Source organism: Oncorhynchus nerka, unplaced genomic scaffold (assembly GCF_034236695.1).
Source record: "Oncorhynchus nerka isolate Pitt River unplaced genomic scaffold, Oner_Uvic_2.0 unplaced_scaffold_874, whole genome shotgun sequence".
Classification (NCBI taxonomy): domain Eukaryota; kingdom Metazoa; phylum Chordata; class Actinopteri; order Salmoniformes; family Salmonidae; genus Oncorhynchus; species Oncorhynchus nerka.
The window spans coordinates 1-125,135 of NW_027040412.1; the positions used below are offsets into that span (position 1 = coordinate 1).

Genomic DNA, 125,135 nt, shown 5'->3' on the forward strand with positions numbered 1-125,135 from the left:
ACCCAGTAGAGGTCCTATAGGCTGTCATATTGTTTAAAACATCTATTTTCACATTCTGGTCTACTGTACCTGAACAGGTCTGACTTTCCCTTGTATTCGTCATTCATTCTGCTCATTCATGGTCTACAGTTGTTTTAGCATTTTTAGTTACATTGAAGATGACAAATGTTGAAGCTGACAGTAACATTTTTAATGAAGAAACAAGCAGTATTGGAGAAAGGTTTCCTAACGGTTTCCCAGTGCGAACTCCTCCTCCTGTCCCGGGCTGCTTCCTATGTTCTCTGTGTGTTTTGAATGGCCGCGTTCGGGACAGTTACATATGAAACTGGGTCACAGGTGGGGGCGTTGCCACTTCAATTATTAAAATGAGGTCTCTCTCTCCGCCAATGGCATAATGTCTGCAGTTGGGACAGGAGCTGCAGATTCCCAGCTTAGCAGAGCTAGTCAGTCTCACTGTGCTCATTCTTTGTTCCGCGTCGGTACATGAGCAGGGCTGCCCCGGTTGCCACCTTGTATTGCCCAGAGAACAGAATTTCTGCCAATTCTGTTTGTATATTTTTTACTTTTATTAATTATACTGGACATTTTCTACATTTTGAAGTATTACCTTTTGGTGTTAATGGACAAAATAATAATGAATTCCCAGTTTTATACAGTGGAGATGGACGTTGGTGTTTTTCCACTGAGGAATTTATCCATCTCTTTTCTGTCATCTGTGCTTGCAAAAGAGACAACTCCAGTCAGGCTTGACAATAGGTAAAATGTTTTCCTAGCTTTATTTATCAAACTTTTCATTAATTCATTCATTTTCAAAGACAATAGAATATGGCTATGCATTGAATGAATGGGACCGTGGCGGTTTGAATTGGATTTGAATGTACGGGGATGATGAGGATGTTTGTATGCTTTTATGTGGTGTGGTCTTGAGGCTCTGCCCTGCAGTATTGAGGGGTTCATAACGTGATGAGCTCTGCAGTGTTGAACTGTTCCGCATCGTGTTGACTATAAATCATTTAGAACCATAACATTATATAAACCTTGTAGCTAAAGCCCCACAACAATAACCTGATAGTTAAACCCCAACCTTGTAGCTAAAGCCCCACAACAATAACCTGATAGTTAAACCCCAACCTTGTAGCTAAAGCCCCACAACAATAACCTGATAGTTAAACCCCAACCTTGTAGCTAAAGCCCCACAACAATAACCTGATAGTTAAACCCCAACCTTGTAGCTAAAGCCCCACAACAATAACCTGATAGTTAAACCCCAACCTTGTAGCTAAAGCCCCACAACAATAACCTGATAGTTAAACCCCAACCTTGTAGCTAAAGCCCCACAACAATAACCTGATAGTTAAACCCCAACCTTGTAGCTAAAGCCCCACAACAATAACCTGATAGTTAAACCCCAACCTTGTAGCTAAAGCCCCACAACAATAACCTGATAGTTAAACCCCAACCTTGTAGCTAAAGCCCCACAACAATAACCTGATAGTTAAACCCCAACCTTGTAGCTAAAGCCCCACAACAATAACCTGATAGTTAAACCCCAACCTTGTAGCTAAAGCCCCACAACAATAACCTGATAGTTAAACCCCAACCTTGTAGCTAAAGCCCCACAACAATAACCTGATAGTTAAACCCCAACCTTGTAGCTAAAGCCTCACAACAATAACCTGATAGTTAAACCCCAACCTTGTAGCTAAAGCCCCACAACAATAACCTGATAGTTAAACCCCAACCTTGTAGCTAAAGCCCCACAACAATAACCTGATAGTTAAACCCCAACCTTGTAGCTAAAGCCCCACAACAATAACCTGATAGTTAAACCCCAACCTTGTAGCTAAAGCCCCACAACAATAACCTGATAGTTAAACCCCAACCTTGTAGCTAAAGCCCACAACAATAACCTGATAGTTAAACCCCAACCTTGTAGCTAAAGCCCCACAACAATAACCTGATAGTTAAACCCCAACCTTTAGCTAAAGCCCCACAACAATAACCTGATAGTTAAACCCCAACCTTGTAGCTAAAGCCTCACAACAATAACCTGATAGTTAAACCCCAACTTGTCAAATCTTCAGCAATAAAGTGATAGTTAATTCCTTCCGGTCCGTTTTAATGTCAGAACCCCAGTTGATATTAAACCCACCGGGTCAACATGTCCCCTTGATAGCTAATACCCACCGGGTCAACATCTGTCAGAACCCCAGTGATATCTAATACCCACCGGGTCAACATCTGTCAGAACCCCAGTGATATCTAATACCCACCGGGTCAACATCTGTCCCCAGTGATATCTAATACCCACCGGGTCAACATCTGTCCCCAGTGATATCTACTACCCACCGGGTCAACATCTGTCAGAACCCCAGTGATATCTAATACCCACCGGGTCAACATCTGTCAGAACCCCAGTGATATCTAATACCCACCGGGTCAACATCTGTCCCCAGTGATATCTAATACCCACCGGGTCAACATCTGCAAACCCCAGTGATATCTAATACCCACCGGGTCAACATCTGTCAAACCCCAGTGATATCTAATACCCACCGGGTCAACATCTGTCAGAACCCCAGTGATATCTAATATCCACCGGGTCACACATCTTCATTCAGTCCAGTGATTTAATACCCATGGTCAACATCTGTCAGAACCCCAGTGATATCTAATACCCACCGGGTCAACATCTGTCCCCAGTGATATCTAATACCCACCGGGTCAACATCTGTCAGAACCCCAGTGATATCTAATACCCACCGGGTCAACATCTGTCAGAACCCCAGTGATATCTAATACCCACCGGGTCAACATCTGTCAGAACCCCAGTGATATCTAATACCCACCGGGTCAACATCTGTCTCAACCCCAGTGATATCTAATACCCACCGGGTCAACATCTGTCAGAACCCCAGTGATATCTAATACCCACCGGGTCAACATCTGTCAGAACCCCAGTGATATCTACTACCCACCGGGTCAACATCTGTCAGAACCCCAGTGATATCTAATACCCACCGGGTCAACATCTGTCCCCAGTGATATCTACTACCCACCGGGTCAACATCTGTCAGAACCCCAGTGATATCTAATACCTACCGGGTCAACATCTGTCAGAACCCCAGTGATATCTAATACCTACCGGGTCAACATCTGTCAGAACCCCAGTGATATCTAATATCCACCGGGTCAACATCTGTCCGAACCCCAGTGATATCTACTACCCACCGGGTCAACATCTGTCAGAACCCCAGTGATATCTAATACCCACCGGGTCAACATCTGTCTCAACCCCAGTGATATCTAATATCCACCGGGTCAACATCTGTCTCAACCCCAGTGATATCTAATACCCACCGGGTCAACATCTGTCAGAACCCCAGTGATATCTAATACCCACCGGGTCAACATCTGTCAGAACCCCAGTGATATCTAATACCCACCGGGTCAACATCTGTCAGAACCCCAGTGATATCTACTACCCACCGGGTCAACATCTGTCAGAACCCCAGTGATATCTAATACCCACCGGGTCAACATCTGTCAGAACCCCAGTGATATCTAATACCCACCGGGTCAACATCTGTCAGAACCCCAGTGATATCTAATACCCACCGGGTCAACATCTGTCAGAACCCCAGTGATATCTACTACCCACCGGGTCAACATCTGTCAGAACCCCAGTGATATCTAATACCCACCGGGTCAACATCTGTCAGAACCCCAGTGATATCTAATACCCACCGGGTCAACATCTGTCAGAACCCCAGTGATATCTAATACCCACCGGGTCAACATCTGTCAGAACCCCAGTGATATCTACTACCCACCGGGTCAACATCTGTCAGAACCCCAGTGATATCTAATACCCACCGGGTCAACATCTGTCAGAACCCCAGTGATATCTAATACCCACCGGGTCAACATCTGTCAGAACCCCAGTGATATCTAATACCCACCGGGTCAACATCTGTCTCAACCCCAGTGATATCTAATACCCACCGGGTCAACATCTGTCAGAACCCCAGTGATATCTAATACCCACCGGGTCAACATCTGTCCCCAGTGATATCTAATACCCACCGGGTCAACATCTGTCAGAACCCCAGTGATATCTAATACCCACCGGGTCAACATCTGTCAGAACCCCAGTGATATCTAATACCCACCGGGTCAACATCTGTCTCAACCCCAGTGATATCTAATACCCACCGGGTCAACATCTGTCAGAACCCCAGTGATATCTAATACCCACCGGGTCAACATCTGTCCCCAGTGATATCTAATATCCACCGGGTCAACATCTGTCAGAACCCCAGTGATATCTAATACGCACCGGGTCAACATCTGTCCCCAGTGATATCTACTACCCACCGGGTCAACATCTGTCAGAACCCCAGTGATATCTAACACCTACCGGGTCAACATCTGTCAGAACCCCAGTGATATCTAATACCCACCGGGTCAACATCTGTCAGAACCCCAGTGATATCTAATACCCACCGGGTCAACATCTGTCCCCAGTGATATCTACTACCCACCGGGTCAACATCTGTCAGAACCCCAGTGATATCTAATACCCACCGGGTCAACATCTGTCCCCAGTGATATCTAATACCCACCGGGTCAACATCTGTCAGAACCCCAGTGATATCTAATACCCTCCGGGTCAACATCTGTCTCAACCCCAGTGATATCTAATATCCACCGGGTCAACATCTGTCAGAACCCCAGTGATATCTAACCCACCGGGTCCACCGGGTCAACATCTGTCAGAACCCCAGTGATATCTAATACCCACCGGGTCAACATCTGTCAGAACCCCAGTGATATCTAATACCCACCGGGTCAACATCTGTCAGAACCCCAGTGATATCTAATACCTACCGGGTCAACATCTGTCAGAACCCCAGTGATATCTAATACCCACCGGGTCAACATCTGTCAGAACCCCAGTGATATCTAATATCCACCGGGTCAACATCTGTCAGAACCCCAGTGATATCTAATACCCACCGGGTCAACATCTGTCCCCAGTGATATCTAATACCCACCGGGTCAACATCTGTCAGAACCCCAGTGATATCTAATACCCCAGTGATATCCCACCGGGTCAACATCTGTCAGAACCCCAGTGATATCTAATACCCACCGGGTCAACATCTGTCAGAACCCCAGTGATATCTAATACCCACCGGGTCAACATCTGTCCCCAGTGTATCCACCGGGTCAACATCTGTCAGAACCCCAGTGATATCTAATACCCACCGGGTCAACATCTGTCAGAACCCCAGTGATATCTAATACCCACCGGGTCAACATCTGTCAGAACCCCAGTGATATCTACTACCCACCGGGTCAACATCTGTCAGAACCCCAGTGATATCTAATACCCACCGGGTCAACATCTGTCAGAACCCCAGTGATATCTAATACCCACCGGGTCAACATCTGTCCCCAGTGATATCTACTACCCACCGGGTCAACATCTGTCAGAACCCCAGTGATATCTAATACCCACAGGTCAATCGTCAACATCTGTCAGAACCCCAGTGATATCTCTACCCACCGGGTCAACATCTGTCAGAACCCCAGTGATATCTAACCGGGTCAACATCTGTCCACACCGGGTCAACATCTGTCCCCAGGTCAACATCTGACAGAACCCCAGTGATATCTAATACCCACCGGGTCAACATCTGTCAGAACCCCAGTGATATCTAACACCCACCGGGTCAACATCTGTCAGAACCCCAGTGATATCTAATACCCACCGGGTCAACATCTGTCTCAACCCCAGTGATATCTAATACCCACCGGGTCAACATCTGTCCCCAGTGATATCTAATACCCACCGGGTCAACATCTGTCAGAACCCCAGTGATATCTAACACCCACCGGGTCAACATCTGTCAGAACCCCAGTGATATCCTTACAGGCGATGCATCATAATGTTTGAATTAATCTGTTTGTGTTTCAGCTCTTCTGGTGCCAGCTTGGTGGCCATCGACAATAAAATCGAACAAGCAATGGTAAGTTCATATCCTCATTGTTAATATGTATATAATCAAATCGACATGACTCAAAGGTGAAATGTAAAAGTCAACTTCATTTAAACGGCGTAGGACCGGTGTTCAGAGTACTGGGCTCTAATTAAAGGAACATCTGACTGTTCTGGGAGACGTAGGACCGGTGTTCAGAGTACTGGGCTCTAATTAAAGGAACATCTGACTGTTCTGGGAGACGTAGGACCGGCGTTCAGAGTACTGGGCTCTAATTAAAGGAACATCTGACTGTTCTGGGAGACGTAGGACCGGCGTTCAGAGTACTGGGCTCTAATTAAAGGAACATCTGACTGTTCTGGGAGACATAAGGACCTGTTTGTGTTCAGAGTACTGGGCTCTAATTAAAGGAACATCTGACTGTTCTGGGAGACGTAGGACCGGTGTTCAGAGTACTGGGCTCTAATTAAAGGAACATCTGACTGTTCTGGGAGACGTAGGACCGGCGTTCAGAGTACTGGGCTCTAATTAAAGGAACATCTCACTGTTCTGGGAGACGTAGGACCGGCGTTCAGAGTACTGGGCTCTAATTAAAGGAACATCTGACTGTTCTGGGAGACGTAGGACCGGCGTTCAGAGTACTGGGCTCTAATTAAAGGAACATCTGACTGTTCTGGGAGACGTAGGACCGGTGTTCAGAGTACTGGGCTCTAATTAAAGGAACATCTCACTGTTCTGGGAGACGTAGGACCGACGTTCAGAGTACTGGGCTCTAATTAAAGGAACATCTGACTGTTCTGGGAGACGTAGGACCGGTGTTCAGAGTACTGGGCTCTAATTAAAGGAACATCTGACTGTTCTGGGAGACGTAGGACCGGTGTTCAGAGTACTGGGCTCTAATTAAAGGAACATCTGACTGTTCTGGGAGAAGGACCGGTGTTCAGAGTACTGGGCTCTAATTAAAGGAACATCTGACTGTTCTGGGAGACGAGGACCGGTGTTCAGAGTACTGGGCTCTAATTAAAGGAACATCTGACTGTTCTGGGAGACGTAGGACCGGTGTTCAGAGTACTGGGCTCTAATTAAAGGAACATCTGACTGTTCTGGGAGACGTAGGACCGGTGTTCAGAGTACTGGGCTCTAATTAAAGGAACATCTGACTGTTCTGGGAGACGTAGGACCGGCGTTCAGAGTACTGGGCTCTAATTAAAGGAACATCTGACTGTTCTGGGAGACGTAGGACCGGCGTTCAGAGTACTGGGCTCTAATTAAAGGAACATCTGACTGTTCTGGGAGACGTAGGACCGGCGTTCAGAGTACTGGGCTCTAATTAAAGGAACATCTGACTGTTCTGGGAGACGTAGGACCGGCGTTCAGAGTACTGGGCTCTAATTAAAGGAACATCTGACTGTTCTGGGAGACGTAGGACCGGCGTTCAGAGTACTGGGCTCTAATTAAAGGAACATCTGACTGTTCTGGGAGACGTAGGACCGGTGTTCAGAGTACTGGGCTCTAATTAAAGGAACATCTGACTGTTCTGGGAGACGTAGGACCGGTGTTCAGAGTACTGGGCTCTAATTAAAGGAACATCTGACTGTTCTGGGAGACGTAAAGGACCGGTGTTCAGAGTACTGGGCTCTAATTAAAGGAACATCTGACTGTTCTGGGAGACGTAGGACCGGCGTTCAGAGTACTGGGCTCTAATTAAAGGAACATCTGACTGTTCTGGGAGACGTAGGACCGGCGTTCAGAGTACTGGGCTCTAATTAAAGGAACATCTGACTGTTCTGGGAGACGTAGGACCGGCGTTCAGAGTACTGGGCTCTAATTAAAGGAACATCTCACTGTTCTGGGAGACGAGGACCGGCGTTCAGAGTACTGGGCTCTAATTAAAGGAACATCTGACTGTTCTGGGAGACGTAGGACCGGTGTTCAGAGTACTGGGCTCTAATTAAAGGAACATCTGACTGTTCTGGGAGAAGGACCGGTGTTCAGAGTACTGGGCTCTAATTAAAGGAACATCTGACTGTTCTGGGAGACGTAGGACCGGTGTTCAGAGTACTGGGCTCTAATTAAAGGAACATCTGACTGTTCTGGGAGTAGGACCGGCGTTCAGAGTACTGGGCTCTAATTAAAGGAACATCTGACTGTTCTGGGAGACGTAGGACCGGCGTTCAGAGTACTGGGCTCTAATTAAAGGAACATCTGACTGTTCTGGGAGACGTAGGACCGGCGTTCAGAGTACTGGGCTCTAATTAAAGGAACATCTGACTGTTCTGGGAGACGTAGGACCGGTGTTCAGAGTACTGGGCTCTAATTAAAGGAACATCTGACTGTTCTGGGAGACGTAGGACCGGTGTTCAGAGTACTGGGCTCTAATTAAAGGAACATCTGACTGTTCTGGGAGACGTAGGACCGGCGTTCAGAGTACTGGGCTCTAATTCCATGCTAGGTAAAGCTCCGCCTTATCTCAGTTCACTGGTCACGATGGCAACACCCATCCGTAGCACACGCTCCAGCAGGTGTATCTCACTGATCATCCCTAAAGCCAACACCTCATTTGGCCGCCTTTCGTTCCAGTACTCTGCTGCCTGTGACTGGAATGAACTGCAAAAATCGCTGAAGTTGGAGACTTTTATCTCCCTCACCAACTTCAAACATCAGCTATCCGAGCAGCTAACCGATCGCTGCAGCTGTACATAGTCTATTGGTAAATAGCCCACCCATTTTCACCTACCTCATCCCCATACTGTTTTTATACTGTTTTTTTTATTTTATTTATTTACTTTTCTGCTCTTTTGCATACCAATATCTCTACCTGTACATGACCATCTGATCATTTATCACTCCAGTGTTAATCTGCAAAATTGTAATTATTCGCCTACCTCCTCATGCCTTTTGCACACATTGTATATAGACTGCCCATTTTTTTTCTACTGTGTTATTGACTTGTTAATTGTTTACTCCATGTGTAACTCTGTGTTGTCTGTTCACATTGCTATGCTTTATCTTGGCCAGGTCGCAGTTGCAAATGAGAACTTGTTCTCAACTAGCCTACCTGGTTAAATAAAGGTGAAATAAAAAAATAAAAAATAAAAATAATTAAAGGAACATCTGACTGTTCTGGGAGAGAGAGAACCGTTGGATACTTTGGTACAGTAAAAACACTTGGATTGAATGACTGCAACCGTCTGTATGTTCTGTGATCCGGTGGCTTTTCGGTTCTGTCTGTTCCGTCAGGTGTTGCTAGGCAAGCCGGGGGTCTGCTCTCAGATGCCCCGGTATAAATAACTGGTCTGTTAGCTCCTCCCTCCCAATGCAGAACATTTTGTTCTCTGGCTTGTCAGTTAGAAGGCGGGAACTGAATGTACCACTAATTAACTGCTATGGGACAGCTAACACAAACACAGTGAGTTCCTAAAGGACAGCTAACACAATACACACACAGTGAGCTCCTAAAGGACAGCTAACACACAGTGAGCTCCTAAAGGACAGCTAACACACAGTGAGCTCCTAAAGGACAGCTAACACACAGTGAGCTCCTAAAGGACAGGTAACACAACACACAGTGAGCTCCTAAAGGACAGCTAACACAATATACACAGTGAGCTCCTAAAGGACAGGTAACACAACACACAGTGAGCTCCTAAAGGACAGCTAACACAGCACACAGTGAGCTCCTAAAGGACAGCTAACACAACACACAGTGAGCTCCTAAAGGACAGATAACACAACACACAGTGAGCTCCTAAAGGACAGCTAACACAACACACAGTGAGCTCCTAAAGGACAGCTAACACAACACACAGTGAGCTCCTAAAGGACAGCTAACACAACACACAGTGAGCTCCTAAAGGACAGCTAACACAACACACAGTGAGCTCCTAAAGGACAGCTAACACAACACACAGTGAGCTCCTAAAGGACAGCTAACACAACACACAGTGAGCTCCTAAAGGACAGCTAACACAACACACAGTGAGCTCCTAAAGGACAGCTAACACAACACACAGTGAGCTCTAAAGGACAGCTAACACAACACACAGTGAGCTCCTAAAGGACAGCTAACACAACACACAGTGAGCTCCTAAAGGACAGCTAACACAACACACAGTGAGCTCCTAAAGGACAGCTAACACAACACACAGTGAGCTCCTAAAGGACAGCTAACACAACACACAGTGAGCTCCTAAAGGACAGCTAACACAACACACAGTGAGCTCCTAAAGGACAGCTAACACAACACACAGTGAGCTCCTAAAGGACAGCTAACACAACACACAGTGAGCTCCTAAAGGACAGCTAACACAACACACAGTGAGCTCCTAAAGGACAGCTAACACAACACACAGTGAGCTCCTAAAGGACAGCTAACACACAGTGAGCTCCTAAAGGACAGCTAACACACACAGTGAGCTCCTAAAGGACAGCTAACACACACAGTGAGCTCCTAAAGGACAGCTAACACAACACACAGTGAGCTCCTAAAGGACAGCTAACACAACACACAGTGAGCTCCTAAAGGACAGCTAACACACAGTGAGCTCCTAAAGGACAGCTAACACACAGTGAGCTCCTAAAGGACAGCTAACACAACACACAGTGAGCTCCTAAAGGACAGCTAACACACACAGTGAGCTCCTAAAGGACAGCTAACACAACACACAGTGAGCTCCTAAAGGACAGCACAGTGACTAAAGGACAACACACAGTGAGCTCCTAAAGGACAGCTAACACAACACACAGTGAGCTCCTAAAGGACAGCTAACACAACACACAGTGAGCTCCTAAAGGACAGCTAACACAACACACAGTGAGCTCCTAAAGGACAGCTAACACAACACACAGTGAGCTCCTAAAGGACAGCTAACACAACACACAGTGAGCTCCTAAAGGACAGCTAACTCATACAGTTAGAACTTCAGACTTCAATGCTACCAAATACTAATTGAGTGTATGTAAATGTCTGCCCCACTGGGAATGTGATGAAAGAAATAAAAGCTGAAATAAATCATTCTCTCTACTATTATTCTGACATTTAACATTCTTAAAATAAAGTGGTGATCCTAACTGACCTAAAACAGGGAATTTTTACTGGGATTAAATGTCAGGAATTGTGAAAAATGGAGTTTAAATGTATTTGGCTAAGGTGTATGTAACCTTCCAACATCAACTGTACATTTCTCTCCCTTTATCTCTCTCTCCTTCCCTCCGTCCCTTCCTCCCTCTCTCTCTCTCCTTCCCTTCCTCCCTTTCTCTCTCCTTCCCTCTGTCCCTTCCTCCCTTTCTCTCTCCTTCCCTCTGTCCCTTCCTCCCTTTCTCTCTCCTTCCCTCTGTCCCTTCCTCCCTTTCTCTCTCCTTCCCTCTGTCCCTTCCTCCCTTTCTCTCTCCTTCCCTCTGTCCCTTCCTCCCTTTCTCTCTCCTTCCCTCCGTCCCTTCCTCCCTTTCTCTCTCCTTCCCTCCGTCCCTTCCTCCCTCTCCTCCGTCCCTTCCTCCTTTCTCTCTCTCTCCCTCCTCCCCTTCTCCTTCCTCCCTTCCTCCCTTTCTCCTTCCCTTCCCTTCCTCCCTTTCTCTCTCCTTCCCTCCGTCCCTTCCTCCCTTTCTCTCTCCTTCCCTTCCCTTCCCCTTTCTCTCTCCTTCCCTCTGTCCCTTCCTCCCTTTCTCTCTCCTTCCCTCCGTCCCTTCCTCCCTTTCTCTCTCCTTCCCTCCGTCCCTTCCTCCCTTTTCTCTCCTTCCCTCCTTCCCTTCCTCCCCCTTCCCTCCGTCCCTTCCTCCCTTCTCTCCTTCCCTTCCTCCCTCTCTCTCTCCCCTTCCCTTCCCCCTTCCTCTCTCTCTCTCCTTCCCTTCCTCCCTTTCTCTCTCCTTCCCTCTGTCCCTTCCTCCCTTTCTCTCCTTCCCTCCTCCCCTCTGTCCTTCCTCCCTTTCTCTCTCCTTCCCTCCGTCCCTTCCTCCCTTTCTCTCTCCTTCCCTCCGTCCCTTCCTCCCTTTCTCTCTCCTTCCCTCCGTCCCTTCCTCCCTTTCTCTCTCCTTCCCTCCGTCCCTTCCTCCCTTTCTCTCTCCTTCCCTCCGTCCCTTCCTCCTTTCTCTCTCCTTCCCTCCGTCCCTTCCTCCCTTTCTCTCTCCTTCCCTCCTTCCCTTCCTCCCTTTCTCTCTCCTTCCCTTCCCTTCCTCCTTTTCTCTCTCCTTCCTCCCCCTCCGTCCCTTCCTCCCTTTCTCTCTCCTTCCCTTCCTCCCTTTCTCTCTCCTTCCCTTCCTCCCTTTCTCTCTCCTTCCCTTCCTCCCTTTCTCTCTCCTTCCCTTCCCTCCTCCCCCTCCCTTTCTCTCTCCTTCCCTCCGTCCCTTCCTCCCTTTCTCTCTCCTTCCCTCCGTCCCTTTCTCTCTCCTTCCCTTCCTCCTTCCTCCCTTTCTCTCTCCTTCCCTCCGTTCCTTTCTCTCTCCTTCCCTTCCTCCCTTTCTCTCTCCTTCCCTCCGTCCCTTCCTCCCTTTCTCTCTCCTTCCCTTCCTCCCTTTCTCTCTCTCTCCCTCCATCCCTTCCTCCCTTCCTCTCTCCTTCCCTCCGTCCCTTCCTCTCTCCTTCCCTTCCTCCCTTTCTCTCTCCTTCCCTCCGTCCCTTCCTCCCTTTCTCTCTCCTTCCCTTCCTCCCTTTCTCTCTCCGTCCCTTCCTCTCTCTCCATCTTCCCCCTTCCATCTCTCTCTCAGGACCTGGTAAAGAGCCACCTGATGTATGCTGTGAGAGAAGAGGTAGATGTGTTGAAGGAACAGATTAAGGAGCTGGTAGAGAGGAACTCCCAGTTGGAGCAGGAGAACAGCCTCCTGAAAACCCTGGCCAGCCCAGAGCAGATGGCTCAGTTCCAGGCTCAGGTCCAGCCCAGCTCTGGCTCCCCGACAGCGACAGGCTCCTCTAACCCCCAGCCTCAGCCCCTGCCGTCCTCACAGAGCTCTGGGACCTCTACATAGCCCCCTTCCTCGGAGAGACGTACGCAGGAGGGAGGAGAACCTTTACTCTACTGCGAACTGACCTCATGCAAAGAGAAGAACCACTATGGCTCAATCAAGGAGAGACTGCTACAAAAATAAAAACCATGTTTTGCACATTTATTTAACTGACCAAAGACAATGATGGACACTTGTGTGTCAGGTGTTCTCTTCGCTTGGAATGCTTCAGACGATCGCCATGGAGACCAGGGAGGTGAATGGAACAGATGGACAGTTGTCATGGAGATGAAACAGACAACAACCCACAACTGGTACACTGTCTTCAGATCTCTACAGTGACTGTTGAATTGTGTGCCGTTGCTGCCATTTCTTTACATTTTCATTTTGTTGGATTATTACCTAGCTGTGAATTGAATCAAAGAACAAGAAATGATGTGCATTATCTGTAGGGGCCATTAAAGAAAGAGAAAACAAGACCCCATCTGGTAGGGTGGAACATACAGTGCATTATCTGTAGGGGCCATTAAAGAAAGAGAAAACAAGACCCCATCTGGTAGGGTGGAACATACAGTGCATTTGGAAATAAATTCAGACCACTTTAGTTTTTCCAAATTTTGTTGCATTTACAGTCCATTCTAAAAATTGATGAAATTGTTTTTTTCCCACATCAATCACCTCAATCTACCCCGTAATGACTAAACAAAAACAGTTTTTTTTGTCATTTTAGGAAATGTATTAAATATAAAAAACGGAAATATCACATTTACATAAGTATTCAGACCCTTTACTCAGTACTTTGTTGAAGCACCTCTGCCAGCGATTACATCCTCGAGTCTTCTTGGGTATGATGCTACAAGCTTGGTACACCTGTATTTGGGGAGTTTCTCCCATTCTTCTCTGTAGATCCTCTCAAGCTCTGTCAGGTTGGATGGGGAGAGTTGCTGCACAGCTATTTTCAGGTCTCTACAGAGATGTTAGATCGGGTTCAAGTCCGGGCTCTGGCTGGACCACTCAAGGACATTCAGAGACTTCCTGAAGCCACTCCTGCATTGTCTTGGCTGTGTGCTTAGGTTGTTGTCCTGTTGAAAGGTGAACCTTCACCCCAGTCTGAGGTCCTGAGCGCTCTGGAGCAGGTTTTCATCAAGGATCTCATTGTACGTTGCTCCGTTCATCTTTTCCTCGATCCTGACTAGTCTCCCAGTCCCTGCTGCTGAAAAACATCCCCACATCATGATGCTGCCACCACCATGCTTCACCGTAGGGATGGTGCCAGGTTTCCTCCAGACATGATGGTTGGCATTCAGACCAAAGAGTTCAATCTTGGTTTCCTCAGACCATAGAATCTTGCTCCTCATGTTCTGAGAGTCTTTAGGTGCCTTTTGGCAAACTCCAAGTGGGCTGTGCCTTTTACTGAGGAGTGGCTTCCATCTGGCCACTCTACCAGAAAGGCCTGATTGGTGGAGGGCTGCAAAGATGGTTGTCCTTCTGGAAGGTTCTCCCATCTCCACAGAGGAGCTCTGTCAGAGTGACCATCGGGTTCTTGGTCACCTCCCTGACCAAGGCACTTCTCCCCCGACTGCTCAGTTTGGCCGGGCGGCCAGCTCTAGGAAGACTGTTGGTGGTTCCAAACTTCTTCCATTTAAGAATGATGGAGGCCTCTGTGTTCTTGGGGACCTTCAATGCTGCAGAATGATGGAGGCCTCTGTGTTCTTGGGGACCTTCAATGCTGCAGAATGATGGAGGCCACTGTGTTCTTGGGGACCTTCAATGCTGCAGAATGATGGAGGCCACTGTGTTCTTGGGGACCTTCAATGCTGCAGAATGATGGAGGCCACTGTGTTCTTGGGGACCTTCAATGCTGCAGAATGATGGAGGCCTCTGTGTTCTTGGGGACCTTCAATGCTGCAGAATGATGGAGGCCTCTGTTCTTGGGGACCTTCAATGCTGCAGAATGATGGAGGCCTCTGTGTTCTTGGGGACCTTCAATGCTGCAGAATGATGGAGGCCTCTGTGTTCTTGGGGACCTTCAATGCTGCAGAAATGTTTTGGTACTCTTCCTCAGATCTGTGCCTCAACACGATCCTATCTCGGAGCTCTATGGACAATTCCTTCGACCTCATGGCTTGGTTTTTGCTCTGACATACACTGTCAACTGTGGGCTGTTATATAGACAGGTGTGTGCCTTTCCAAATCATGTCCAATCAATTGAATTTACCACAGATGGACTCCAATCAAGTTGTGTAAACTTCTCAAGGATGATCAATGGAAACAGGATGCACCAGAGCTCAATTTCGTGTCTCATAGCAAATGGGTCTGAATACTTATGTAAATAAGGTATTTCTGTTTTTGTTTTATAAATTTGCTAAAATTTCAAAAACCTGTTTTCGCATTGTCATTATGGGGTATTGTGTGTAGCTTGAGGATTTTAAAATTCTATTTAATCCATTTTAGGATAAGGCTGTAACAACAAAATGTGAAAAAATTTGAGGGGTCTGAATACTTTCAGAATGCACTGCAATAGAAGAAACACTATTCTCACAGCGGTCTATTCCATATGAGGGGTGATGTGGTGTAACAGAACTTTAGAAGAAGCAGTGATCGCCTCAATGTCACCCTCTCTCCTCCTCTCTCGTCTCTTCTCCTCCTCTCCTCTCCCCTCTCTCCTCTCCTCCTCTCTTCTCCTCCCTCAGACGTAATGATGGAGATGTTGCCCCTCCTCTCTCCCTCTCTCTCCTCTCCACTCCTCCTCTCTCCTCTCTTCTCCTCCCTCAGACGTAATGATGGAGATGTTGCCTCTCGTCTCTTCTCCTCCTCTCTCCTCTCCCCTCTTCCTCTCTCCTCCTCCTCTCTTCCTCTCTCCTCTCTTCTCCTCCCTCAGACGTGAGGAAATGGAAATGTTTTGGGAAAGGGGGCTGATGAGAGTTTCAGTGTTTTTGGGATAGGGCTGTTTCTAGGTTTGTTCCAGATACCAATTCAACCTATGTTCAGCAAACAGCCTGTTTTCCTCAGGCTGGACTGTGATGTTACTGCTCAGAGCGGGAAGAGAATAGCCACTCCAGACTCTATACAGACTGTGTCTAACCCTCACACTGACAGCCCCTTGTACTGCACTGTATATGATTGACCTGTGCAGAAGATGTTCACTTGCTCAAATCATTTAAACTATTGGACAATTTGAATAAATAAATAAATATATATTATAAGGAAATAAAAGCTAGTTTAATAAAGAAGTGCTCTGTACATTGACCCGGGATATAAGGAAATAAAAGCTAGTTTTTTAAGGGTAATGTGTAGAAGTACCAGTCAAGTTTGGACTCACCTACTCAGTCCAGGGTTTTTATTTGTACTATTTGTCACAACACAACTGATTGGCTAAAATGCATTAAGAAGGAAAGAAATATCACAAAAGTGCTCAGCATATGTGGGAACTCCTTCAAGACTGGTGGGAAAGCATTCCAGGTGAAGCCGGGTTGAGAGAATGCCAAGAGTGTGCAAAGCTGTCATCAAGGCAAAGGGGTAGAAAATAGTAAAAATAAAGAAAAATCCTTGAATGAGTAGGTGTGTTCACACTTTAGACTGGTACTGTATGTCAGAAAGGCCTGATTGGTGGAGTGCTGCAGAGATGGTAGTCTCTGTTTTACTCTACTCCTCTCATCCTTGAATGAGTAGGTGTGTTCACACTGTAGACTGGTACTGTATGTCAGGACAATGTTTCTCATCCCACAACAAATGTGACGTTACAATTGCACTTGGACTTAAATAAAATGGAAAAACTCAATTGAAATGTTAGTCGCGTGTGATTTTAGTGAAGTGTTAGGTGGTAGAGTGGAGCAGCATTAACCCTATCTCAGGTTAATGGCATACAGATTTCTAACCCAGAGAGCTCTTTGACAACATACAGGGGGAATGGCTGAGACGACAGAATGACATATTACATTATTATATGTTAGTTCGGTGGTGAGAAACGTGTAAATATTGTGGTCTCTGGTTGGTCATACCTGGCGCTTTGTCTTGTTTCATGCCTGTTGTCATAACCCCATAGACCATAAAGTTCCTGAAAGTGAAAAGTGTTCCATCCTACAAGACAACACACGCTCATAGAACCAGACGGTGAAAGACCAGGTTCCATCCTATAAGACAACACACTCTCACAGAACCAGACGGTGAAAGACCAGGTTCCATCCTATAAGACAACACACTCTCACAGAACCAGACGGTGAAAGACCAGGTTCCATCCTATAAGACAACACACTCTCACAGAACCAGACGGTGAAAGACCAGGTTCCATCCTATAAGACAACACACTCTCACAGAACCAGACGGTGAAAGACCAGGTTCCATCCTATAAGACAACACACTCTCCCAGAACCAGACGGTGAAAGACAAGGTTCCATCTTACAAGACAACACGCTCACAGAACCAGACGGTGAAAGACCAGGTTCCATCCTATAAGACAACACGCTCACAGAACCAGACGGTGAAAGACCAGGTTCCATCCTATAAGACAACACACTCTCACAGAACCAGACGGTGAAAGACGAGGTTCCATCCTATAAGACATTACATTACATTTACATTTAAGTCATTTAGCAGACGCTCTTATCCAGAGCGACTTACAAATTGGTGCGTTCACCTTAAGACATCCAGTGGAACAGCCACTTTACAATAGTGCATCTAAATATTTTAAGGGGGGTGAGAAGGATTACTTTATCCTATCCTAGGTATTCCTGAAAGAGGTGGGGTTTCAGGTGTCTCCGGAAGGTGGTGATTGACTCCGCTGTCCTGGCGTCGTGAGGGAGTTTGTTCCACCATTGGGGGGCCAGAGCAGCGAACAGTTTTGACTGGGCTGCGCGGGAACTGTACTTCCTCAGTGGTAGGGAGGCGAGCAGGCCAGAGGTGGATAACGCAGTGCCCTTGTTTGGGTGTAGGGCCTGATCAGAGCCTGGAGGTACTGAGGTGCCGTTCCCCTCACAGCTCCGTAGGCAAGCACCATGGTCTTGTAGCGGATGCGAGCTTCAACTGGAAGCCAGTGGAGAGAGCGGAGGAGCGGGGTGACGTGAGAGAACTTGGGAAGGCTGCGGCGTTCTGGATGAGTTGTAGGGGTTTAATGGCACAGGCAGGGAGCCCAGCCAACAGCGAGTTGCAGTAATCCAGACGGGAGATGACAAGTGCCTGGATTAGGACCTGCGCTGCTTCCTGTGTGAGGCAGGGTCGTACTCTGCGGATGTTGTAGAGCATGAACCTACAAGAACGGGCCACCGCCTTGATGTTAGTTGAGAACGACAGGGTGTTGTCCAGGATCACGCCAAGGTTATTAGCGCTCTGGGAGGAGGACACAATGGAGTTGTCAACCGTGATGGCGAGATCATGGAATGGGCAGTCCTTCCCCGGGAGGAAGAGCAGCTCCGTCTTGCCGAGGTTCAGCTTGAGGTGGTGATCCGTCATCCACACTGATATGTCTGCCAGACATGCAGAGATGCGATTCGCCACCTGGTCATCAGAAGGGGGAAAGGAGAAGATTAATTGTGTGTCGTCTGCATAGCAATGATAGGAGAGACCATGTGAGGTTATGACAGAGCCAAGTGACTTGGTGTATAGCGAGAATAGGAGAGGGCCTAGAACAGAGCCCTGGGGGACGCCAGTGGTGAGAGCGCGTGGTGAGGAGACAGATTCTCGCCACGCCACCTGGTAGGAGCGACCTGTCAGGTAGGACGCAATCCAAGCGTGGGCCGCGCCGGAGATGCCCAACTCGGAGAGGGTGGAGAGGAGGATCTGATGGTTCACAGTATCGAAGGCAGCCGATAGGTCTAGAAGGATGAGAGCAGAGGAGAGAGATAAGACAACACACTCTCACAGAACCAGACGGTGAAAGACCAGGTTCCATCCTATAAGACAACACACTCTCACAGAACCAGACGGTGAAAGACCAGGTTCCATCCTATAAGACAACACACTCTCACAGAACCAGACGGTGAAAGACCAGGTTCCATCCTATAAGACAACACACTCTCACAGAACCAGACGGTGAAAGACCAGGTTCCATCCTATAAGACAACACACTCTCCCAGAACCAGACGGTGAAAGACAAGGTTCCATCTTACAAGACAACACGCTCACAGAACCAGACGGTGAAAGACCAGGTTCCATCCTATAAGACAACACGCTCACAGAACCAGACGGTGAAAGACCAGGTTCCATCCTATAAGACAACACACTCTCACAGAACCAGACGGTGAAAGACGAGGTTCCATCCTATAAGACATTACATTACATTTACATTTAAGTCATTTAGCAGACGCTCTTATCCAGAGCGACTTACAAATTGGTGCGTTCACCTTAAGACATCCAGTGGAACAGCCACTTTACAATAGTGCATCTAAATATTTTAAGGGGGGTGAGAAGGATTACTTTATCCTATCCTAGGTATTCCTGAAAGAGGTGGGGTTTCAGGTGTCTCCGGAAGGTGGTGATTGACTCCGCTGTCCTGGCGTCGTGAGGGAGTTTGTTCCACCATTGGGGGGCCAGAGCAGCGAACAGTTTTGACTGGGCTGCGCAGGAACTGTACTTCCTCAGTGGTAGGGAGGCGAGCAGGCCAGAGGTGGATGAACGCAGTGCCCTTGTTTGGGTGTAGGGCCTGATCAGAGCCTGGAGGTACTGAGGTGCCGTTCCCCTCACAGCTCCGTGAAAGGCAAGCACCATGGTCTTGTAGCGGATGCGTTCCATCCTATAAGACAACTGGAAGCCAGTGGAGAGAGCGGAGGAGCGGGGTGACGTGAGAGAACTTGGGAAGGTTGAACACCAGACGGGCTGCGGCGTTCTGGATGAGTTGTAGGGGTTTAATGGCACAGGCAGGGAGCCCAGCCAACAGCGAGTTGCAGTAATCCAGACGGGAGATGACAAGTGCCTGGATTAGGACCTGCGCTGCTTCCTGTGTGAGGCAGGGTCGTACTCTGCGGATGTTGTAGAGCATGAACCTACAAGAACGGGCCACCGCCTTGATGTTAGTTGAGAACGACAGGGTGTTGTCCAGGATCACGCCAAGGTTCTTAGCGCTCTGGGAGGAGGACACAATGGAGTTGTCAACCGTGATGGCGAGATCATGGAATGGGCAGTCCTTCCCGGGAGGAAGAGCAGCTCCGTCTTGCCGAGGTTCAGCTTGAGGTGGTGATCCGTCATCCACACTGATATGTCTGCCAGACATGCAGAGATGCGATTCAGGCCACCTGGTCATCAGAAGGGGGAAAGGAGAAGATTAATTGTGTGTCGTCTGCATAGCAATGATAGGAGAGACCATGTGAGGTTATGACAGAGCCAAGTGACTTGGTGTATAGCGAGAATAGGAGAGGGCCTAGAACAGAGCCCGGGGGACGCCAGTGGTGAGAGCGCGTGGTGAGGAGACAGATTCTCGCCACGCCACCTGGTAGGAGCGACCTGTCAGGTAGGACGTTCAATCCTATAAGCGTGGGCCAGCGCCGGAGATGCCCAACTCGGAGAGGGTGGAGAGGAGGATCTGATGGTTCACAGTATCGAAGGCAGCCGATAGGTCTAGAAGGATGAGAGCAGAGGAGAGAGATAAGACAACACACTCTCACAGAACCAGACGGTGAAAGACCAGGTTCCATCCTATAAGACAACACACTCTCAGAACCAGAGAAAGACCAGGTTCCATCCTATAAGACAGACTCACAGAACCAGACGGTGAAAGACCAGGTTCCATCCTATAAGACAACACACTCTCACAGAACCAGACGGTGAAAGACCAGGTTCCATCCTATAAGACAACACACTCTCCCAGAACCAGACGGTGAAAGACAAGGTTCCATCTTACAAGACAACACGCTCACAGAACCAGACGGTGAAAGACCAGGTTCCATCCTATAAGACAACACGCTCACAGAACCAGACGGTGAAAGACCAGGTTCCATCCTATAAGACAACACACTCTCACAGAACCAGACGGTGAAAGACGAGGTTCCATCCTATAAGACATTACATTACATTTACATTTAAGTCATTTAGCAGACGCTCTTATCCAGAGCGACTTACAAATTGGTGCGTTCACCTTAAGACATCCAGTGGAACAGCCACTTTACAATAGTGCATCTAAATATTTTAAGGGGGGGGTGAGAAGGATTACTTTATCCTATCCTAGGTATTCCTGAAAGAGGTGGGGTTTCAGGTGTCTCCGGAAGGTGGTGATTGACTCCGCTGTCCTGGCGTCGTGAGGGAGTTTGTTCCACCATTGGGGGGCCAGAGCAGCGAACAGTTTTGACTGGGCTGCGCAGGAACTGTACTTCCTCAGTGGTAGGGAGGCGAGCAGGCCAGAGGTGGATGAACGCAGTGCCCTTGTTTGGGTGTAGGGCCTGATCAGAGCCTGGAGGTACTGAGGTGCCGTTCCCCTCACAGCTCCGTAGGCAAGCACCATGGTCTTGTAGCGGATGCGAGCTTCAACTGGAAGCCAGTGGAGAGAGCGGAGGAGCGGGGTGACGTGAGAGAACTTGGGAAGGTTGAACACCAGACGGGCTGCGGCGTTCTGGATGAGTTGTAGGGTTTAATGGCACAGGCAGGGAGCCCAGCCAACAGCGAGTTGCAGTAATCCAGACGGGAGATGACAAGTGCCTGGATTAGGACCTGCGCTGCTTCCTGTGTGAGGCAGGGTCGTACTCTGCGGATGTTGTAGAGCATGAACCTACAAGAACGGGCCACCGCCTTGATGTTAGTTGAGAACGACAGGGTGTTGTCCAGGATCACGCCAAGGTTCTTAGCGCTCTGGGAGGAGGACACAATGGAGTTGTCAACCGTGATGGCGAGATCATGGAATGGGCAGTCCTTCCCGGGAGGAAGAGCAGCTCCGTCTTGACAACGAGGTTCAGCTTGAGGTGGTGATCCGTCATCCACACTGATATGTCTGCCAGACATGCAGAGATGCGATTCGCCACCTGGTCATCAGAACCAGGGGAAAGGAGAAGATTAATTGTGTGTCGTCTGCATAGCAATGATAGGAGAGACCATGTGAGGTTATGACAGAGCCAAGTGACTTGGTGTATAGCGAGAATAGGAGAGGGCCTAGAACAGAGCCCTGGGGGACGCCAGTGGTGAGAGCGCGTGGTGAGGAGACAGATTCTCGCCACGCCACCTGGTAGGAGCGACCTGTCAGGTAGGACGCAATCAAGCGTATAAGCCGGAGATGCCCAACTCGGAGAGGGTGGAGAGGAGGATCTGATGGTTCACAGTATCGAAGGCAGCCGATAGGTCTAGAAGGATGAGAGCAGAGGAGAGAGATAAGACAACACACTCTCACAGAACCAGACGGTGAAAGACCAGGTTCCATCCTATAAGACAACACACTCTCACAGAACCAGACGGTGAAAGACCAGGTTCCATCCTATAAGACAACACACTCTCACAGAACCAGACGGTGAAAGACCAGGTTCCATCCTATAAGACAACACACTCTCACAGAACCAGACGGTGAAAGACCAGGTTCCATCCTATAAGACAACACGCTCACAGAACCAGACGGTGAAAGACCAGGTTCCATCCTATAAGACAACACGCTCACAGAACCAGACGGTGAAAGACCAGGTTCCATCCTATAAGACAACACACTCTCACAGAACCAGACGGTGAAAGACCAGGTTCCATCCTATAAGACAACACGCTCACAGAACCAGACGGTGAAAGACCAGGTTCCATCCTATAAGACAACACACACATTCTCACAGAACCAGACGGTGAAAGACCAGGTTCCATCCTATAAGACAACACGCTCACAGAACCAGACGGTGAAAGACCAGGTTCCATCCTATAAGACAACACGCTCACAGAACCAGACGGTGAAAGACCAGGTTCCATCCTATAAGACAACACGCTCCCAGAACCAGACGGTGAAAGACCAGTTCCATCCTATAAGACAACACGCTCTCACAGAACCAGACGGTGAAAGACCAGGTTCCATCCTATAAGACAACACGCTCACAGAACCAGACGGTGAAAGACCAGGTTCCATCCTATAAGACAACACGCTCACAGAACCAGACGGTGAAAGACCAGGTTCCATCCTATAAGACAACACGCTCACAGAACCAGACGGTGAAAGACCAGGTTCCATCCTATAAGACAACACGCTCACAGAACCAGACGGTGAAAGACCAGGTTCCATCCTATAAGACAACAGAACCAGACGGTGAAAGACCAGGTTCCATCCTATAAGACAACACGCTCACAGAACCAGACGGTGAAAGACCAGGTTCCATCCTATAAGACAACACACTCTCACAGAACCAGACGGTGAAAGACCAGGTTCCATCCTATAAGACAACACACTCTCACAGAACCAGACGGTGAAAGACCAGGTTCCATCCTATAAGACAACACGCTCCACAGAACCACGCTCACAGAACCAGACGGTGAAAGACCAGGTTCCATCCTATAAGACAACACGCTCCACAGAACCAGACGGTGAAAGACCAGGTTCCATCCTATAAGACAACACGCTCACAGAACCAGACGGTGAAAGACCAGGTTCCATCCTATAAGACAACACGCTCACAGAACCAGACGGTGAAAGACCAGGTTCCATCCTATAAGACAACACGCTCACAGAACCAGACGGTGAAAGACCAGGTTCCATCCTATAAGACAACACGCTCCCAGAACCAGACGGTGAAAGACCAGGTTCCATCCTATAAGACAACACGCTCACAGAACCAGACGGTGAAAGACCAGGTTCCATCCTATAAGACAACACGCTCACAGAACCAGACGGTGAAAGACCAGGTTCCATCCTATAAGACAACACGCTCACAGAACCAGACGGTGAAAGACCAGGTTCCATCCTATAAGACAACACGCTCACAGAACCAGACGGTGAAAGACCAGGTTCCATCCTATAAGACAACACGCTCCCAGAACCAGACGGTGAAAGACCAGGTTCCATCCTATAAGACAACACGCTCTCACAGAACCAGACGGTGAAAGACCAGGTTCCATCCTATAAGACAACACGCTCCCAGAACCAGACGGTGAAAGACCAGGTTCCATCCTATAAGACAACACGCTCACAGAACCAGACGGTGAAAGACCAGGTTCCATCCTATAAGACAACACGCTCCACAGAACCAGACGGTGAAAGACCAGGTTCCATCCTATAAGACAACACGCTCCCAGAACCAGACGGTGAAAGACCAGGTTCCATCCTATAAGACAACACGCTCCCAGAACCAGACGGTGAAAGACCAGGTTCCATCCTATAAGACAACACGCTCGGTGAAAGACCAGAACCAGACGGTGAAAGACCAGGTTCCATCCTATAAGACAACACGCTCACAGAACCAGACGGTGAAAGACCAGGTTCCATCCTATAAGACAACACGCTCCCAGAACCAGACGGTGAAAGACCAGGTTCCATCCTATAAGACAACACGCTCACAGAACCAGACGGTGAAAGACCAGGTTCCATCCTATAAGACAACACGCTCCCAGAACCAGACGGTGAAAGACCAGGTTCCATCCTATAAGACAACACGCTCACAGAACCAGACGGTGAAAGACCAGGTTCCATCCTATAAGACAACACGCTCACAGAACCAGACGGTGAAAGACCAGGTTCCATCCTATAAGACAACACGCTCCCAGAACCAGACGGTGAAAGACCAGGTTCCATCCTATAAGACAACACGCTCACAGAACCAGACGGTGAAAGACCAGATGCAGTGGTCAAGCTGTAAGTCTGGATGAACTGTTGAATGCAGAGGAGGCAATTATTCGCTTCATCCCCAAAGACAAAGATTTCCAGAGGAGATCTTGACTTTGACAATGACGCCATCTACAGTCAGGAAAGGTAGCAGCACTTTTAAGTTGGATCCAGTGCGGGTGGATGGAGTTCTCAGAGTGGGAGGACGGCTGTGTAAGGCAAGCTATGCCTGAAGAAGTCAAGCACCCTGTCATTCTCTCCAAAGACCTTCACATATCTACACTCATCCTCCACCACATACATCAACAAACAGGACATGGTGGAAGGAATCACATGCTCTCACTTCTCCGTCAAAAGTATTGGATCATCAATGTAAACTCTGCAGCAAGAAACATCCTCTCAGAGTGTTGTGAGCAGAAGGCAAAGAGGCCAGATTGGTGAGCAGAAGGCAAAGAGGCCAGATTGGTGAGCAGAAGGCAAAGAGGCCAGATTGGTGAGCAGAAGGCAAAGAGGCCAGATTGGTGAGCAGAAGGCAAAGAGGCCAGATTGGTGAGCAGAAGGCAGAGGCCAGATTGGTGAGCAGAAGGCAAAGAGGCCAGATTGGTGAGCAGAAGGCAAAGAGGCCAGATTGGTGAGCAGAAGGCAGAGGCCAGATTGGTGAGCAGAAGGCAGAGGCCAGATTGGTGAGCAGAAGGCAAAGAGGCCAGATTGGTGAGCAGAAGGCAAAGAGGCCAGATTGGTGAGCAGAAGGCAAAGAGGCCAGATTGGTGAGCAGAAGGCAAAGAGGCCAGATTGGTGAGCAGAAGGCAAAGAGGCCAGATTGGTGAGCAGAAGGCAGAGGCCAGATTGGTGAGCAGAAGGCAAAGAGGCCAGATTGGTGAGCAGAAGGCAAAGAGGCCAGATTGGTGTGCAGAAGGCAAAGAGGCCAGATTGGTGAGCAGAAGGCAAAGATGCCAGATTGGTGAGCAGAAGGCAAAGAGGCCAGATTGGTGAGCAGAAGGAAAAGAGGCCAGATTGGTGAGCAGAAGATGGCAGATATGCTACTTGAAAGGATCTTTGCTGACATCCCACCACTTATCAATGTAGGTGTGGATTACTTTGGTCCTACAGATATCAGAAAAGGATGAGAAAATGTTAAAAGATATGGAGTGATATTTACTGTCCAGTAGAGCAACACACATAGAAATTGCTTACTCTCTTAACACAGACTCGTGTATCAACGCCATAAGAAAATGTATGTGCAGAAGAGGACAAGTACAACATGTAAGAACTGATCGTGGGGCCTAACTTCGTTGGTTCTGAGAGAGAACTCAGAGAAGCTCTATTTGCTTTGATGGAGCCATTTTGGCCCATTTATGTGTTGTCTGTCAAGGGTTATTTTGACTTGTTTTGTACACTAAAGGCACTATATGTTGGGTTCATGGGTCACTAGTAACGTGTGTGTATATAGGTAGTACAGGTGACCAGGAAGGGTTAGTACAGGAGACCAGGAAGGGTTAGTACAGGTGTGAGGAAGGGTTAGTACAGGTGAGAGGAAGGGTTAGTACAGGTGAGAGGAAGGGTTAGTACAGGAGACCAGGAAGGGTTTGTACAGGTGACCAGGAAGGGTTAGTACAGGAGACCAGGAAGGGTTAGTACAGGTGTGAGGAAGGGTTAGTACAGGTGACCAGGAAGGGTTAGTACAGAAGACCAGGAAGGGTTAGTACAGGTGACCAGGAAGGGTTAGTACAGGTGACCAGGAAGGGGTAGTACAGGTGACCAGGAAGGGTTAGTACAGGTGACCAGGAAGGGTTAGTACAGGTGACCAGGAAGGGTTAGTACAGGTGACCAGGAAGGGTTAGTACAGGTGACCAGGAAGGGTTAGTACAGGTGAGAGGAAGGGTTAGTACAGGTGAGAGGAAGGGTTAGTACAGGTGAGAGGAAGGGTTAGTACAGGTGAGAGGAAGGGTTAGTACAGGAGACCAGGAAGGGTTAGTACAGGTGACCAGGAAGGGTTAGTACAGGAGACCAGGAAGGGTTAGTACAGGTGAGAGGAAGGGTTAGTACAGGTGACCAGGAAGGGTTAGTACAGGTGAGAGGAAGGGTTAGTACAGGTGACCAGGAAGGGTTAGTACAGGTGTGAGGAAGGGTTAGTACAGGTGACCAGGAAGGGTTCGTACAGGTGACCAGGAAGGGTTAGTACAGGTGTGAGGAAGGGTTAGTACAGGTGACCAGGAAGGGTTAGTACAGGTGTGAGGAAGGGTTAGTACAGGCGAGAGGAAGGGTTAGTACAGGTGACCAGGAAGGGTTAGTACAGGTGACCAGGAAGGGTTAGTACAGGTGACCAGGAAGGGTTAGTACAGGTGACCAGGAAGGGTTAGTACAGGTGAGAGGAAGGGTTAGTACAGGTGACCAGGAAGGGTTAGTACAGGTGTGAGGAAGGGTTAGTACAGGTGACCAGGAAGGGTTCGTACAGGTGACCAGGAAGGGTTAGTACAGGTGTGAGGAAGGGTTAGTACAGGTGACCAGGAAGGGTTAGTACAGGTGTGAGGAAGGGTTAGTACAGGCGAGAGGAAGGGTTAGTACAGGTGACCAGGAAGGGTTAGTACAGGTGAGAGGAAGGGTTAGTACAGGAGACCAGGAAGGGTTAGTACAGGTGAGAGGAAGGGTTAGTACAGGAGACCAGGAAGGGTTAGTACAGGTGTGAGGAAGGGTTAGTACAGGTGACCAGGAAGGGTTAGTACAGGAGACCAGGAAGGGTTAGTACAGGTGAGAGGAAGGGTTAGTACAGGTGAGAGGAAGGGTTAGTACAGGAGACCAGGAAGGGTTAGTACAGGAGACCAGGAAGGGTTAGTACAGGTGAGAGGAAGGGTTAGTACAGGTGAGAGGAAGGGTTAGTACAGGTGTGAGGAAGGGTTAGTACAGGAGACCAGGAAGGGTTAGTACAGGTGTGAGGAAGGGTTAGTACAGGTGACCAGGAAGGGTTCGTACAGGTGACCAGGAAGGGTTAGTACAGGTGTGAGGAAGGGTTAGTACAGGTGACCAGGAAGGGTTAGTACAGGTGAGAGGAAGGGTTAGTACAGGCGAGAGGAAGGGTTAGTACAGGTGACCAGGAAGGGTTAGTACAGGTGACCAGGAAGGGTTAGTACAGGTGACCAGGAAGGGTTAGTACAGGTGACCAGGAAGGGTTAGTACAGGTGAGAGGAAGGGTTAGTACAGGTGACCAGGAAGGGTTAGTACAGGTGAGAGGAAGGGTTAGTACAGGTGACCAGGAAGGGTTAGTACAGGTGACCAGGAAGGGTTAGTACAGGTGAGAGGAAGGGTTAGTACAGGTGACCAGGAAGGGTTAGTACAGGTGACCAGGAAGGGTTAGTACAGGTGAGAGGAAGGGTTAGTACAGGTGACCAGGAAGGGTTAGTACAGGTGACAGGAGGAAGGGTTAGTACAGGTGTGAGGAAGGGTTAGTACAGGTGACCAGGAAGGGTTAGTACAGGTGAGAGGAAGGGTTAGTACAGGAGACCAGGAAGGGTTAGTACAGGTGACCAGGAAGGGTTAGTACAGGTGTGAGGAAGGGTTAGTACAGGTGAGAGGAAGGGTTAGTACAGGTGAGAGGAAGGGTTAGTACACGTGAGAGGAAGGGTTAGTACAGGAGACCAGGAAGGGTTAGTACAGGAGACCAGGAAGGGTTAGTACAGGAGACCAGGAAGGGTTAGTACAGGTGAGAGGAAGGGTTAGTACAGGTGAGAGGAAGGGTTAGTACAGGTGTGAGGAAGGGTTAGTACAGGAGACCAGGAAGGGTTAGTACAGGTGTGAGGAAGGGTTAGTACAGGAGACCAGGAAGGGTTAGTACAGGTGAGAGGAAGGGTTAGTACAGGAGACCAGGAAGGGTTAGTACAGGTGAGAGGAAGGGTTAGTACAGGTGACCAGGAAGGGTTAGTACAGGTGAGAGGAAGGGTTAGTACAGGTGACCAGGAAGGGTTAGTACAGGTGTGAGGAAGGGTTAGTACAGGTGACCAGGAAGGGTTAGTACAGGTGACCAGGAAGGGTTAGTACAGGTGTGAGGAAGGGTTAGTACAGGTGACCAGGAAGGGTTAGTACAGGTGTGAGGAAGGGTTAGTACAGGTGAGAGGAAGGGTTAGTACAGGTGACCAGGAAGGGTTAGTACAGGTGACCAGGAAGGGTTAGTACAGGTGACCAGGAAGGGTTAGTACAGGTGAGAGGAAGGGTTAGTACAGGTGACCAGGAAGGGTTAGTACAGGTGACCAGGAAGGGTTAGTACAGGTGAGAGGAAGGGTTAGTACAGGTGACCAGGAAGGGTTAGTACAGGTGACCAGGAAGGGTTAGTACAGGTGAGAGGAAGGGTTAGTACAGGTGACCAGGAAGGGTTAGTACAGGTGACCAGGAAGGGTTAGTACAGGTGAGAGGAAGGGTTAGTACAGGTGACCAGGAAGGGTTAGTACAGGTGAGAGGAAGGGTTAGTACAGGTGTGAGGAAGGGTTAGTACAGGTGACCAGGAAGGGTTAGTACAGGTGAGAGGAAGGGTTAGTACAGGAGACCAGGAAGGGTTAGTACAGGTGAGAGGAAGGGTTAGTACAGGAGACCAGGAAGGGTTAGTACAGGTGTGAGGAAGGGTTAGTACAGGTGACCAGGAAGGGTTAGTACAGGTGAGAGGAAGGGTTAGTACAGGTGAGAGGAAGGGTTAGTACAGGTGAGAGGAAGGGTTAGTACAGGAGACCAGGAAGGGTTAGTACAGGAGACCAGGAAGGGTTAGTACAGGTGAGAGGAAGGGTTAGTACAGGTGAGAGGAAGGGTTAGTACAGGTGTGAGGAAGGGTTAGTACAGGAGACCAGGAAGGGTTAGTACAGGTGTGAGGAAGGGTTAGTACAGGTGACCAGGAAGGGTTGACCAGGTACAGGTGACCAGGAAGGGTTAGTACAGGTGTGAGGAAGGGTTAGTACAGGTGACCAGGAAGGGTTAGTACAGGTGAGAGGAAGGGTTAGTACAGGCGAGAGGAAGGGTTAGTACAGGTGACCAGGAAGGGTTAGTACAGGTGACCAGGAAGGGTTAGTACAGGTGACCAGGAAGGGTTAGTACAGGTGACCAGGAAGGGTTAGTACAGGTGAGAGGAAGGGTTAGTACAGGTGACCAGGAAGGGTTAGTACAGGTGTGAGGAAGGGTTAGTACAGGTGACCAGGAAGGGTTCGTACAGGTGACCAGGAAGGGTTAGTACAGGTGTGAGGAAGGGTTAGTACAGGTGACCAGGAAGGGTTAGTACAGGTGTGAGGAAGGGTTAGTACAGGTGAGAGGAAGGGTTAGTACAGGTGACCAGGAAGGGTTAGTACAGGTGAGAGGAAGGGTTAGTACAGGAGACCAGGAAGGGTTAGTACAGGTGAGAGGAAGGGTTAGTACAGGAGACCAGGAAGGGTTAGTACAGGTGTGAGGAAGGGTTAGTACAGGTGACCAGGAAGGGTTAGTACAGGTGACCAGGAAGGGTTAGTACAGGTGAGAGGAAGGGTTAGTACAGGTGAGAGGAAGGGTTAGTACAGGTGACCAGGAAGGGTTAGTACAGGAGACCAGGAAGGGTTAGTACAGGTGAGAGGAAGGGTTAGTACAGGTGAGAGGAAGGGTTAGTACAGGTGTGAGGAAGGGTTAGTACAGGAGACCAGGAAGGGTTAGTACAGGTGTGAGGAAGGGTTAGTACAGGTGACCAGGAAGGGTTCGTACAGGTGACCAGGAAGGGTTAGTACAGGTGTGAGGAAGGGTTAGTACAGGTGACCAGGAAGGGTTAGTACAGGTGAGAGGAAGGGTTAGTACAGGCGAGAGGAAGGGTTAGTACAGGTGACCAGGAAGGGTTAGTACAGGTGACCAGGAAGGGTTAGTACAGGTGACCAGGAAGGGAGTACAGGTGAAGGAAGGGTTAGTACAGGTGAGAGGAAGGGTTAGTACAGGTGACCAGGAAGGGTTAGTACAGGTGAGAGGAAGGGTTAGTACAGGTGACCAGGAAGGGTTAGTACAGGTGACCAGGAAGGGTTAGTACAGGTGACCAGGAAGGGTTAGTACAGGTGACCAGGAAGGGTTAGTACAGGTGACCAGGAAGGGTTAGTACAGGTGAGAGGAAGGGTTAGTACAGGTGACCAGGAAGGGTTAGTACAGGTGAGAGGAAGGGTTAGTACAGGTGTGAGGAAGGGTTAGTACAGGTGACCAGGAAGGGTTAGTACAGGTGAGAGGAAGGGTTAGTACAGGAGACCAGGAAGGGTTAGTACAGGTGACCAGGAAGGGTTAGTACAGGTGTGAGGAAGGGTTAGTACAGGTGACCAGGAAGGGTTAGTACAGGTGAGAGGAAGGGTTAGTACAGGTGAGAGGAAGGGTTAGTACAGGTGAGAGGAAGGGTTAGTACAGGAGACCAGGAAGGGTTAGTACAGGAGACCAGGAAGGGTTAGTACAGGTGAGAGGAAGGGTTAGTACAGGTGAGAGGAAGGGTTAGTACAGGTGAGAGGAAGGGTTAGTACAGGAGACCAGGAAGGGTTAGTACAGGTGTGAGGAAGGGTTAGTACAGGAGACCAGGAAGGGTTAGTACAGGTGAGAGGAAGGGTTAGTACAGGTGACCAGGAAGGGTTAGTACAGGTGAGAGGAAGGGTTAGTACAGGTGACCAGGAAGGGTTAGTACAGGTGAGAGGAAGGGTTAGTACAGGTGACCAGGAAGGGTTAGTACAGGTGTGAGGAAGGGTTAGTACAGGTGACCAGGAAGGGTTAGTACAGGTGACCAGGAAGGGTTAGTACAGGTGAGAGGAAGGGTTAGTACAGGTGACCAGGAAGGGTTAGTACAGGTGTGAGGAAGGGTTAGTACAGGTGAGAGGAAGGGTTAGTACAGGTGACCAGGAAGGGTTAGTACAGGTGACCAGGAAGGGTTAGTACAGGTGACCAGGAAGGGTTCGTACAGGTGACCAGGAAGGGTTAGTACAGGTGAGAGGAAGGTTGTACAGGTGACCAGGAAGGGTTAGTACAGGTGACCAGGAAGGGTTAGTACAGGTGAGAGGAAGGGTTTACAGGTGACCAGGGTTAGAGGTGACCAGGAAGGGTTAGTACAGGTGAGAGGAAGGGTTAGTACAGGTGACCAGGAAGGGTTAGTACAGGTGACCAGGAAGGGTTAGTACAGGTGACCAGGAAGGGTTAGTACAGGTGACCAGGAAGGGTTAGTACAGGTGAGAGGAAGGGTTAGTACAGGTGTGAGGAAGGGTTAGTACAGGACAGGTGACCAGGAAGGGTTAGTACAGGTGAGAGGAAGGGTTAGTACAGGAGACCAGGAAGGGTTAGTACAGGTGAGAGGAAGGGTTAGTACAGGAGACCAGGAAGGGTTAGTACAGGTGTGAGGAAGGCTTAGTACAGGTGACCAGGAAGGGTTAGTACAGGTGAGAGGAAGGGTTAGTACAGGTGAGAGGAAGGGTTAGTACAGGTGAGAGGAAGGGTTAGTACAGGAGACCAGGAAGGGTTAGTACAGGAGACCAGGAAGGGTTAGTACAGGTGAGAGGAAGGGTTAGTACAGGTGAGAGGAAGGGTTAGTACAGGTGTGAGGAAGGGTTAGTACAGGTGACCAGGAAGGGTTAGTACAGGTGTGAGGAAGGGTTAGTACAGGTGACCAGGAAGGGTTAGTACAGGTGACCAGGAAGGGTTAGTACAGGTGTGAGGAAGGGTTAGTACAGGTGACCAGGAAGGGTTAGTACAGGTGAGAGGAAGGGTTAGTACAGGTGAGAGGAAGGGTTAGTACAGGTGACCAGGAAGGGTTAGTACAGGTGACCAGGAAGGGTTAGTACAGGTGACCAGGAAGGGTTAGTACAGGTGACCAGGAAGGGTTAGTACAGGTGAGAGGAAGGGTTAGTACAGGTGACCAGGAAGGGTTAGTACAGGTGACCAGGAAGGGTTAGTACAGGTGACCAGGAAGGGTTAGTACAGGTGACCAGGAAGGGTTAGTACAGGTGACCAGGAAGGGTTAGTACAGGTGACCAGGAAGGGTTAGTACAGGTGACCAGGAAGGGTTAGTACAGGTGACCAGGAAGGGTTAGTACAGGTGACCAGGAAGGGTTAGTACAGGTGAGAGGAAGGGTTAGTACAGGTGACCAGGAAGGGTTAGTACAGGTGACCAGGAAGGGTTAGTACAGGTGAGAGGAAGGGTTAGTACAGGTGAGAGGAAGGGTTAGTACAGGTGAGAGGAAGGGTTAGTACAGGGAGACCAGGAAGGGTTAGTACAGGAGACCAGGAAGGGTTAGTACAGGTGAGAGGAAGGGTTAGTACAGGTGAGAGGAAGGGTTAGTACAGGTGTGAGGAAGGGTTAGTACAGGAGACCAGGAAGGGTTAGTACAGGTGTGAGGAAGGGTTAGTACAGGTGACCAGGAAGGGTTCGTACAGGTGACCAGGAAGGGTTAGTACAGGTGTGAGGAAGGGTTAGTACAGGTGACCAGGAAGGGTTCGTACAGGTGACCAGGAAGGGTTAGTACAGGTGTGAGGAAGGGTTAGTACAGGTGACCAGGAAGGGTTAGTACAGGTGACCAGGAAGGGTTAGTACAGGTGACCAGGAAGGGTTAGTACAGGTGACCAGGAAGGGTTAGTACAGGTGAGAGGAAGGGTTAGTACAGGTGACCAGGAAGGGTTAGTACAGGTGAGAGGAAGGGTTAGTACAGGTGACCAGGAAGGGTTAGTACAGGTGACCAGGAAGGGTTAGTACAGGTGAGAGGAAGGGTTAGTACAGGTGACCAGGAAGGGTTAGTACAGGTGACCAGGAAGGGTTAGTACAGGTGAGAGGAAGGGTTAGTACAGTGGTGACCAGGAAGGGTTAGTACAGGTGAGAGGAAGGGTTAGTACAGGTGTGAGGAAGGGTTAGTACAGGTGACCAGGAAGGGTTAGTACAGGTGAGAGGAAGGGTTAGTACAGGAGACCAGGAAGGGTTAGTACAGGTGAGAGGAAGGGTTAGTACAGGAGACCAGGAAGGGTTAGTACAGGTGTGAGGAAGGGTTAGTACAGGTGACCAGGAAGGGTTAGTACAGGTGAGAGGAAGGGTTAGTACAGGTGAGAGGAAGGGTTAGTACAGGTGAGAGGAAGGGTTAGTACAGGAGACCAGGAAGGGTTAGTACAGGAGACCAGGAAGGGTTAGTACAGGTGAGAGGAAGGGTTAGTACAGGTGAGAGGAAGGGTTAGTACAGGTGTGAGGAAGGGTTAGTACAGGAGACCAGGAAGGGTTAGTACAGGTGTGAGGAAGGGTTAGTACAGGAGACCAGGAAGGGTTAGTACAGGTGAGAGGAAGGGTTAGTACAGGAGACCAGGAAGGGTTAGTACAGGTGTACAGGAGAGAGGAAGGGTTAGTACAGGTGACCAGGAAGGGTTAGTACAGGTGAGAGGAAGGGTTAGTACAGGTGACCAGGAAGGGTTAGTACAGGTGTGAGGAAGGGTTAGTACAGGTGACCAGGAAGGGTTCGTACAGGTGACCAGGAAGGGTTAGTACAGGTGTGAGGAAGGGTTAGTACAGGTGACCAGGAAGGGTTAGTACAGGTGTGAGGAAGGGTTAGTACAGGCGAGAGGAAGGGTTAGTACAGGTGACCAGGAAGGGTTAGTACAGGTGACCAGGAAGGGTTAGTACAGGTGACCAGGAAGGGTTAGTACAGGTGACCAGGAAGGGTTAGTACAGGTGAGAGGAAGGGTTAGTACAGGTGACCAGGAAGGGTTACAGGTGACCAGGAAGGGTTAGTACAGGTGAGAGGAAGGGTTAGTACAGGTGACCAGGAAGGGTTAGTACAGGTGACCAGGAAGGGTTAGTACAGGTGAGAGGAAGGGTTAGTACAGGTGACCAGGAAGGGTTAGTACAGGTGACCAGGAAGGGTTAGTACAGGTGAGAGGAAGGGTTAGTACAGGTGACCAGGAAGGGTTAGTACAGGTGAGAGGAAGGGTTAGTACAGGTGTGAGGAAGGGTTAGTACAGGTGACCAGGAAGGGTTAGTACAGGTGAGAGGAAGGGTTAGTACAGGAGACCAGGAAGGGTTAGTACAGGTGAGAGGAAGGGTTAGTACAGGAGACCAGGAAGGGTTAGTACAGGTGTGAGGAAGGGTTAGTACAGGTGACCAGGAAGGGTTAGTACAGGTGAGAGAAAGGGTTAGTACAGGTGAGAGGAAGGGTTAGTACAGGTGAGAGGAAGGGTTAGTACAGGAGACCAGGAAGGGTTAGTACAGGAGACCAGGAAGGGTTAGTACAGGTGAGAGGAAGGGTTAGTACAGGTGAGAGGAAGGGTTAGTACAGGTGTGAGGAAGGGTTAGTACAGGAGACCAGGAAGGGTTAGTACAGGTGTGAGGAAGGGTTAGTACAGGTGACCAGGAAGGGTTCGTACAGGTGACCAGGAAGGGTTAGTACAGGTGTGAGGAAGGGTTAGTACAGGTGACCAGGAAGGGTTAGTACAGGTGAGAGGAAGGGTTAGTACAGGCGAGAGGAAGGGTTAGTACAGGTGACCAGGAAGGGTTAGTACAGGTGACCAGGAAGGGTTAGTACAGGTGACCAGGAAGGGTTAGTACAGGTGACCAGGAAGGGTTAGTACAGGTGAGAGGAAGGGTTAGTACAGGTGACCAGGAAGGGTTAGTACAGGTGAGAGGAAGGGTTAGTACAGGTGACCAGGAAGGGTTAGTACAGGTGACCAGGAAGGGTTAGTACAGGTGAGAGGAAGGGTTAGTACAGGTGACCAGGAAGGGTTAGTACAGGTGACCAGGAAGGGTTAGTACAGGTGAGAGGAAGGGTTAGTACAGGTGACCAGGAAGGGTTAGTACAGGTGAGAGGAAGGGTTAGTACAGGTGTGAGGAAGGGTTAGTACAGGTGACCAGGAAGGGTTAGTACAGGTGAGAGGAAGGGTTAGTACAGGAGACCAGGAAGGGTTAGTACAGGTGAGAGGAAGGGTTAGTACAGGAGACCAGGAAGGGTTAGTACAGGTGTGAGGAAGGGTTAGTACAGGTGACCAGGAAGGGTTAGTACAGGTGAGAGGAAGGGTTAGTACAGGTGAGAGGAAGGGTTAGTACAGGTGAGAGGAAGGGTTAGTACAGGAGACCAGGAAGGGTTAGTACAGGAGACCAGGAAGGGTTAGTACAGGTGAGAGGAAGGGTTAGTACAGGTGAGAGGAAGGGTTAGTACAGGTGTGAGGAAGGGTTAGTACAGGAGACCAGGAAGGGTTAGTACAGGTGTGATGAAGGGTTAGTACAGGAGACCAGGAAGGGTTAGTACAGGTGAGAGGAAGGGTTAGTACAGGTGACCAGGAAGGGTTAGTACAGGTGTGAGGAAGGGTTAGTACAGGAGACCAGGAAGGGTTAGTACAGGTGACCAGGAAGGGTTAGTACAGGTGAGAGGAAGGGTTAGTACAGGTGACCAGGAAGGGTTAGTACAGGTGACCAGGAAGGGTTAGTACAGGTGACCAGGAAGGGTTAGTACAGGTGAGAGGAAGGGTTAGTACCGGTGATCAGGAAGGGTTAGTACAGGTGATCAGGAAGGGTTAGTACAGGTGACCAGGAAGGGTTAGTACAGGTGAGAGGAAGGGTTCGTACAGGTGACCAGGAAGGGTTAGTACAGGTGATAAGGAAGGGTTAGTACAGGTGATCAGGAAGGGTTAGTACAGGTGATCAGGAAGGGTTAGTACAGGTGACCAGGAAGGGTCAGTACAGGTGATCAGGAAGGGTTAGTACAGGTGATCAGGAAGGGTTAGTACAGGTGAGCAGGAAGGGTTAGTACAGGTGACCAGGAAGGGTTAGTACAGGTGATCAGGAAGGGTTAGTACAGGTGACCAGGAAGGGTCAGTACAGGTGATCAGGAAGGGTTAGTACAGGTGATCAGGAAGGGTTAGTACAGGTGAGAGGAAGGGTTCGTACAGGTGACCAGGAAGGGTTAGTACAGGTGATCAGGAAGGGTTAGTACAGGTGATCAGGAAGGGTTAGTACAGGTGACCAGGAAGGGTTAGTACAGGTGACCAGGAAGGGTTAGTACAGGTGACCAGGAAGGGTTCGTACACTTTAGGCAATGAGCTCCCCCTTACCCCTCCACCTTAGGCAATGAGCTCCCCCTTACCCCTCCACCTTAGGCAATGAGCTCCCCCTTACCCCTCCACCTTAGGCAATGAGCTCCCCCTTACCCCTCCACCTTAGACAATGAGCTCCCCCTTATCCCTCCACCTTAGGCAATGAGCTCCCCCTTACCCCTCCACCTTAGACAATGAGCTCCCCTTACCCCTCCACCTTAGACAATGAGCTCCCCCTTACCCCTCCACCTTAGGCAATGAGCTCCCCTTACCCCTCCACTTTAGGCAATGAGCTCCCCTTACCCCTCCACCTTAGGCAATGAGCTCCCCTTACCCCTCCACCTTAGGCAATGAGCTGGTTACCCCTCCACTTTAGGCAATGAGCTCCCTCTTACCCCTCCACCTTAGACAATGAGCTCCCCTTACCCCTCCACCTTAGGCAATGAGCCCTCCCTTACCCCTCCACCTTAGGCAATGAGCTCCCCTTACCCCTCCACCTTAGGCAATGAGCTCTGGTGGTACCCCTCCACCTTAGGCAATGAGCTCCCCTTACCCCTCCACTTTAGGCAATGAGCTCCCCTTACCCCTCCACCTTAGACAATGAGCTCCCCCTTACCCCTCCACCTTAGGCAATGAGCTCCCCCTTACCCCTCCACTTTAGACATGATACCCCTCCCCTTACCCCTCCACTTTAGACAATGAGCTCCCCCTTACCCCTCCACCTTAGACAATGAGCTCCCCCTTACCCCTCCACTTTAGACAATGAGCTCCCCCTTACCCCTCCACCTTAGACAATGAGCTCCCCCTTACCCCTTTCCCCTTACTGGTGGTGGACTACTTTAGGTGATCTGCCCTCCACCTTAGGTGCTCCCCCTTCCCTCCTTTGGTAAGATCACGTGTAGTGCCCTTGACAGTGTAGTAGTGCTGCACCTGATCAGAGAAGCGATCGCAGGCCGGAGGGCGCCGGGAGGATCTGCCACCTAGTGGTGGACTACTGTCTACTGTCACATGGAACAACAGGCGCCGGGACTTTGTGCTATTTATTTCATTATTAAAGTCATTATTGTTGTATTCTTTCACTATTGTTTTTGTCCTGGGTTAGGTGGTGGTTCTGGTGGTGGACTACAGGTGTCCTGGGTTAGGTGGTGGTTCTGGTGGTGGACTACAGGTGTCCTGGGTTAGGTGGTGGTTCTGGTGGTGGTCTACAGGTGTCCTGGGTTAGGTGGTGGTTCTGGTGGTGGTCTACAGGTGTCCTGGGTTAGGTGGTGGTTCTGGTGGTGGACTACAGGTGTCCTGGGTTAGGTGGTGGTTCTGGTGGTGGTCTACAGGTGTCCTGGGTTAGGTGGTGGTTCTGGTGGTGGTCTACAGGTGTCCTGGGTTAGGTGGTGGTTCTGGTGGTGGTCTACAGGTGTCCTGGGTTAGGTGGTGGTTCTGGTGGTGGACTACAGGTGTCCTGGGTTAGGTGGTGGTTCTGGTGGTGGTCTACAGGTGTCCTGGGTTAGGTGGTGGTTCTGGTGGTGGTCTACAGGTGTCCTGGGTTAGGTGGTGGTTCTGGTGGTGGTCTACAGGTGTCCTGGGTTAGGTGGTGGTTCTGGTGGTGGTCTACAGGTGTCCTGGGTTAGGTGGTGGTTCTGGTGGTGGACTACAGGTGTCCTGGGTTAGGTGGTGGTTCTGGTGGTGGACTACAGGTGTCCTGGGTTAGGTGGTGGTTCTGGTGGTGGACTACAGGTGTCCTGGGTTAGGTGGTGGTTCTGGTGGTGGACTACAGGTGTCCTGGGTTAGGTGGTGGTTCTGGTGGTGGTCTACAGGTGTCCTGGGTTAGGTGGTGGTTCTGGTGGTGGTCTACAGGTGTCCTGGGTTAGGTGGTGGTTCTGGTGGTGGTCTACAGGTGTCCTGGGTTAGGTGGTGGTTCTGGTGGTGGTCTACAGGTGTCCTGGGTTAGGTGGTGGTTCTGGTGGTGGACTACAGGTGTCCTGGGTTAGGTGGTGGTTCTGGTGGTGGTCTACAGGTGTCCTGGGTTAGGTGGTGGTTCTGGTGGTGGACTACAGGTGTCCTGGGTTAGGTGGTGGTTCTGGTGGTGGAATACAGGTGTCCTGGGTTAGGTGGTGGTTCTGGTGGTGGTCTACAGGTGTCCTGGGTTAGGTGGTGGTTCTGGTGGTGGTCTACAGGTGTCCTGGGTTAGGTGGTGGTTCTGGTGGTGGACTACAGGTGTCCTGGGTTAGGTGGTGGTTCTGGTGGTGGACTACAGGTGTCCTGGGTTAGGTGGTGGTTCTGGTGGTGGACTACAGGTGTCCTGGGTTAGGTGGTGGTTCTGGTGGTGGACTACAGGTGTCCTGGGTTAGGTGGTGGTTCTGGTGGTGGTCTACAGGTGCACCAGCACCTGTAGGGTGAGTTTAAAGGCCATCTGGTCCTTTTTCTTTCTTAATTAATTTAAATTTCAGTTTTCCCCTTGTTTGTCCCGTTTTGTACCTCTTCTCCCCCTTGTATCCTACCCTCCCCCCTTCAATTATCCCTACTGTTTGAGTTTTGTGTTGCCTGCTGGCCGGAGGGGCTTTCTGACTTGTTGGAACGCTAGCCTCCTGGCCCTTTAGGCGTGGCAGGCATTGCATTGTTGCGTGTTTGTCTGACTGTATTTTCCTTGTTCCCATCCACCTTGTACTTGTTAGTTCACCCCCTAAAATTGCCTTTTGTCTCTGTTTCTTGTTTTGTGTTGTCAACTGGGGGACCTTTGCTGGCCGGCTTGCTAGCTGGTTAGCTCGGCCTAGTCTGCTGGCGAGCTGGGCTCGGCCTGGTCTCCTGGTGAGGCTCGCTAGCTGGTTAGCTCGGCCTGGTCTGCTGGCCGGCTTGCTAGCTGGTTAGCTCGGCCTGGTCTGCTGGCGAGGCTCGCTAGCTGGTTAGCTCGGCCTGGTCTGCTGGCCGGCTTGCTAGCTGGTTAGCTCGGCCTGGTCTGCTGGTGAGGCTCGCTAGCTGGTTAGCTCGGCCTGGTCTGCTGGTGAGGCTTGCCAGCTCTCGGCCCCCAAGTTTGGCAGGTGTGTTGGTCAGTGTTCCTTTTTGTTTTCCCCTTAATTCCACCTAAATTTGTTTGTTAGTTTGCCCCCCCGTTTTTGTTTGGTTTGTGTTTTGTTTATTTTTGTGTCTTTCCCCCTCGGGGAAAAATGTATTTAAAAAAATTACACCAAAAAAAAAAATCCCTCCTTGTGTCCCTTCCCATTGTCGATAAGATTAGTTTGGTGCTGTGCTAGATAGTTTGTTGTGAGTTCCGTGGTTCAGCACAGCCTGGCTGAGCCTGCCAGTTCCACTTATCTCCCTCACTAGCTTTAAGCACCAACTGTCAGAGCATCTTACAGATTACTGCACCTGTACATAGCCCACCTATAATTTAGCCCAAACAACTACCTCTTTCTCAACTGTATTTAATTAATTAATTAATTTTGCTCCTTTGCACCCCATTATTTTTATTTCTACTTTGCACATTCTTCCATTGCAAAACTACCATTCCAGTGTTTTACTTGCTATATTGTATTTACTTTGCCACCATGGCCTTTTTTGCCTTTACCTCCCTTCTCACCGAATTTGCTCACATTGTATATAGACTTGTTTATACTGTATTATTGACTGTATGTTTGTTTTACTCCATGTGTAACTCTGTGTCGTTGTATCTGTCGAACTGCTTTGCTTTATCTTGGCCAGGTCGCAATTGTAAATGAGAACTTGTTCTCAGCTAGCCTACCTGGTGAAATAAATAAATAAATAAAAAGGATATCCTGCATCGGCTCTGCGCAATGTGTCTCCCGTGTGTCTGCACCGGGGTTGTGCAGGCCCTTAGTTCGAGACCTCCAGTGCGCCTCCACGCCCGGTCTATCCTGTGCCTCCTCCAAGGACCAGGCTGTCTCTCCGTCTCCTCCCTCCAGGGTTAGGGTTAGGGTTAGTCTCTTTTGAAAATCCCAGTAGATCCATAAATGTTCTTTGCAGTCACTAAATCATGATGATCAACTACCGAAAGGTGCAGAATTATGGGCAATTACTCTCCTTTTATGCATATTGCACCAAAATATTTCATACTGCACAGAGTCTATCGGTAAATAGCCCACCCATTTTCACCTACCTCATCCCCATACTGTTTTTATTTATTTACTTTTCTGCTCTTTTGCATACCAATATCTCTACCTGTACATGACCATCTGATCATTTATCACTCCAGTGTTAATCTGCAAAATTGTATTATTCGCCTACCTCCTCATGCCTTTTGCACACAATGTATATAGACTCCCCCTTTTTTGGTACTGTGTTATTGACTTGTTAATTGTTTACTCCATGTGTAACTCTGTGTTGTCTGTTCACACTGCTTTGCTTTATCTTGGCCAGGTCGCAGTTGCAAATGAGAACCTGTTCTCAACTAGCCTACCTGGTTAAGTAAAGGTGAAATAAAAAAATAAAATAAAAAAATACACATCAGATTTGATTCCTGATAACAGATTAAATACAATTTGATTTAAAGCTTTTTAAAAATGTTATAAACTAGCCCAGAGCCATTCTTAGATAGCCTGTGGTTAAGAATAATGCAGTGTGAAAAGGCCTTTTAACATGCATTGCTGACTATCGTAGCATCTATAATATTCTGTCTATAGCCAGAACATTTTCCTAAATAAGGTAATGTGGTGCTCGGTGGCTGCTTTCAGGACAACAACAAAAACTATTTTATGTAAAAGCCTATTTTTGTATGTTGTTGTTGTTGTTGTTGGCTCCAGACAATACTAGAGGAGTAGGGAAAAGTGATCGACTTTTGCCTTTTCCGTGATCCACTAACATGTCTTCCACATCTCACGCAGGCGCGCTGATTCTGACCCACGTGGCATGACGTCCTGCTTGATGTGTTCATCAGCGAATAACAGTCTGTGAAGCCGTTTAATAGAGTTACTATTCAACAACAGAAGAGATATGTCTCAGTTACAAACCAGGTTCTTCACGGATAACAAAAAGTAAGTATTTATTGTTGAATTGTAAGGATAGCCACTAGCTAGTTAGCTCGTTTGGCCAGTAAGCTAACTAGTTAGCTCATTTGCTAGCATGAAGCATGAAGGAGATCTCGAGTTGAAGAGGATGGGAGTGTTAGCCATGCTGTTGGTAACAGTAATCATATCGTGTCCTTAGCAGACGAGTTGAAGAGGAGATCTCTATGGGAGTGTTAGCCATGCTGTTGGTAACAGTAATCATATCGTGTCCATAGCAGACGAGTTGAACAGGAGATCTCTATGGGAGTGTTAGCCATGCTGTTGGTAACAGTAATCATATCGTGTCCTTAGCAGACGAGTTGAACAGGAGATCTCTATGGGAGTGTTAGCCATGCTGTTGGTAACAGTAATCATATCGTGTCCTTAGCAGACGAGTTGAAGAGGAGATCTCTATGGGAGTGTTAGCCATGCTGTTGGTAACAGTAATCATATCGTGTCCTTAGCAGACGAGTTGAAGAGGAGATCTCTATGGGAGTGTTAGCCATGCTGTTGGTAACAGTAATCATATCGTGTCCATAGCAGACGAGTTGAACAGGAGATCTCTATGGGAGTGTTAGCCATGCTGTTGGTAACAGTAATCATATCGTGTCCTTAGCAGACGAGTTGAACAGGAGATCTCTATGGGAGTGTTAGCCATGCTGTTGGTAACAGTAATCATATCGTGTCCTTAGCAGACGAGTTGAAGAGGAGAACTCAATGGGAGTGTTAGCCATGCTGTTGGTAACAGTAATCATATCGTGTCCTTAGCAGACGCGTTGCTTTGATAATGTTGATTTATTGAAGTTAGTGTGAGTTAGCCTGACCAGGGAAGATTGTAAATAGAAATCCTATGGGTTGCTATGTTTGCTAGCCTAGCTGAATACTGCAAGTTTGAAGTTAGTTAGCCAACTATCTATTTGCTGCATCCTTATGTAATACATGTATCACTAGCCACTTTAACTATGCCACTTTGTTTACATACTCATCTCATATGTATATACTGTACTCGATACCATCTACTGTATCTTGCCTATGCTGCTCTGTACCATCACTCATTCATATATCCTTATGTACATATTCTTTATCCCCTTAAACTGTGTATAAGACAGTAGTTTTGGAATTGTTAGTTAGATTACTTGTTGGTTATTACTGCATTGTCGGAACTAGAAGCACAAACATTTCGCTACACTCGCATTAACATCTGCTAACCATGTGTATGTTACCATTAACATCTGCTAACCATGTGTATGTGACAAATACAATTTGATTTGATTTGTCTGTAAGCAGTGACTTAGTCATGTTAAATTATTGCTGTAGCATAACCTATCGACGTTGTCCCTCAGATATTCAGTCGATGACGTCCCATTCTCCATCCCTGCTGCCTCAGAGGTACAGGAACTCAGCAACGTCATCAACAAGCTGCTCGAAGCAAAGAATGGTGAGAATAGATTGTAGAATGGTGCTTTTCCATTCGTTGGGGTTTAATGGCGGTTGGCATCCGATATAATGTTGCATTACAGCCACCAACTGTAGCTACCTGTGTCTGTTTCAACCGGGCATTCTGAAGACCTCGATGACTACCTCCACAGTCACTACAAACGTCTGGCGCTAACCGGATAACTGTCCTAACAACACCCTATCAGGGAGAACCTCATGGCACAGCATCAGGGCCAGACTCTATTCCCTCCAGCCACTATATAGCACAGCATCAGGGCCAGACTCTATTCCCTCCAGCCACTATATAGCACAGCATCAGGACCAGACTCTATTCCCTCCAGCCACTATATAGCACAGCATCAGGGCCAGACTCTATTCCCTTCAGCCACTATATAGCACAGCATCAGGGCCAGACTCTATTCCCTCCAGCCACTATATAGCACAGCATCAGGGCCAGACTCTATTCCCTTCAGCCACTATATAGCACAGCATCAGGGCCAGACTCTATTCCCTTCAGCCACTATATAGCACAGCATCAGGGCCAGACTCTATTCCCTTCAGCCACTATATAGCACAGCATCAGGGCCAGACTCTATTCCCTCCAGCCACTATATAGCACAGCATCAGGGCCAGACTCTATTCCCTCCAGCCACTATAATGCACAGCATCAGGACCAGACTCTATTCCCTTCAGCCACTATATAGCACAGCATCAGGGCCAGACTCTATTCCCTCCAGCCACTATATAGCACAGCATCAGGACCAGACTCTATTCCCTCCAGCCACTATATAGCACAGCATCAGGACCAGACTCTATTCCCTCCAGCCACTATATAGCACAGCATCAGGACCAGACTCTATTCCCTCCAGATACTATATAGCACAGCATCAGGGCCAGACTCTCCTCCCTCCAGCCACTATATAGCACAGCATCAGGGCCAGACTCTATTCCCTCCAGATACTATATAGCACAGCATCAGGGCCAGACTCTATTCCCTCCAGATACTATATAGCACAGCATCAGGGCCAGACTCTATTCCCCCAGACTATATAGCACAGCATCAGGGCCAGACTCTATTCCCTCCAGCCACTATATAGCACAGCATCAGGGCCAGACTCTATTCCCTTCAGCCACTATATAGCACAGCATCCGGGCCAGACTCTATTCCCTCCAGCCACTATATAGCACAGCATCAGGACCAGTCTCTATTCCCTTCAGCCACTATATAGCACAGCATCAGGGCCAGACTCTATTCCCTCCAGCCACTATATAGCACAGCATCAGGACCAGACTCTATTCCCTCCAGCCACTATATAGCACAGCATCAGGACCAGACTCTATTCCCTCCAGATACTATATAGCACAGCATCAGGACCAGACTCTCCTCCCTCCAGCCACTATATAGCACAGCATCAGGGCCAGACTCTATTCCCTCCAGCCACTATATAGCACAGCATCAGGACCAGACTCTATTCCCTCCAGCCACTATATAGCACAGCATCAGGACCAGACTCTATTCCCTCCAGCCACTATATAGCACAGCATCAGGACCAGACTCTATTCCCTCCAGATACTATATAGCACAGCATCAGGGCCAGACTCTCCTCCCTCCAGCCACTATATAGCACAGCATCAGGGCCAGACTCTATTCCCTCCAGATACTATATAGCACAGCATCAGGGCCAGACTCTATTCCCTCCAGATACTATATAGCACAGCATCAGGGCCAGACTCTATTCCCCCCAGCCACTATATAGCACAGCATCAGGGCCAGACTCTATTCCCTTCAGCCACTATATAGCACAGCATCAGGGCCAGACTCTATTCCCTTCAGCCACTATATAGCACAGCATCAGGGCCAGACTCTATTCCCTCCAGCCACTATATAGCACAGCATCAGGGCCAGACTCTATTCCCTTCAGCCACTATATAGCACAGCATCAGGGCCAGACTCTATTCCCTCCAGCCACTATATAGCACAGCATCAGGACCAGACTCTATTCCCTCCAGCCACTATATAGCACAGCATCAGGACCAGACTCTATTCCCTCCAGCCACTATATAGCACAGCATCAGGACCAGACTCTATTCCCTCCAGATACTATATAGCACAGCATCAGGGCCAGACTCTCCTCCCTCCAGCCACTATATAGCACAGCATCAGGGCCAGACTCTATTCCCTCCAGATACTAGCACAGCATCAGCCAGACTCTATTCCCTCCAGATACTATATAGCACAGCATCAGGGCCAGACTCTATTCCCCCCAGCCACTATATAGCACAGCATCAGGGCCAGACTCTATTCCCTCCAGCCACTATATAGCACAGCATCAGGGCCAGACTCTATTCCCTTCAGCCACTATATAGCACAGCATCCGGGCCAGACTCTATTCCCTCCAGCCACTATATAGCACAGCATCAGGACCAGTCTCTATTCCCTTCAGCCACTATATAGCACAGCATCAGGGCCAGACTCTATTCCCTCCAGCCACTATATAGCACAGCATCAGGACCAGACTCTATTCCTCCAGCCACTATATAGCACAGCATCAGGACCAGACTCTATTCCCTCCAGATACTATATAGCACAGCATCAGGACCAGACTCTATTCCTCCAGCCACTATATAGCACAGCATCAGGGCCAGACTCTATTCCCTCCAGCCACTATATAGCACAGCATCAGGACCAGACTCTATTCCCTCCAGCCACTATATAGCACAGCATCAGGACCAGACTCTATTCCTCCAGCCACTATATAGCACAGCATCAGGACCAGACTCTATTCCCTCCATAGCACAGCATCAGGGCCAGACTCTCCTCCTTCCAGCCACTATATAGCACAGCATCAGGGCCAGACTCTATTCCCTCCAGATACTATATAGCACAGCATCAGGGCCAGACTCTATTCCCTCCAGATACTATATAGCACAGCATCAGGGCCAGACTCTATTCCCCCAGCCACTATATAGCACAGCATCAGGGCCAGCATCAGCCACAGCACAGCATCAGGGCCAGACTCTATTCCCTTCAGCCACTATATAGCACAGCATCAGGGCCAGACTCTATTCCCTCCAGCCACTATATAGCACAGCATCAGACTCTATTCCCTTCAGCCAGACATCAGGGCCAGACTCTATTCCTCCAGCCACTATATAGCACAGCATCAGGACCAGACTCTATTCCCTTCAGCCACATCAGGGCCAGACTCTATTCCCTCCAGCCACTATATAGCACAGCATCAGGGCCAGACTCTATTCCCTCCAGCCACTATATAGCACAGCATCAGGGCCAGACTCTATTCCCTCCAGCCACTATATAGCACAGCATCAGGCCAGACTCTATTCCCTCCAGTACTATATAGCACAGCATCAGCATCAGGGCATCAGACTCTATTCCCTCCAGCCACTATATAGCACAGCATCAGGGCCAGACTCTATTCCCTCCAGCCACTATATAGCACAGCATCAGGGCCAGACTCTATTCCCTCCAGCCACTATATAGCACAGCATCAGGGCCAGACTCTATTCCCTCCAGCCACTATATAGCACAGCATCAGGGCCAGACTCTATTCCCTCCAGCCACTATAGCACAGCATCTCTATTCCCTCCAGCCACTATATAGCACAGCATCAGGACCAGACTCTATTCCCTTCCAGCCACTATAGCACAGCATCCTCCAGACTCTACTCCATATAGCACAGCATCAGGACCAGACTCTATTCCCTCCAGCCACTATATAGCACAGCATCAGGACCAGACTCTATTCCCTCCAGATACTATATAGCACAGCATCAGGGCCAGACTCTCCTCCCTCCAGCCACTATATAGCACAGCATCAGGGCCAGACTCTATTCCCTCCAGCCACTATATAGCACAGCATCAGGGCCAGACTCTATTCCCTCCAGCCACTATATAGCACAGCATCAGGGCCAGACTCTAGTCCCTCCAGCCACTATATAGCACAGCATCAGGGCCAGACTCACCTCCCTCCAGCCACTATATAGCACAGCATCAGGGCCAGACTCTAGTCCCTCCAGCCACTATATAGCACAGCATCAGGGCCAGACTCTCCTCCCTCCAGCCACTATATAGCACAGCATCAGGGCCAATCTCTATTCCCTCCAGCCACTATATAGCACAGCATCAGGGCCAGACTCTCCTCCCTCCAGCCACTATATAGCACAGCATCAGGGCCAGACTCTATTCCCTCCAGCCACTATATAGCACAGCATCAGGGCCAGACTCTCCTCCCTCCAGCCACTATATAGCACAGCATCAGGGCCAGACTCTCCTCCCTCCAGCCACTATATAGCACAGCATCAGGACCAGACTCTATTCCCTCCAGATACTATATAGCACAGCATCAGGACCAGACTCTATTCCCTCCAGCCACTATATAGCACAGCATCAGGACCAGACTCTATTCCCTCCAGATACTATATAGCACAGCATCAGGGCCAGACTCTCCTCCCTCCAGCCACTATATAGCACAGCATCAGGGCCAGACTCTATTCCCTCCAGCCACTATATAGCACAGCATCAGGGCCAGACTCTATTCCCTCCAGCCACTATATAGCACAGCATCAGGGCCAGACTCTAGTCCCTCCAGCCACTATATAGCACAGCATCAGGGCCAGACTCACCTCCCTCCAGCCACTATATAGCACAGCATCAGGGCCAGACTCTATTCCCTCCAGCCACTATATAGCACAGCATCAGGGCCAGACTCTCCTCCCTCCAGCCACTATATAGCACAGCATCAGGGCCAGACTCTATTCCCTCCAGCCACTATATAGCACAGCATCAGGGCCAGACTCTCCTCCCTCCAGCCACTATATAGCACAGCATCAGGGCCAGACTCTATTCCTCCAGCCACTATATAGCACAGCATCAGGGCCAGACTCTCCTCCTCCAGCCACTATAGCACAGCATCAGCAGACTCTCCTCCCTCAGGGCCAGATACTAGCACAGCATCAGGACCAGACTCTATTCCCTCCAGCCACTATATAGCACAGCATCAGGGACTCTCCTCCCTCCCTATATAGCACAGCATCAGGGCCATACTCTATTCCCTCCAGCCACTATATAGCACAGCATCAGGGCCAGACTCTATTCCCTCCAGCCACTATATAGCACAGCATCAGGACCAGACTCTATTCCCTCCAGCCAGTACATAGCACAGCATCAGGGCCAGACTCTATTCCCTTCAGCCACTATATAGCACAGCATCAGGCCAGACTCTATTCCCTCCAGCCACTATATAGCACAGCATCAGGCCAGACTCTATTCCCTCCAGCCACTATATAGCACAGCATCAGGGCCAGACTCTCCTCCCTCCAGATACTATATAGCACAGCATCAGGGCCATACTCTATTCCCTCCAGCCACTATATAGCACAGCATCAGGGCCAGACTCTATTCCCTCCAGCCACTATATAGCACAGCATCAGGGCCAGACTCTATTCCCTCCAGCCACTATATAGCACAGCATCAGGACCAGACTCTATTCCCTCCAGCCAGTACATAGCACAGCATCAGGGCCAGACTCTATTCCCTTCAGCCACTATATAGCACAGCATCAGGCCAGACTCTATTCCCTCCAGCCACTATATAGCACAGCATCAGGCCAGACTCTATTCCCTCCAGCCACTATATAGCACAGCATCAGGGCCAGACTCTCCTCCCTCCAGATACTATATAGCACAGCATCAGGGCCATACTCTATTCCCTCCAGCCACTATATAGCACAGCATCAGGGCCAGACTCTATTCCCTCCAGCCACTATATAGCACAGCATCAGGACCAGACTCTATTCCCTCCAGCCAGTACATAGCACAGCATCAGGGCCAGACTCTATTCCCTCCAGCCACTATATAGCACAGCATCAGGGCCAGACTCTATTCCCTTCAGCCACTATATAGCACAGCATCAGGGCCAGACTCTATTCCCTTCAGCCACTATATAGCACAGCATCAGGGCCAGACTCTATTCCCTCCAGCCACTATATAGCACAGAATCAGGGCCAGACTCTATTCCCTTCAGCCACTATATAGCACAGCATCAGGGCCAGACTCTATTCCCTCCAGCCACTATCTAGCACAGCATCAGGGCCAGACTCTATTCCCTCCAGCCACTATATAGCACAGCATCAGGACCAGACTCTATTCCCTCCAGCCACTATATAGCACAGCATCAGGGCCAGACTCTATTCCCTCTAGCCACTATATAGCACAGCATCAGGGCCAGACTCTCCTCCCTCCAGCCAGTACATAGCACAGCATCAGGGCCAGACTCTCCTCCCTCCAGCCAGTACATAGCACAGCATCAGGGCCAGACTCTCCTCCCTCCAGCCACTATATAGCACAGCATCAGGGCCAGACTCTCCTCCCTCCAGCCACTATATAGCACAGCATCAGGGCCAGACTCTCCTCCCTCCAGCCACTATATAGCACAGCATCAGGACCAGACTCTATTCCCTCCAGCCACTATATAGCACAGCATCAGGGCCAGACTCTATTCCCTCCAGATACTATATAGCACAGCATCAGGGCCAGACTCTCCTCCCTCCAGCCACTATATAGCACAGCATCAGGGCCAGACTCTCCTCCCTCCAGCCACTATATAGCACAGCATCAGGGCCAGACTCTCCTCCCTCCAGCCACCTTGATTTCTGGTTATTCATCAGGCTTCAACACAGCAGGAACCTTGTTAAGTTGCTTAACCTCAACACTTAGAGGCACTGTTATAACCCCTTGAGAGGAGCTCTTTTCCGCAGACTAAAACTTCTCCTTCCCCCAGTTGAACAAAGCTGATCCCTCTGGGAGATGGGGTGAACATATATCAGAGGAGGTTGGTGGCACCTTAATTGGGGAGGATGGACTCGTGATAATGGCTGGAGTGTAATGGTATCAAACACATGGTTTCCGTGTGATGCCATTCCATTTCCTCCGTTCCGGACATTATTATGAGCCGTCTTCCCCTCAGCAGCCTCCGCTGACATTAATCATAATGAATCCACTTCATGCTACCTGGACTGACCGCAGCTTTCCTAGCTTCCTCTCCACCCACCCTGATACCACAAACAGACCATAACAGCAGACATCTGAGCCCCCCCAGGTCTATAGGAAGACGTGTGTCCACACTCAGGAGACCAATATTCCAGGTCCACCCACTGCCGATGTCCACTCCATGTCTTATATGGCCTTTTGTCACATTACACACATTGTTTGTCCTTGTAACTATTATTCTCCAATTAAATTATTTCAGGACTGGTGCTGTCCTGGTTTGACCTTAGATCACTGATGAATGTATTAGCATCATATTGGGTGTCTCATCTTTGTTGTTGTAGGGTCTCACAGCCAGATTGAGTTTGACTTCCTGGTGCGAGGTCAGTTCCTGCGGACATCGTTGTCAAATCACATGGAGGCTGAAGGCATCTCAACGGTGAGTAGAACCTCTGGGGGGGTAGTAGGACCTCTGGACGGTAGCAGGACCTCTGGACGGTAGTGTTTACTCGTAGCCCCCTCTGGACGGTAGTAGGACCTCTGGACGGTAGCAGGACCTCTGGGCGGTTGTAGGACCTGTGGACAGTAGGGTTTACGAGTAGGACCTCTGGGCGGTAGCAGCGCCTCTGGGCGGTAGCAGCGCCTCTGGGCGGTAGCAGCGCCTCTGGGCGGTAGTAGGGCCTCTGGACGGTAGTAGCCCCCTCTGGACGGTAGTAGCCCCCTCTGGACGGTAGTAGCCCCCTCTGGACGGTAGTAGGACCTCTGGACGGTAGTAGGACCCCTGGACGGTAGTAGCCCCCTCTGGGCGGTAGTAGCCCCCTCTGGGCGGTAGTAGGACCCCTGGACGGTAGTAGCCCCCTCTGGACGGTAGTAGCCCCCTCTGGACGGTAGTAGGACCTCTGGACGGTAGTAGGACCTCTGGACGGTAGTAGGACCCTCTGGACGGTAGTAGGACCTCTGGACGGTAGTAGCCCCCTCTGGACGGTAAGGACCCCTGGACGGTAGTAGCCCCCTCTGGACGGTAAGGACCCCTGGACGGTAGTAGCCCCCTCTGGACGGTAGTAGGACCCCTGGACGGTAGTAGGACCCCTGGACGGTAGTAGGACCTCTGGACGGTAGTAGCCCCCTCTGGGCGGTAGTGTAGTAGCCCCCTCTGGGCGGTAGTAGCCCCCTCTGGGCGGTAGTAGCCCCTCTCCCCTGGACGGTAGTAGCCCCTCTGGACGGTAGTAGGACCTCTGGACGGTAGTAGGACCTCTGGACGGTAGTAGCCCCCTCTGGACGGTAGTAGCCCCCTCTGGGCGGTAGTAGCCCCCTCTGGACGGTAGTAGGACCCCTGGACGGTAGTAGCCCCCTCTGGACGGTAGTAGCCCCTCTGGACGGTAGTAGCCCCCTCTGGACGGTAGTAGCCCCCTCTGGGCGGTAGTAGCCCCCTCTGGGCGGTAGTAGCCCCTCTGGACGGTAGTAGCCCCCTCTGGACGGTAGTAGCCCCCTCTGGACGGTAGTAGCCCCCTCTGGACGGTAGTAGCCCCCTCTGGACGGTAGTAGGACCTCTGGACGGTAGTAGCCCCCTCTGGACGGTAGTAGGTAGTAGCCCCCTCCCCCTCTGGACGGTAGTAGCCCCCTCTGGACGGTAGTAGGTAGTAGCCCCCTCTGGACCCCTCTGGACGGTAGTAGCCCCCTCTGGACGGTAGTAGCCCCCTCTGGACGGTAGTAGGACCTCTGGACGGTAGTAGGACCTCTGGACGGTAGTAGCCCCTCTGGACGGTAGTAGCCCCCTCTGGACGGTAGTAGCCCCTCTGGACGGTAGTAGCCCCTCTGGACGGTAGTAGGACCTCTGGACGGTAGTAGCCCCTCTGGACGGTAGTAGCCCCCTCTGGACGGTAGTAGCCCCCTCTGGACGGTAGTAGCCCCCTCTGGACGGTAGTAGCCCCTCTGGACGGTAGTAGGACCTCTGGACGGTAGTAGCCCCTCTGGACGGTAGTAGCCCCTCTGGACGGTAGTAGCCCCCTCTGGACGGTAGTAGCCCCCTCTGGACGGTAGTAGGACCTCTGGACGGTAGTAGCCCCCTCTGGACGGTAGTAGCCCCTCCGGTAGTAGCCCCCCTAGTAGGACCCCTGGACGGTAGTAGCCCCTCTGGACGGTAGTAGACCCTCTGGACGGTAGTAGCCCCCTCTGGACGGTAGTAGCCCCCTCTGGACGGTAGTAGGACCTCTGGACGGTAGTAGGACCTCTGGACGGTAGTAGGACCTCTGGACGGTAGTAGCCCCCTCTGGACGGTAGTAGCCCCCTCTGGTCGGTAGTAGCCCCTCTGGACGGTAGTAGCCCCCTCTGGACGGTAGTAGCCCCTCTGGACGGTAGTAGCCCCCTCTGGACGGTAGTAGCCCCCCCTGGACGGTAGTAGGACCTCCTGGACGGTAGTAGCCCCCTCTGGACGGTAGTAGGACCTCTGGACGGTAGTAGGACCTCTGGACGGTAGTAGCCCCCTCTGGACGGTAGTAGCCCCCTCTGGACGGTAGTAGGACCCCTGGACAGTAGGGTTTACGCGTAGCCTGCCTAGTATGCCAATGTGACTTGAAGCGTGTTTTGTGTGTGTGTGTGTGTGTGCGTGTGTGTTACAGGAAGATGTGGTGGAGATCGAGTATGTGGAGAGGTTCACCGCTCCCCAACCAGAGGAGTGTATGATGCATGATGACTGGATCAGCTCAGTGGAGGCAGACTCTGAATGGTAAGAGGCCCTAACCCAGAGACCCTAACCCAGAGACCCTAACCCAGAGACCCTAACCCAGACTCTGAATGGTAAGAGGCCCTAACCCAGAGGCCCTAACCCAGAGGCCCTAACCCAGAGGCCCTAACCCAGAGGCCCTAACCCAGAGGCCCTAACCCAGACTGAATGGTAAGAGACATGGCGTCTAACCCAGACTGAATGGTAAGAGACATGACGTCTAACCCAGACTGAATGGTAAGAGACATGACGTCTAACCCAGACTGAATGGTAAGAGACATGACGTCTAACCCAGACTGAATGGTAAGAGACATGACGTCTAACCCAGACTGAATGGTAAGAGACATGACGTCTAACCCAGACTGAATGGTAAGAGACATGACGTCTAACCCAGACTGAATGGTAAGAGACATGACGTCTAACCCAGACTGAATGGTAAGAGACATGACGTCTAACCCAGACTGAATGGTAAGAGACATGACGTCTAACCCAGACTGAATGGTAAGAGACATGACGTCTAACCCAGACTGAATGGTAAGAGACATGACGTCTAACCCAGACTGAATGGTAAGAGACATGACGTCTAACCCAGACTGAATGGTAAGAGACCCTAACCCAGACTGAATGGTAAGAGACCCTAACCCAGACTGAATGGTAAGAGACCCTAACCCAGACTGAATGGTAAGAGACCCTAACCCAGACTGAATGGTAAGAGACCCTAACCCAGACTGAATGGTAAGAGACCCTAACCCAGACTGAATGGTAAGAGACCCTAACCCAGACTGAATGGTAAGAGACATGACGTCTAACCCAGACTGAATGGTAAGAGACCCTAACCCAGACTGAATGGTAAGAGACCCTAACCCAGACTGAATGGTAAGAGACATGACGCCTAACCCAGACTGAATGGTAAGAGACATGACGTCTAACCCAGACTGAATGGTAAGAGACCCTAACCCAGACTCTGAATGGTAAGAGACCCTAACCCAGACTGAATGGTAAGAGACCCTAACCCAGACTCTGAATGGTAAGAGACCCTAACCCAGACTCTGAATGGTAAGAGACCCTAACCCAGACTCTGAATGGTAAGAGACCCTAACCCAGACTCTGAATGGTAAGAGACCCTAACCCAGACTCTGAATGGTAAGAGACCCTAACCCAGACTCTGAATGGTAAGAGACCCTAACCCAGACTCTGAATGGTAAGAGACCCTAACCCAGACTCTGAATGGTAAGAGACCCCAACCCAGACTCTGAATGGTAAGAGACCCCAACCCAGACTCTGAATGGTAAGAGACCCCAACCCAGACTCTGAATGGTAAGAGACCCCAACCCAGACTCTGAATGGTAGATACCCTAACCCAGAGACCCTAACCCAGACTCTCAATGGTAAGAGACCCTAACCCAGACTCTGAATGGTAAGAGACCCCAACCCAGACTCTGAATGGTAAGAGACCCTAACCCAGACTCTGAATGGTAGATACCCTAACCCAGAGACCCTAACCCAGACTCTGAATGGTAAGAGACCCTAACCCAGACTCTGAATGGTAGATACCCTAACCCAGAGACCCTAACCCAGACTCTGAATGGTAGAGACCCTAACCCAGACTCTGAATGGTAAACCCAGACCCTAACCCAGACTCTGAATGGTAAGAAACCCTAACCCAGACTCTGAATGGTAAGAAACCCTAACCCAGACTCTGAATGGTAAGAAACCCTAACCCAGACTCTGAATGGTAAGAGACCCTAACCCAGACTCTGAATGGTAAGAGACCCTAACCCAGACTCTGAATGGTAAGAGACCCTAACCCAGACTCTGAATGGCAGAGACCCTAACCCAGAGACCCTAACCCAGAGACCCTAACCCAGACTCTGAATGGCAGAGACCCTAACCCAGACTCTGAATGGTAGAGACCCTAACCAAGAGACCCTAACCCAGACTCTGAATGGCAGAGACCCTAACCCAGACTCTGAATGGTAAGAGACCCTAACCCAGACTCTGAATGGTAAGAGACCCTAACCCAGACTCTGAATGGTAAGAGACCCTAACCCAGACTCTGAATGGTAAGAGACCCCAACCCAGACTCTGAATGGTAAGAGACCCCAACCCAGACTCTGAATGGTAAGAGACCCTAACCCAGACTCTGAATGGTAAGAGACCCTAACCCAGACTCTGAATGGTAAGAGACCCTAACCCAGACTCTGAATGGTAAGAAACCCTAACCCAGACTCTGAATGGTAAGAGACCCTAACCCAGACTCTGAATGGTAGAGACCCTAACCCAGAGACCCTAACCCAGACTCTGAATGGTAAGAGACCCTAACCCAGACTCTGAATGGTAAGAAACCCTAACCCAGACTCTGAATGGTAAGAGACCCTAACCCAGACTCTGAATGGTAGAGACCCTAACCCAGAGACCCTAACCCAGACTCTGAATGGCAGAGACCCTAACCCAGACTCTGAATGGCAGAGACCCTAACCCAGACTCTGAATGGCAGAGACCCCAACCCAGACTCTGAATGGCAGAGACCCTAACCCAGACTCTGAATGGCAGAGACCCTAACCCAGACTCTGAATGGCAGAGACCCCAACCCAGACTCTGAATGGCAGAGACCCCAACCCAGACTCTGAATGGTAAGAGACCCTAACCCAGACTGAATGGTAAGAGACCCTAACCCAGACTGAATGGTAAGAGACCCTAACCCAGACTGAATGGTAAGAGACATGACGTCTAACCCAGACTGAATGGTAAGAGACATGACGTCTAACCCAGACTGAATGGTAAGAGACCCTAACCCAGACTCTGAATGGTAAGAGACCCTAACCCAGACTCTGAATGGTAAGAGACCCTAACCCAGACTCTGAATGGTAAGAGACCCTAACCCAGACTCTGAATGGTAAGAGACCCTAACCCAGACTCTGAATGGTAAGAGACCCTAACCCAGACTCTGAATGGTAAGAGACCCCAACCCAGACTCTGAATGGTAAGAGACCCCAACCCAGACTCTGAATGGTAAGAGACCCTAACCCAGACTCTGAATGGTAAGAGACCCTAACCCAGACTCTGAATGGTAAGAGACCCTAACCCAGACTCTGAATGGTAAGAAACCCTAACCCAGACTCTGAATGGTAAGAGACCCTAACCCAGACTCTGAATGGTAGAGACCCTAACCCAGAGACCCTAACCCAGACTCTGAATGGTAAGAGACCCTAACCCAGACTCTGAATGGTAAGAAACCCTAACCCAGACTCTGAATGGTAAGAGACCCTAACCCAGACTCTGAATGGTAGAGACCCTAACCCAGAGACCCTAACCCAGACTCTGAATGGCAGAGACCCTAACCCAGACTCTGAATGGCAGAGACCCCAACCCAGACTCTGAATGGCAGAGACCCCAACCCAGACTCTGAATGGCAGAGACCCCAACCCAGACTCTGAATGGCAGAGACCCCAACCCAGACTCTGAATGGCAGAGACCCCAACCCAGACTCTGAATGGCAGAGACCCCAACCCAGACTCTGAATGGCAGAGACCCTAACCCAGACTCTGAATGGTAAGAGACCCTAACCCAGACTCTGAATGGCAGAGACCCTAACCCAGACTCTGAATGGTAAGAGACCCTAACCCAGACTCTGAATGGTAAGAGACCCTAACCCAGACTCTGAATGGTAAGAGACCCTAACCCAGACTCTGAATGGTAAGAGACCCTAACCCAGACTCTGAATGGTAAGAGACCCTAACCCAGACTCTGAATGGTAAGAGACCCTAACCCAGACTCTGAATGGTAAGAGACCCTAACCCAGACTCTGAATGGTAAGAGACCCTAACCCAGACTCTGAATGGTAGATACCCTAACCAGAGACCCTAACCCAGACTCTGAATGGTAAGAGACCCTAACCCAGACTCTGAATGGTAGAGACCCTAACCCAGACTCTGAATGGAGACCCTAACCCAGACTCTGAATGGTAGAGACCCTAACCCAGACTCTGAATGGTAAGAACCCTAACCCAGACTCTGAATGGTAAGAAACCCTAACCCAGACTCTGAATGGTAAGAGACCCTAACCCAGACTCTGAATGGTAAGAGACCCTAACCCAGACTCTGAATGGTAAGAGACCCTAACCCAGACTCTGAATGGTAAGAGACCCTAACCCAGACTCTGAATGGTAAGAGACCCTAACCCAGACTCTGAATGGTAAGAGACCCTAACCCAGACTCTGAATGGTAAGAGACCCTAACCCAGACTCTGAATGGTAAGAGACCCTAACCCAGACTCTGAATGGTAAGAGACCCTAACCCAGACTCTGAATGGTAGAGACCCTAACCCAGACTCTGAAGAGACCCTAACCCAGACTCTGAATGGCAGAGACCCTAACCCAGACTCTGAATGGTAAGAGACCCTAACCCAGACTCTGAATGGTAGAGACCCTAACCCAGACTCAGACTCTCAATGGTAAGAGACCCTAACCCAGACTCTGAATGGTAAGAGACCCCAACCCAGACTCTGAATGGTAAGAGACCCTAACCCAGACTCTGAATGGTAGAGACCCTAACCCAGAGACCCTAATCCCAGACTCAGAGACCCTAACCCAGACTCTGAATGGATACCTAACCCAGAGACCCTAACCCAGACTCTGAATGGCAGAGACCCCAACCCAGACTCTGAATGGCAGAACCCTAACCCAGACTCTGAATGGCAGAGACCCTAACCCAGACTCTGAATGGTAAGAAACCCTAACCCAGACTCTGAATGGTAAGAGACCCTAACCCAGACTCTGAACCCAGAGACCCTAACCCAGACTCTGAATGGCAGAGACCCTAACCCAGACTCTGAATGGTAGAGACCCTAGACTCAAGAGACCCTAACCCAGACTCTGAATGGCAGAGACCCTAACCCAGACTCTGAATGGCAGAGACCCTAACCCAGACTCTGAATGGCAGAGACCCTAACCCAGACTCTGAATGGCAGAGACCCTAACCCAGACTCTGAATGGTAAGAGACCCTAACCCAGACTCTGAATGGTAAGAGACCCTAACCCAGACTCTGAATGGTAAGAGACCCTAACCCAGACTCTGAATGGTAAGAGACCCTAACCCAGACTGAATGGTAAGAGACATGACGTCTAACCCAGACTCTGAATGGTAAGAGACCCTAACCCAGACTCTGAATGGTAAGAGACCCTAACCCAGACTCTGAATGGTAAGAGACCCTAACCCAGACTCTGAATGGTAAGAGACCCTAACCCAGACTCTGAATGGTAAGAGACCCTAACCCAGACTCTGAATGGTAAGAGACCCTAACCCAGACTCTGAATGGTAAGAGACCCCAACCCAGACTCTGAATGGTAAGAGACCCCAACCCAGACTCTGAATGGTAAGAGACCCTAACCCAGACTCTGAATGGTAAGAGACCCTAACCCAGACTCTGAATGGTAAGAGACCCTAACCCAGACTCTGAATGGTAAGAAACCCTAACCCAGACTCTGAATGGTAAGAGACCCTAACCCAGACTCTGAATGGTAGAGACCCTAACCCAGAGACCCTAACCCAGACTCTGAATGGTAAGAGACCCTAACCCAGACTCTGAATGGTAAGAAACCCTAACCCAGACTCTGAATGGTAAGAGACCCTAACCCAGACTCTGAATGGTAGAGACCCTAACCCAGAGACCCTAACCCAGACTCTGAATGGCAGAGACCCTAACCCAGACTCTGAATGGCAGAGACCCCAACCCAGACTCTGAATGGCAGAGACCCCAACCCAGACTCTGAATGGCAGAGACCCCAACCCAGACTCTGAATGGCAGAGACCCCAACCCAGACTCTGAATGGCAGAGACCCCAACCCAGACTCTGAATGGCAGAGACCCCAACCCAGACTCTGAATGGCAGAGACCCCAACCCAGACTCTGAATGGTAAGAGACCCTAACCCAGACTCTGAATGGCAGAGACCCTAACCCAGACTCTGAATGGTAAGAGACCCCAACCCAGACTCTGAATGGTAAGAGACCCCAACCCAGACTCTGAATGGTAAGAGACCCCAACCCAGACTCTGAATGGTAAGAGACCCCAACCCAGACTCTGAATGGTAGATACCCTAACCCAGAGACCCTAACCCAGACTCTCAATGGTAAGAGACCCTAACCCAGACTCTGAATGGTAAGAGACCCCAACCCAGACTCTGAATGGTAAGAGACCCTAACCCAGACTCTGAATGGTAGATACAGACCTGAACCCAGAGACCCTAACCCAGACTCTGAATGGTAAGAGACCCTAACCCAGACTCTGAATGTAGATACCCTAACCCAGAGACCCTAACCCAGACTCTGAATGGTAAGAGACCCTAACCCAGACTCTGAATGGTAAGAAACCCTAACCCAGACTCTGAATGGTAAGAAACCCTAACCCAGACCCTAACCCAGACTCTGAATGGTAAGAGACCCTAACCCAGACTCTGAATGGCAGAGACCCTAACCCAGACTCTGAATGGTAAGAGACCCTAACCCAGACTCTGAATGGTAGAGACCCTAACTCCAGAGACCCCAGACTCTGAATGGTAGAGACCCTAACCCAGACTCTGAATGGTAAGAAACCCTAACCCAGACTCTGAATGGTAAGAAACCCTAACCCAGACTCTGAATGGTAGAGACCCTAACCAAGAGACCCTAACCCAGACTCTGAATGGCAGAGACCCTAACCCAGACTCTGAATGGCAGAGACCCCAACCCAGACTCTGAATGGCAGAGACCCCAACCCAGACTCTGAATGGCAGAGACCCTAACCCAGACTCTGAATGGCAGAGACCCCAACCCAGACTCTGAATGGCAGAGACCCCAACCCAGACTCTGAATGGCAGAGACCCCAACCCAGACTCTGAATGGCAGAGACCCCAACCCAGACTCTGAATGGCAGAGACCCCAACCCAGACTCTGAATGGTAAGAGACCCTAACCCAGACTCTGAATGGCAGAGACCCTAACCCAGACTCTGAATGGTAAGAGACCCTAACCCAGACTCTGAATGGTAAGAGACCCCAACCCAGACTCTGAATGGTAAGAGACCCCAACCCAGACTCTGAATGGTAAGAGACCCTAACCCAGACTCTGAATGGTAGATACCCTAACCCAGAGACCCTAACCCAGACTCTCAATGGTAAGAGACCCTAACCCAGACTCTGAATGGTAAGAGACCCCAACCCAGACTCTGAATGGTAAGAGACCCTAACCCAGACTCTGAATGGTAGATACCCTAACCCAGAGACCCTAACCCAGACTCTGAATGGTAAGAGACCCTAACCCAGACTCTGAATGGTAGATACCCTAACCCAGAGACCCTAACCCAGACTCTGAATGGTAGAGACCCTAACCCAGACTCTGAATGGTAAGAAACCCTAACCCAGACTCTGAATGGTAAGAAACCCTAACCCAGACTCTGAATGGTAAGAAACCCTAACCCAGACTCTGAATGGTAAGAAACCCTAACCCAGACTCTGAATGGTAAGAAACCCTAACCCAGACTCTGAATGGTAAGAGACCCTAACCCAGACTCTGAATGGTAAGAGACCCTAACCCAGACTCTGAATGGTAAGAGACCCTAACCCAGACTCTGAATGGCAGAGACCCTAACCCAGAGACCCTAACCCAGAGACCCTAACCCAGACTCTGAATGGCAGAGACCCTAACCCAGACTCTGAATGGTAGAGACCCTAACCAAGAGACCCTAACCCAGACTCTGAATGGCAGAGACCCTAACCCAGACTCTGAATGGTAAGAGACCCTAACCCAGACTCTGAATGGTAAGAGACCCTAACCCAGACTCTGAATGGTAAGAGACCCTAACCCAGACTCTGAATGGTAAGAGACCCCAACCCAGACTCTGAATGGTAAGAGACCCCAACCCAGACTCTGAATGGCAGAGACCCTAACCCAGAGACCCTAACCCAGAGACCCCAACCCAGACTCTGAATGGCAGAGACCCCAACCCAGACTCTGAATGGCAGAGACCCCAACCCAGACTCTGAATGGCAGAGACCCCAACCCAGACTCTGAATGGCAGAGACCCCAACCCAGACTCTGAATGGCAGAGACCCTAACCCAGACTCTGAATGGTAAGAGACCCTAACAGACCAGAGACCCTAACCCAGAGACCCTAACCCAGACTCTGAATGGCAGAGACCCTAACCCAGACTCTGAATGGTAGAGACCCTAACCAAGAGACCCTAACCCAGACTCTGAATGGCAGAGACCCTAACCCAGACTCTGAATGGCAGAGACCCTAACCCAGACTCTGAATGGTAAGAGACCCTAACCCAGACTCTGAATGGTAAGAGACCCTAACCCAGACTCTGAATGGTAAGAGACCCTAACCCAGACTCTGAATGGCAGAGACCCTAACCCAGAGACCCTAACCCAGAGACCCTAACCCAGACTCTGAATGGCAGAGACCCTAACCCAGACTCTGAATGGTAGAGACCCTAACCAAGAGACCCTAACCCAGACTCTGAATGGCAGAGACCCTAACCCAGACTCTGAATGGTAAGAGACCCTAACCCAGACTCTGAATGGTAAGAGACCCTAACCCAGACTCTGAATGGTAAGAGACCCTAACCCAGACTCTGAATGGTAAGAGACCCCAACCCAGACTCTGAATGGTAAGAGACCCCAACCCAGACTCTGAATGGCAGAGACCCTAACCCAGACTCTGAATGGCAGAGACCCTAACCCAGACTCTGAAGAGACCCTAACCCAGACTCTGAATGGTAAGAGACCCTAACCCAGACTCTGAATGGTAAGAAACCCTAACCCAGACTCTGAATGGTAAGAGACCCTAACCCAGACTCTGAATGGTAGAGACCCTAACCCAGAGACCCTAACCCAGACTCTGAATGGTAAGAGACCCTAACCCAGACTCTGAATGGTAAGAAACCCTAACCCAGACTCTGAATGGTAAGAGACCCTAACCCAGACTCTGAATGGTAGAGAGAGACCCTAACCCAGACTCTGAATGGCAGAGACCCTAACCCAGACTCTGAAGCAGAGACCCTAACCCAGACTCTGAATGGCAGAGACCTGAATGGTAAGAGACCAACCCAGACTCTGAATGGCAGAGACCCTAACCCAGACTCTGAATGGCAGAGACCCTAACCCAGACTCTGAATGGCAGAGACCCTAACCCAGACTCTGAATGGCAGAGACCCTAACCCAGACTCTGAATGGTAAGAGACCCTAACCCAGACTCTGAATGGTAAGAGACCCTAACCCAGACTCTGAATGGTAAGAGACCCTAACCCAGACTCTGAATGGTAAGAGACATGACCCCTAACCCAGACTCTGAATGGTAAGAGACCCTAACCCAGACTCTGAATGGTAAGAGACCCTAACCCAGACTCTGAATGGTAAGAGACCCTAACCCAGACTCTGAATGGCAGAGACCCTAACCCAGACTCTGAATGGTAAGAGACCCTAACCCAGACTCTGAATGGTAAGAGACCCTAACCCAGACTCTGAATGGTAAGAGACCCTAACCCAGACTCTGAATGGTAAGAGACCCCAACCCAGACTCTGAATGGTAAGAGACCCCAACCCAGACTCTGAATGGTAAGAGACCCTAACCCAGACTCTGAATGGTAAGAGACCCTAACCCAGACTCTGAATGGTAAGAGACCCTAACCCAGACTCTGAATGGTAAGAAACCCTAACCCAGACTCTGAATGGTAAGAGACCCTAACCCAGACTCTGAATGGTAGAGACCCTAACCCAGAGACCCTAACCCAGACTCTGAATGGTAAGAGACCCTAACCCAGACTCTGAATGGTAAGAAACCCTAACCCAGACTCTGAATGGTAAGAGACCCTAACCCAGACTCTGAATGGTAGAGACCCTAACCCAGAGACCCTAACCCAGACTCTGAATGGCAGAGACCCTAACCCAGACTCTGAATGGCAGAGACCCCAACCCAGACTCTGAATGGCAGAGACCCCAACCCAGACTCTGAATGGCAGAGACCCCAACCCAGACTCTGAATGGCAGAGACCCCAACCCAGACTCTGAATGGCAGAGACCCCAACCCAGACTCTGAATGGCAGAGACCCCAACCCAGACTCTGAATGGCAGAGACCCCAACCCAGACTCTGAATGGTAAGAGACCCTAACCCAGACTCTGAATGGCAGAGACCCTAACCCAGACTCTGAATGGTAAGAGACCCCAACCCAGACTCTGAATGGTAAGAGACCCCAACCCAGACTCTGAATGGTAAGAGACCCCAACCCAGACTCTGAATGGTAAGAGACCCCAACCCAGACTCTGAATGGTAGATACCCTAACCCAGAGACCCTAACCCAGACTCTCAATGGTAAGAGACCCTAACCCAGACTCTGAATGGTAAGAGACCCCAACCCAGACTCTGAATGGTAAGAGACCCTAACCCAGACTCTGAATGGTAGATACCCTAACCCAGAGACCCTAACCCAGACTCTGAATGGTAAGAGACCCTAACCCAGACTCTGAATGGTAGATACCCTAACCCAGAGACCCTAACCCAGACTCTGAATGGTAGAGACCCTAACCCAGACTCTGAATGGTAAGAAACCCTAACCCAGACTCTGAATGGTAAGAAACCCTAACCCAGACTCTGAATGGTAAGAAACCCTAACCCAGACTCTGAATGGTAAGAAACCCTAACCCAGACCCCAACCCAGACTCTGAATGGTAAGAGACCCTAACCCAGACTCTGAATGGTAAGAGACCCTAACCCAGACTCTGAATGGTAAGAGACCCTAACCCAGACTCTGAGATAACCCAGGTAGAGACCCTAACCCAGACTCTGAATGGCAGAGACCCTAACCCAGACTCTGAATGGTAGAGACCCAGACTCTGAATGGAGACCCTAACCCAGACTCTGAATGGTAAGAGACCCTAACCCAGACTCTGAATGGTAAGAGACCCTAACCCAGACTCTGAATGGTAAGAGACCCTAACCCAGACTCTGAATGGTAGAGACCCTAACCCAGACTCTGAATGGTAAGAGACCCTAACCCAGACTCTGAATGGTAAGAGACCCTAACCCAGACTCTGAATGGCAGGACCCTAACCCAGAGACCCTAACCCAGACTCTGGCAGAGACCCAGACCCTGAATGGCAGAGACCAACCCAGACTCTGAATGGCAGAGACCCTAACCCAGACTCTGAATGGTAAGAGACCCTAACCCAGACTCTGAATGGCAGAGACCCTAACCCAGACTCTGAATGGCAGAGACCCTAACCCAGACTCTGAATGGCAGAGACCCTAACCCAGACTCTGAATGGCAGAGACCCTAACCCAGACTCTGAATGGCAGAGACCCTAACCCTAACTCTGAATGGCAGAGACCCCAACCCAGACTCTGAATGGTAAGAGACCCTAACCCAGACTCTGAATGGCAGAACCCAGACTCTGAATGGTAAGAGACCCCAGACTCTGAATGGTAAGAGACCCTAACCCAGACTCTGAATGGTAAGAGACCCTAACCCAGACTCTGAATGGTAAGAGACCCTAACCCAGACTCTGAATGGTAAGAGACCCTACCCCAGACTCTGAATGGTAAGAGACCCTAACCCAGACTCTGAATGGCAGAGACCCTAACCCAGAGACCCTAACCCAGACTCTGAATGGTAGAGACCCTAACCCAGACTCTGAATGGTAAGAGACCCTAACCCAGACTCTGAATGGTAAGAGACCCAACCCAGACTCTGAATGGTAAGAGACCCTAACCCAGACTCTGAATGGTAAGAGACCCTAACCCAGACTCTGAATGGTAAGAGACCCTAACCCAGACTCTGAATGGTAAGAGACCCTAACCCAGACTCTGAATGGTAAGAGACCCTAACCCAGACTCTGAATGGTAAGAGACCCTAACCCAGACTCTGAATGGTAACCCAGAGAGACCCTAACCCAGACTCTGAATGGTAAGAGACCCTAACCCAGACTCTGAATGGCAGAGACCCTAACCCAGACTCTGAATGGCAGAGACCCCAACCCAGACTCTGAATGGCAGAGACCCTAACCCAGACTCTGAATGGCAGAGACCCCAACCCAGACTCTGAATGGCAGAGACCCTAACCCAGACTCTGAATGGCAGAGACCCTAACCCAGACTCTGAATGGTAAGACCCCCTAGACTCCCAACCCAGACTCCAGAGACCCCAACCCAGACTCTGAATGGTAAGAGACCCTAACCCAGACTCTGAATGGCAGAGACCCTAACCCAGACTCTGAATGGTAAGAGACCCTAACCCAGACTCTGAATGGTAAGAGACCCTAACCCAGACTCTGAATGGTAAGAGACCCTAACCCAGACTCTGAATGGTAAGAGACCCTAACCCAGACTCTGAATGGTAAGAGACCCCCTAACCCAGACTCTGAATGGTAAAGAGACCCTAACCCAGACTCTGAATGGCAGAGACCCTAACCCAGACTCTGAATGGTAAGAGACCCTAACCCAGACTCTGAATGGTAAGAGACCCTAACCCAGACTCTGAATGGTAAGAGACCCTAACCCAGACTCTGAATGGTAGAGACCCTAACCCAGACTCTGAATGGTAAGAGACCCTAACCCAGACTCTGAATGGTAAGAGACCCTAACCCAGACTCTGAATGGTAAGAGACCCCAACCCAGACTCTGAATGGTAAGAGACCCTAACCCAGACTCTGAATGGTAAGAGACCCCCAGACTCTGAATGGTAAGAGACCCCAACCCAGACTCTGAATGGACTCTAACCCAGACTCTGAATGGCAGAGACCCTAACCCAGACTCTGAATGGTAGAGAAGAGACCCTAACCCAGACTCTGAATGGTAAGAGACCCCCCAGAACCCAGACTCTGAATGGCAGAGACCCTAACCCAGAGACCCTAACCCAGACTCTGAATGGTAAGAGACCCTAACCCAGACTCTGAATGGCAGAGACCCTAACCCAGACTCTGAATGGCAGAGACCCTAACCCAGACTCTGAATGGCAGAGACCCTAACCCAGACTCTGAATGGTAAGAGACCCTAACCCAGACTCTGAATGGTAAGAGACCCTAACCCAGACTCTGAATGGTAAGAGACCCAACCCAGACTCTGAATGGTAAGAGACCCTAACCAGACTCTGAATGGTAAGAGACCCTAACCCAGACTCTGAATGGTAAGAGACCCTAACCCAGACTCTGAATGGTAGAGACCAAGAGACCCTAACCCAGACTCCTAACCCAGACTCTGAATGGCAAGACCCTAACCCAGACTCTGAATGGTAAGAGACCCTAACAGACTCTGAATGGTAAGAGACCTAACCCAGACTCTGAATGGTAAGAGACCCTAACCCAGACCCTAACCCAACTCTGAATGGTAAGAGACCCCTAACCCAGACTCTGAATGGTAAGAGACCCTAACCCAGACTCTGAATGGTAAGAGACCCTAACCCAGACTCTGAATGGTAAGAGACCCTAACCCAGACTCTGAATGGTAAGAGACCCTAACCCAGACTCTGAATGGTAAGAGACCCTAACCCAGACTCTGAATGGTAAGAGACCCTAACCCAGACTCTGAATGGTAAGAGACCCTAACCCAGACTCTGAATGGTAAGACCCCAACCCAGACTCTGAACCCAGAGACCCTAACCCAGACTCTGAATGGTAAGAGACCCTAACCCAGACTCTGAATGGTAAGAGACCCTAACCCAGACTCTGAATGGTAAGAGACCCTAACCCAGACTCTGAATGGTAAGAGACCCCAACCCAGACTCTGAATGGTAAGAGACCCTAACCCAGACTCTGAATGGTAAGAGACCCTAACCCCCTAACCCAGAGACCCTAACCCAGACTCTGAATGGTAAGAGACCCTAACCCAGACTCTGAATGGTAAGAGACCCTAACCCAGACTCTGAATGGTAGAGACCCTAACCCAGACTCTGAATGGTAGAGAGACCCTAACCCAGACTCTGAATGGCAGAGACCCTAACCCAGACTCTGAATGGCAGAGACCCTAACCCAGACTCTGAATGGTAAGAGACCCTAACCCAGACTCTGAATGGCAGAGACCCCAACCCAGACTCTGAATGGCAGAGACCCCAACCCAGACTCTGAATGGCAGAGACCCCAACCCAGACTCTGAATGGCAGAGACCCCAACCCAGACTCTGAATGGACCCTAAGAGACCCCAACCCAGACTCTGAATGGCAGAGACCCTAACCCAGACTCTGAATGGTAAGAGACCCTAACCCAGACTCTGAACCCAGAGACCCTAACCCAGACTCTGAATGGTAAGAGACCCTAACCCAGACTCTGAATGGTAGAGACCCTAACCCAGACTCTGAATGGTAAGAGACCCTAACCCAGACTCTGAATGGTAGAGACCCTAACTGAATGGTAGACCCAGACTCTGAATGGCAGAGACCCTAACCCAGACTCTGAATGGTAAGAGACCCTAACCCAGACTCTGAATGGTAAGAGACCCTAACCCAGACTCTGAATGGTAAGAGACCCTAACCCAGACTCTGAATGGTAGAACCCTGGTGAAGAGACCCTAACCCAGACTCTGAATGGTAAGAGACCCTAACCCAGACTCTGAATGGTAAGAGACCCTAACCCAGACTCTGAATGGTAAGAGACCCTAACCCAGACTCTGAATGGTAAGAGACCCTAACCCAGACTCTGAATGGTAAGAGACCCTAACCCAGACTCTGAATAAGTAACCCAGACTCTGACCCTAACCCAGACTCTGAATGGTAAGAGACCCTAACCCAGACTCTGAATGGTAAGAGACCCTAACCCAGACTCTGAATGGTAAGAGACCCTAACCCAGACTCTGAATGGTAAGAGACCCTAACCCAGACTCTGAATGGTAAGAGACCCTAACCCCCAGACTCTGAATGGTAAGAGACCCTAACCCAGACTCTGAATGGTAAGAGACCCTAACCCAGACTCTGAATGGTAAGAGACCCTAACCCAGACTCTGAATGGTAAGAGACCCTAACCCTGAATGGTAAGAGACTCTGAATGGTAAGAGACCCCAACCCAGACTCTGAATGGTAAGAGACCCCAACCCAGACTCTGAATGGTAAGAGACCCTAACCCAGACTCTGAATGGTAGAGACCCTAACCCAGACTCTGAATGGTAAGAGACCCTAACCCAGACTCTGAATGGTAAGAAACCCTAACCCAGACTCTGAATGGTAAGAGACCCTAACCCAGACTCTGAATGGTAGAGACCCTAACCCAGAGACCCTAACCCAGACTCTGAATGGTAAGAGACCCTAACCCAGACTCTGAATGGTAAGAAACCCTAACCCAGACTCTGAATGGTAAGAGACCCTAACCCAGACTCTGAATAGGACCCTAACCCAGAGACCCTAACCCAGACTCTGAATGGCAGAGACCCTAACCCAGACTCTGAATGGCAGAGACCCCAACCCAGACTCTGAATGGCAGAGACCCCAACCCAGACTCTGAATGGCAGAGACCCCAACCCAGACTCTGAATGGCAGAGACCCCAACCCAGACTCTGAATGGCAGAGACCCCAACCCAGACTCTGAATGGCAGAGACCCCAACCCAGACTCTGAATGGCAGAGACCCCAACCCAGACTCTGAATGGCAGGTAACCCAGACTCTGAAGAGACCCTAACCCAGACTCTGAATGGCAGAGACCCTAACCCAGACTCTGAATGGCAGAGACCCTAACCCAGACTCTGAATGGCAGAGACCCTAACCCAGACTCTGAATGGTAAGAGACCCTAACCCAGACTCTGAATGGTAAGAGACCCTAACCCAGACTCTGAATGGTAAGAGACCCTAACCCAGACTCTGAATGGTAAGAGACCCTAACCCAGACTCTGAATGGTAAGAGACCCTAACCCAGACTCTGAATGGTAAGAGACCCTAACCCAGACTCTGAATGGTAAGAGACCCTAACCCAGACTGAATGGTAAGAGACATGACGTCTAACCCAGACTCTGAATGGTAAGAGACCCTAACCCAGACTCTGAATGGTAAGAGACCCTACCCCAGACTCTGAATGGTAAGAGACCCTAACCCAGACTCTGAATGGCAGAGACCCTAACCCAGAGACCCTAACCCAGAGACCCTAACCCAGACTCTGAATGGTAGAGACCCTAACCCAGACTCTGAATGGTAAGAGACCCTAACCCAGACTCTGAATGGTAAGAGACCCTAACCCAGACTCTGAATGGTAAGAGACCCTAACCCAGACTCTGAATGGTAAGAGACCCTAACCCAGACTCTGAATGGTAAGAGACCCTAACCCAGACTCTGAATGGTAAGAGACCCTAACCCAGACTCTGAATGGTAAGAGACCCTAACCCAGACTCTGAATGGTAAGAGACCCTAACCCAGACTCTGAATGGTAAGAGACCCTAACCCAGACTCTGAATGGTAAGAGACCCTAACCCAGACTCTGAATGGTAAGAGACCCTAACCCAGACTCTGAATGGTAAGAGACCCTAACCCAGACTCTGAATGGTAAGAGACCCCAACCCAGACTCTGAATGGTAAGAGACCCCAACCCAGACTCTGAATGGTAGATACCCTAACCCAGAGACCCTAACCCAGACTCTCAATGGTAAGAGACCCTAACCCAGACTCTGAATGGTAAGAGACCCCAACCCAGACTCTGAATGGTAAGAGACCCTAACCCAGACTCTGAATGGTAGATACCCTAACCCAGAGACCCTATCCCAGACTCTGAATGGTAAGAGACCCTAACCCAGACTCTGAATGGTAGATACCCTAACCCAGAGACCCTAACCCAGACTCTGAATGGTAGAGACCCTAACCCAGACTCTGAATGGTAAGAAACCCTAACCCAGACTCTGAATGGTAAGAAACCCTAACCCAGACTCTGAATGGTAAGAAACCCTAACCCAGACTCTGAATGGTAAGAAACCCTAACCCAGACTCTAAATGGTAAGAAACCCTAACCCAGACTCTGAATGGTAAGAGACCCTAACCCAGACTCTGAATGGTAAGAGACCCTAACCCAGACTCTGAATGGTAAGAGACCCTAACCCAGACTCTGAATGGTAAGAGACCCTAACCCAGACTCTGAATGGTAAGAGACCCTAACCCAGACTCTGAATGGCAGAGACCCTAACCCAGAGACCCTAACCCAGACTCTGAATGGCAGAGACCCTAACCCAGACTCTGAATGGTAGAGACCCTAACCAAGAGACCCTAACCCAGACTCTGAATGGCAGAGACCCTAACCCAGACTCTGAATGGTAAGAGACCCTAACCCAGACTCTGAATGGTAAGAGACCCTAACCCAGACTCTGAATGGTAAGAGACCCTAACCCAGACTCTGAATGGTAAGAGACCCCAACCCAGACTCTGAATGGTAAGAGACCCCAACCCAGACTCTGAATGGTAAGAGACCCTAACCCAGACTCTGAATGGTAAGAGACCCTAACCCAGACTCTGAATGGTAAGAGACCCTAACCCAGACTCTGAATGGTAAGAAACCCTAACCCAGACTCTGAATGGTAAGAGACCCTAACCCAGACTCTGAATGGTAGAGACCCTAACCCAGAGACCCTAACCCAGACTCTGAATGGTAAGAGACCCTAACCCAGACTCTGAATGGTAAGAGACCCTAACCCAGACTCTGAATGGTAAGAGACCCTAACCCAGACTCTGAATGGTAGAGACCCTAACCCAGAGACCCTAACCCAGACTCTGAATGGCAGAGACCCTAACCCAGACTCTGAATGGCAGAGACCCTAACCCAGACTTTGAATGGCAGAGACCCTAACCCAGACTCTGAATGGCAGAGACCCCAACCCAGACTCTGAATGGCAGAGACCCCAACCCAGACTCTGAATGGCAGAGACCCCAACCCAGACTCTGAATGGCAGAGACCCCAACCCAGACTCTGAATGGCAGAGACCCCAACCCAGACTCTGAATGGCAGAGACCCCAACCCAGACTCTGAATGGCAGAGACCCCATCCCAGACTCTGAATGGCAGAGACCCCAACCCAGACTCTGAATGGCAGAGACCCCAACCCAGACTCTGAATGGCAGAGACCCCAACCCAGACTCTGAATGGCAGAGACCCTAACCCAGACTCTGAATGGCAGAGACCCTAACCCAGAGACCCTAACCCAGAGACCCTAACCCAGACTCTGAATGGCAGAGACCCTAACCCAGACTCTGAATGGTAGAGACCCTAACCAAGAGACCCTAACCCAGACTCTGAATGGCAGAGACCCTAACCCAGACTCTGAATGGCAGAGACCCTAACCCAGACTCTGAATGGCAGAGACCCTAACCCAGACTCTGAATGGTAAGAGACCCTAACCCAGACTCTGAATGGTAAGAGACCCTAACCCAGACTCTGAATGGTAAGAGACCCTAACCCAGACTCTGAATGGTAAGAGACCCTAACCCAGACTCTGAATGGTAAGAGACCCTAACCCAGACTGAATGGTAAGAGACATGACGTCTAACCCAGACTCTGAATGGTAAGAGACCCTAACCCAGACTCTGAATGGTAAGAGACCCTACCCCAGACTCTGAATGGTAAGAGACCCTAACCCAGACTCTGAATGGCAGAGACACTAACCCAGAGACCCTAACCCAGAGACCCTAACCCAGACTCTGAATGGTAGAGACCCTAACCCAGACTCTGAATGGTAAGAGACCCCAACCCAGACTCTGAATGGTAAGAGACCCCAACCCAGACTCTGAATGGTAAGAGACCCTAACCCAGACTCTGAATGGTAAGAGACCCTAACCCAGACTCTGAATGGTAAGAGACCCTAACCCAGACTCTGAATGGTAAGAAACCCTAACCCAGACTCTGAATGGTAAGAGACCCTAACCCAGACTCTGAATGGTAGAGACCCTAACCCAGAGACCCTAACCCAGACTCTGAATGGTAAGAGACCCTAACCCAGACTCTGAATGGTAAGAAACCCTAACCCAGACTCTGAATGGTAAGAGACCCTAACCCAGACTCTGAATGGTAGAGACCCTAACCCAGAGACCCTAACCCAGACTCTGAATGGCAGAGACCCTAACCCAGACTCTGAATGGCAGAGACCCCAACCCAGACTCTGAATGGCAGAGACCCCAACCCAGACTCTGAATGGCAGAGACCCCAACCCAGACTCTGAATGGCAGAGACCCCAACCCAGACTCTGAATGGCAGAGACCCCAACCCAGACTCTGAATGGCAGAGACCCCAACCCAGACTCTGAATGGCAGAGACCCCAACCCAGACTCTGAATGGTAAGAGACCCTAACCCAGACTCTGAATGGCAGAGACCCTAACCCAGACTCTGAATGGCAGAGACCCTAACCCAGACTCTGAATGGCAGAGACCCTAACCCAGACTCTGAATGGTAAGAGACCCTAACCCAGACTCTGAATGGTAAGAGACCCTAACCCAGACTCTGAATGGTAAGAGACCCTAACCCAGACTCTGAATGGTAAGAGACCCTAACCCAGACTCTGAATGGTAAGAGACCCTAACCCAGACTCTGAATGGTAAGAGACCCTAACCCAGACTCTGAATGGTAAGAGACCCTAACCCAGACTCTGAATGGTAAGAGACCCTAACCCAGACTGAATGGTAAGAGACCCTAACCCAGACTCTGAATGGTAAGAGACCCTAACCCAGACTCTGAATGGTAAGAGACCCTACCCCAGACTCTGAATGACCCAACCCAGACTCTGAATGGTAAGAGACCCTAACCCAGACTCTGAATGGCAGAGACCCTAACCCAGAGACCCTAACCCAGACTCTGAATGGTAGAGACCCTAACCCAGACTCTGAATGGTAAGAGACCCTAACCCAGACTCTGAATGGTAAGAGACCCTAACCCAGACTCTGAATGGTAAGAGACCCTAACCCAGACTCTGAATGGTAAGAGACCCTAACCCAGACTCTGAATGGTAAGAGACCCTAACCCAGACTCTGAATGGTAAGAGACCCTAACCCAGACTCTGAATGGTAAGAGACCCTAACCCAGACTCTGAATGGTAAGAGACCCTAACCCAGACTCTGAATGGTAAGAGACCCTAACCCAGACTCTGAATGGTAAGAGACCCTAACCCAGACTCTGAATGGTAAGAGACCCCAACCCAGACTCTGAATGGTAAGAGACCCCAACCCAGACTCTGAATGGTAAGAGACCCTAACCCAGACTCTGAATGGTAGATACCCTAACCCAGAGACCCTAACCCAGACTCTCAATGGTAAGAGACCCTAACCCAGACTCTGAATGGTAAGAGACCCCAACCCAGACTCTGAATGGTAAGAGACCCTAACCCAGACTCTGAATGGTAGATACCCTAACCCAGAGACCCTAACCCAGACTCTGAATGGTAAGAGACCCTAACCCAGACTCTGAATGGTAGATACCCTAACCCAGAGACCCTAACCCAGACTCTGAATGGTAAGAAACCCTAACCCAGACTCTGAATGGTAAGAAACCCTAACCCAGACTCTGAATGGTAAGAAACCCTAACCCAGACTCTGAATGGTAAGAAACCCTAACCCAGACTCTAAATGGTAAGAAACCCTAACCCAGACTCTGAATGGTAAGAGACCCTAACCCAGACTCTGAATGGTAAGAGACCCTAACCCAGACTCTGAATGGTAAGAGACCCTAACCCAGAGACCCTAACCCAGAGACCCTAACCCAGACTCTGAATGGCAGAGACCCTAACCCAGACTCTGAATGGTAGAGACCCTAACCAAGAGACCCTAACCCAGACTCTGAATGGCAGAGACCCTAACCCAGACTCTGAATGGTAAGAGACCCTAACCCAGACTCTGAATGGTAAGAGACCCTAACCCAGACTCTGAATGGTAAGAGACCCTAACCCAGACTCTGAATGGTAAGAGACCCCAACCCAGACTCTGAATGGTAAGAGACCCCAACCCAGACTCTGAATGGTAAGAGACCCTAACCCAGACTCTGAATGGTAAGAGACCCTAACCCAGACTCTGAATGGTAAGAGACCCTAACCCAGACTCTGAATGGTAAGAAACCCTAACCCAGACTCTGAATGGTAAGAGACCCTAACCCAGACTCTGAATAGAGACCCTAACCCAGAGACCCTAACCCAGACTCTGAATGGTAAGAGACCCTAACCCAGACTCTGAATGGTAAGAAACCCTAACCCAGACTCTGAATGGTAAGAGACCCTAACCCAGACTCTGAATGGTAGAGACCCTAACCCAGAGACCCTAACCCAGACTCTGAATGGCAGAGACCCTAACCCAGACTTTGAATGGCAGAGACCCTAACCCAGACTCTGAATGGCAGAGACCCCAACCCAGACTCTGAATGGCAGAGACCCCAACCCAGACTCTGAATGGCAGAGACCCCAACCCAGACTCTGAATGGCAGAGACCCCAACCCAGACTCTGAATGGCAGAGACCCCAACCCAGACTCTGAATGGCAGAGACCCCAACCCAGACTCTGAATGGCAGAGACCCCAACCCAGACTCTGAATGGCAGAGACCCCAACCCAGACTCTGAATGGCAGAGACCCCAACCCAGACTCTGAATGGCAGAGACCCTAACCCAGACTCTGAATGGCAGAGACCCTAACCCAGAGACCCTAACCCAGAGACCCTAACCCAGACTCTGAATGGCAGAGACCCTAACCCAGACTCTGAATGGTAGAGACCCTAACCAAGAGACCCTAACCCAGACTCTGAATGGCAGAGACCCTAACCCAGACTCTGAATGGCAGAGACCCTAACCCAGACTCTGAATGGCAGAGACCCTAACCCAGACTCTGAATGGCAGAGACCCTAACCCAGACTCTGAATGGTAAGAGACCCTAACCCAGACTCTGAATGGTAAGAGACCCTAACCCAGACTCTGAATGGTAGAGACCCTAACCCAGACTCTGAATGGTAAGAGACCCTAACCCAGACTCTGAATGGTAAGAGACCCTAACCCAGACTCTGAATGGTAAGAGACCCTAACCCAGACTCTGAATGGTAAGAGACCCTAACCCAGACTCTGAATGGTAAGAGACCCTAACCCAGACTCTGAATGGTAAGAGACCCTAACCCAGACTGAATGGTAAGAGACATGACGTCTAACCCAGACTCTGAATGGTAAGAGACCCTAACCCAGACTCTGAATGGTAAGAGACCCTACCCCAGACTCTGAATGGTAAGAGACCCTAACCCAGACTCTGAATGGCAGAGACCCCAACCCAGACTCTGAATGGTAAGAGACCCCAACCCAGACTCTGAATGGTAAGAGACCCTAACCCAGACTCTGAATGGTAGATACCCTAACCCAGAGACCCTAACCCAGACTCTCAATGGTAAGAGACCCTAACCCAGACTCTGAATGGTAAGAGACCCCAACCCAGACTCTGAATGGTAAGAGACCCTAACCCAGACTCTGAATGGTAGATACCCTAACCCAGAGACCCTAACCCAGACTCTGAATGGTAAGAGACCCTAACCCAGACTCTGAATGGTAGATACCCTAACCCAGAGACCCTAACCCAGACTCTGAATGGTAGAGACCCTAACCCAGACTCTGAATGGTAAGAAACCCTAACCCAGACTCTGAATGGTAAGAAACCCTAACCCAGACTCTGAATGGTAAGAAACCCTAACCCAGACTCTGAATGGTAAGAAACCCTAACCCAGACTCTAAATGGTAAGAAACCCTAACCCAGACTCTGAATGGTAAGAGACCCTAACCCAGACTCTGAATGGTAAGAGACCCTAACCCAGACTCTGAATGGTAAGAGACCCTAACCCAGACTCTGAATGGCAGAGACCCTAACCCAGAGACCCTAACCCAGAGACCCTAACCCAGACTCTGAATGGCAGAGACCCTAACCCAGACTCTGAATGGTAGAGACCTAACCAAGAGACCCTAACCCAGACTCTGAATGGCAGAGACCCTAACCCAGACTCTGAATGGTAAGAGACCCTAACCCAGACTCTGAATGGTAAGAGACCCTAACCCAGACTCTGAATGGTAAGAGACCCTAACCCAGACTCTGAATGGTAAGAGACCCCAACCCAGACTCTGAATGGTAAGAGACCCCAACCCAGACTCTGAATGGTAAGAGACCCCTAACCCAGACTCTGAATGGTAAGAGACCCTAACCCAGACTCTGAATGGTAAGAGACCCTAACCCAGACTCTGAATGGTAAGAGACCCTAACCCAGACTCTGAATGGTAAGAGACCCTAACCCAGACTCTGAATGGTAGAGACCCTAACCCAGAGACCCTAACCCAGACTCTGAATGGTAAGAGACCCTAACCCAGACTCTGAATGGTAAGAAACCCTAACCCAGACTCTGAATGGTAAGAGACCCTAACCCAGACTCTGAATGGTAGAGACCCTAACCCAGAGACCCTAACCCAGACTCTGAATGGTAAGAGACCCTAACCCAGACTCTGAATGGTAAGAGACCCTAACCCAGACTCTGAATGGTAAGAGACCCTAACCCAGACTCTGAATGGTAAGAGACCCTAACCCAGACTCTGAATGGTAAGAGACATGACGTCTAACCCAGACTCTGAATGGTAAGAGACCCTAACCCAGACTCTGAATGGTAAGAGACCCTACCCCAGACTCTGAATGGTAAGAGACCCTAACCCAGACTCTGAATGGCAGAGACCCCAACCCAGACTCTGAATGGTAAGAGACCCCAACCCAGACTCTGAATGGTAAGAGACCCTAACCCAGACTCTGAATGGTAGATACCCTAACCCAGAGACCCTAACCCAGACTCTCAATGGTAAGAGACCCTAACCCAGACTCTGAATGGTAAGAGACCCCAACCCAGACTCTGAATGGTAAGAGACCCTAACCCAGACTCTGAATGGTAGATACCCTAACCCAGAGACCCTAACCCAGACTCTGAATGGTAAGAGACCCTAACCCAGACTCTGAATGGTAGATACCCTAACCCAGAGACCCTAACCCAGACTCTGAATGGTAGAGACCCTAACCCAGACTCTGAATGGTAAGAAACCCTAACCCAGACTCTGAATGGTAAGAAACCCTAACCCAGACTCTGAATGGTAAGAAACCCTAACCCAGACTCTGAATGGTAAGAAACCCTAACCCAGACTCTAAATGGTAAGAAACCCTAACCCAGACTCTGAATGGTAAGAGACCCTAACCCAGACTCTGAATGGTAAGAGACCCTAACCCAGACTCTGAATGGTAAGAGACCCTAACCCAGACTCTGAATGGCAGAGACCCTAACCCAGAGACCCTAACCCAGAGACCCTAACCCAGACTCTGAATGGCAGAGACCCTAACCCAGACTCTGAATGGTAGAGACCCTAACCAAGAGACCCTAACCCAGACTCTGAATGGCAGAGACCCTAACCCAGACTCTGAATGGTAAGAGACCCTAACCCAGACTCTGAATGGTAAGAGACCCTAACCCAGACTCTGAATGGTAAGAGACCCTAACCCAGACTCTGAATGGTAAGAGACCCCAACCCAGACTCTGAATGGTAAGAGACCCCAACCCAGACTCTGAATGGTAAGAGACCCTAACCCAGACTCTGAATGGTAAGAGACCCTAACCCAGACTCTGAATGGTAAGAGACCCTAACCCAGACTCTGAATGGTAAGAAACCCTAACCCAGACTCTGAATGGTAAGAGACCCTAACCCAGACTCTGAATGGTAGAGACCCTAACCCAGAGACCCTAACCCAGACTCTGAATGGTAAGAGACCCTAACCCAGACTCTGAATGGTAAGAAACCCTAACCCAGACTCTGAATGGTAAGAGACCCTAACCCAGACTCTGAATGGTAGAGACCCTAACCCAGAGACCCTAACCCAGACTCTGAATGGCAGAGACCCTAACCCAGACTCTGAATGGCAGAGACCCTAACCCAGACTCTGAATGGCAGAGACCCCAACCCAGACTCTGAATGGCAGAGACCCCAACCCAGACTCTGAATGGCAGAGACCCCAACCCAGACTCTGAATGGCAGAGACCCCAACCCAGACTCTGAATGGCAGAGACCCCAACCCAGACTCTGAATGGCAGAGACCCCAACCCAGACTCTGAATGGCAGAGACCCCAACCCAGACTCTGAATGGCAGAGACCCCAACCCAGACTCTGAATGGCAGAGACCCCAACCCAGACTCTGAATGGCAGAGACCCCAACCCAGACTCTGAATGGCAGAGACCCTAACCCAGACTCTGAATGGCAGAGACCCTAACCCAGAGACCCTAACCCAGACTCTGAATGGCAGAGACCCTAACCCAGACTCTGAATGGTAGAGACCCTAACCAAGAGACCCTAACCCAGACTCTGAATGGCAGAGACCCTAACCCAGACTCTGAATGGCAGAGACCCTAACCCAGACTCTGAATGGCAGAGACCCTAACCCAGACTCTGAATGGCAGAGACCCTAACCCAGACTCTGAATGGTAAGAGACCCTAACCCAGACTCTGAATGGTAAGAGACCCTAACCCAGACTCTGAATGGTAAGAGACCCTAACCCAGACTCTGAATGGTAAGAGACCCTAACCCAGACTCTGAATGGTAAGAGACCCTAACCCAGACTCTGAATGGTAAGAGACCCTAACCCAGACTCTGAATGGTAAGAGACCCTAACCCAGACTCTGAATGGTAAGAGACCCTAACCCAGACTCTGAATGGTAAGAGACCCTAACCCAGACTGAATGGTAAGAGACATGACGTCTAACCCAGACTCTGAATGGTAAGAGACCCTAACCCAGACTCTGAATGGTAAGAGACCCTACCCCAGACTCTGAATGGTAAGAGACCCTAACCCAGACTCTGAATGGCAGAGACCCTAACCCAGAGACCCTAACCCAGAGACCCTAACCCAGACTCTGAATGGTAGAGACCCTAACCCAGACTCTGAATGGTAGAGACCCTAACCCAGACTCTGAATGGTAAGAGACCCTAACCCAGACTCTGAATGGTAAGAGACCCTAACCCAGACTCTGAATGGTAAGAGACCCTAACCCAGACTCTGAATGGTAAGAGACCCTAACCCAGACTCTGAATGGTAAGAGACCGTAACCCAGACTCTGAATGGTAAGAGACCCTAACCCAGACTCTGAATGGTAAGATACCCTAACCCAGACTCTGAATGGTAAGAGACCCTAACCCAGACTCTGAATGGTAAGAGACCCTAACCCAGACTCTGAATGGTAAGAGACCCTAACCCAGACTCTGAATGGTAAGAGACCCTAACCCAGACTCTGAATGGTAAGAGACCCTAACCCAGACTCTGAATGGCAGAGACCCTAACCCAGACTCTGAATGGCAGAGACCCTAACCCAGACTCTGAATGGCAGAGACCCTAACCCAGAGACCCTAACCCAGATACCCTGTTAATGATGTCTGCTCCAGGATCCTGACGGGTTCCTATGATAAGACGGCCAGGATCTGGTCTCTGGAGGGCAAGGCTGTGATGACGGTGGCCGGACACACGGACGTGGTGAAGGACGTGGCCTGGGTCAGGAGAGGTGAGGGGGAGGGCCTGGGTCAGGAGAGGTGAGGGGGAGGGCCTGGGTCAGGAGAGGTGAGGGGAGGGCCTGGGTCAGGAGAGGTGAGGGGAGGGCCTGGGTCAGGAGAGGTGAGGGGAGGGCCTGGGTCAGGAGAGGTGAGGGGGAGGGCCTGGGTCAGGAGAGGTGAGGGGGAGGGTCTGGGTCAGGAGAGGTGAGGGGGAGGGCCTGGGTCAGGAGAGGTGAGGGGAGGGTCTGGGTCAGGAGAGGTGAGGGGGAGGGTCTGGGTCAGGTGAGGGGGAGGGCCTGGGTCAGGAGAGGTGAGGGGGAGGGTCTGGGTCAGGAGAGGTGAGGGGGAGGGCCTGGGTCACTTGGAGCTGAGTTGCTGGTGTTTTTACAGTTGTTGTTTTTAAAACTTGGGGGGCCAAATAAAATCACCCGCGGGCCAAATTCAGCCTGAGGGCCGCCTGTTGGGGAACGTTGGTCTTGATCGTCTCATCCTGACACCCCTATGTTTGTCTAGATGGCCTGACCTCCCTGCTGCTCACGGCCTCTCTGGACCAAACCATTCTGCTGTGGGAGTGGAACTCTGAGAGGAACAAGCTGAAGGCTAGACACTGTTGCCGTGGACACGCTGGGAGTGTTGACACTATCGCCACGGATCCCACACGCACCAAGGTGACAGGGGGGTAGGAGGGGGGGGAGGGGGGACATGGGGGAGGAGACGGGGGGGATATGCAGCTGTCAACATCACTGCTCAGCAACTAATAGATGTATTTTTGTCTCCATTCCTCTCAGTTCTGCAGTGGTTCCTGGGACAAGATGCTGAAGATCTGGTCAGCAGGTACTATTGGACTCTAGGTTGTCTGGTACAGTCCTATTGGACTCTGGGTTGTCTGGTACAGTCCTACTGGACTCTGGGTTGTCTGGTACAGTCCTATTGGACTCTGGGTTGTCTGGTACAGTCCTACTGGACTCTGGGTTGTCTGGTACAGTCCTATTGGACTCTGGGTTGTCTGGTACAGTCCTATTGGACTCTGGGTAGTCTGGTACAGTCCTATTGGACTCTGGGTTGTCTGGTACAGTCCTATTGGACTCTGGGTAGTCTGGTACAGTCCTATTGGACTCTGGGTTGTCTGGTACAGTCCTACTGGACTCTGGGTTGTCTGGTACAGTCCTATTGGACTCTGGGTTGTCTGGTACAGTCCTACTGGACTCTGGGTTGTCTGGTACAGTCCTACTGGACTCTGGGTAGTCTGGTACAGTCCTATTGGACTCTGGGTTGTCTGGTACAGTCCTACTGGACTCTGGGTTGTCTGGTACAGTCCTACTGGACTCTGGGTTGTCTGGTACAGTCCTACTGGACTCTGGGTTGTCTGGTACAGTCCTACTGGACTCTGGGTTGTCTGGTACAGTCCTACTGGACTCTGGGTTGTCTGGTACAGTCCTACTGGACTCTGGGTAGTCTGGTACAGTCCTATTGGACTCTGGGTTGTCTGGTACAGTCCTACTGGACTCTGGGTTGTCTGGTACAGTCCCATTGGACTCTGGGTTGTCTGGTACAGTCCCATTGGACTCTGGGTTGTCTGGTACAGTCCTACTGGACTCTGGGTTGTCTGGTACAGTCCTACTGGACTCTGGGTTGTCTGGTACAGTCCTACTGGACTATGGGTTGTCTGGTACAGTCCTATTGGACTCTGGGTTGTCTGGTACAGTCCTACTGGGTTGTCTGGGATGGTAATGGAGTTAGATTGGGTCACAGCTCCATCTATATATAGTATCCATGGTAACTATGTATCTCTCTCTCCCTGCTGACTGTTCTGTTGTCCTGCCAGTGGCCACGGAGGAGGAGGAGGAGGTAGAGGAGCCTCCCAGCAGACCCAGAAAGAAACAGAAGACTGAACAGCTCGGACTGACCAGGGTGAGGAGAGCAGCCTAACCCAGACTAACCCTGTCAGACTGACCAGGGTGAGGAGAGCAGACTAACCCAGACTAACCCTATCAGACTGACCAGGGTGAGGAGAACAGACTAACCCAGACTAACCCTATCAGACTGACCAGGGTGAGGAGAGCAGACTAACCCAGACTGACCAGGGTGAGGAGAGCAGACTAACCCAGACTAACCCTATCAGACTGACCAGGGTGAGGAGAGCAGCCTAACCCAGACTAACCCTATCAGACTGACCAGGGTGAGGAGAGCAGACTAACCCAGACTAACCCTATCAGACTGACCAGGGTGAGGAGAGCAGACTAACCCAGACTAACCCTGTCAGACTGACCAGGGTGAGGAGAGCAGACTAACCCAGACTAACCCTATCAGACTGACCAGGGTGAGGAGAGCAGACTAACCCAGACTAACCCTATCAGACTGACCAGGGTGAGGAGAGCAGACTAACCCAGACTGACCAGGGTGAGTAGAGCAGACTAACCCAGACTAACCCTATCAGACTGACCAGGGTGAGGAGAGCAGACTAACCCAGACTGACCAGGGTGAGGAGAGCAGACTAACCCAGACTAACCCTATCAGACTGACCAGGGTGAGGAGAGCAGCCTAACCCAGACTAACCCTATCAGACTGACCAGGGTGAGGAGAGCAGACTAACCCAGACTAACCCTGTCAGACTGACCAGGGTGAGGAGAGCAGACTAACCCTATCAGACTGACCAGGGTGAGGAGAACAGACTAACCCAGACTAACCCTATCAGACTGACCAGGGTGAGGAGAGCATCCTAACCCAGACTAACCCTATCAGACTGACCAGGGTGAGGAGAGCAGACTAACCCAGACTAACCCTATCAGACTGACCAGGGTGAGGAGAGCAGACTAACCCAGACTAACCCTATCAGACTGACCAGGGTGAGGAGAACAGACTAACCCAGACTAACCCTATCAGACTGACCAGGGTGAGGAGAGCAGACTAACCCAGACTGACCCTATCAGACTGACCAGGGTGAGGAGAACAGACTAACCCAGACTAACCCTATCAGACTGACCAGGGTGAGGAGAGCAGACTAACCCAGACTAACCCTATCAGACTGACCAGGGTGAGGAGAACAGACTAACCCAGACTAACCCTATCAGACTGACCAGGGTGAGGAGAGCAGACTAACCCAGACTAACCCTATCAGACTGACCAGGGTGAGGAGAGCAGACTAACCCAGACTGACCAGGGTGAGTAGAGCAGACTAACCCAGACTAACCCTATCAGACTGACCAGGGTGAGGAGAGCAGACTAACCCAGACTGACCAGGGTGAGGAGAGCAGACTAACCCAGACTAACCCTATCAGACTGACCAGGGTGAGGAGAGCAGACTAACCCTGTCAGACTGACCAGGGTGAGGAGAGCAGACTAACCCTGTCAGACTGACCAGGGTGAGGAGAACAGACTAACCCAGACTAACCCTATCAGACTGACCAGGGTGAGGAGAGCAGACTAACCCAGGGTGAGGAGAGCAGACTAACCCAGACTAACCCTATCAGACTGACCAGGGTGAGGAGAGCAGACTAACCCAGACTAACCCTGTCAGACTGACCAGGGTGAGGAGAGCAGACTAACCCAGACTGACCAGGGTGAGGAGAGCAGACTAACCCAGACTGACCAGGGTGAGGAGAGCAGACTAACCCAGACTAACCCTGTCAGACTGACCAGGGTGAGGAGAGCAGACTAACCCAGACTAACCCTATCAGACTGACCAGGGTGAGGAGAGCAGACTAACCCAGACTAACCCTATCAGACTGACCAGGGTGAGGAGAGCAGACTAACCCAGTCTAACCCTATCAGACTGACCAGGGTGAGGAGAGCAGCCTAACCCAGACTAACCCTGTCAGACTGACCAGGGTGAGGAGAGCAGCCTAACCCAGACTAACCCTATCAGACTGACCAGGGTGAGGAGAGCAGACTAACCCAGACTAACCCTATCAGACTGACCAGGGTGAGGAGAGCAGCCTAACCCAGACTAACCCTATCAGACTGACCAGGATGAGGAGAGCAGCCTAACCCAGAATAACCCTGTCAGACTGACCAGGGTGAGGAGAGCAGCCTAACCCAGACTAACCCTATCAGACTGACCAGGGTGAGGAGAGCAGACTAACCCAGACTAACCCTATCAGACTGACCAGGGTGAGGAGAGCAGCCTAACCCAGACTAACCCTATCAGACTGACCAGGATGAGGAGAGCAGCCTAACCCAGACTAACCCTGTCAGACTGACCAGGGTGAGGAGAGCAGACTAACCCTATCAGACTGACCAGGGTGAGGAGAGCAGCCTAACCCAGACTAACCCTATCAGACTGACCAGGATGAGGAGAGCAGCCTAACCCAGACTAACCCTATCAGACTGACCAGGGTGAGGAGAGCAGCCTAACCCAGACTAACCCTATCAGACTGACCAGGGTGAGGAGAGCAGACTAACCCAGACTAACCCTGTCAGACTGACCAGGGTGAGGAGAGCAGACTAACCCAGACTAACCCTGTCAGACTGACCAGGGTGAGGAGAGCAGACTAACCCAGACTAACCCTGTCAGACTGACCAGGGTGAGGAGAGCAGCCTAACCCAGACTAACCCTATCAGACTGACCAGGGTGAGGAGAGCAGACTAACCCAGACTGACCAGGGTGAGGAGAGCAGACTAACCCAGACTAACCCTGTCAGACTGACCAGGGTGAGGAGAGCAGCCTAACCCAGACTAACCCTGTCAGACTGACCAGGGTGAGGAGAGCAGACTAACCCAGACTAACCCTATCAGACTGACCAGGGTGAGGAGAGCAGACTAACCCAGACTAACCCTATCAGACTGACCAGGGTGAGGAGAGCAGACTAACCCAGACTAACCCTGTCAGACTGACCAGGGTGAGGAGAGCAGACTAACCCTATCAGACTGACCAGGGTGAGGAGAGCAGACTAACCCAGACTGACCAGGGTGAGGAGAACAGTCTAACCCAGACTAACCCTGTCAGACTGACCAGGGTGAGGAGAGCAGCCTAACCCAGACTGACCAGGGTGAGGAGAGCAGACTAACCCAGACTAACCCAGACTAACCCTGTCAGACTGACCAGGGTGAGGAGAGCAGCCTAACCCAGACTAACCCTGTCAGACTGACCAGGGTGAGGAGAGCAGACTAACCCAGACTAACCCTGTCAGACTGACCAGGGTGAGGAGAGCAGACTAACCCAGACTAACCCTGTCAGACTGACCAGGGTGAGGAGAGCAGCCTAACCCAGACTAACCCTATCAGACTGACCAGGGTGAGGAGAGCAGACTAACCCAGACTGACCAGGGTGAGGAGAGCAGACTAACCCAGACTAACCCTGTCAGACTGACCAGGGTGAGGAGAGCAGCCTAACCCAGACTAACCCTGTCAGACTGACCAGGGTGAGGAGAGCAGACTAACCCAGACTAACCCTATCAGACTGACCAGGGTGAGGAGAGCAGACTAACCCAGACTAACCCTATCAGACTGACCAGGGTGAGGAGAGCAGACTAACCCAGACTAACCCTGTCAGACTGACCAGGGTGAGGAGAGCAGACTAACCCTATCAGACTGACCAGGGTGAGGAGAGCAGACTAACCCAGACTGACCAGGGTGAGGAGAACAGTCTAACCCAGACTAACCCTGTCAGACTGACCAGGGTGAGGAGAGCAGCCTAACCCAGACTGACCAGGGTGAGGAGAGCAGACTAACCCAGACTAACCCAGACTAACCCTGTCAGACTGACCAGGGTGAGGAGAGCAGCCTAACCCAGACTAACCCTGTCAGACTGACCAGGGTGAGGAGAGCAGACTAACCCAGGCTAACCCTGTCAGACTGACCAGGGTGAGGAGAGCAGACTAACCCAGACTAACCCTGTCAGACTGACCAGGGTGAGGAGAGCAGACTAACCCAGACTAACCCTGTCAGACTGACCAGGGTGAGGAGAGCAGCCTAACCCAGACTAACCCTATCAGACTGACCAGGGTGAGGAGAGCAGACTAACCCAGACTGACCAGGGTGAGGAGAGCAGACTAACCCAGACTAACCCTGTCAGACTGACCAGGGTGAGGAGAGCAGCCTAACCCAGACTAACCCTGTCAGACTGACCAGGGTGAGGAGAGCAGACTAACCCAGACTAACCCTATCAGACTGACCAGGGTGAGGAGAGCAGACTAACCCAGACTAACCCTATCAGACTGACCAGGGTGAGGAGAGCAGACTAACCCAGACTAACCCTGTCAGACTGACCAGGGTGAGGAGAGCAGACTAACCCTATCAGACTGACCAGGGTGAGGAGAGCAGACTAACCCAGACTGACCAGGGTGAGGAGAACAGTCTAACCCAGACTAACCCTGTCAGACTGACCAGGGTGAGGAGAGCAGCCTAACCCAGACTGACCAGGGTGAGGAGAGCAGACTAACCCAGACTAACCCAGACTAACCCTATCAGACTGACCAGGGTGAGGAGAGCAGACTAACCCAGACTAACCCTATCAGACTGACCAGGGTGAGGAGAGCAGACTAACCCAGACTAACCCTATCAGACTGACCAGGGTGAGGAGAGCAGACTAACCCAGACTAACCCTATCAGACTGACCAGGGTGAGGAGAGCAGCCTAACCCAGACTAACCCTATCAGACTGACCAGGATGAGGAGAGCAGCCTAACCCAGAATAACCCTGTCAGACTGACCAGGGTGAGGAGAGCAGACTAACCCAGACTAACCCTATCAGACTGACCAGGGTGAGGAGAGCAGCCTAACCCAGACTAACCCTATCAGACTGACCAGGATGAGGAGAGCAGCCTAACCCAGACTAACCCTGTCAGACTGACCAGGGTGAGGAGAGCAGACTAACCCTATCAGACTGACCAGGGTGAGGAGAGCAGCCTAACCCAGACTAACCCTATCAGACTGACCAGGATGAGGAGAGCAGCCTAACCCAGACTAACCCTATCAGACTGACCAGGGTGAGGAGAGCAGCCTAACCCAGACTAACCCTATCAGACTGACCAGGGTGAGGAGAGCAGACTAACCCTGTCAGACTGACCAGGGTGAGGAGAGCAGACTAACCCAGACTAACCCTGTCAGACTGACCAGGGTGAGGAGAGCAGACTAACCCAGACTAACCCTATCAGACTGACCAGGGTGAGGAGAGCAGACTAACCCAGACTAACCCTATCAGACTGACCAGGGTGAGGAGAGCAGACTAACCCAGACTAACCCTGTCAGACTGACCAGGGTGAGGAGAGCAGCCTAACCCAGACTGACCAGGGTGAGGAGAGCAGACTAACCCAGACTAACCCAGACTAACCCTATCAGACTGACCAGGGTGAGGAGAGCAGACTAACCCAGACTAACCCTATCAGACTGACCAGGGTGAGGAGAGCAGACTAACCCAGACTAACCCTATCAGACTGACCAGGGTGAGGAGAGCAGACTAACCCAGACTAACCCTGTCAGACTGACCAGGGTGAGGAGAGCAGACTAACCCAGACTAACCCTGTCAGACTGACCAGGGTGAGGAGAGCAGACTAACCCAGACTAACCCAGACTAACCCAGACTAACCCTGTCAGACTGACTGTGTACCAGCCACTCCAGTGTTTAATTGCCATATTGTAATTACTTCACCACTATGGCCTATGTATTGCCTTACCTCGTTTGCACACCCTGTATATAGATGTTTTCTACTGTATTATTGACTGTATGTTTGTTTTACTCCATGTGTAACTCTGTTGTATGTGTCGAACTGCATTGCTTTATCTTGGCCAGGTCGCAGTTGTAAATGAGAACTTGTTCTCAATTAGCCTACCTGGTTAAATAAAACGCATAAAATCTTCCTCTTCTAGACACCCCTCATGACATTGTCTGGTCACAACGAGGCGGTGTCGTCTGTCCTCTGGTTGGACAGTGAGGAGATCTGCAGTGCATCCTGGGACCACACCATCCGCCTCTGGGATGCCGAGACCGGAAGCGTGAAGACCACACTGGTGAGAGACTCTAACCCCAGACCACATTGGTGAGAGACTCTAACCCTAGACCACGAGACTAACCCCAGACCACGAGACTCTAACCCCAGACCACGAGACTCTAACCCCAGACCACGAGACTAACCCCAGACCACACTGGTGAGAGACTCTAACCCCAGACCACGAGACTCTAACCCCAGACCACGAGACTCTAACCCCAGACCACGAGACTCTAACCCCAGACCACGAGACTCTAACCCCAGACCACGAGACTCTAACCCCAGACCACGAGACTCTAACCCCAGACCACGAGACTAACCCCAGACCACACTGGTGAGAGACTCTAACCCCAGACCATGAGACTCTAACCCCAGACCACACTGGTGAGAGACTCTAACCCCAGACCACGAGACTCTAACCCCAGACCACGAGACTCTAACCCCAGACCACGAGACTCTAACCCCAGACCACGAGACTAACCCCAGACCACACTGGTGAGAGACTCTAACCCCAGACCATGAGACTCTAACCCCAGACCACACTGGTGAGAGACTCTAACCCCAGACCACGAGACTCTAACCCCAGACCACGAGACTCTAACCCCAGACCACGAGACTCTAACCCCAGACCACGAGACTCTAACCCCAGACCACACTGGTGAGAGACTCTAACCCCAGACCACGAGACTCTAACCCAGACCAGAGACTCTAACCCCAGACCACGAGACTCTAACCCCAGACCACGAGACTCTAACCCCAGACCACGAGACTCTAACCCCAGACCACACTGGTGAGAGAGACTAACCCCAGACCACGAGACTCTAACCCCAGACCACGAGACTCTAACCCCAGACCACGAGACTCTAACCCCAGACCCAGACTAACCCCAGACCACACTGGTGAGAGACTCTAACCCCAGACCACGAGACTCTAACCCCAGACCACGAGACTCTAACCCCAGACCACGAGACTCTAACCCCAGACCACGAGACTCTAACCCCAGACCACGAGACTCTAACCCCAGACCACGAGACTCTAACCCCAGACCACGAGACTAACCCCAGACCACACTGGTGAGAGACTCTAACCCCAGACCACGAGACTCTAACCCCAGACCACGAGACTCTAACCCCAGACCACGAGACTCTAACCCCAGACCACGAGACTAACCCCAGACCACACTGGTGAGAGACTCTAACCCCAGACCATGAGACTCTAACCCCAGACCACACTGGTGAGAGACTCTAACCCCAGACCACGAGACTCTAACCCCAGACCACGAGACTCTAACCCCAGACCACGAGACTCTAACCCCAGACCACACTGGTGAGAGACTCTAACCCCAGACCACGAGACTCTAACCCCAGACCACGAGACTCTAACCCCAGACCACGAGACTCTAACCCCAGACCACGAGACTCTAACCCCAGACCACGAGACTCTAACCCCAGACCACACTGGTGAGAGAGACTAACCCCAGACCACGAGACTCTAACCCCAGACCACGAGACTCTAACCCCAGACCACGAGACTCTAACCCCAGACCACGAGACTAACCCCAGACCACACTGGTGAGAGACTCTAACCCCAGACCACGAGACTCTAACCCCAGACCACGAGACTCTAACCCCAGACCACGAGACTCTAACCCCAGACCACGAGACTCTAACCCCAGACCACGAGACTCTAACCCCAGACCACGAGACTAACCCCAGACCACACTGGTGAGAGACTCTAACCCCAGACCACACTGGTGAGAGACTCTAACCCCAGACCACACTGGTGAGAGACTCTAACCCTAGACCACGAGACTCTAACCCCAGACCACACTGGTGAGAGACTCTAACCCCAGACCACACTGGTGAGAGACTCTAACCCCAGACCACACTTGTGAGAGACTCTAACCCCAGACCACACTGGTGAGAGACTCTAACCTAAACCACACTGGTGAGAGACTCTAACCCTAGACCACGAGACTAACCCCAGACCACACTGGTGAGAGACTCTAACCCCAGACCACGAGACTCTAACCCCAGACCACACTGGTGAGAGACTCTAACCTAAACCACACTGGTGAGAGACTCTAACCCTAGACCACGAGACTAACCCCAGACCACACTGGTGAGAGACTCTAACCCCAGACCACACTGGTGAGAGACTCTAACCCCAGACCACACTCTAACCCCAGACCACACTGGTGAGAGACTCTAACCCCAGACCACACTGGTGAGAGACTCTAACCCCAGACCACACTGGTGAGAGACTCTAACCCCAGACCACACTGGTGAGAGACTCTAACCCCAGACCACACTGGTGAGAGACTCTAACCCCAGACCACACTGGTGAGAGACTCTAACCCTAGACCACGAGACTCTAACCCCAGACCACACTGGTGAGAGACTCTAACCCCAGACCACACTGGTGAGAGACTCTAACCCCAGACCCACTGAGTAACCCCAGACCATGAGACTCTAACCCCAGACCACACTGGTGAGAGACTCTAACCCCAGACTACACTGGTGAGAGACTCTAACCCCAGACTACACTGGTGAGAGACTCTAACCCCAGACCACACTGGTGAGAGACTCTAGACCAGACCCCAGACCACCACACTGGTGAGAGACTCTAACCCTAGACCACGAGACTCTAACCCCAGACCACACTGGTGAGAGACTCTAACCCCAGACCACACTGGTGAGAGACTCTAACCCCAGACCACACTTGTGAGAGACTCTAACCCCAGACCACACTGGTGAGAGACTCTAACCTAAACCACACTGGTGAGAGACTCTAACCCTAGACCACGAGACTAACCCCAGACCACACTGGTGAGAGACTCTAACCCCAGACCACGAGACTCTAACCCCAGACCACACTGGTGAGAGACTCTAACCTAAACCACACTGGTGAGAGACTCTAACCCTAGACCACGAGACTAACCCCAGACCACACTGGTGAGAGACTCTAACCCCAGACCACACTGGTGAGAGACTCTAACCCCAGACCACACTGGTGAGAGACTCTAACCCCAGACCACACTGGTGAGAGACTCTAACCCCAGACCACGAGACTCTAACCCCAGACCACACTGGTGAGAGACTCTAACCCCAGACCACACTGGTGAGAGACTCTAACCCCAGACCACACTGGTGAGAGACTCTAACCCCAGACCACGAGACTCTAACCCCAGACCACACTGGTGAGAGACTCTAACCTAAACCACACTGGTGAGAGGCTCTAACCCTAGACCACGAGACTAACCCCAGACCACACTGGTGAGAGACTCTAACCCCAGACCACACTGGTGAGAGACTCTAACCCCAGACCACGAGACTCTAACCCCAGACCACGAGACTCTAACCCTAGACCACGAGACTCTAACCCCAGACCACGAGACTCTAACCCCAGACCACGAGACTCTAACCCTAGACCACACCCCTCACAACCTCTTAGTTGATGACTGATTGGTTAATCTTGTCTTCGTCTCTATAGACTGGCAGTAAGGTGTTTAACCACATCTCCTACTCTCCACTGTGCCGTCGCCTGGCCTCTGGCAGCACTGACAGACACGTCAGGCTGTGGGACCCTCGCTCTAAAGGTCACAACTAAATCTAACTTCATTTAAATATCTCTGTGCACTTCCCAATGTACATTACAACATCTCTCTTATGTGAGTGTATTTATTATGGATCCCCATTAGTTCCTGCCAAGGCAGCAGCTACTCTTCCTGGGGTTTATTATGGATCCCCATTAGTTCCTGCCAAGGCAGCAGCTACTCTTCCTGGGGTTTATTATGGATCCTCATTAGTTCCTGCCAAGGCAGCAGCTACTCTTCCTGGGGTTTATTATGGATCCTCATTAGTTCCTGCCAAGGCAGCAGCTACTCTTCCTGGGGTTTATTATGGATCCCCATTAGTTCCTGCCAAGGCAGCAGCTACTCTTCCTGGGGTTTATTATGGATCCCCATTAGTTCCTGCCAAGGCAGCAGCTACTCTTCCTGGGGTTTATTATGGATCCCCATTAGTTCCTGCCAAGGCAGCAGCTACTCTTCCTGGGGTTTATTATGGATCCCCATTAGTTCCTGCCAAGGCAGCGGCTACTCTTCCTGGGGTTTATTATGGATCCCCATTAGTTCCTGCCAAGGCAGCAGCTACTCTTCCTGGGGTTTATTATGGATCCTCATTAGTTCCTGCCAAGGCAGCAGCTACTCTTCCTGGGGTTTATTATGGATCCCCATTAGTTCCTGCCAAGGCAGCAGCTACTCTTCCTAGGGTTTATTATGGATCCCCATTAGTTCCTGCCAAGGCAGCAGCTACTCTTCCTGGGGTTTATTATGGATCCCCATTAGTTCCTGCCAAGGCAGCAGCTACTCTTCCTGGGATTTATTATGGATCCCCATTAGTTCCTGCCAAGGCAGCAGCTACTCTTCCTGGGGTTTATTATGGATCCCCATTAGTTCCTGCCAAGGCAGCAGCTACTCTTCCTGGGGTTTATTATGGATCCCCATTAGTTCCTGCCAAGGCAGCAGCTGCTCTTCCTGGGGTTTATTATGGATCCCCATTAGTTCCTGCCGAGGCAGCAGCTATTCTTCCTGGGGTTTATTATGGATCCCTATTAGTTCCTGCCAAGGCAGCAGCTACTCTTCCTGGGGTTTATTATGGATCCCCATTAGTTCCTGCCAAGGCAGCGGCTACTCTTCCTGGGGTTTATTATGGATCCCCATTAGTTCCTGCCAAGGCAGCAGCTGCTCTTCCTGGGGTTTATTATGGATCCCCATAAGTTCCTGCCAAGGCAGCAGCTACTCTTCCTGGGGTTTATTATGGATCCCCATTAGTTCCTGCCAAGGCAGCAGCTGCTCTTCCTGGGGTTTATTATGGATCCCCATTAGTTCCTGCCGAGGCAGCAGCTATTCTTCCTGGGGTTTATTATGGATCCCTATTAGTTCCTGCCAAGGCAGCAGCTACTCTTCCTGGGGTTTATTATGGTTCCCCATTAGTTCCTGCCAAGACAGCAGCTACTCTTCCTGGGGTTTATTATGGATCCCCATTAGTTCCTGCCAAGGCAGCAGCTACTCTTCCTGGGGTTTATTATGGATCCCCATTAGTTCCTGCCAAGGCAGCAGCTACTCTTCCTGGGGTTTATTATGGATCCTCATTAGTTCCTGCCGAGGCAGCAGCTATTCTTCCTGGGGTCCAGCAACATTAAGGCAGTTTATACATTTTAAAATATGACTTGACATGACATTTCATAACACTCTTCACAATACATTAAGTGTGTTCCCTCAGACCACTACTCTACAATACATTAAGTGTGTTCCCTCAGACCACTACTCTACAATACATTAAGTGTGTTCCCTCAGACCACTACTCTACAATACATTAAGTGTGTTCCCTCAGACCACTACTCTACTACCACTACTCTACAATACATTAAGTGTGTTACCTCAGACCACTACTCTACAATACATTAAGTGTGTTCCCTCAGACCACTACTCTACAATACATTAAGTGTGTTCCCTCAGACCACTACTCTACAATACATTAAGTGTGTTACCTCAGACCACTACTCTACAATACATTAAGTGTGTTCCCTCAGACCACTACTCTACAATACATTAAGTGTGTTCCCTCAGACCACTACTCTACTACCACTACTCTACAATACATTAAGTGTGTTCCCTCAGACCACTACTCTACTATACATTAAGTGTTCCCTCAGACCACTACTCTACTACCACTACTCTACAATACATTAAGTGTGTTCCCTCAGACCACTACTCTACAATACATTAAGTGTGTTACCTCAGACCACTACTCTACAATACATTAAGTGTGTTCCCTCAGACCACTACTCTACAATACATTAAGTGTGTTCCCTCAGACCACTACTCTACTACCACTACTCTACAATACATTAAGTGTGTTCCCTCAGACCACTACTCTACAATACATTAAGTGTTCCCTCAGACCACTACTCTACAATACATTAAGTGTTACCTCAGACCACTACTCTACAATACATTAAGTGTGTTCCCTCAGACCACTACTCTACTACCACTACTCTACAATACATTAAGTGTGTTACCTCAGACCACTACTCTACAATACATTAAGTGTGTTCCCTCAGACCACTACTCTACAATACATTAAGTGTGTTCCCTCAGACCACTACTCTACAATACATTAAGTGTGTTCCCTCAGACCACTACTCTACAATACATTAAGTGTGTTCCCTCAGACCACTACTCTACTACCACTACTCTACAATACATTAAGTGTGTTCCCTCAGACCACTACTCTACTACCACTACTCTACAACACATTAAGTGTGTTCCCTCAGACCACTACTCTACTACCACTACTCTACAATACATTAAGTGTGTTCCCTCAGACCACTACTCTACTATACATTAAGTGTGTTCCCTCAGACCACTACTCTACAATACATTAAGTGTGTTCCCTCAGACCACTACTCTACAATACATTAAGTCCCTCAGACCACCCTCAGACCACTCAGACCACTCTACAATACATTAAGTGTGTTCCCTCAGACCACTACTCTACAATACATTAAGTGTGTTCCCTCAGACCCACTACTCTACAATACATTAAGTGTGTTCCCTCAGACCACTACTCTACAATACATTAAGTGTGTTCCCTCAGACCACTACTCTACAATACATTAAGTGTGTTCCCTCAGACCACTACTCTACAATACATTAAGTGTGTTCCCTCAGACCACTACTCTACAATACATTAAGTGTGTTCCCTCAGACCACTACTCTACATTAAGTGTGTTCCCTCAGACCACTATCTACTATACATTGTGTTCCCTCAGACCACTACTCTACTACCACTACTCTACAATACATTAAGTGTGTTCCCTCAGACCACTACTCTACAATACATTAAGTGTGTTCCCTCAGACCACTACTCTACAATACATTAAGTGTGTTCCCTCAGACCACTACTCTACAATACATTAAGTGTTCCCTCAGACCACTACTCTACAATACATTAAGTGTGTTCCCTCAGACCACTACTCTACAATACATTAAGTGTATTCCCTCAGACCACCTACTACTCTACAATACATTAAGTGTGTTCCCTCAGACCACTACTCTACAATACATTAAGTGTGTTCCTCAGACCACTACTCTCTACAATACATTAAGTGTGTTCCCTCAGACCACTACTCTACAATACATTAAGTGTGTTCCCTCAGACCACTACTCTACAATACATTAAGTGTGTTCCCTCAGACCACTACTCTACTACCACATATCTACAATACAGTTTTTTGAGAATGACACAAATATTAATTTTCACAAAGTTTGCTGCCTCAGTGTCTTTAGATATTTCTGTCAGATGTTACTATGGAATACTGAAGTATAATTACAGGCATTTCATAAGTGTCAAAGGCTTTTATTGACAATTACATGAAGTTGATGCAAAGAGTCAATATTTGCAGTGTTGACCCTTCTTTTTCAAGACCTCTGCAATCTACCCTGGCATGCTGTCAATTACCTTCTGGGCCACATCCTGACTGATGGCATGCTGTCAATTAACTTCTGGGCCACATCCTGACTGATGGCATGCTGTCAATTAACTTCTGGGCCACATCCTGACTGATGGCATGCTGTCAATTAACTTCTGGGCCACATCCTGACTGATGGCATGCTGTCAATTAACTTCTGGGCCACATCCTGACTGATGGCATGCTGTCAATTAACTTCTGGGCCACATCCTGACTGATGGCATGCTGTCAATTAACTTCTGGGCCTCATCCTGACTGATGGCATGCTGTCAATTAACTTCTGGGCCACATCCTGACTGATGGCAGCCCATTCTTGCATAATCAATGCTTGGAGTTTGTCAGAATTTGTGGGTTTTTGTTTGTCTCCCTGATTGACCACAAGGGTTTTGGGGATTCAGTTAATTTGCATGGCAAAGAGGGACTTAGCAATTCATCATACAACACCCATGTGTATGTATGTAGTGTGCGTGTGTTATCGTGTGTGCGTGTGTTATCGTGTGTGTGTGTGTTATCGTGTGTGTGTTTCTCTTCACAGTCCCCGCTGTTCCATAAGGTGTGAATTAATCTGTTTGTGTGTGTGTTTGTGTAGACGGGTCGTTGGTGTTGCTGTCTCTTACCTCTCACAGCGGCTGGGTCACAGCGGTGAAGTGGGCTCCTTCCCATGAGCACCAACTGGTGTCTGGTTCCCTCGACAACCTGGTCAAACTCTGGGACACCAGGAGGTCTGTATGCTGTAGGGATTAGAGGCTGGGGTGGTAGGGGTTAGAGGCTGGGGGTGGTAGGGGTTAGAGGCTGGGGTGGTAGGGGTTAGAGGCTGGGGTGGTAGGGGTTAGAGGCTGGGGTGGTAGGGGTTAGAGGCTGGGGGTGGTAGGGGTTAGAGGCTGGGGGTGGTAGGGGTTAGAGGCTGGCGGTGGTAGGGGTTAGAGGCTGGGGGTGGTAGGGGTTAGAGGCTGGGGGTGGTAGGGGTTAGAGGCTGGGGTGGGTAGGGGTTAGAGGCTGGGGTGGGTAGGGGTTAGAGCCTGGGGTGGTAGGGGTTAGAGGCTGGCGTGGTAGGGGTAGGGGTTAGAGGCTGGGGGTGGTAGGGGTTAGAGGCTGGGGTGGTAGGGTTAGAGGCTGGGGTGGTAGGGGTTAGAGGCTGGTGGTGGTGGGGTGGGGGTTAGAGGCTGGGGTGGTAGGGGTTAGAGGCTGGGGTGGGTAGGGGTTAGAGCCTGGGGTGGGTAGGGGTTAGGCCTGGGGTGGTAGGGGTTAGAGGCTGGGGTGGTAGGGGTTAGAGGCTGGGGGTGGTAGGGGTTAGAGGCTGGGGGTGGTAGGGGTTAGAGGCCGGGGGGCTAGGGGTTAGAGGCCGGGGTGCTAGGGGTTAGAGGCCGGGGTGGTGGGGGATCTAGGTGCTACAAAAGTGTGTTTTGTATTCCAGCTGCAAGACCCCTTTGTATGATGTGTCTGCCCATGAGGACAAGGTGCTCTGTGTGGACTGGACTGACAGCAGGGTGAGACACCAGCACACATCTAGCCTGTATTAACCTGGAGAGACACCAGCACACATCTAGCCTGTATTAACCTGGAGAGACACCAGCACATCTAGCCTGTATTAACCTGGAGAGACAACAACACACATCTAGCCTGTATTAACCTGGAGAGACAACAACACACATCTAGCCTGTATTAACCTGGAGAGACAACACACATCTAGCCTGTATTAACCTGGAGAGACAATAACACACATCTAGCCTGTATTAACCTGGAGAGACAACAACACACATCTAGCCTGTATTAACCTGGAGAGACAACACACATCTAGCCTGTATTAACCTGGAGAGACAACAACACACATCTAGCCTGTATTAACCTGGAGAGACAACACACATCTAGCCTGTATTAACCTGGAGAGACAACACACATCTAGCCTGTATTAACCTGGAGAGGAGACAACACACATCTAGCCTGTATTAACCTGGAGAGACAACATCTAGCCTGTATTAACCTGGAGAGACAACACACATCTAGCCTGTATTAACCTGGAGAGACAACAACACACATCTAGCCTGTATTAACCTGGAGAGACAACAACACACATCTAGCCTGTATTAACCTGGAGAGACAACAACACACATCTAGCCTGTATTAACCTGGAGAGGAGACAACACACATCTAGCCTGTATTAACCTGGAGAGACAACACACATCTAGCCTGTATTAACCTGGAGAGGAGACAACACACATCTAGCCTGTATTAACCTGGAGAGACAACACACATCTAGCCTGTATTAACCTGGAGAGGAGACAACACACATCTAGCCTGTATTAACCTGGAGAGGAGACAACACACATCTAGCCTGTATTAACCTGGAGAGGAGACAACACACATCTAGCCTGTATTAACCTGGAGAGACAACACACATCTAGCCTGTATTAACCTGGAGAGGAGACAACACACATCTAGCCTGTATTAACCTGGAGAGACAGCACACATCTAGCCTGTATTAACCTGGAGAGACAACACACATCTAGCCTGTATTAACCTGGAGAGACAACAACACACATCTAGCCTGTATTAACCTGGAGAGACAACAACACATCTAGCCTGTATTAACCTGGAGAGACAACACACATCTAGCCTGTATTAACCTGGAGAGACAACACACATCTAGCCTGTATTAACCTGGAGAGACAACAACACACATCTAGCCTGTATTAACCTGGAGAGACAACACACATCTAGCCTGTATTAACCTGGAGAGACAACACACATCTAGCCTGAATTAACCTGGAGAGACAACAACACACATCTAGCCTGTATTAACCTGGAGAGACAACACACATCTAGCCTGTATTAACCTGGAGAGACAACAACACACATCTAGCCTGTATTAACCTGGAGAGACAACAACACACATCTAGCCTGTATTAACCTGGAGAGACAACACACATCTAGCCTGTATTAACCTGGAGAGACAACAACACACATCTAGCCTGTATTAACCTGGAGAGACAACAACACACATCTAGCCTGTATTAACCTGGAGAGACAATAACACACATCTAGCCTGTATTAACCTGGAGAGACAACACACATCTAGCCTGTATTAACCTGGAGAGACAACAACACACATCTAGCCTGTATTAATGACCTGGAGAGACACCAGCACACATCTAGCCTGTATTAACCTGGAGAGACAACAACACACATCTAGCCTGTATTAACCACCTGGAGAGACACCAGCACACATCTAGCCTGTATTAACCTGGAGAGACAACACACATCTAGCCTGTATTAACCTGGAGAGACAACACACATCTAGCCTGTATTAACCTGGAGAGGAGACAACAACACACATCTAGCCTGTATTAACCTGGAGAGACAACACACATCTAGCCTGTATTAACCTGGAGAGACAATAACACACATCTAGCCTGTATTAACCTGGAGAGACAACACACATCTAGCCTGTATTAACCTGGAGAGACAACAACACACATCTAGCCTGTATTAACCTGGAGAGGAGACAACACACATCTAGCCTGTATTAACCTGGAGAGACAACAACACACATCTAGCCTGTATTAACCTGGAGAGACAACACACATCTAGCCTGTATTAACCTGGAGAGACAACACACATCTAGCCTGTATTAACCTGGAGAGGAGACAACAACACACATCTAGCCTGTATTAACCTGGAGAGAGACAACACACATCTAGCCTGTATTAACCTGGAGAGACAACACACATCTAGCCTGTATTAACCTGGAGAGACAACAACACACATCTAGCCTGTATTAACCTGGAGAGACAATAACACACATCTAGCCTGTATTAACCTGGAGAGACAGCACACATCTAGCCTGTATTAACCTGGAGAGACAACACACATCTAGCCTGTATTAACCTGGAGAGACAACACACATCTAGCCTGTATTAACCTGGAGAGACAACAACACACATCTAGCCTGTATTAACGTTTTGGGTTCCCTCTGTCTCTTCCTCTTGCAGTTGATGTTGAGTGGAGGAGCTGACAACAAGCTGTACACATACAGATACACAGCCTGCGAGACAGACGCTGGAGCGTAGACGAGACAGACTGGAGACAGACTGGAGACAGACCCTGGAGACAGACTGGAGACAGACTGGAGACAGACCCTGGAGACAGACTGGAGACAGACTGGCGACAGACCCTGGAGACAGACCCTGGAGACAGACCCTGGAGCGTAGACGAGACAGACTGGAGACAGACTGGAGACAGACCCTGGAGCGTAGACGAGACAGACTGGAGACAGACTGGAGACAGACCCTGGAGCGTAGACGAGACAGACTGAGACAGACCCTGGAGCGTAGACGAGACAGACTGGAGACAGACCCATAGACGAGACAGACTGAAGACAGACCCTGGAGCGTAGACGAGACAGACTGGAGACATACCCTGGAGCAGACGAGACAGACTGGAGACAGACTGGAGACAGACGCTGGAGCGTAGACCTGACAGACTGAGACAGACCCTGGAGCGAGAGACGAGACAGACTGGAGACAGACTGGAGACAGACCCTGGAGCGTAGACGAGACAGACTGGAGACAGACGCTGGAGCGTAGACGAGACAGACTGGAGACAGACCCTGGAGCGTAGACGAGACAGACTGGAGACAGACTGGAGACAGACCCTGGAGCGTAGACGAGACAGACTGGAGACAGACCCTGGAGCGTAGACGAGACAGACTGAAGACAGACCCTGGAGCGTAGACGAGACAGACTGGAGACATACCCTGGAGCGTAGACGAGACAGACTGGAGACAGACTGGAGACAGACGCTGGAGCGTAGACGAGACAGACTGGAGACAGACCCTGGAGCGTAGACGAGACAGACTGGAGACAGACTGGAGACAGACCCTGGAGCGTAGACGAGACAGACTGGAGACAGACGCTGGAGCGTAGACGAGACAGACTGGAGACAGACCCTGGAGCGTAGACGAGACAGACTGGAGACAGACCCTGGAGCGTAGACGAGACAGACTGAAGACAGACCCTGGAGCGTAGACGAGACAGACTGGAGACAGACCCTGGAGCGTAGACGAGACAGACTGGAGACAGACGCTGGATAGACGAGACAGACTGGGAGACAGACCCTGGAGCGAGACGAGACAGACTGGAGACAGACCCTGGAGCGTAGACGAGACAGACTGGAGACAGACCCTGGAGCGTAGACGAGACAGACTGGAGACAGACCCTGGAGCGTAGACGAGACAGACTGGAGACAGACTGGAGACAGACTGGAGACAGACCCTGGAGCGTAGACGAGACAGACCCTGGAGACAGACCGGAGACAGACCCTGGAGACAGACTGGAGACAGACCCTGGAGACAGACTGGAGACAGACCCTTGAGACAGACCCTGGAGCGTAGACGAGACAGACTGAAGACAGACCCTGGAGCGTAGACGAGACAGACTGGAGACAGACCCTGGAGCGTAGACGAGACAGACTGGAGACAGACGCTGGAGCGTAGACGAGACAGACTGGAGACAGACCCTGGAGCGTAGACGAGACAGACTGGAGACAGACTGGAGACAGACCCTGGAGCGTAGACGAGACAGACTGGAGACAGACCCTGGAGCGTAGACGAGACAGACTGGAGACAGACTGGAGACAGACCCTGGAGCGTAGACGAGACAGACTGGAGACAGACCCTGGAGCGTAGACGAGACAGACTGGAGACAGACCCTGGAGCGTAGACGAGACAGACTGGAGACAGACCCTGGAGCGTAGACGAGACAGACTGGAGACAGACAATAGCACCTGTTTTTATTTCTCTGATGTATTGCCTGTTGATTAAAGTCTTTCCTGATGTAGATATGTGTATTCATGGGTTAGGGTTCATGGGTTAACCCTAACTGCCACAGTCGATGGAGGCTGTTCTTCATGATATAAGATATAAGACAAGGTGACTGTTTTTGAAGATGCAGCTCGTCTCCATTTTAATACTGTGTGTGTATGTAGCCACATCGTTTCCAGATTAAACTACTGTGTTGAGAACCATCAGTGACAGGTCTCTATACTGCCCTCTCTTGGGACAGATTAATAGATCATACTGTGCCATTATAATTCCCACTGTCGTTGTTAATCACAATGTCTGTCTACATCCATGATATACCAGTGTTTTAAATACAATAACTACCCAGTCATCAGTTTTTTTCAGATTTAAGATCTTTCTATTTTCCTGCAGCAGCTTTTAATTAGGTTTGTAATTCTTGAAGATGTCTTGTTTTGCTTTGTGGTGCCCTGCAAACATAACATATTTCTCCTGCACCTCCTTGAGGTTGGGGTTAGTGTCTTTCGGGACGTTTTAAAATATAATTTCCCTCCAACTGGTTTGACCTGTGATGTTGAGACGTCTCCGCCGCGACAGGACGGAGGGAACAGACACGTTGCATATATCCTGTTTCTGTGCGTCAGTTCAGTTGGTTGCTAACGTGACCTGGATACTGACTGCTGGGCAACATGACTTCCTGACAGCTTCGTTCAACGGTAAAGACACAACAACAATGTGATGATGCGAGACGTGTTGCGTTTATATATATAGGCGACGTATCCGCAGACCAAGTCATCTGGACTAGTTAACGTTACATTGGGTACAACTAGCAGGTTAGGAGCAAATTAGCTGCGCGTCCTTGAAAACGTCGCAAACATTTACGAGTTGCAACAGGAACCAGCAACGTTTTTCTTCCTGAACACCAAGGTTGAGAAGACAGCAGGTTTGTGGTGAGATAATGGCATTGATCTCGCTTGACCTGGGCAGCTACAGGTAGCTGGCTCGACCATACATTAACAATAGCAGCTGGCTGCCTCATTATGGTTAACCTGCTGGCGACGACAGGTGTCGAGCCCTGTTCTTAGTGCAGGTGTAACAGTATAACTTTAGACCATCAATGAGGACATATACTAGGGGGGGGTCCAACACATGACAGATTATACGAAGACCTTAAAACATAAACACGTGTTGATTTGAACAGCTTTCTTATTGGAAGAATGTAGAATGTTCTTAATGTACTGCTTGACTTCATGGAAGAGTGTTTTTTAAAAATTATTAGTGAATTTACATCACATGTCGAGAAACATTTATAATACTCAAAAGTTTTATGGTACGTAATTGCTTTTTTGTTTTTACACTACTGATAATTTCAAAATAATATTTAAATTCTATCTTTAACAATGTGAAGAGGGTTTTGTTCCCCCCTGTCGACCTCATTTCATGGATAAAGATTCTTCCATAAAAATAAACAAATGAAAGTTACACCGGGGGTCGATATCATTTGAGTCAAAATAAATCATATCCGAGTCTTTCAAATGAACATTAATAGTATTTTATTTATTTAATAAAATCTTCTAACTCACTCCAAAATCATTAGAACAGTCCCAAAATAAATGTTGAGTCTCTGGGTCACAACCACAAAATACACATTTGTTATCAATAGCTATTTTAAATCTGTGTATAATAAAGATCTTTACAGGGTAGATTCTATGAATGAGTTTGTATGACACTTCTTTCACCTTATTAGATATACAATATTTACCAGACAACAACTAAACGTTGTTCCAGTTCACTTGTCCAAGGGCTGCATTCCAGAGTAAAGGGCAGTTCACTTGTCCAAGGGCTGCATTCCAGAGTACTTGTCCTACGGCTGCATTCCAGTTCACTTGTCCTACGGCTGCATTCCAGTTCACTTGTCCAAGGGCTGCATTCCAGTTCACTTGTCCAAGGGCTGCATTCCAGAGTACTTGTCCAAGGGCTGCATTCCAGTTCACTTGTCCTAGGGCTGCATTCCAGTTCACTTGTCCTAGGGCTGCATTCCAGAGTACTTGTCCTAGGGCTGCATTCCAGAGTACTTGTCCTAGGGCTGCATTCCAGAGTACTTGTCCTAGGGCTGCATTCCAGAGTACTTGTCCTAGGGCTGCATTCCAGTTCACTTGTCCTAGGGCTGCATTCCAGTTCACTTGTCCTAGGGCTGCATTCCAGTACATTCTAGCAGAGGGAATAGTAACATCTTGACATGGTTTTCATATATACATGTTATTACATTTATAGTTTATAAAATGTAAATTCCTTGTAGCTGTATTGAGGCTATAAAATCCTCAACAGTTGCACTTGGGAGTCATGTTATGTTTCTCCTAACAGAAGAATAGCACCTTTTAGGGACAGCTCTAACAACTATTTGATACTCCTCAGGAGTGAATGTAACATTGTGTGTTCTCATGAATTCTGCATAATCATATAGTTATTATTCAATAATTATTATTCGGTAATCATATAGTTGTCCATCATTATTCAATAATGGTATAACCCAGATAATGCTGTTGCCAAACCAGTTCTTGAAAAACAAAGACTTGTTTTTGTATTTTATGTCTTTATTCTTCCAGATTGTATGTCTGTGGGGGGGAATTATGTTTGTACTTGTTTATGAAAGTTAGCAAGCTTGATAGTGTTTTTACCCACATCAAAGTTACATTTGAGTAAGACTTCTAGACCACCAATCTGTTGGAATATTACATTAGGGATTATATTCCAAATGCAATCCTTATTTCTTAAATAGTTTTTGTGTCCATTTAATCTGAAATATTATATTAAGAGGTTTTAAAATCAAGAGCATTCAACCCTCCCTCACCCTGGGTGTTACATATTACCGCTTCTCTTAAATAATGAGGTTTATTCCTCCATATGAAGTTAAATCATTTAGTATCAACCGTTTTAGTTACTGACAGAGGACCATCCAAGGCAGGGGAGGTATAAACTCATCTGGACCTTCAGATTGATAAAAGTTCACATCCAGATGAAGAAAGATCTCTTAATAACCAGGAGTTAAATCTCTTTCCAGTTTCCTCAGTTTTTCACAGGGATATTACATACTGAGTTTAAGTCCCGTCTTTCACAGGGATATTACATACTGAGTTTAAGTCACATCTTTATACAGGGATATTACATACTGAGTTTAAGTCACATCTTTATACAGGGATATTACATACTGAGTTTAAGTCACATCTTTCACAGGGATATTACACACTGAGTTTAAGTCCCGTCTTTCACAGGGATATTACACACTGAGTTTAAGTCACATCTTTCACAGGGATATTACACACTGAGTTTAAGTCACATCTTTCACAGGGATATTACACACTGAGTTTAAGTCACATCTTTTACAGGGATATTACACACTGAGTTTAAGTCACATCTTTCAACAGGAATTAAAAGTACATCACAGGGACATTACATACTGAGTTTAATATTCAGGGATAAACCAGAGTTTGCATCTTTTACAGGGAATTAGGCCTGAGTTTAAGTCACATCTTTTACAGGGAAACAATGAGTTTAAGTCACATCTTTCAGGGAGGATATTCGAGACTGAGTTTAAGTTGTCCAGGATATTACACACTGAGTTTAAGTCCATCTTTCACAGGGATATTACATACTGAGTTTAAGTCACATCCTTTCAACTAAAAAAAAGTACATTTCCTAATATTCAGAGATAAACCAGATGCATGTGAGAAGGTAGGCCTGACCACCGACAAAACAATGAGACAGCCTATAGGGAGGAGGTTAGAGACCTGGCAGTGTGTTGCCAGGACAACAACCTCTCCATCAACGATGAGACAGCCTATAGGGAGGAGGTTAGAGACCTGGCAGTGTGTTGCCAGGACAACAACCTCTCCATCAACGATGAGACGGCCTATAGGGAGGAGGTTAGAGACCTGGTAGTGTGTTGCCAGGACAACAAACTCTCCATCAACAATGAGATGGCCTATAGGGAGGAGGTTAGAGACCTGGCAGTGTGTTGCCAGGACAACAACCTCTCCATCAACGATGAGACGGCCTATAGGGAGGAGAATAGAGACCTGGCAGTGTGTTGCCAGGACAACAACCTCTCCATCAACGATGAGACAGCCTATAGGGAGGAGGTTAGAGACCTGGCAGTGTGTTGCCAGGACAACAAACTCTCAATGTGAGCGAGACAAAGGAGCTGATTGTGGACTACAGGAAAAGGCCCCCGTTAACATCAACGGGGCTGTAGTGGAGCAGCCCACTCCTGAGGAGTATCAAATAGTTGTTAGAGCTGTCCCTAAAGGTGCTATTCTTCTGAGAGAGGTTCAAGTTACTTGGTGTCCACATCACCAACGAACTATCATGGTCCAAACACACCAAGACAGTTGTGAAGAGGGCACGACAACACCTCCACATTGTATATAGCCTCCACATTGACTCTGTGTCGGTACCCCCTGTATATAGTCTCCACATTGACTGTGTACCGGTACCCCCTGTATATAGCCTCCACATTGACTCTGTACCGGTACCCCCTGTATATAGCCTCCACATTGACTCTGTACCGGTACCCCCTGTATATAGACTCCACATTGACTCTGTGCCGGTACCCCTGTATATAGACTCACATTGACTGTGTACCGGTGCCCCTGTATACTAGCCTCCACATTGACTCTGTGCAGTACCCCCTGTATATAGCCTCCACATTGACTCTGTGCCGGTACCCCTGTATATAGCCTCATTGACTCTGTACCGGTACCCCCTGTATATAGACTCCACATTGACTCTGTACCGTAACACCCTGTATATAGCCTCCACATTGACTCTGTACCGGTACCCCCTGTATATAGCCTCCACATTGACTCTGTACCGGTACCCCCTGTATATAGCCTCCACATTGACTCTGTACCCCCTGTATATAGCCTCCACATTGACTCTGTACCGGTACCCCCTGTATATAGCCTCCACATTGACTCTGTACCCCCTGTATATAGCCTCCACATTGACTCTGTACTGGTACCCCCCTGTATATAGCCTCCACATTGACTCTGTACTGGTACCCCCTGTATATAGCCTCCACATTGACTCTGTACCAGTACCTCCTGTATATAGCCTCCACATTGACTCTGTACTGGTACCCCCTGTATATAGCCTCCACATTGACTCTGTACTGGTACCCCCTGTATATAGCCTCCACATTGACTCTGTACCCCCTGTATATAGCCTCCACATTGACTCTGTACCGGTACCCCTGTATATAGCCTCCACATTGACTCTGTTTCTTATATAGCCTCCCGACTCTGTACCCCCTGTATATAGCCTCCACATTGACTCTGTACCCCCTGTATATAGCCTCCCAGTGACTCTGTACCGGTACCCCCTGTATATAGCCTCCACATTGACTCTGTACTAGTACCCCCTGTATATAGCCTCCACATTGACTCTGTACCGGTACCCCCTGTATATAGCCTCATTGACTCTGTACAGGTACCCCCTGTATATAGCCTCATTGACTCTGTACCGGTACCCCCTGTATATAGCCTCTACATTGACTCTGTACCCGAGGTACCCCTGTATATAAGCCTCCACATTGACTCTGTACCGGGTACCCCCTGTATATAGCCTCCACATTGACTCTGTGGTACCCCCTGTATATAGCCTCCACATTGACTCTGTACCGGTAATACCCTGTATATAGCCTCCACATTGACTCTGTGCGTAATACCCTGTATATAGCCTCATTGACTCTGTACAGTACCCCCTGTATATAGCCTCCACATTGACTCTGTGCGCAGTACCCCCTGTATATAGCCTCCACATTGACTCTGTGCTGTACCCCCTGTATATAGCCTCCACACTCTGTACCTGTACCCCTGTATATAGCCTCCACATTGACTCTGTATATAGCCTCGACTCTGTGCCCCCTGTATATAGCCTCCACATTGACTCCTGTACCGGTACCCCTGTATATAGCCTCCACATTGACTCTGTGCAGTACCCCCTGTATATAGCCTCCACATTGACTCTGTACCGGTACCCCCCTGTATATAGCCTCCATTGACTCTGTACCGGTACCCCCTGTATATAGACTCCACATTGACTCTGTAAGCAACACCCTGTATATAGCCTCCACATTGACTCTGTACCGGTACCCCCTGTATATAACCTCCACATTGACTCTGTGCGGTACCCCCTGTATATAGCCTCCACATTGACTCTGTACCCCCTGTATATAGCCTCCACATTGACTCTGTGCCGGTACCCCCTGTATATAGCCTCCACATTGACTCTGTACCCCCTGTATATAGCCTCCACATTGACTCTGTACTGGTACCCCCTGTATATAGCCTCCCATTGACTCTGTACTGGTACCCCCTGTATATGGCCTCCACATTGACTCTGTACCAGTACCCCCTGTATATAACCTCATTGACTCTGTACTGGTACCCCCTGTATATAGCCTCCACATTGACTCTGTACTGGTACCCCTGTATATAGCCTCCACATTGACTCTGTACCCCTGTATATAGCCTCCACATTGACTCTGTACCGGTACCCCTGTATATAGCCTCCACATTGACTCTGTACCGGTACCCCCTGTATATAGCCTCCACATTGACTCTGTACTAGTACCCCTGTATATAGCCTCCACATTGACTCTGTACCAGTACCCCCTGTATATAGCCTCCACATTTGACTCTGTGCCGTTACCCTCTGTATATAGCCTCCACATTGACTCTGTACAGGTACCCCTGTATATAGCCTCCACATTGACTCTGTGCCAGTACCCCCTGTATATAGCCTCCACGTTGACTCTGTACCGTACACACCTGTATATAGCCTCCACGTTGACTCTGTACACAACATATAGCCTCACGTTGACTCTGTACATTAACCCTGTATATAGCCTCCACGTTGACTCTGTACCAGTACCCCCTGTATATAGCCTCCACATTGACTCTGTACCAGTACCCCCCTGTATATAGCCTCCACATTGACTCTGTACCAGTACCCCCTGTATATAGCCTCACATTGACTCTGTGCTGGTACCCCCTGTATATAGCCTCCACATTGACTCTGTACCAGTACCCCCACATATATAGCCTCCACATTGACTCTGTACCGGTACCCCCTGTATATAGCCTCCACATTGACTCTGTACCGTAATACCCTGTATATAGCCTCCACATTGACTCTGTACCAGTACCCCCTGTATATAGCTTCATTGACTCTGTACCAGTACCCCCTGTATATAGCCTCATTGACTCTGTACCTGTACCCCTGTATATAGCCTCCACATTGTACCTGTACCCCTGTATATAGCCTCCACATTGACTCTGTGCCGGTACCCCCTGTATATAGCCTCCACATTGACTCTGTACCGGTACCCCCTGTATATAGCCTCACATTGACTCTGTACCGGTACCCCCTGTATATAGCCTCCACAGTGACTCTGTACCGGTACCTGTATACTCCACATTGACCTCCACTCCACATTGACTCTGTGCCGTAACCCCCTGTATATAGCCTCCACATTGACTCTGTACCGGTACCCCCTGTATAGCCTCATTGACTCCACATATGACTCTGACTCGTAACACCCTGTATATAGCCTCCACATTGACTCTGTACGGTACCCCCTGTATATAGCCTCCACATTGACTCTGTACCGGTACCCCCCTGTATATAGCCTCCACATTGACTCTGTACCCCCTGTATATAGCCTCCACATTGACTCTGTACCGGTACCCCCTGTATATAGCCTCCCACATTGACTCTGTACCCCCTGTATATAGCCTCCACCGTGACTCTGTACTGGTACCCCCTGTATATAGCCTCCACATTGACTCTGTACTGGTACCCCCTGTATATAGCCTCCACATTGACTCTGTACCAGTACCCCTGTATATAGCCTCCACATTGACTCTGTACCGGTACCTCCTGTATATAGCCTCCACATTGACTCTGTACCGGTACCCCTGTATATAGCCTCCACATTGACTCTGTACCGGTACCCCTGTATATAGCCTCCACATTGACTCTGTACCAGTACCTCCTGTATATAGCCTCCACATTGACTCTGTACCGGTACCCCTGTATATAGCCTCCACATTGACTCTGTACCGGTACCCCTGTATATAGCCTCCACATTGACTCTGTACTGGTACCCCTGTATATAGCCTCCACATTGACTCTGTACCGGTACCTCCTGTATATAGCCTCCACATTGACTCTGTACCGGTACCTCCTGTATATAGCCTCCACATTGACTCTGTACCGGTACCCCTGTATATAGCCTCCACATTGACTCTGTACCGGTACCCCCTGTATATAGCCTCCACATTGACTCTGTACCGGTACCCCCTGTATATAGCCTCCACATTGACTCTGTACCGGTACCTCCTGTATATAGCCTCCACATTGACTCTGTACCGGTACCCCCTGTATATAGCCTCCACATTGACTCTGTACTGGTACACCCTGTATATAGCCTCCACATTGACTCTGTACCGGTACCTCCTGTATATAGCCTCCACATTGACTCTGTACCGGTACCCCCTGTATATAGCCTCCACATTGACTCTGTACCGGTACCCCTGTATATAGCCTCCACATTGACTCTGTACTGGTACACCCTGTATATAGCCTCCACATTGACTCTGTACCAGTACCCCCTGTATATAGCCTCCACATTGACTCTGTACCAGTACCCCTGTATATAGCCTCCACATTGACTCTGTACTGGTACACCCTGTATATAGCCTCCACATTGACTCTGTACCGGTACCCCTGTATATAGCCTCCACATTGACTCTGTACCGGTACCCCTGTATATAGCCTCCACATTGACTCTGTACCGGTACCTCCTGTATATAGCCTCCACATTGACTCTGTACCGGTACCCCTGTATATAGCCTCCACATTGACTCTGTACCGGTACCCCCTGTATATAGCCTCCACATTGACTCTGTACCGGTACACCCTGTATATAGCCTCCACATTGACTCTGTACCGGTACCCCTGTATATAGCCTCCACATTGACTCTGTACGGTACCCCCTGTATATAGCCTCCACATTGACTCTGTACCGGTAACCCCTGTATATAGCCTCCACATTGACTCTGTACCGGTACCTCCTGTATATAGCCTCCACATTGACTCTGTACCGGTACCCCTGTATATAGCCTCCACATTGACTCTGTACCGGTACCCCTGTATATAGCCTCCACATTGACTCTGTACCAGTACCTCCTGTATATAGCCTCCACATTGACTCTGTACCGGTACCCCTGTATATAGCCTCCACATTGACTCTGTACCGGTACCTCCTGTATATAGCCTCCACATTGACTCTGTACCGGTACCTCCTGTATATAGCCTCCACATTGACTCTGTACCGGTACCTCCTGTATATAGCCTCCACATTGACTCTGTACCGGTACCTCCTGTATATAGCCTCCACATTGACTCTGTACCGGTACCCCCTGTATATAGCCTCCACATTGACTCTGTACCGGTACCCCTGTATATAGCCTCCACATTGACTCTGTACCGGTACCCCTGTATATAGCCTCCACATTGACTCTGTACTGGTACCTCCTGTATATAGCCTCCACATTGACTCTGTACCGGTACCTCCTGTATATAGCCTCCACATTGACTCTGTACCGGTACCCCCTGTATATAGCCTCCACATTGACTCTGTACCGGTACCTCCTGTATATAGTCTCCACATTGACTCTGTACCGTACCTCCTGTATATAGCCTCCACATTGACTCTGTACCGGTACTCCTGTATATAGCCTCCACATTGACTCTGTACCGGTACCCCTGTATATAGCCTCCACATTGACTCTGTACCGGTACCTCCTGTATATAGCCTCCACATTGACTCTGTACCGGTACCTCCTGTATATAGCCTCCACATTGACTCTGTACCGGTACCTCCTGTATATAGCCTCCACATTGACTCTGTACCGGTACCCCTGTATATAGCCTCCACATTGACTCTGTACCAGTACCCCTGTATATAGCCTCCACATTGACTCTGTACCGGTACCTCCCTGTATACAGCCTCCACATTGACTCTGTACCGGTACCTCCTGTATATAGCCTCCACATTGACTCTGTACCGGTACCCCTGTATATAGCCTCCACATTGACTCTGTACCGGTACACCCTGTATATAGCCTCCACATTGACTCTGTACCGGTACCTCCTGTATACAGCCTCCACATTGACTCTGTACCGGTACCCCTGTATATAGCCTCCACATTGACTCTGTACTGGTACCCCTGTATATAGCCTCCACATTGACTCTGTACTGGTACACCCTGTATATAGCCTCCACATTGACTCTGTACCGGTACCTCCTGTATACAGCCTCCACATTGACTCTGTACCGGTACCCCTGCATATAGCCTCCACATTGACTCTGTACCGGTACACCCTGTATATAGCCTCCACATTGACTCTGTACCGGTACCTCCTGTATATAGCCTCCACATTGACTCTGTACCGGTACCCCTGTATATAGCCTCCACATTGACTCTGTACCGGTACCTCCTGTATATAGCCTCCACATTGACTCTGTACCGGTACCTCCTGTATATAGCCTCCACATTGACTCTGTACCGGTACCTCCTGTATATAGCCTCCACATTGACTCTGTACCGGTACCCCTGTATATAGCCTCCACATTGACTCTGTACCGGTACCCCCTGTATATAGCCTCCACATTGACTCTGTACCGTACACTCCTGTATATAGCCTCCACATTGACTCTGTACCGGCAACTCCCTGTATATAGCCTCCACATTGACTCTGTACCGGTACCTCCTGTATATAGCCTCCACATTGACTCTGTACCGGCACCCCTGTATATAGCCTCCACATTGACTCTGTACCGGTACCCCTGTATATAGCCTCCACATTGACTCTGTACCGGTACCTCCTGTATATAGCCTCCACATTGACTCTGTACCGGTACCTCCTGTATATAGCCTCCACATTGACTCTGTACCGGCACCTCCTGTATATAGTCTCCACATTGACTCTGTACCGGTACCTCCTGTATATAGCCTCCACATTGACTCTGTACCGGTACCTCCTGTATATAGCCTCCACATTGACTCTGTACCGGTACCTCCTGTATATAGTCTCCACATTGACTCTGTACCGGTACCTCCTGTATATAGCCTCCACATTGACTCTGTACCGGTACTCCCTGTATATAGCCTCCACATTGACTCTGTACCGGTACCCCCTGTATATAGCCTCCACATTGACTCTGTACCGGTACCTCCTGTATATAGTCTCCACATTGACTCTGTACCGGTACCTCCTGTATATAGCCTCCACATTGACTCTGTACCGGTACCTCCTGTATATAGCCTCCACATTGACTCTGTACCGGTACCCCTGTATATAGCCTCCACATTGACTCTGTACCGGTACCCCTGTATATAGCCTCCACATTGACTCTGTACCGGTACCCCTGTATATAGCCTCCACATTGACTCTGTACCGGTACCTCCTGTATATAGCCTCCACATTGACTCTGTACCGGTACCCCTGTATATAGCCTCCACATTGACTCTGTACTGGTACACCCTGTATATAGCCTCCACATTGACTCTGTACCGGTACCTCCTGTATACAGCCTCCACATTGACTCTGTACCGGTACCCCTGTATATAGCCTCCACATTGACTCTGTACCGGTACCCCTGTATATAGCCTCCACATTGACTCTGTACTGGTACACCCTGTATATAGCCTCCACATTGACTCTGTACCGGTACCTCCTGTATACAGCCTCCACATTGACTCTGTACTGGTACCCCCTGTATATAGCCTCCACATTGACTCTGTACTGGTACACCCTGTATATAGCCTCCACATTGACTCTGTACCGGTACCTCCTGTATATAGCCTCCACATTGACTCTGTACTGGTACCCCCTGTATATAGCCTCCACATTGACTCTGTACCGGTACCTCCTGTATATAGTCTCCACATTGACTCTGTACCGGTACCTCCTGTATATAGCCTCCACATTGACTCTGTACCGGTACCTCCTGTATATAGCCTCCACATTGACTCTGTACCGGTACCTCCTGTATATAGCCTCCACATTGACTCTGTACCGGTACTCCCTGTATATAGCCTCCACATTGACTCTGTACCGGTACCTCCTGTATATAGCCTCCACATTGACTCTGTACCGGTACCCCTGTATATAGCCTCCACATTGACTCTGTACCGGTACCTCCTGTATATAGCCTCCACATTGACTCTGTACCGGTACCCCTGTATATAGCCTCCACATTGACTCTGTACCGGTACCCCTGTATATAGCCTCCACATTGACTCTGTACCGGTACCTCCTGTATATAGCCTCCACATTGACTCTGTACCGGTACCTCCTGTATATAGCCTCCACATTGACTCTGTACCGGTACCTCCTGTATATAGCCTCCACATTGACTCTGTACCGGTACCTCCTGTATATAGCCTCCACATTGACTCTGTACCGGTACCTCCTGTATATAGCCTCCACATTGACTCTGTACCGGTACCTCCTGTATATAGCCTCCACATTGACTCTGTACCGGTACCTCCTGTATATAGCCTCCACATTGACTCTGTACCGGTACCTCCTGTATATAGCCTCCACATTGACTCTGTACCGGTACCCCCTGTATATAGCCTCCACATTGACTCTGTACTGGTACCTCCTGTATATAGCCTCCACATTGACTCTGTACCGGTACCTCCTGTATATAGCCTCCACATTGACTCTGTACCGGTACCCCCTGTATATAGTCTCCACATTGACTCTGTACCGGTACCTCCTGTATATAGTCTCCACATTGACTCTGTACCGGTACCTCCTGTATATAGCCTCCACATTGACTCTGTACCGGTACCTCCTGTATATAGCCTCCACATTGACTCTGTACCGGTACCTCCTGTATATAGCCTCCACATTGACTCTGTACCGGTACCTCCTGTATATAGCCTCCACATTGACTCTGTACCGGTACCCCTGTATATAGCCTCCACATTGACTCTGTACTCGGTACCTCCTGTATATAGCCTCCACATTGACTCTGTACCGGTACCTCCTGTATATAGCCTCCACATTGACTCTGTACCGGTACCTCCTGTATATAGCCTCCACATTGACTCTGTACCGGTACCTCCTGTATATAGCCTCCACATTGACTCTGTACCGGTACCTCCTGTATATAGCCTCCACATTGACTCTGTACCGGTACCTCCTGTATACAGCCTCCACATTGACTCTGTACCGGTACCTCCTGTATATAGCCTCCACATTGACTCTGTACCGGTACCTCCTGTATATAGCCTCCACATTGACTCTGTACTGGTACACTCCTGTATATAGCCTCCACATTGACTCTGTACCGGTACCTCCTGTATATAGCCTCCACATTGACTCTGTACCGGTACCTCTGTATATAGCCTCCACATTGACTCTGTACTGGTACCCCTGTATATAGCCTCCACATTGACTCTGTACCGGTACACCCTGTATATAGCCTCCACATTGACTCTGTACCGGTACCTCCTGTATACAGCCTCCACATTGACTCTGTACTGGTACCCCCTGTATATAGCCTCCACATTGACTCTGTACTGGTACACTCCTGTATATAGCCTCCACATTGACTCTGTACCGGTACCTCCTGTATATAGCCTCCACATTGACTCTGTACTGGTACCCCTGTATATAGCCTCCACATTGACTCTGTACCGGTACCTCCTGTATATAGTCTCCACATTGACTCTGTACCGGTACCTCCTGTATATAGCCTCCACATTGACTCTGTACCGGTACCTCCTGTATATAGCCTCCACATTGACTCTGTACCGGTACCCCTGTATATAGCCTCCACATTGACTCTGTACCGGTACCCCTGTATATAGCCTCCACATTGACTCTGTACCGGTACCTCCTGTATATAGCCTCCACATTGACTCTGTACCGGTACCCCTGTATATAGCCTCCACATTGACTCTGTACCGGTACCTCCTGTATATAGCCTCCACATTGACTCTGTACTGGTACCCCTGTATATAGCCTCCACATTGACTCTGTACCGGTACCCCTGTATATAGCCTCCACATTGACTCTGTACCGGTACCTCCTGTATATAGCCTCCACATTGACTCTGTACCGGTACCTCCTGTATATAGCCTCCACATTGACTCTGTACCGGTACCTCCTGTATATAGTCTCCACATTGACTCTGTACCGGTACCTCCTGTATATAGCCTCCACATTGACTCTGTACCGGTACCTCCTGTATATAGCCTCCACATTGACTCTGTACCGGTACCTCCTGTATATAGTCTCCACATTGACTCTGTACCGGTACCTCCTGTATATAGCCTCCACATTGACTCTGTACCGGTACCCCTGTATATAGCCTCCACATTGACTCTGTACCGGTACCCCTGTATATAGCCTCCACATTGACTCTGTACCGGTACCTCCTGTATATAGCCTCCACATTGACTCTGTACCGGTACCTCCTGTATATAGCCTCCACATTGACTCTGTACCGGTACCTCCTGTATATAGCCTCCACATTGACTCTGTACCGGTACCTCCTGTATATAGCCTCCACATTGACTCTGTACCGGTACCCCTGTATATAGCCTCCACATTGACTCTGTACCGGTACCCCCTGTATATAGCCTCCACATTGACTCTGTACCGGTACCCCTGTATATAGCCTCCACATTGACTCTGTACCGGTACCTCCTGTATATAGCCTCCACATTGACTCTGTACCGGTACCTCCTGTATATAGCCTCCACATTGACTCTGTACCGGTACCTCCTGTATATAGTCTCCACATTGACTCTGTACCGGTACCTCCTGTATATAGTCTCCACATTGACTCTGTACCGGTACTCCCTGTATATAGCCTCCACATTGACTCTGTACCGGTACCTCCTGTATATAGCCTCCACATTGACTCTGTACCGGTACCCCTGTATATAGCCTCCACATTGACTCTGTACCGGTACCCCTGTATATAGTCTCCACATTGACTCTGTACCGGTACACCCTGTATATAGCCTCCACATTGACTCTGTACCGGTACCTCCTGTATATAGCCTCCACATTGACTCTGTACCGGTACCTCCTGTATACAGCCTCCACATTGACTCTGTACCGGTACCCCTGTATATAGCCTCCACATTGACTCTGTACTGGTACCCCCTGTATATAGCCTCCACATTGACTCTGTACCGGTACCCCTGTATATAGTCTCCACATTGACTCTGTACCGGTACCCCCTGTATATAGCCTCCACATTGACTCTGTACCGGTACCCCTGTATATAGCCTCCACATTGACTCTGTACCGGTACCCCTGTATATAGTCTCCACATTGACCCTGTACCGGTACCCCTGTATATAGTCTCCACATTGACTCTGTACCGGTACCCCCTGTATATAGCCTCCACATTGACTCTGTACCGGTACCCCTGTATATAGTCTCCACATTGACTCTGTACCGGTACCCCCTGTATATAGCCTCCACATTGACTCTGTACCGGTACCCCTGTATATAGTCTCCACATTGACTCTGTACCGGTACCCCTGTATATAACCTCCACATTGACTCTGTACTGGTACCCCCTGTATATAACCTCCACATTGACTCTGTACCGGTACCCCCTGTATATAGCCTCCACATTGACTCTGTACCGGTACCCCTGTATATAGCCTCCACATTGACTCTGTACCGGTACCCCTGTATATAGCCTCCACATTGACTCTGTACCGGTACCCCCTGTATATAGCCTCCACATTGACTCTGTACCGGTACCCCCTGTATATAGCCTCCACATTGACTCTGTACCGGTACCCCTGTATATAGCCTCCACATTGACTCTGTACTGGTACCCCTGTATATAGCCTCCACATTGACTCTGTACCGGTACCCCTGTATATAGCCTCCACATTGACTCTGTACCGGTACCCCCTGTATATAGCCTCCACATTGACTCTGTACCGGTACCCCTGTATATAGCCTCCACATTGACTCTGTACCGGTACCCCTGTATATAGCCTCCACATTGACTCTGTACCGTACCTCCTGTATATAGTCTCCACATTGACTCTGTACCGGTACCCCTGTATATAGCCTCCACATTGACTCTGTACCGGTACCCCCTGTATATAGCCTCCACATTGACTCTGTACCGGTACCCCTGTATATAGCCTCCACATTGACTCTGTACCGGTACCCCCTGTATATAGCCTCCACATTGACTCTGTACCGGTACCCCTGTATATAGCCTCCACATTGACTCTGTACCGGTACCTCCTGTATATAGCCTCCACATTGACTCTGTACCGGTACCCCCTGTATATAGCCTCCACATTGACTCTGTACCGGTACCTCCTGTATATAGCCTCCACATTGACTCTGTACCGGTACCTCCTGTATATAGCCTCCACATTGACTCTGTACCGGTACCTCCTGTATATAGCCTCCACATTGACTCTGTACCGGTACCTCCTGTATATAGCCTCCACATTGACTCTGTACCGGTACCCCTGTATATAGCCTCCACATTGACTCTGTACCGGTACCCCTGTATATAGCCTCCACATTGACTCTGTACCGGTACCTCCTGTATATAGTCTCCACATTGACTCTGTACCGGTACCCCTGTATATAGTCTCCACATTGACTCTGTACCGGTACCTCCTGTATATAGCCTCCACATTGACTCTGTACCGGTACCCCTGTATATAGCCTCCACATTGACTCTGTACCGGTACCCCTGTATATAGCCTCCACATTGACTCTGTACCGGTACCCCTGTATATAGCCTCCACATTGACTCTGTACCGGTACCCCTGTATATAGCCTCCACATTGACTCTGTACCGGTACCCCTGTATATAGCCTCCACATTGACTCTGTACCGGTACCCCTGTATATAGCCTCCACATTGACTCTGTACCGGTACCCCCTGTATATAGTCTCCACATTGACTCTGTACCGGTACCCCCTGTATATAGTCTCCACATTGACTCTGTACCGGTACCCCTGTATATAGCCTCCACATTGACTCTGTACCGGTACCCCTGTATATAGCCTCCACATTGACTCTGTACCGGTACCCCTGTATATAGCCTCCACATTGACTCTGTACCGGTACCCCTGTATATAGTCTCCACATTGACTCTGTACCGGTACCTCCTGTATATAGCCTCCACATTGACTCTGTACCGGTACCCCTGTATATAGCCTCCACATTGACTCTGTACCGGTACCCCTGTATATAGCCTCCACATTGACTCTGTACCGGTACCTCCTGTATATAGCCTCCACATTGACTCTGTACCGGTACCCCTGTATATAGCCTCCACATTGACTCTGTACTGGTACCCCCTGTATATAGCCTCCACATTGACTCTGTACCGGTACCCCCTGTATATAGTCTCCACATTGACTCTGTACCGGTACCCCCTGTATATAGCCTCCACATTGACTCTGTACCGGTACCCCCTGTATATAGCCTCCACATTGACTCTGTACCGGTACCCCTGTATATAGCCTCCACATTGACTCTGTACCGGTACCCCCTGTATATAGCCTCCACATTGACTCTGTACCGGTACCCCCTGTATATAGCCTCCACATTGACTCTGTACCGGTACCCCCTGTATATAGTCTCCACATTGACTCTGTACCGGTACCCCTGTATATAGTCTCCACATTGACTCTGTACCGGTACCTCCTGTATATAGCCTCCACATTGACTCTGTACCGGTACCTCCTGTATATAGCCTCCACATTGACTCTGTACCGGTACCCCCTGTATATAGCCTCCACATTGACTCTGTACGGTACCTCACCAATAATATAGCCTCCACATTGACCTCTGTGCAGGTGCCCCCTGTATACAATATCCACATTGACTCCTGTGCTAATTTACCTCCTGTATACAGCTATCACATTGACTCTGTACCGGTACCTCCTGTATATAGTCTCCACATTGACTCTGTGCAGTGCCTCCTGTCATATGGCCTCCTTGTGATGCCCGGTGCCTGTATGCAACCTCCACATTGACTCTGTGCAATTTACCTCCTGTATGCTTCGCTATTGTTATTTACTGCTGCTGTTTAATTATTTGTTACACCCCAGTTAAACATTTTACTTAACACTTATTTTTCTTAAACCTTCTTAAAGCATTGTTGGTTAAGGGCTTGTAAATAAGCATTTCACTGTAAGGTCTACCTGTTGTATTCGGTGCATGTGACAAATAACATTTAGTATGATTTGATCTTTAATCATACTGTTCAATGTAGCAACCATTGTTTACATTAATGTGGGAGGCAACCCGTTAGTTAAAAACCTAAATGGACAATGCTGTTTCTAACATCTTGACAACTGAAAAGTCCAGCCTTCAATCCCTCACAAATATTAAAATCGTCACTACGACAACTAAATTATCAACACAGCGTTGGTAAATGGCTAGAAAAACAAATGAATAATAAAATATACAGGTATAAATACTTTGTTCCTTTTCATAGGGGTCAATAATATTAGTAGTATTAGCAGTATGATTAACATAATGAGCACCTATTAGTCTACGTATAATATGAGAATTTACATCCATAAGTAGGGTGAATATTTGCAAAGTGGGACACTTTCTGAAAATGTGCTTTCTGGAACAGCTTACAGTATTATCCCATTGTCTTAACCCACAACATGATACCGTTCTAGATAGCTGAAGAACTCTATTACACCATACAAACTAAAACATTAAGAAATCAGTAACGTGTGTGTCCAGTCCTCAGATCAGAGTGCAGATCAAATCAAATCCAAACAAATGTTATTTGTCACATGGGCGAATACAACAAGCGAAGACTTTACTGTGAAATGCTTTTACAAGCCCTTAACCAACAGTGCAGTTCAGAAATAGAAGAAATTATTTACTAAATAACCTAAAGTAGAAAAAAATAAAATCAATAAGTAACACGGAAAGTTACATAAAATTACATAACAATAAGAGGCTATGTAGAGGGGTATGGCACGAAGTCAATGTGTGGGGGTACAGGTTAGTTGAGGTAATTTGTAAAGTGACTATGCATAGATAAACAGCGAGTAGCAGCAGTGTAAACAGTCCGGGTGGCCATTTGATTAATTGTTCAGTCTTATGGCTCGTGGGTAGAAGCTGTTAAGGAGCCTTTTGGTCCTAGACTTGGCACTCTGGCACCGCTTGCAGTGAGATGGCAGAGAGAACAGTCTATGACTTGGGTGACTGAAGTCTTTGACCATTTTTTGGGCCTTCCTCTGACACCACCTAGTATATAGGTCCTGGATGTCAGGAAGCTTGGTCCCAGTGATGCACTGGGCCGTACGCTACCGCTCTGTAGCACCTTACAGTCAGATACCGAGCAGTTACCATACCAGGCAGTGATAAAACCCGGTTATCTCCCGATGCTGCAGCTGCAGGACTTTGAGGATCTGGGGACACAAATCTTTCCAGTCTCCTGAGGGGGAAAAGGTGTTGTCGTGTCCTCTTCACAACTGTCTTGGTGTGTTTGGACCATGCTAGTTCGATTTAGTGATGCTTGGACACCAAGGAACGTGAAACACTCGACCCGCTCCACTTCAGGCCCGTCAATGTTAATGGGGCGTACTCAGCCTCCTTTTCCTATAGTATACCATCAACTCCTTTGTCTTGCTCACATTGAGGAAAATGTTGTTGTCCTGGCAGCACACTGAGGAGGAGTAGCAAGGATCGGACGACGAGCGTGGTAAGTGTCCATGACCGCTTTAATAATAACTGAACACGACTCAATACAAAAAATAACAAAGTGAATTGAAACGAAAACCGAAACATTCCTGAATGTTGACACAAACAACAAAACAGGAAACAATCACCCACGAAACACAGGTGGGAAAGGATACCTAATATGATTCTCAATCAGAGACAACTAAACGACACCTGCCTCTGATTGAGAACCATACCAGGCCAAACTCAAAACACAACATAGAAAAACAAACATAGGCAACCCACCCAACTCACGCCTGACCATATTAAAAACGTGTTGGGGCTAGGGGCAGTATTATTTTCACTTTTGGATGAAAGCCGTGCCTAGAGTAAACGGCCTCTACTCTTTCCCAGATGGGAATATATGCATAATATTATTACTGGTATATAGAAGACACTCTGAAGATTCTAAAACTGTTTGAATTATGTCTGTGAGTATAACAGAACTCATATGGCAGACAAAAAAACCTGAGAAGAAATCCAAACAGGAAGTGAGAACTCAATTTAGAAAACAATGCCATTGGATGTCCATGTTAGATATGGATGAGCATGCACTTCCTAGGGCTTCCACAAGATGTCACCGTCTTTAGATTCTGGTTGTATGATTCTACTATGAAGGAGGGGCTTATAATAGCTCTTTGGGTGGGTGGTCTGGTAGAAAGCCTCGGTCTCGTTGCGCGCAGTCACGAGAGAGTGTACTTGCGTTCCAATGTGTTTCTTCAGACAATGAAATTTTCCGGTTGGAACCTTATTGCTGAAATATGGATTGCATACATCATTTGACTTGTTTCTATGACCTGTAATGGAACTTTTTGAGTTTTTGTCTGGAGGAATTGCTTGTGCTTTTTGAGGATTGAATGCTGGGCTGAACAAGCTAACAACAAGTGGCTAAATTATGGGCTTTTTGGAACTTTATGGAACGAATCAGTCATTTATTGTCGAACTGGGATTCCTGGAACTGCTTTCTGATGAAGATATTCAAAGCTAAGTGAATATTTATAGTGTTTTTTTGTAGCTTCTGTTGACGGCAAAATGGTTGCTATTTCTTTGGGTTCTGAGCGCCGTTCTCAGATTATTATTTTTCCGCAATAAAATTTAAAAAATCTGACCCAGCGGTTTGCATAGAGGATACATTATCTTTAATTCTGTGAATGTTTTATTGTGAGTATTTCTGCAAATCACCGGATGTTTTGGAATCAAAACATTACTTCAAGTAAACGCCAATGTAAACTGAGATTAAAAAAAAACATATATATATATACATGATGTCCAGGGGCTTGAGGTTGGAGCGAGCCGGTCGCATCCGCGCTTCGGTCTCCTTCGGTCTGCAGGTTGTATAACTTTTTCATTACATTTCATTATAGTACAACGGTCTGATTTGTCTAATCTTAGCAATTTCTTCTTAGCTAGCTACATAGCCATCGTTGTATCAAAGATAATTGCGTAATTATCGTATTTCGTCGTCCTCCTATCTGCCCAACCGTTCACCGTCTACCGTAGCACTGTAGTAACTATCACACTCAACTGAACGACTTGATTAGTGTAGTGTTAGCTAGCTACATAGTTGTCTTTGCTGTCTTCGTATCAAGATAATTGTGTAGTTTAGAGTGTGGAGTCTTAGAGTGATAATTGCGTTATTATCGTATTTCGTCGTCCTCCCTATCTGCCTAGCAGCTAGCCAGCTAGCATACGACCACCGGCTACCGTAGCACTGTAGTAACTATCACACTCAACTGAACGACTTGATTAGTGTAGTAGCTAGCTACATAGTTGTCTTTGCTGTCTTCGTATCCAAGATAATTGTGTAGTTTAGAGTGTGTAGTCTTAGAGTGATTATCTTAATTTACCGAGGTTAGCTAGCCAGCTATTTTGTCGTCCTTAACGTGGGAGACACTCCCTAGCTAGCCAACAGCCAGCCAACGTCTACTGAATAGAACTTTCGCATTCCGGTCGCATTCCGCTTCGGCTCCACAGGTAGTATCACATTTTCATTTCATTTCATTACAGTCCCAACGGTGTGATTTGTTTGATCGTAGCTAGCTACATAGCTAGCTACATAGCCGTCTTTGTTTCAAAGATAATTGTGTAGTCTAGAGCGATTTTCTAGGTTAGCTAGCCAGCTATTGTCGTTCTCCTAACGCAACGTAACGTAACCAACACTGCTAGCTAGCCAGCTAGCCCCGAATAGCAGCATTGTAGAAACTTCACACTCAACGGAACGACTTGATTAGGGTAGTGTCAACAACGCAGCCTAGCCTACCTCAGCAGTACTGTATCATTTTAATCATTTTAGTCAATTAGATTCTTGCTACGTAAGCTTAACTTTCTGAACATTCGAGACGTGTAGTCCACTTGACATTCAATCTCCCCTCTGCATTAGCGTAGCCTCTTCTCTAGCCTGTCAACTATGTGTCTGTCTATCCCTGTTCTCTCCTCTCTGCACAGACCATACAAACGCTCCACACCGCATGGCCGCGGCCACCCTAATCTGGTGGTCCCAGCGCGCACGACTCACGTGGAGTTCCAGGTCTCCGGTAGCCTCTGGAACTGCCGATCTGCGGCCCAACAAGGCAGAGTTCATCTCAGCCTATGCCTCCTCCAGTCCCTCGACTTCTTGGCACTGACGGAAACATGGATCACCACAGACAACACCGCTACTCCTACTGCTCTCTCTTCGTCCGCCCACGTGCTCTCGCACACCCGAGAGCTTCTGGTCAGCGGGGGTGGTGGCACCGGGATCCTCATTCTCTTTTCTCCCCTTACCCATCTGTCTATCGCCTCCTTTGAATTCCATGCTGTCCCAGTTACCAGCCCTTTCAAGCTTAACATCCTTATCATTTTATCGCCCTCCAGGTTCCCTCGGAGAGTTCATCAATGAGCTTGATGCCTTGATAAGCTCCTTCCTTGAGGACGGCTCCTCTCACAGTTCTGGCGACTTTAACCTCCCCACGTCTACCTTTGACTCATTCCTCTCTGCCTCCTTCTTTCCACCTCTCTCCCTCTTTTGACCTCACCCTCTCACCTTCCCCCTACTCACAAGGCAGGCAATACGCACCGACCTCATCTTTACTAGATGCTGTTCTTCCACTAACCTCATTGCAACTCCCCTCCAAGTCTCCGACCACTACCTTGTATCCTTTTCCCCTCTCGCTCTCATCCAACACTTCCTACACTGCCCCTACTCGGATGGTATCGCGCCGTCCCAACTCGCTCTCTCTCCCCGCTACTCTCTCCTCTTCCATCCTATCATCTCTTCCTCTGCTCAAACCTTCCTCCAACCTATCTCCTGATTCTGCCTCCTCAACCCTCCTCCTCCCTTTCTGCATCCTTTGGACTCTATGTCCCCTAACCTCCAGGCCGGCTCGGTCCTCCCCTCCCGCTCCCGTGGCTCGACGACTCATTGCGAGCTCACAGAACAGGGCTCCCGGGCAGCCGAGCGGAAATGGAGGAAAACTCGCCTCCCCTGCGGACCTGGCATCCCTTCACTCCCTCCTCTCTACATTTTCCTCCTCTGTCTCTGCTGCTAAAGCCACTTTCTACCACTCTAAATTCCAAGCATCTGCCTCTAACCCTAGGAAGCTCTTTGCCACCTTCTCCTCCTCTTGAATCCTCCTCCCCCTCCCCCTCCTCCCTCTCTGCAGATGACTTCGTCAACCATTTTGAAAAGAAGGTCGACGACATCCGATCCTCGTTTGCTAAGTCAAACGACACTGGTTCTGCTCACACTGCCCTACCCTGTGCCTGACCTCTTTCTCCCCTCTCTCCAGATGACATCTCGCGTCTTGTGACGGCCGATGCCCAACAACCTGCCCGCTTGACCCTATCCCCTCCTCTCTTCTCCAGACCATCTCCGGTGACCTTCTCCCTTACCTCACTCGCTCATCAACTCATCCCTGACCGCTGGCTCGTCCCTCCCGTCTTCAAGAGAGCGAGTTGCACCCCTCTGAAAAACCTACACTCGATCCCTCCGATGTCAACAACTACAGACCAGTATCCCTTCTTTCTTTTCTCTCCAAAACTCTTGAACGTGCCGTCCTTGGCCAGCTCTCCCGCTATCTCTCTCAGAATGACCTTCTTGATCCAAATCAGTCAGGTTTCAAGACTAGTCATTCAACTGAGACTGCTCTTTCTGTATCACGGAGGCACTCCGCACTGCTAAAGCTAACTCTCTCTCCTCTGCTCTCCCTTCTAGACCTATCGGCTGCCTTCGATACTGTGAACCATCAGATCCTCCTCTCCACCCTCTCGAGTTGGGCATCTCCGGCGCGGCCCATGCTTGGTTCGTCTACCTGACAGGTCGCTCCTACCGGAGTGGCGTGGCGAGAATCTGTCTCCCCTCTGCAGCGCTCTCACCACTGGTGTCCCCAGAGACTCTGTTCTGAGCCCTCTCCTATTCTCGCTATACACCAAGTCACTTGGCTCTGTGTAACCTCACATGGTCTCTCCTATCATTGCTATGCAGACGACACACAATTAATCTTCTCCTTTCCCCCTCTGATGACCAGGTGGCGAATCGCATCTCTGCATGTCTGGCAGACATATCAGTGTGGATGACGGATCACCACCTCAAGCTGAACCTCGGCAAGACGGAGCTGCTCTTCCTCCCGGGAAGGACTGCCCGCTCCATGATCTCGCCATCACGGTTGACAACTCCATCGTGTCCTCCTCCCAGAGCGCTAAGAACCTTGGCGTGATCCTGGACAACACCCTGTCGTTCTCAACTAACATCAAGGCGGTGGCCCGTTCCTGTAGGT

At 49.6% G+C, this 125,135-nt stretch overlaps 2 protein-coding genes across 3 annotated transcripts; both read left to right on the plus strand.

Annotated features, from left to right (window-relative positions):
* The first annotated feature begins 19 nt into the window (after positions 1-19).
* Positions 20-16,725, plus strand: LOC135570957 (TSC22 domain family protein 1-like). Its single transcript, XM_065016775.1, has 3 exons — positions 20-756; positions 5,984-6,035; positions 12,705-16,725. The coding sequence occupies exons 1-3, from the start codon at positions 620-622 to the stop codon at positions 12,960-12,962; spliced, it is 447 nt and encodes a 148-aa protein (XP_064872847.1). The 5' UTR covers positions 20-619; the 3' UTR covers positions 12,963-16,725.
* Positions 16,726-41,474: 24,749 nt separating this feature from the next.
* LOC135570954 (ribosome biogenesis protein wdr12) lies at positions 41,475-99,063 on the plus strand. 2 transcript variants are annotated; one of them, XM_065016774.1, is made up of 14 exons: positions 41,475-41,624; positions 42,980-43,074; positions 50,422-50,516; positions 52,696-52,802; positions 79,181-79,296; positions 79,799-79,953; positions 80,074-80,119; positions 81,111-81,196; positions 87,091-87,231; positions 90,702-90,807; positions 95,335-95,467; positions 96,160-96,232; positions 98,735-98,838; positions 98,909-99,063. In XM_065016774.1, exons 1-13 carry the CDS (start codon positions 41,584-41,586, stop codon positions 98,810-98,812), a joined length of 1,272 nt encoding a protein of 423 aa, XP_064872846.1. In that variant the 5' UTR covers positions 41,475-41,583; the 3' UTR covers positions 98,813-98,838; positions 98,909-99,063. The 2 variants fall into 2 exon arrangements, with proteins under 2 accessions (XP_064872846.1, XP_064872845.1); XM_065016773.1 differs by having other exon boundaries at positions 98,735-99,063.
* Positions 99,064-125,135: the final 26,072 nt, after the last annotated feature.

What these genes read in the sequence shown, in the direction of transcription:
- LOC135570957 (XM_065016775.1), top strand. Translation starts at nt 620, where the DNA reads ATGGACAAAATAATAATGAATTCCCAGTTTTATACAGTGGAGATGGAC. An exon ending in CCAGTCAGGCTTGACAATAG is followed by an intron (nt 757 to 5,983) that starts GTAAAATGTTTT and finishes TTTGTGTTTCAG; the next exon opens with CTCTTCTGGTGCCAGCTTGG. An exon ending in ATAAAATCGAACAAGCAATG is followed by an intron (nt 6,036 to 12,704) that starts GTAAGTTCATAT and finishes TCTCTCTCTCAG; the next exon opens with GACCTGGTAAAGAGCCACCT.
- LOC135570954 (XM_065016773.1), top strand. Translation starts at nt 41,584, where the DNA reads ATGTCTCAGTTACAAACCAGGTTCTTCACGGATAACAAAAA. An exon ending in GTGGGACCCTCGCTCTAAAG is followed by an intron (nt 90,808 to 95,334) that starts GTCACAACTAAA and finishes GTGTTTGTGTAG; the next exon opens with ACGGGTCGTTGGTGTTGCTG. An exon ending in AAACTCTGGGACACCAGGAG is followed by an intron (nt 95,468 to 96,159) that starts GTCTGTATGCTG and finishes TTTGTATTCCAG; the next exon opens with CTGCAAGACCCCTTTGTATG.